The following is a 107,048-nucleotide window of genomic DNA, read 5'->3' on the forward strand; positions in this document are numbered from 1 at the left end:
AATTTGAAAAACAGAAATGCTGAAATACAGCTGAATCAATTCAAAATTGAATTACAAACGTTGGTAACGTTTGTCAATCGTTACAATGATTTAATTAAATTAGCATTGTAACGTTTGACAAAAATTGTAACGTTTTAATTAAATCTGAGCTTTAGAAATTCCTGTTTTTGATCAAGATTTTACAGTACAAAATGTTGCATAACGTTTTACAATCGTTGAAACGTTTTACTGAGCTGTCAGAAAATTGAAACCCTAAATTGCATTTTGAACTAAAATGTTGTAACGTTTTATAAAACGTTGGTAACGTTTTAAGTCAAACAACTCATTTTTGAGATGTCTCTATAAATAGGGCTTTGGGATTTCTTCCCAAAGCAATCTTAGCCGACTTTAAACTTCTAAAACGCGATTTTCTGAGAGCTTAGCTTACTCCATTGTTGTGAGAGCTTAAAACTTCAAAATCTCTCAAACAATCTCAAACCCACTTCACTAATCTTGAGTTAGATTAGGTTAGAGTGATCTTTTGAGTGTTTCTCTTGAGTAGCTTAAAACTTTGAGACCTTGTTCTCATCTCTAGTTGGCCGGTTGACTTCTCGCTTGGATTGTAAGGGCTCAACGGTTCACAAGTTGTAATCCTTTCGTATTGGATAATAGAAAGGTGTACCTAGAAGAGGTTGCGAAGCCCCGGAGACGTAGGCCTTTGTTTTGCTGAACTCCGTTAACATCCCGCGTGTCAAATTTCTCTAAACTCATATATTTTACTTTCAATTGCATTTATTTTCAGTTTTGAGAAATTAGCGGTGTACTTAGTATAATAATAGGTTTAGTATTATAATTGTTTGGATTGGTTAGTGTTGCAATCAGAATTAATTAGTGTTATAGTTATTTGTTAGAATTGTAAGAAATTTTTTGTAAGAATTGTTAAACAATAAAGATTGATGATGAGCTATAATATTTGGTAATCTAGTATTAATTCTACAATTTTGTATAGGTTTGAACTGGAAACTGCTTTTAGAATAGAAGTTAAGATTGAAGCATATTAGAACAAGTAAAATGTTAGTACAAAGGAATATGTAAAGGGAAAACTATTAAATAGGGTGGTGGATTCCGATAGGTTTTTTTTTGTGTGATTTACTTAGTGATTTAGCCGAGGAGATAACTTGGGGGAGTTGTCAAACACCTAAGATTTGGTTATTTGACACAAATGAGAATAAGGATGTAGGAGTTTTAATCGAGTCTCAAATCCCACATATGTTTGAGATGTACAAAAAGGAAAGGTAAATCACATTTCTTGTAGTAGTGTGTGATTCTGATGGAAGTTCAAAGTGTAGTGGGACAAATGCCGCTAACCCATGCACTCTATCTTAACCATCACCAAATATTGCACTTGGTAGCCAAGTTGGGAGCACTCAGGGATGTAATATTTCTGAGCAACCCGATGAAGTTGTTGATCGTGATGAATATGTCGAGTTTGATGATGAGAATATGTATGGTTCCTATGGTGAGGATGGCTTTGTTCATGAAAGTGCTATGTATGCCATCCAAGAGGTACAATTGATCAAGAAACTAATTTGGAGGATAATGTGACCGAGAAGCCAACTATAGAAGATGTAGTGGAGAGTGAAGCTACCGTTGCATTTAACCTTGAAAGTCCTAATATAGAAGTCAATGCGTTATTTCCTGATGTCGATACCTTTAGGAGGGCATTAAGGCACTTTGCCAAAAAAAAATGAGTTTGAAGTTAGTATTGTGAAGTCGGACAAGAAAATATTCATAAGAAAATGCAAACATCCCGATTGTTCTTGGAGAATTCGTGCTTCTAGACTCCAAGATAATAAAACCTTCATGGTATGCATGCACGACTTTAAGTTTATGATTGAAATATGTAATACAATATATACTGATAGAATTTTTGTAATTACAGGTAAAGGTGTTGCCACATGACCATACATGTCCATCTACTAGCATGGTTGATGAAAAAATGGCTTCTAGTTCTTGGGTATCGGAAAGGGTGGGAGATTGGTTAAGAGCAAGTTAGAAGACGAGTTTCATGAGAGAGTGACTTATAACAAAGATTGGTCGAGAAGGAGAGCTGTTGTTGATCAAATCCACGGGAAATGGGAGGAAAGCTTCCAATTGGTGTACAAATTTAAGGTAGAATTGGAGAGGAGATGTCCTGGTAGCATTGTTGAGATAGATTGCACAAGGGTTGGTGATAAGGTGTATTTCAGCAAGATTTTTGTGGCACTGAAACCATGCGTAGATGGATTTATACATGGTTGTAGACCATATTTGGGGGTTGATTCGACCCATTTGACGGGTCAGTATTATTATTATTATTATTATTATCTTATCTCTTATGTTTACATTTCAATTTAAAAATCAAATTGACAAGGAGTCTCAAGAGCAATTAAATAAAAATAATTAGAATGTGATCTCTATCTTTTTTTATCTATTCATACTATGACATAAATATAATTGAAAATTTTCTCTTATGTTTACATTTCAATTTAAAAACCAAATTGACAAGCAAATATGATTTTCTTTTAACAGGCAAGTATAAGGGTCAATTGGCAGCTGCTACAGGAATTGACGAGCACAATTGGTTGTACCCAGTTGCGTATGGAGTTTTTGATTTAGAAACAAATGAAAATTGGAAGAGGTTTCTGGAGCAGTTGAGGAAGGCAATAGGAACTCCGGCGGGTTTGGCCATCTCATCGGATGCGTGCAAGGGACTAGCAGGTGCTATTGCAAATGAATTTACCGATGCTGAACACAGTTAATGTATGCGCCATTTGATGGAGAATTTCAAAAAGAAGTTCCATGGTGAGGTATTTGCTAATAACATGTGGCCGGCAGTGAAGGCGTACACCACAGAAAAGTGCCAGTTCCATTTGAGTAAGATTAACGATGCATCACCCCAGGCTATCAAATATCTCTAGAAGAATCACAACCAACATTGGTGTAGAAATAAATTATCTGAGCTTTCAAAATGTAATTATGTGAATAATAACATATTAGAGAGCTTCAATAGTTGGATTAAGGACTTGAAAGATTTGCATGTCGTTGATCTTGTTGATGGAATTAGGCAACAGATTATGGTGACTTTTGACAAAAGGAGGATGGTAGGGAGTAAACTTAGAGGTGTGATTCTTTCGAGTGTAATGCAATAATTGAATGCAAAGAGTAGAAATATTGGGAAGGTTAGTCTTAGTAGAGGTGGTGATAATTGTGCAAAGGTGAGTGGAATAGACTCTGATGACAATGCTTGGAGGCATGCTGTTGAGTTGGACAAACAAGAGTGTACATGTAGAGAGTGACAACTAAGTGGACTACCATATATTCATGCTGTTGCATTCATTTGTTCACTTAGAGGAGCCCGTTTGGAGGATTATGTGCATGAGTATTAGTCACTAAATCGATTCTGAGTTGCATACGAGGGAGTGATTAGACCCATGACTAACAAATCGCAATGGATCAATTTTGATCCTGGATTCAAAGTTTGTTCACCTATAATGAAGAGACCACCCGGTAGGCCTAGAAAGCAAAGAATTCATGATTGTCTAGAGCCGGGATCCAAAGAGACAAAAATGCAAGAGATGCCAATAGTTTGGCCATCAAGCAAGGACATGCAAAGAGTCAGTTCTCGGGGATCAGGGAGGTCCGGGACCATGTACCAATAAGAGGTATCAAAAACCTTGTATTTATGTTTTTAAGTATGCTTTTATCTGTATTGGTTTGCTAGCTCAGTTGTATATCATTGACTAACACACATGTAACCCATGCTTTGATGTGTTATATATTTTGGTTGTATATCTCACAAGATACCTTTAAATCAGAGATGCTTAGTCAAATTTTAATTAGTGCATCTAACTATTTTCTATACACTGCAGAGATTTTGACCAGTATATATCTTCATAAATCATAATTAGACTTGAGTATTTTTTGTTTGCTACTGTCATGATTTGTTCTATGGCTACTGTCATGATCCGTACAATCTGAATTTTTTTGTACTATGCTAGTAGATGGACACGTATGGTCATGTGGCAACACCTTTACCTGCAATTGCAAAAATTATATCAGTATATATTGTATTACATATTTCAATCATAAACTTAAAGTCGTGCATGCATACCATGAATGTTTTATTATCTTAGAGTCTAGAAGCACGAATTCTCCAAGGACAATCGGGATGTTTGCATTTTCCTATGAACCTTTACTTGTTCGACTTCACAATACTAATTTTAAACTCATTTTTTATGGCAAAGTGCCTTAATGCCCTCCTGAAGGCATCGACATCGGGAAATAACTCATTGACTTCTATATTAGGATTTTCAGGGTTAAATGCAACGGTAGCTTCACCCTCCACTAAATCTTCTATAGTTGACTCCTCGGCCATATTATCCTCCAAATTAGTTTCTGGATCAATTTGTACCTTTTGGATGGCATACATAGCACTTTCCTGAACAAAGCCATCCTCACCATAGGAACCATACATATTCTCATCATCAAACCCGACATATTCATCATGATCAGCAACTTCATCGGGTTGCTCAGAAATATTACATCCCTGAGTGCTCCCAACTTGGCTACCAAGTGCAATATTTGGTGATGGTTGATAGACCTAAATTATATACATATTCGATCTGATTTTTATCACGAAATAATACCAAATATCTTGTATTTTGAATATAAAGTGAATATAATACACATAGAATCAAGTTACTGCGGTTGTTTGGCTTTAAAATATAGGGAAAAAATGAAAACTGAAGAAAATACTCCTCAGTGTGGACGCACTCACAGCTAGTGTGGACACACTTAGCACTTAGCCAAATTTCCAACATCGCAGCGCCTCAGAAGAAAAAGTCCGAGCGTAATGCGTCTTCATTCATCAGCTAGTGCGGGTCATCCATCCGCACACAATACTTAAGTCAATTGCAGAAACTTTGAAACATCACAGAAAATTCACAGTGCGGGTGATCCATCCGCACTCATATCCAGTGCGGACGCACTTAGGTTATTTACGCAGAATTTATAGGAAGTTAAAAAAGGAAAATTGGGGCCAGTGTGGGTCATCCATTCGCACTCACCATCAGTGCGGACGCACTGGACCCGCAGATAGCTAGAATTACACGATTTGATAGTTTTTTTTATTTCTGGCACACCAAGGATGTGTTTTGACAGCTAAAATGTGGAAAAAGCAGTCTGGGAAACAATCTAAAGATAGCACCCACTAACCATACTTTCTAGCCTCTTAATTGAGCATAGCCCTTGGCTATAAAGGGGGGGGGGGGGTTCATTCCCATTCAAGACAACTCTCATCTCTCTCTCTCACCCTTGGTGCATGTCTATTTCCATAAAATATAGTGATAAATCTGTAACAATTCTCGGAGTTCCAGAAGCTTTTCGAGGAAAGAGAAGGAGAAGATATTTCCAAGATTTCGGCAAGATTGAGGTTTTTAATTTAATAAAGGGTGTAATCATTTCTTTATTCTATTTCTTCTTATTTTTGTCAAACTTTGTAATGGATCTCTCTAGGGGTTTCGGTCAATGCATGAACTTGTTTAATTCTATTTTATTCGAATATTTATTTTTATTATGATTGTTTTATGGGATTTGATTGTTAATTTCTGTGATTTATCATTTGTGTTGATTACATAGTTTAGTACTTGCAATTGAAGTAGTCCCGCTTTGGAATCTCTTTGTTATGTAAAGAATCCAAAGAAGTTAGGATGAGAGGAGAATATCAAATTATGAACACAAATATCTTAGGTTTTGGGTTAGAAGCGACCGTACTTTGATATCCAAACTGGAACTATAGAAATTAAGGGTTAGGGCTTGGTGATGAACGAAAGTGAAGTCAAACCCCTACTTAGGACACCTATATTGATTAAGTATTGATATGTATTTTGTATGAACGTGATTGTTAAATATCCCTTTAGGATGGTGACAGCACATACAATTCAAGGAACATTAACCCAACCCACTAAACTACTTGTATCAATAATTAGTCAATATAGGCTAATAAGAGCTTAATGGGTCTAGATAGCTAGGGTGATGAACGACGGTGAAGTCCGAAACTATCTAGGCACGTTATTAATTCATGAAAGTAACCATTTTTAACAGTTTAGGTTAGAAACCTCATCAAATCATACATGAATTTAAACAAATACCGAATAGATAGAATTAGTAAGGGATTGTAGATCGAATACCCCTAGATCTCCTCAACTTGAAAGCAAACCAACATTTATTTTCTTTGTTTTATTTCCATTTATTGTTTTAAACTCCCCTCTTTCGGGTATTGAACCCAAAATTAGGATTGATAGAACAAACCCCCCCCCCAATTTTACTTTAATTTATTTCATTTTCTGAAATTAATTGTTAAAGTTTAAGCCTAGTATCTAAACATACTCCTTATGGTTTGACACCCTAAGTACTACATTGATAGGTTGTGCGCTTACAACAAATCTTTCTTTGGGTATTGAAGGTAATAAATTTAAAGGCAAAAAGAGTATACATCAGGCACAATTCCATAACTCGAAAATACTCATCAATGGTTGAGATGGAGTGCATGGGTTAGCGGCATTTGTCCCATTATACTTTGAACTTCCATCAGAATCACACACTATTACAAGAAATGTGATTTTTATTTCCTTTTTGTACATCTCAAACATATGTGGGATTTGAGACTCAGTTAAAACTCCTACATCCTTATTCTCATTTTTGTCAAACAACCAAATCATAGGTGTTTGACAACTCCCCTAAGTTATCTCCTCGGCTAAATCACTAAGTAAATCATACAGAGAAAACCTATAAGAATCCACCACCATATTTAATATTTTTCCCTTTACATATTCATTTGTACTAACATTTTGCTTGTTCCAATATGCTTCAATCTTAACTTCTATTCTAAAAGCAGTTTCCGGGTCAAACCTATACAAAATTGTAGAATTAATATTAGATTACCAAATATTATAGCTCATCATCAATCTTTATTGTTTAACAATTCTTACAATTCTAACAAATAACTATAACACTAATTAATTCTGATTGCAACACTAACCAATTGTTCACACAAAAGTATGCTACAAAGTTTCAGTACAGCAAGCTATACCTTTTAACCTTGACTAACTCTTGATTTAGACTGCGAGTGCACAATGCTATCATTTGTATCGTTAGGTATCGATCCAAGGGACGGTTCAGGTATCAACTAGATTCTACCTAAAGTAGCTAAAAACTAGAAGTTTGAAAAGTTAGTTTTGGTAATTATGTTTCCTAAGTTCAATTGCAATAATTAAATGACAGAAAGTAAAGTTTGGTTTTAAATCAGATAAAAAAGGTGTTTCTAGGGTTTCAAACTCATCTCAGTTCAGCCTCTCAGTCCCTGGCACGGGCTGTGTAGCTTCCTACACGGGTCGTGTCAAGTTACACGGGCCGTACAGCTTCCTGTCCAGTCCGTGTTGACTTCGAGTTAATGCACCAGATATTGTTTCTCTGTGTTGCTCCTTTGTGTAGGGTTTTACTAACTAGACCTAATGTTTCTAAACCACAACCGTCATATTTTGGTTCATTAACTTAGTATGGAGTTGCAATATTTGCCCTCATAGGGATTTAAACCTCAACTGTCGTATATTGGTCTGAATTACCTAGTTGCTTGTTTGGTATACTAAAGGTAACCTCCTATCCGTCGATAAGAGGAAATGTTTACCTTTCGGTTACTACTTGGTTTCACCTTTCGGATCACTAATCGTACCTCATGTACTTAGTTTGGTTGAGAGATAGTAAGGGTTGAAATGCGCTTTAGATGTGATCATTCATCTAGTGGCAAACCAATAAAAATCAAACAACTTCCACTAGACAATTAAAATACTACACAATCAAGCAAACACAAATTTCAACACAAAAATCGAATATCTAATATGCAAAACAAAACATTCGATTACATCTTAATCCTAGAAACTAGAAATCTACTCAAGCATAGTTCTAAAACAAATAGAACAGATAAGAGTATGAGAAATCATGATAAAACCCAAAGAAGAAGATCCACAATAAAATTCGTGTCTTTTGCTTCTCCACTTTGCCTCCAAGCAATAGCCACCAATCCAAACCCTAGAAAATGCCTCTCTGCTCCAGAATAAGCTCTATCGTGCAAGAAATCTCGCTTATATGCTTTTCTGGCCGACCTTCCTTCATTAGACCTTGTTTCCAGATTCTGGATCTGTTTTTCCGAATTTGTCTGGTACGGCCCGGACAGGATTCTGTACGGCTCGTATGCCTTTGTTTCTTCTGAGGTCGAGTCAGCGGTCGGACTAGTGATCGGGTCGAGGCTGGTACGGCCCGGACAACATCTTGTACGGCCCGTGTAGAAATTTCCCAAATCCATATTTCTCCTCGATTTCGCCCGATTCCTGCAAAATAGGAACAAACTTGCAGCAGTACCATATTCTATAGATAATCAATGAAATATGATCGATTTAATGGTTCTAAACACCGGTTTTGGCATAAGATATGGGTCGAAAAGTAGATACGTTTGCGAGATACTAAACCTATTTCATGCACAAACAGTGAACATTGAACATTTAAAAAAAAAACAAACAGTGAACATTTCACTAACATATAACTGAAGTGAAATAACTAATATATTGACATCACTAGATGTGTAATCCAAACATGAATTATGGATTTCTAAACAAAATAGTTCAATTAAGTCTGATTTTTTTGAGATAAAATCAAGCATATCGATCTAAACCGATGTCTATGCATTTTTGTTTTGAAGTATTGGCAGCGGCTGCCAATAATAAAATTTTATTGAATCAAAGTTGAGTATTTACATCCTTCACATAGAAGTGGGGAAATCTTAGGAGGCCCTTACAACAATTATCTCATGTGGTATCCCAATTCCACGAAAAATCAGATTATTGCGCTGCAACCATATATGCCAACAGATGCTAATAAAACATATAAATAATAGTTTTGACACAGAAAGACCTCTCAATTTGAAGCTGTTCCATGATCTTCTTCAACTGGTATGCAAGTCCTAATCACTATAGTTCAGATTGAACCCCAAAGTACTAGGATGTCTATGCAATTTAATGCTATCAAATACAAATTGCAAACTAACAGTTCATACAAATTGAATTGAAATACAAATTTAATGCTTACCCACTAGGTACCCAAGACAAATCCATGTTTGGTAGAGAGGAGGGGAGGGCTCACAGGAGAGGAAGGGCGGAGAGGAGAGGAAGGCGGGAGTGGAGAGGACGGCGGAGATGAGGCGGGCCGAAGGTGGCAAATGGAGAGGAGGCGAGGTTTAGGGTTGGCGACTTCAATTTCCGTCCAAGGGGGACAGTGCAACAGAGAAAAATAAATTTTGAAGATCAAGGCTATTTCGGTCAGTTCACTTATATTGTAAATTGTTTATTTAAAATTATACATTAATATGATATTTGTGACAATTTTCTTAATAAATGTGATTTGGAGTGGTATTTAGCAAAACAAAAATTTTGGAGTGACATTTTTCTAAATTCACTATTTTGAGGTGGCATGGAACCAATTTTTCAAAAAAAAAAAAAAAGTTTCTTTCCGAAACATTTCAAGTTGAGTTGTAAATTACGCTCTTACTCAATTGTTAAATTTCGAATACTACGCACAAATACACAGAAAAGAGAGGGAAAAAACCGAAAAAAGACATAAACTCACAAAAGGCAAATAATCCCCTTCTATCATTTATTCCCGCAAATATGGAATCCATATCCTCTGTATAAACTCAGACTTTGAGTTAATACATCTAGGCCGTCCGATCAGGATCCGGGCCAATCTGGCTTATGGTGGAATGCATGGAGATTCTTTAATGTTCGTGCCAATACAGATCGGACGGCCGGATTCATTCTGAATTAACATACTTTTTGAGTTGATGCGGAGGCCGTTTTTTTTTTATGTACCACCCTAATAAATAAGAATTAAATCAATACCATCCGTTAATTCCGAATTAAGATTCCGCCACGTTCGCACAGTAGATCTGCGAACGGGTCGCTACCCGTGCGCTTTATAGATAAGCGGCCTGACCCGTTCCCGACGACCCTTTCCCGACGACCCGTTCACGACGACCCGTGCGCGTAATAGATCTGCGGACGGATGACCCGTTCCCGACTTGACCCGTTCCCGACGACCCACTCCCGATGTGACCCGCTCCCGACGACCCGTTCGCATATCAGTTATGCGTACGTGGCGAATCCGGATAAATACCGCTGCGCAGTGGTTTTTACAGAGGCCCTGTCGCTGTCCCTGTCTCCGCACCGCCCAGCACAGTAAACAGGTAATTTTTTTTTTATTAGTTTAATTTTGTTAAATAATTTAATTAGTTTAGTTTTAGTTAGGTAAAATAATAATGACTTGTTTTAGGTAGATCTGACAATGAATGACTTGTAAACGAGGCAGATCTGGAGTATTTTTATTAGTTTAATTTTAGTTAGGTACCAAAATAATTGTATATTGTAAATTAGATTAATTTTTTTTTCTAGTTTTAGGCAGTTTATTTTTGTTAGGTACCAAAATAGTTGTATATTGTAAATTAGATCAAATTTTTTTTTGTAGTTTTGTAAATATTTGTGTTAATTAGATCAAAATAATATATTGTCTATGGTTTCTCATGTGTAATTACAATATGTTGATATTATAGTAGTATTATGGTACCAAAATAGACATTTTTTTCCAATGAACAACATAGTAAGCAATCTGATTAAATAGTAGTATTATAGTAGTATTATGGTACCAAAATAGACATTAATTAAAATTGTCTATGGTTTCTCATGTGTAATTTATAATATACTATTATTTGTGTATAATTTTTATTAAATAGTAGTATATTGTAAATTACAGTAAAATAGTAGTTTAGTTGGGTACCAAAATATTTGTGTATTTAAACCAATTTAGAATTGTGATTGTATGTAGAATTTAGAAATTATATTTAGAATTTAGAAATGTACCTATTTAGAAATGTACCAATTTACAAATTGACAAATTTAGAAATGTTGTATTTAGACCAAAATAGAGTATAAATGCACCAATTCAGAATTTATTTTTTTCTGAATTAGTGTAGATTGTAAGATTTTTTACCGATTCATTCAAGAATGGTGATATATTATTGAATTACCATAGATATTTGTATTATTGTTAGATTTGTACTATTTGAAATTATCAATAGAGGTCAAAATTGATAAAATTGTTTAATTTGTTGTTAGTATGGTGTCAACCAGCGGTACCAATCAAAATCGGACGCAAGATGATTTACAGTTAGATTTATCACTGGCCCGTCACGTATTTCCAAATATGACGGAAGAGAGTATCAGTCCTCTTTGCTGGTATAAATTCGAGGAGCACAAGATGAAAAACGCATATGTAAGTTTTTGTTTTGAGAAATGCAAATAATTTTCATTTTCATTTAGATAAAAATAGGTAAGTTATATGTTTGTTTGTTTTGAAATTGAATGCAGACTCATACCTTGACGAATACGCGGAACAATCAGATGAGTATCCTCTACGACGACCGATACGCTCCCGTGTTGAAGAGTTTGGGTCTGTGGCATGTCTCACAGCTGACCCCCATTGTCGCAGATGTCGCTCTTCTATCTGCGTTGGTCGAGAGGTGGCGGCCGGAGACACACACATTTCACATGCCTGTCGGAGAGATTACGGTGTCTCTCCAGGATGTCAGTTGTCTCTGGGGACTGCCTATTACTGGACGGGCGGTGACGGGTGTGGAGTACGGGGACTTCACAAAGGACGTCGAAGAACTGTTGGGACCCAACCTGATGAAGGAAAGGTCCCTCAAGAGGTCGAAGGTTGCATCGAAGAATGACATCAGTATCCCTCTTTTGCGGGCGGCATTCAGGTAAGTATTTTTTTTGTAATAGTAAGTATTTGATTGTGATGCTTCATACTCTGTACTAAATTAGTTCGTACATGTAGTGGAAAATTGGAAGAAGATGCGCCTGAGGAGAAGATGGATCGGTGGACACGGGCTTACATAATGGAGCTGTTCTCTTGCTGGTTGTTCCCAGATTCCTCTGGGAACACCGTCCCTGCTTGTATGCTGCAGTGGCTGAGGGACTTGGATGACCCTCCACAAATGAATTGGGGTGCGGCGGTCTTGGCATGTCTGTACCGAGGCTTATGCATTGCGTGCCGGGTATAAATTACTCTCTCTTCTTATTGTAAATAATTTATTTTCTCTTATCGAATTTAAAAATAAATGCAAATTGTATAAAAATAGGTCGACAAACAAGGTCTGTACGGACCGATTGGTCTCCTTCAGCATTGGTCGTGGACGAGATTTCCATTTGGTCGTCCACAACCACTAGACGAGGGTTGGGTTCCAGACTGGGGTCGTCCGGACGGGGAGACCTGTCCTGCGTATGCTCAGAGATTCTGCGCTAGAAAGACCTTTGTCGCGACCCCTCACGGCAAGCCTTCGGGAGTTTTCTTTTTCAGAACTCAATTCGAGCAGATGACTCCAGATCTACATGTCGAGTGGCGACCGTATGATTTTCGCGTCACAGTGTATGAAGAAGATGAAGAACCTTACTCTTTCCTCACAAAACTTCCTTCGATCTGCAGTCGCGAGCGAGAATACTGGTTTGCTCAGGTGCGACTAGATTTTTTTTATTTTCTAGTTTACAATTAATAAACATATTGTAGTTTAAAATTGAAACTTAGACACATAAAATATTTGCAGGTGCCGCTTATCTACTACCAGGTTGTTGAGCATTATTACCCTGGACGGGTAATGAGACAGTTTGGTATGGCCCAGTATTTTCCAGTCCCGGATCCTATCACAAAGGACGACTGGTATGATCTTCACCAACCGTTATGCACTACGGTCATGAAGGATTGGCGGACGGAGCACGCCTTGCATGTACAGCGACTGGAGGCTATGAGTCCGGATGACATGGTTCCTGATATGTACCAGATTTATGCTTTCGAGGAGTGGGACCAGCAGTATCGACAGTGGTATCAGGAAAATTGTGCATTCACGGTGTACATGTTCGATCTCATGTCAGAGGTCAATAGGAAGCCGCTTCATGTACCACGCGACACGACTACCCCCCAGTATGGTTTCATCCCTAGCAGTGGTCCGGCTGCACAGATTGTAAGTTTTTTATATTTTCTACTATATTATTTCAATACAGTTATGGTAATCATCTTTTGAAATATTGATGAAATGGTTTATTCACAGGTACTCATGAACATCAAGGCAGTTCTGAAAGCTGCAAGATATGGGATCACAAGAGGCTGGAAGAAGGTGGGGAAGGTGATGTTGTGCATATCTGCACCTCTGGTGGTCGTCGCGGGGTACAAAGACCAGCTAGACAAGATCCTGCGGCTAGCAGATCTTCCAAGATACGAGGATTTGGCAAATATGAATGATGAAGATTCTGCAGAGCAGATGAGCACACCAGAGCCGGATCTTTCAGAGATCTTGTCTGCACCGACGCCTGAGGCAGCATTTCAGAGTTTTGGAGATCGAGTGGTACGTGCATTTTTCTAATAACCTACTTATTGAGAAACCAAATTATTCATTTATTAACAATCTATTTTCAGGGAGATGAGCCCCGGTTCGAGCCATCACAGGATTTTGAGCCGACTCAGCCATCGCAGGATTTTGAGTTTGACGTGGGTTCGACATATGATACCATATACACTCAGGGTTACTCTTATCCTCAGTTTCACACACAGGATGATCCACCACCAGAGGACAGTGCAGCAGTGTACCAGACGGAGACAGCTTCATCCTTAGCAGAGACTGCTGTAGCTTCTATTTTCGGTCCTGTTCCTAGCTCACCTGAGGAGGTTTTGTTTGGACATATACAGGAGGAGACCCCACTACAGCCATCGCGGCAGTATACGCCTGCTTTCAATTTCTTAGGTTCGGAGATTGAGGAGGTACCAGAGGAGTTGGGGCGCGGTAAGAGACATAAGATCAGGAAAGACCCGTACACACCATCGACCAAGTAGTTATTCGGACTGTTATGGCTATTTGGACTTTTTGTTCTATTCGTACTGTTTGGACTGTTATTTAGTTATTATCATGTTATTCTGACTGTTGTTTGGTTTATGTTTGCTACTATATTATCTAGTTATCATGTTATTCTGACTGTTATTTGGTTTATGCTTGCTACTATATTTCTTAGAATTCGAATAACGAAAAAAACACAACTTCTACTACAATAAAAAAACGGCATAGGTTCGGATAAAAAAAAAACACAATTCTACAATAAAAAAAAAACACACAATTCTACAATAAAAATTAATATATAAATTCCTGGCTAAAATCACAACTTCTACTACAATAGAAATACACAACTTCTACTACAATAGAAATACACAACTTCTACTACAATAAAATCACAACTTCTACTACAATAAAAATTACCCTATTGAGTATTTCCTCTCGCATCCCTTCTTCTTCTCGCATTCCTCTCGAGAGTTTCTCTACTGGTTCGGTGACCCTTTCGTCGTCCTTCCAATACATCCATCCACATTTGGATCCAGTTGTGTCGTCTCCTACCCAATTTTACCAACCGATGATCTGGAACTAAGAGATCTCCTTCGTGCACCGGCCAATCACATTGATTGTCATACACATGGAATTGACCACTCCATGTGTCTATGAGTGTTTGAATGTTGTAATAATAATTGACGAAGTCATTTGGATTCAAGTTCCTATAATGTTAACACATTAGTAAGTAGTACCGTCCCTAATATGAAGTTTCAAATTAAATAAAACATAATTTTACCTTAAACGACACACCGCCATCACATGAACACATGGTATTCCGCCCATCTGAGGCTTCTGGCACTGACATTCCACCTCATGATCGTTTTTCAGAATTACCTTGTACCTGCAGTCGCTAGACGTGTGTACCCATCTGCCATTCTCCATGTCAAAATTAATATTTTCGCCATGTGAGGTCACCATAAATTCATTATGGCCGAATGCAAGCGTTGACATTTTTTTAGTCTTCTCAATGTGCTTATCCAGCTTCTTATGCACGCGAGTGGAAAAAAGCTGACCCGCTGCTTGCAATTGCACAGCCGTCTCACTTCTTTGCTCAAACCAGCTGACACACTTGTAGAATGTCTCCTCAATGATTGCAGCAACTGGTAATCTATGAGAAAACAATAATAAAACAATAATTAAAATTACAACTAAGTGCAGAAAACAATAATAAAAAATAGGAGGATTACAAAATACAAACCTGCGAGAAGTTTTGAAGACATGGTTGAGCGATTCGGAACCGTTGCTAGTCATTATTTCCCAGCGAGATCCATCATCCATAGCTTGATACACCTTCCATGGTTTAGGCAGTTCTTCCTCATCATTTTCATTATATTTGCCACATGTATCCAAATAAGCCAACCAAGCAGGATTTCGCCTCCCGATTGCATCAAGTCCTTCTTGCAATCTTCTTCTCTTCTTCTTTTTAACCATAACCTTGAAAAAAGTGGAAGCTACCTTATCCTTAGTGTGCTTTCCAAAATTCTCAAACACATGTTGAGAGCAGTAGCGGTGAGCACACTCTCCTTTCTCCTCACACCAACCCAAATCATCTTGAATAAACACCTTTTTTATGCCCTTGTGTCGGTCAGATACCACACACATGTATCTATTTCGCCCAATTACAAACTCCCGCACCCACTTCATGAACCATCCCCAATTCTCAAAATCCTCGTTCTCTACCAGTCCAAATGCTAACGGGATTAACTGATTCTCTGCATCATATCCGGTTACAATTAACAGCTTACCCTTGTATCTGCCAGACAAGAAACAAGCATCGATACTGATGACGGGTCTGAGGTGACCGACTGCGGCAATACATGGTCCCCATGCCCATGCTGCTCTCATGAAAAAACGATACCCTGGCTTAGTGGTTGGCTTTGAAACAATTTTATATTGGGTTCCCGGATTTGACCTTTTTATTGCCTCCAACAAAGAGACAATCAGCCCGTAAGACCCCTCCCAACTACCAAAGGCCCGAGCAATTGCTAACTCTCTACCACGCCATAATTTGTTGTACTTTGGAACAATACCCTCGTACCTTTCAGCGCATAAGTCAGCGACTGCCCGGATAGAAATATCAGCATTTTTTTCCAATGACAATTTTATACAGTTGGCGACCATAGCGGACGTCAACTGTGCATGATCTAACCTGGATGTCGATGCGTGACATGTGTGCTTAGCCACATTCTTCGTGATGGCCCAAGTATTACCAAAGCCTGTAGCCCTCGCAACCAACGCCCACCTGCACCGGGCGCTAACACACTTGTACCTCAACCTAGTGGTATCGCTGTGTGTATTTTTAATCTCCCTATTTTGTTTGATGTGCCAGTGGTTAATTGTATCTTTCATCTTATCCTTGTTGTCATATGTCATCCCCTCTGACAATTCATGTCTTTCTCCCTTTTATTGTACAAAAGAAACAACAAAAAATAAACAACATCAATTTAATAACAACATTTTAATAATTAAATTAAAATTAAATATAATTTAACAAATATACCTCACAAGTCGCAAAAAAAGAGCTATCGGCCTCTCCAAACCCTGATGTGTCATGAAATTGCTCAAACGGATGTCTTTCCCCACGATCCACTATAGGCCACTTCCGTCTACCAAGCACAGGAATACCAGTATCCTCATCACTGTGATCTGATACCCCACCGTCCCCATTATCATCCCAATTAGCCTCTGCCTCCATATCTTCAGGATCATCGTCCGTATTGTCAGCATAATAAAGCCGTTCAGGGGTTTCAGATCGCTCCCTTTCAGATTGGACTCGGCTAGAGGACGAGGATGGAATCTGAGATCGACCCCTGTCAGATTGGACCCTACTAGGGCCCGCTACACATGGGGCCCGACTAGGACCCGTTACAGATTGCTCGAGCCCCAAACCCTGAGTCAACTGCAACAATTGCCTAGTATTTTGTCTGGAGTTATGTCTAGAGTTTTGTCTGGGGTTGGCTACAACATATAACTCTAGGAACTTGAAAGTCATATTCATTGTCATTTGGACATATAACTGCCAACTGCTATCGTCTTGTACCGGTAGCTGTTGGAACCAGGTTTGATTGCCTTGGCCAATATTAATTCTTGCGGTAATTATCAGTTCATAATTACGGTGGTCAATACCGAGTTGTTGGTACACTTCCCTATTTAAACCTCTAAAATCCAAATCAGGCCGAATATTAAACATTTTCGGCACTTGGTGGCTTTAATAAGCGCCATTTGGTCCTTGTAATACTTCACCATCAAAATAACAAGCAATTCCAATCATAATTTGTTGAATAAACCTAATAATAAAAAATAACTAAATTAAAACAACTACAAAAAATAAATTAAAAAAAAAAAAGGATGAAAAGGAAAAAAAACCTACCTATGCAGCAGCTTCGGTGAAAATGAGGGTGTAGAATGCTCTGCAGAACTAATCTTCTATATAGGGAGAATCTGCCACGTGCGCAGATCAATAATGCGAACGGGTCAGTCCGCCGATCTATCACGCGCACGGGTCATCCGTCCGCAGATCTGTTGCGCGCACGGGTCGTCGGGAACGGGTCGTCGGGAACGGGTTAGTCCGCTTAGCTATTACGCGAACGGGTAGCGACCCGTTCGCAGATCTACTGTGCGAGCGTGGCGGAATCTTAATTCGGAATTAACGGATGGTATTGATTTAATTCTTATTTATTAGGGTGGTACATAAAAAAAAACGGATGCGGAGGATACGAATTCCAAATACGCAGAGGGAAAAGAACGAAAAGAAGCGCGCCTAAACCTAGAAAGGTAAATTGCATATTTTAATTTTCGGCGCAAATACTCAGAAAAGTAAGGGAAAAGAACGTAAAAAAAAAAAGCGCATAAACTTCAGAAGGGCAACGATCTCCTTTCATCATTTCAAAAACACCCGAAAATACGCAAAAAAGAGAAGGCGAGAGAACAAAAGAAAGCGCTGGTAAATTTCATAAACCCTATCTCAATTCATTCCTCCACGATCTAATTCTCTCTATTCGATCTCTGATTCAATTTCGAATACGCAGAAACGACAAGGAGAAAGAACGAAGAAAAGCGTGCCTAAACCTTAAAAAGGTCAGTACTTTTTTTTGTCGTACCACAAATTGAATCATTCCAAAGCTAAATTGCATAAACCTTATCCCAATTTAGTCCTATATGATCTAATTCTCTCGATTGTGTTTCAGATTGAGTTATTTATTACGATTTTGGAACTATTTCATATGGAATTTATGTCTTCCGATCTGATCAAGATGGAATCTTCTTCTTCTACTACTTCTACTTCTTCTTCTACTTCTTCTTCGTTAGGATTTTTGCAACGACCGGTGAAGACCGCGGAGTTTATTTTGACACGCATCAGATATTATTGGTAAGGGTTTATAGGTACTTATTTTAATTTAAGATGCATTGATGTTACGTTATGAAATTTTTACAATTAAATTCGAATGATTTAAAAGAAAGAATCGATAAATCATGTTAATAAAATGGAAGTTTAAACCTTAATTAAGGTTCCCCTAAATAAGTAAGTTAATTGTGAATTGAAACCGCGTCGAAATTTCGAGATTTCGGAATTTTATAGCCCCAGTGCGGATTAGGTTGACCGCAGTGCGGGTGGAAGCCATCCGCAGTGGCTCAGGCTTTTTCTGGAATTTTGCCAAAAAAATGACTAAGTAGTGAGTGCGGGTGAGGGATCCGCAGTGCGGATGAGTTTAGCCGCACTCATGAATTTCTGTATTGCACTGAATTTTCCTGAAATCGGCTAAGTAGTGAGTGCGGATGAGGGTGAACCGCAGTGCGGATCAGGTTCATCCGCAGTAGGCTCGGACTTTTCCTGGATTCGGCTGACAACCGACTAAGTCTCGAGTGCGGATTAGGTAACCCGCAGTGCGGATTGGCTAATCCGCATTCAGGGTAATTTTAACCCTAAAACCCAAATTAAACCTTCTCTCTCTCTCTCTCTTCACCATTTTTCCCATTTTCAAGTAATTTTCGGTTAAGAGAGAAGGAAAAGATCCCGTGAGTTTCCGTTTCGTTCAGACTCCCGATTGTTGCGAGAAATCGAGTCTGGAACCGAGAAAGCAGCCGAGGATCTCTCCGAACCCTTCTATTTGGTATTTCTTTCTCTCCTTTTTGCTTTCGAAACCTCGAATTTTCTCGATTTCTCAGATTCTCGTTTTAAACCCGAGATTTGTGTTCGAATTGCTCGAGAATTAGTTCCTCTACACTCCTTACTAGTTTGTTTGCCAATCTTTTTCCCGATTTCTTTCGATTTATGAAATCTGATTTCTAGGGTTTCGTGCCAAAATTGAAAGTTGGCATAATCGTGATTTGATTTGTTTAACCCGACCAATTAGACTTGTAATCGGTAGGGTTGCCTCCTGATCGTGAATTTTTAGAACATTTAACGGCTGATTTGAGGTTTTGACCAAATTAGGGTTAACCAAACGGTGAATCGAATTGATCCGAGAACCAAAGTAGTGAAACGGTGATTGATGGTTACCAAAGTGAAATAGTATAAGGCTAGAGGGCCTAGATGGAATTGTGTACCGTTATGTGAGATTTTGGTAAGAAAGAAAGAACCGAAAAGAATCGATACCAAAACATAAGAATTGATTTAGGACTGTACAAACCCTAAGTAAACGTATGGACCACTGAATCCAAATTAAACCAAGTATACGTATAATATAGGTGTAGGCTCGGTCGAGCAAGAACTTGCGAGACAATACGAGACGTCCGATCCTTAAATTAAGCGGTACGCTCGTCATACTAAGGTGCGGGATTCTTGGACTTGTTTGATACTTTATTTTCAGGAATTAAACTGTGTTTTCGTTTGTCATGTTGAATATCATTGATTGCATCACTGAATTGCGTAGAGCATTTGCATAGCCCAATCAAATTAAACTCGAATTGATCTGAATTGAATGATTTGCATACTGGTATGGTTATAGGTTATGTCGATCTATTGTGATCTGATTTTGATTTAAAGTCACCACGAGTGGAATTGATATGTGTGTGAATGGATTTACGAAGTTAAGCACTTGGATCCAATTAATTTGCCAAGTCGGGCTGTATGCTGACTTGGATTCCCAGGATCCTAAATGGCCTTAGGTGAACGGCCCTCGATATTCCCAGTACCGGTTGGGACGAGGGAGGGTGATTATGTTATGAGATGTGTGATTGGAAATCGTGGTTGACTTGTGTAACGTCTATGGCTCGGTAGCATTTTCCTACGTGTTAATGCATTTGAACGATCGATTGAATATGACGAATATTGGAAACGATTCTAAAGTGGATTTTCTTTACATGATTTGAACCGGACCTTAATAAACTGTTAAGCCAAGCGGTTGCAGATGGGTGTCAGATAAAGGGTCCGCGGTTGGCCATCTGTAGGTGTCAGTAACCCTACAGATGTGGGTTTGATAAAGGTTCAGCTCGAAAGAACATCTGTAATTGCTACAAGCCCTACTGAACTGAGTTAGGAATCGAGTTAAGCCAAAATATATGTTGTGTTTGAGATTCATCTTGGAAATTCCGTAAACTGTGTTTCAGGTTGATTAACTGTTGTCGAGTAGTGGCATTCTGTTATTTATGTTTTCTTATATAACTGTTTGCATTGTTGTTGTTTGGGTTTCATTATTGAATATAGAGTTTGATTGCAAGTCCAATAATTCAAATGTGGCAAATTCGCACTGAGAATTTATTCTCACCCCCACCTTCCCCGTTATTTTACAGGTATTGGTGCGACTGATTTCGGAGAGGCACGAGAGTAGTAGGCCTTAGTAGCTTACCAGTATATGACCCTAGATATCTTTTGTTGTATAGATTTAGGGTAGGCCTCGTGGTTGGTATCCGGATGAGGTACTTTTGTTGTATTATATGCTGACCAGACTGTGTACTCTGATATATATATTAGAAACTTGTTTGAATTGCTTGTTGTTTGGTTTGAAATGTGAGTAGCCTTGTAAGCATACACGGCGTTGTATGCTTACGGCGGGGGACTGTTACGACCCGTGGCCGCGGGGTGTGACAATTGACCAGACCTAATTTTTAGTTCAGATATTATATTTGATTTTGCCAGTATCCCAATTTTCCCCATAACTTGATATTATGTAGTTGTTGCTTTCTTTATTTTTTTGGTACATAGGAATATTTCCCCTATCTTGAGCTGCATGCTGCAATTGATGATTTGCTTAGTTTCTGTTTTAATTGTTAGATTCCTCGTAAGTTTATTATATTGCTAGAATTCAATAGTTTTTAGTTTAGTTTTCTTAAAATTTTGTTTTCGTTGCTTTTGACAGAAATTATAATATGCAACTCATGTTTTGACTTTATTTGATTTATTTCATTGTTCTCTTTCCTGACTTGTTAGTTTGTACAATATAAATAGAGTTACACTTGAGAGTAATTGCCTAAGTGGCTATTACCTTAATAGCTTACTATGATGAAATTTATTTCCTTTTTGTAGTAAATTTAGGGTCTCCTCTCTTTTGTAGGTGTTAGTCTAAGTAGATTCTATGGGATAATATTTCATAATTGTTTTGACTTGATAATGATATCATCAGCAACACCTACGTATTTTCATATATATTCAAACTTCGCAAAAGAAGGTGTTTTTAGCATAATTGTTTTGACTAGATAGGAGATAACTATTTTCCATAGGCAAACCCGATGTAGTCAACAGTTGTGCTTAGCTTAATATTCAATCAGCGAACTCAATCGTCAATTAAGTACATTTTATTTTCATGTATTCATCAATTTTAGTTGGTTCCTTCTCAAAACCTGCACTAATTTGTTATAAAAACCTTTTTTTTTGTCCACATTGCTGCATTCACATAAGCAGGTGGTGCTTTCTCTTCATCACGTAATCAGACTTGACATACACTACAGATAAAAGAAGATCTACACAAAAAGGAGACTAGGAAAAGAAAGACCAGAAATAGGAAAAATTAAAAAAATGGAACCACAGGATAGAACTATTCACATCTACTTCACCGATCCCGATGCAACCGATTCTTATACTGACTTCAATTCGGATTCCTTTGAAAGAATCCAGCACAAGAGATTCTCAAAAACAATTGTGATACCCCAATCAATCCCCAACGAAAGCCAAAACCAAAATCAAAATTCGAGCAAGTACAAAGGGGTCACCTTAAGGAAATCTGGCAAATGGGGCGCACAGATTAGGGACCCGATACGTAGGCAACGTGTCTGGCTCGGTGTCTTCTTATCAGAGGAAGAGGCACACCAGGCTTACCAGGCTGCATACGATTGCATCGAGAAGGAAAAGGCCCACATTGATCAAGAGGCAGCGATAACACAATGCCAGCTGTTTCAGATAGTCGGCCAACAGTGTCAATCGTGTCAGAGGGCAAATGGTGGGGTGAATCCTCAGTCAATCCCCATCCAAAACCAAAACCAAAACCAAAAGAAAAAACATAATTCGAGCAAGTACAGGGGGGTCACCTTAAGAGAATCTGGGACCGTGGGGTCTGTGTCTGGCTCGGTACCTTTCCATTAGAGGAAGAGGCACACCAGGCTTACCAGGCTGCACACGTTTGCATCAAGAATGAAGAGGGACATATTTCTCAAGGGAAGAAGGCTGAACTGTACCAGAATGGAGAGGAGAGAAGAGGTGCGGCCGCTATTCAGATAAAGAAGGGAGAAGAGAAGGCAGAGAAGGAAGTGACTACAGCAGTGGTTTCTCCCCCGGTCAAAAAGAGGAAAAGGACTAAGAAGGGAGAAGAGAAGGTAGAGAAGGTAGAGAAGGAAGTGGCTACAGCAGTGGTTCCTTCCCCGGTCAAAAAGAGGAAAAGGATTGTCTCCAAGCCACCTGGTCAACCTCAGTCTTTTGTTTCAAAAGAAAAACAGAGGAATGATATCCCTTCAGATAATCCCACGTCAAAATAAGTTGTGTTTGTGCATAAAGAGTCCAACCAAATTGTTATTTGCCTGTTCCATTCCATTCAGCATGGTATATGTCACTTTTATATGACCTGCATTGGTAATTTGACTTTACACAAGTGAAAACATATATCTGACTATGTGCCTGACCTATTGATGACAACTGATTTGTAACACAATTGCAAAGTAACCAACTGTTTACATTTAATGAAGTTATATATGTTCTATCCCACCATATATTTTTTTTCTTCTGATAAAATTTATCAATAATGTGTACTGTGCAATCGAACATATTGTGCCGATATCACAATATGTCAATAATCAAATTATGGACGTCAATGAACTGATGTTTATGATGATAGTAAATAAGTCCTTGATTTAAAACAATGTTGTGTTTTTGAAGGAATAAAAAACAATATTAGCTACGTACCCCAAATAGCAATAACAAAATAAAATTGTAAATAAATTATGTTGGGAATCATAAAGGCCAAACAATTACGTCTTATCTAGAGATTAAATAATTACATCTCATCTAGGGGTCAAACACTTACACCCCGGGAAGAAGAAACAATCTCCACCTTAATCTAAGACCGTCCTATGCCAAAGAGACCCAAAACATAATCTTTAGTGCGGAATACAATACCTGATTCCATGTCGTTTGCCATGGAATATCAAGTCCTAGGTTGGAGAAGCAACCGTCTCCTTGAGCGCGAGACAAGACTCTAGCAAGCTATTCCTTTCTCGCCCTTTTGGTTGAATCTTAGATTAGGTCTTCCAAAGCAACAAGATCGCCCTTGAGAAATTCTTTCCAAGTTTCTAATGGATTTCTCCTCTCAATTCTTTGATGGTGGAAGAAGCGAGAAGACTTTCAGAATTCTATCTCAAAAACTCTACCCTACCCGTTTCATACCCATCTCTACCCTACCCGTTTCATACCCGTGCCCGTCTCGGGTAGGGTTAACGGGTACCTCGGGTAGGGTCCGGGTATTTTTTTTTTCTGCTTTTTTATGTTTTTTTTTATGTTTTTTTTTCTTTTTTTTGTGTTTTTTTTTCTTTTTTTTGTTTTACAGTGTCGTACGAATATTATTACGTGTTTATAATTTTATTTATAAAATCTGAATAGTTCGATATCAAATAGTGTATATATATACATGAAATTATCAAGTCACATCTTTATAATTTCTAAATAAATAAAATTTGTAACTTATATATAAAAATTATTCGTGCAAAAATTTGTATATTTATACGACTAAGTACAAATCTTTTTATTTATTTCTTTACACGAGTCATTTTATTTTATTTTGAAATTCTCATTCTAATTAAAACAATAAAATATAAATTAAAAATTTCTTAAATCAATTTATTATTTTAAAAATAATTATGAATAATTTGAAAACAATAGATTAAAAAATAAAAGTTACCCTCCTCCTTTATTCCGGGCTTGGGACCGGCTATGTAAAATAACATAGGCGGAGTTCTAACTTTTTGTTTGTTAGTAATTCTTCTTTAAAATGAATAATTTAAAAACTAATTGAAATGTTTAGAAATTATAATTTAAAAAATAACCATAAATATTAAAAGATGTTAGAAATTTATACTGACACTACCTATCTAGTAGTTTGGATTCATATACCATTGTTCGCTCTCTTCCGCACCGTTTGAATCTGAATTAGCCCAGGGCTGCAGCTCGGTACCGCTTTCTTCAGTATCGGTTGCGGATGATGATTCCTGATCTCGATGTTGCATGCGCTCGTCAACACTAATCCAATCTTTCAAGAACACAAGTCTCTCAAAAATATGTGCACCCAACTTACTGCGTTTATCGGAGAGGATCCTGTTCACCGAACTAAAACAACTTTCGAAAGGGACGGTTGACACGGGTACGGCAAAGATGTCGCGGGCCATCATCACCAGCGTTGGATAAGACCTTTGATTTCTCTTCCACCATGTCATGATGTCAACGTCTTCATCTTCGTTGCGCATATTCAAATAGCTCACTAACTCGTTTGTGGATGCGTGCGGTTGGCTATCTGACTAGAAATCTGCTAACAATCCACTACTGCTAGTGCTCCTGGAAGTGAAACTATTAAAAAATAAAAAAAATTAGTGGACAAATAATGTATTTATTATAAATAATAAAGATTAAAAACACATGTCTATTTATTCATACCCAGGGGCAGCACGGGACGAAGACGAGTTCTGATTGCCACTGATTCTTGAGTTGTATATGTTAAACATCTCAGCGAACTTTGCATCCACGTATGCCTCGACCCCGGTTGTGACTAAATATATATTATCTTTGTACGCTTCAACCATTCTGATTGTGTAATATTTCTTGTATGCCGGGTTGAGGCAGCTTGCGATAATGGCCAGGAGGGATACATCTTCTCAATATTTTAGAAATTTTAGTTTCATAGCCTCTACGATCGGCGTGAGAGTTTTATTGTAGATTTCTGCTTGTTCCAAATGACGATACACCTTGGAAATTTGGTAGATTTGCCCCCAACAACTCAAATACCGTCGGTGAGTACGAGCATGATAGTTTGATGGTTGCTTGAAAAAAGGTTCCTAGGCATTTTTCAAGCCTTTCTAGTTGGCCCCATTCCCCGCCGGTGGGTTCCAATTACATTCCCTCAGGGGTGGAGCCTCTCAAAAACTCTCATATGACAGCTTTGTAACGAAGGCATCGGTTCAACATCCTATAGGTTGAGTTCCAACGGGTATCTATATCCCAAGGTACTTTCAACTTGCTCAGTCGATAGCCGGCGCACAACTTCGCAAACTCTTGTCTTCTTTCATGGTTTGAAACAATGTGGTTGAGGGCATCCTTAAATTTAACTATCAATAGTTTTAAGACCCGCCTTCACGACGAGGTTAAGTATATGACAAGCACACTTTTGGTGAAATATTTCACCATTCATAATCGGATTTAGTGACTGTTTAAAAATTTCAATGAAAGCAATGTTGTTACTAGCCTTATCGAAAGATATAGAAAAAGCCTTGTTAGCCATCCGCATTAATAAGGGTTTGGATTTGTCTCGGTTCAGCATTTTCACTTGAAAGCTCACCCTTTTTTTCATGCATTTCGACATCTCTTTTAAAGCTGCTCATACCACTACTTTGCTTATACACAAAATAAGGTTTCTTGCAATTTTTTACCTTACATTCAAGGGTGAGCATAAAGCCATCATCATCTTTGTTAATCTTATAAAATTTGGCCCACACCTGATTGTAGTCGGGAGCTCTTCTAGCCTTCTTTCCCGCTGGTTGTTGTAGGGGGTACTTGTCGAAGGAGGGACAACTTCTTCCTGAATTTAGGGGCACTTCTCGAAGGAGTACCTTCTATAGAGGGAGTAAATTGACTCGATGCTACAGAAGAAGTGCCTCCATATGCATACGTGTTAGTTTGTAATAATATAAAAGTCAATAATACGATAATTTATCATAATACTTTGTTCATAAATTGAATGATTAATAAAATGTCATTTTGTTCCCTTGAGTATTATTGTATTTATGGATCATTTCAAGTTCATGACTAGAATTGTGAAACTCCATAATATATATGATATATATTATTAAAAGTCTCTGACCGAGGTAATTAGCAGGAATACTAATTAACTGTTACAAGATTAGTATGTAGATTAAAAAATGGTTAAGTTTTACAAACCATTTGACAAGAGATGTCATTTTAATTACATAGATACATGTTCCAGGAACATGGTATTTGACAGACCTCGAATGAAACATTAAATGGAACTGTGTTCGTGTCATTAATGCTTTCATTCAGTGTTAAGTTCTACAGTATGAGGTATTCATCTTTCCTACTAAGAAATGTGTATGTGTGATTGTTACATAACGCTGTCGGTAAAACGCAGTTATAACAGTAGCTCTTCGGTATACATGACTTAGCTGAGGAAGTGATGGTTTACCAAAAGTATATGACTTAGCATCACTGGGCCCCTTGATAGAGTAAGATTATATGCTAGCGGTATAATTACAAAAGTAATTATATTTGATAATCTGCTCAAGATCAAGAAAATATTAAGTTTGCAAGGATGACACACACCTACCTTGAAACTGATCTGATAGCTATGAGACAGAAGAACTGACACAAGTAAATAGTTTACTGGATCGTGGTATTGTACAGTACAGCATCATCTGTGTAATTTGATGGTCATAGTGCAGATGTCAGATGCCTCCTATGATTATAGAAGTTAAAACAATTTTAATTCTATTTACCAACATAACATAGATCCTACTGGGTCACGCCGTATATGAGCTAATCGGAGAATTTTGTTGATTAATTATAAATTGATTATGATTAATAATAAGATGGTTATAATTAATTATACGTGTTATAATTAAATTATAAATGTCATATAAGATGACAAGCAAAAATAACGGTTAATTTATAAACGTACACGGTACGTTGTACAAAAGTTATCGAAATAACAATCGCAAGAAATATAATTGTTCAGAATAATTATATGGATATTGAATTCGGCCAAGGGTATTTTGGTCTTTTTACATGTCATCCTTATCCGCATGACACGTCATCAGTCTTATCCGCATGACACGTCATCAGTCTTATCCACATGACACATCATCGTGTCATGTCATCGTCCTTATCCACCCGAGGGTATTTCGGTCATTTGGCAACCGCCATATAACCCTATAAATAGGGGTGGAGGGGTAGAGAGAAAATCAATAATTTCTGAGATACCGAATCTGTCTGATCAGTTCGGTAATCTATTTTCTCTCTTTCTCGGTTTCTCTCCCAAATAGTGTTTCAGTTGAGAAAAGAAAGTTATACGTAGTTGACGTATAATCTTGCGGGTTGTTGATTAATAGATTTATGGGATCGGTGAATAGTGTTTTCCCGAATTTCACGGTATTTCAGTTTTGCTCATTGGTGAAATTGAGTAACTGAAAATTCGTGTTTACGAGTTTTCGTCTTTTCCTTATGAATAATGTTTTTGCAGAATCCCGTGGTTTATAGTATTTCTGGCAAAAGAAATAAATCGCTCTTTGGTTAGTCCTGGTGGATAATCGATAGAGGTATCATACATTTGATACTCTGAGGCAACCATTCCTGATCATTCTTCTCGCTCGGTCTGCTTTCCAATTGGAATTTGGAATCAAGGTATAATTATGTTATATTAATCTATTTAATTGGTAAGTAGATTAAAGTTTTAGAAATCAATCATGAAGTAGATCTGTAAAAGTATTAAATTGGGTTTTGATGCCAAAGGAATACTGAAGGTGGACTGCCTTGGAAAGTTTTCTGACATACCCCGTTTAATCCTTGGCTTAAGTTAGAAGTAAAATTTTTGTTTTACGTTCTTTCCGCAGCTTAAGCCTAAATGGGTTTTGGAGACCCCGAAACCCAACAATACGGTGGTGTCGGTTGAAATGTTTCTTGTGGAATGTAGGCGTTTGGATCGTTGGAAGTATAATACGGTGCATGCATTTGGGAGGGTTATTGATAATTTAAATCTAGGATTTGGTCCCTTCTTTGATAATTGTGTGGATAGTTAAGTGGATAATTAGGTGGTGCCATTTGGGAGGAACTATCAAGATAATTATGTGGATAATTAGGTGGTGGCATATCAGGGCCAAAAATAGAAGCCGACATTCTTGCTTCAAATGTTTCTTCCACCGATTCGTGATGAGGAGATGTCATTTTTTAAACCTATTCCAAAAAATAAATCTAATTACTTCACATATTCAAAAAAAATAAACCTAACATCTTTTTTTAACATATTAAAAATAAATCCGAATTTGAAAAAACAGAAATTAAAAAATAGAATTTAAAAAACAGAAATTAAAAAACATAATAAAAAAAACATAAATTATAAACATAAAAAAAACATAATTCAAAAAACATAATTCAAAAAACAGAATTTAAAAAACAGAAATTAAAAAATAGAATTTAAAAAACAGAATTTAAAAAACAGAAATAAAAAAACAGAAATTAAAAAACAGAAATTAAAAAACAGAAATTATAAACATAAAAAAGCAGAATTTAAAAAACAGAAACTAAAAAACAGAATTTAAAAAATAGAAATTAAAAAACAGAAACTAAAAAACAAAATTTAAAAAATAGAAATTAGAAAACAGAATTTAAAAAACAGAATTAAAAAAATAGAATTTTAAAAACAGAATTTTAAAAACAGAATTTTAAAAAACAGAATTTAAAAAACAGAAATTAAAAAACAGAATTTAAAAAATAGAAACTAAAAAACAGAAATTGAAAAACATAATTTAGAAAACAGAAATTATAAACATAAAAAAAAACAGAAAAATAAATCTAACTTCTTTTTTTAACCTAATATAAATAAATCTGAATTTGAAAAATAAAATCTAACCTATTCAATACAAATCTAACTACTTCACATATTCACAAATATAATTATAACACATTTTTTTAACTTAATAAAAATAAAACCTAACATATTCAAAACAAATCTAATTGCTTCACATATTCAAAAAAATAAATCTAACATCTTTTTTAACCTATTCAAAATAAATCCGAATTTAAAAAAATAATCTAACATATTCATAACAAATCTAATTACTTCACATATTCAAAAAAAATCAATCTAACATCTTTTTTAACCTATTCAAAATAAATCCGAATTTCAAAAAAAAAATCTAACATATTCAAAACAAATATTACTTCACATCTAACAAATCTAACATAAACTAAATAAATCTAACATATTCAATAAATCTAACAAATCTAACATAAAATAAATCTAACAAATATAATTACTTAACAAATTTAACAAATCTAACATAAAATAAATCTAACAAATCTAATTACTTAACAAATTTAACAAATCTAATTACTTAACTTTCAATAAATCTAACTTAAACTAAATTTACTCTACAAAAATAAATAAATCTAACCTTTAAATCTTGCGGAAAAATTTTGCGGGAGGTGCCGAACTTTGTAATTTCGATACCTTCGTAATTCTGTTTGCGTATTTGTAGAATGAATTAAATTACAACTATATTTTTTTTAAACAATAAATCTAGAAATTGAGAATAATGAAAATTGAGAATTGAGATTGAGAGAATGAGAGTTTGGGATAGAATGTGGAGAGGAAGAGGGTTAGATGGGGGAATAAAATTTGAAGTTAAAAAAAAAAAACCGGGATTTGACCCGGGTGGGTCCGGCCGGGTTTGATTTGACTGGTCCAGGCCCGATTTGTCTGAACCGGCGGGGAAATTTTGAAAAAAATTTGAATTTCAAAATTAAACGGGTTAATGGGTACGGGTTAAACGGGTATAGGGTGCGGGTACAACGGGTAAAGGGATGCGGGTTCGGGCACACGGGTGCAGGTACGGGTACAATAGGTCCGGGTAGGCGGGTTTCGGGCACGAGTAAGGTGGGTACAGGTTGGGCGAGTTTTTTTCCAAATAATGGTGTCCGGTCCGTCTCAAACCCGTACCCATGTACCCGTTTACCCACCTATACCCGGGCACGGGTACGGGTACCTCGGGTTGTTAGTTTGTAATAATCTAGAAGTCAATAATACAATAAATTATCATAAAACTTTGTTCATGAATTGAATGTTTATTTATATATCATTTTGTTACCTTGAGTATTATTATTGCATTTATGGATCATTTCGAGTTCATGACTGAAATTGTGAAACTCCATAATATAGATGATATATACTCTTAAAAGGTCACTGACCAAGGTAATTAGCAGGAACACTAATTACCGCTATAAGGTTAGTATGTGGATTAAAAGATGGTTAAGTTTTACAAACCACCTGACACGAGATGTCATTTTAATCACATAGATACATGTTCTAAGGACATGGTATTTGACAGACCCCGAATGAGACATTAAATAGAATTATGTTTGTGTCATTTATGTTTTCATTCAGTGTCACGTTCTAAAGTATGAGGTATTTATCGTTCCCACTGAGAAATATGTATGTGTGATTGCTATCTACCGCTGTCCGTAAAAAGCAGTCATAACGGTAGCATTCCCATATGTATAGCTTAGCTGAGGAAGTGATAGTCTACCAAAAGTACTATTGTCCCTCGTATCTCTATACGAGCTATAGCATCACTGGGCCCCTTGGTAGAGTTAGATTATCTGCATGCGGTATAATTACAAGAGTAATTATATTTGATAATCTGCTCAAGATCAAGACAATATTAAATTTGCAAGGATGACACACATCTACCTTGAAACTAATCTGATAGCTATGAGACAAAAGAACTGACACAAGTAAATAGTTTACTGGATCGTGATATTGTACAGTACAACATCATCTGTGTAATTGGATGATCATGATGTGTTGCCAGATACCACTCATGATTATAGAAGTTAAAACAGTTTTAACTCTGTTTACCAACATAACGCAGATCCTATTGGGTCACACCATATAGGAGCTACTCGGAATCTTACTGATTAATTATAAATTGATTATAATTAATATTAAGATGGTTATAATTAATTATACGTGATATAATTAAATTATAAATGTCATTTAGAATGACAAGCAGAAACAACGGTTAATTTATAAATGTACACGTTACGTTGTATAAAAGTTACCGAACAACAACCGAAAAGAAATATAATTGTATATGACAATTATATATATTTGATTTGGATTTTAATTTGTTAATTATGGATTTGAATTATGGGTTTAAAAGCCCAAAATAATCAAAGCCTTAATTAAAATTAAAAGCCCAAAGTCAAAGCCCAAAATCAAAGCCTTTTACTATTCATGCCTTAATGGGCCAAGGGCAAAATGGTCATTTCACACCTATGCCACCTTGCATGACACCTTAGGGTGTAGAAGCATGGAGAAGAGTGTGGAAGGGTGTGGAAGGGGTATTTTGGTCTTTTCACATATTAAAGGATGAGGTGTCAAGGGTTTTTGGTAAATAGATTTGTTTTGAGGAGTATTTCGGTCTTTTGCGAACCTCCTCAAAACACTATAAATAGAGGGGTGAGGATAGAGAGAAAACTTACTAATTCACGTGTTAATCTGATTACTTCGTTAATCAGTTTTTCCTCTCTTCCCTGATTTCGGTTATTACGAGATTCGGAAAAATATATTTTTGCAAACTCTGCGGTATTTCTTGTTTTTCTTTTTAAGTGAAACGGAATAACTTGGAGTCTTAAATATATTTAATCTGTCCCTTTTTCGGTGAATAGTGTTTCTGCAGAATTCCGCGGTTTACGGTATTTCTGGCAGAAGAAATAAACCGCTCTCCGGTTAGTCCTGGTGGATAACCGATAGAGGTATCACACGTGTGATACTCCGAGTCGATTCCTTCCTTGGTGTAGCTCTTCTCGCTCGGTCTGCATTCCAACTGTGATTTGGAAACAAGGTATAAATTGTTATATTAATCTATTTAATTGATAAATAGATTTAAAGCTTTAGAAAATCAATTATGGAGTAGATTTGTAAATAGGATTAAATGGATCTTCTTGATTCATTTAATCCGTAGCTTAAGGTAGATGTAAAAATTTTTGTTTTACTCTTTCCGCACCTTAAGCTAAATCAATGGGTTTGAACCATCGAAAACCCAACACGGGTAACGGGTACGGGCGGATAGGGTTCAGGTAACCCGGTTAGGGTTTTAGCAAACCACTATATGTATGTCACTCAACTTCTGTCCTGATCTAGATATCAAATTGTTTTTTCCTGCCTTCAAAAGCAATGCCATAGCTCACTTATTGGTTGCTTTTGATTATGAACATTTTATGTCAAATGTTCAATTTTCATAATAATTTTTTATCTAATCCTTAGATATACACAAATATGTAGTTAAGACAATTGAGTGATAATTAACCTGTTTTTGAATCAATTGACCTTAGTTAGTATTAATTAAATTTTACCTGTTCAATTAAATACTAGATGGATTATCTAGATCCTTCAACAGCTACTTTTGTCTTGTAGACTACTAATTAGCACAAAGAGTTTCAACAGTTACTTAAGCTAACAGTAGTTGATTGCTGCAGATTCAGTAGCGATTTGTATTGCACAGCAGTTACACGAACAACAAACTAATATGGCATTTACAACCCTAATACAATACTCCAATTGAAGGTGTTTGGAGCACTCTATTGTCTCCAGATGGCAAGATAACAAAGCACTTACAATCCTAATACAACACTCCAATTGAAGGTGTTCGGAGTACTCTTGTACTGTCCCTATATTGCAAGATAAAAAAAAACATTTACAACACTAACAAAATACTCGAATTAAATGTGTTTGGAGCACTCTTGTAGTGTCTATATGGCAAGATAATAAGGCATTTACAACCCTAATACAACACTCCAATTGAAGGTGTTTAGAGCACCCTAGTAATATCTTTAGATGGCAAGATAATAAGGATGTTACAACTCGAATACAACACTCCAATTGAAGGTATTTTGGAGCACACTAGTAATGTCTCCAGATGGCAAGATAATAGGGCACTTACAACCCTAATACAACACTCCAATTGAAGATGTTTGGAGCACTCTACTAGGATCGCCAGATTGCAAGATAATATGGCATTTATAACCCTTATACAACACTCTAATTGAAGGTGTTTGATCACTGTAGTATCCCCAGAAGGCAAGACAATAGGGTATTACGACCCTAATACAACAGTCCAATTTAAGGTGTTCGGAGCACCCTAGAAGTGTCTCTATATGACAAGTTAATAGGGCATTTACAACCATAATACAATACTCAAATTGAAGGTGTTTGGAGCACTCTAGTAGTGTCTCCATATTGCAAGCTAATAGAACATTTACAACCTTAATAAAACACCCCAATTGAAGGTCTTTGAAGCACTCTAGTAGTGTCTCCATATGGCAATATAATAGGGCATTTACTATTCTAATACAACACTCCAATTGAAGGTATTTCGATCACTCTGGTACTGTCTTCAGATGGCAGGATAACATAACATTTACACCCTTAATACAACACTCCAATTGAAGGTGTTTGGAGCACTCTACTAGGATCGCCAGATTGCAAGAAAATATGACATTTATAACCCTTATACAACACTCTAATTGAAGGTGTTTGATCACTTTAGTAGTGTCCCCAGAAGACAAGACAATAGGGTATTACGACCCTAATACAACAGTCCAATTTAAGGTGTTTGGAGCACCCTAGAAGTGTCTCTATATGACAAGTTAATAGGGCATTTACAACCATAATACAACACTCAAATTGAAGGTGTTTGGAGCACTCTACTAGTGTCTCCATATTGCAAGCTAATAGAACATTTACAACCTTAATAAAACACCCCAATTGAAGGTCTTTGAAGCACTCTAGTAGTGTCTCCATATGGCAATATAACAGGTCATTTACTATCATAATACAACACTCCAATTAAAGGTATTTCGAGCACTCTAGTACTGTCTCCAGATGGCAAGGTAACAAAACATTTACAACCCTAATACAACACTCCAATTGAAGATGTTTGGAACACTCTAGCGGTGTCTCTATATGGCAAGATAATAGGGCATTTACAACCATAATACAACACTCCAATTGAAGGTGTTTGGAGAACTCTAGTAGTGTCTCCAGATTGCAAAATAATAGGACATTTACAACTATAATAAAACACTCCAATTGAAGGTGTTTGAAGCACTCTAGTAGTGTCTCTATAGGAAAAGATAATTGGGCATTTACAACCCTAATACAACACTCCAATTAAATATGTTTGTTAAACTCTAGTAGTGTCTCTATATGGAAAGATAATAAGGCATTTATAACCCTAATACAACACTCCAATTGAAGGTGATTGGAGCCCTCTAGTACTGTCTTGAGATTGCAAGATAACATGGCACTTACAACACTAATACAACACTCCAATTGAAGGTGTTTGGAGCACTCTAGTAGTGTCTCCAAATTGCAGAATAATAGGGTATTTACAACCCTAATAAAACACTCCAATTGACTGTCTTTGGAGCACTCTTGTAGTTACTCGATATGGCACGATAATAAGGCATTTACAGCCCTAATAAAACAATCAAATTGAAGGTGTTTGGAGCACTCTAGTTGTGTCTCCATATTGCAAGATAATAGGGCATTTACAACCCTAATTCAACACTCCAATTGAAGGTGTTTGGAGCACTCCAGTAGTGTCTATATGGCAAGATAATAGGGCATTTATATCCCTAATAAAGCACTCCAATTGAAGGTGTTTGGAGCACTCTAGTTGGCACGATAATATGGCATTTACAACCCTAATACAACAATCCAATTGAAGGTGTTCGGAGTACTCTAGAAGTGTCTGTATGGCAACATAATAGGGCATTTACAACCTTAATACAACACTGAAATTGAAGGTGTTTAGAGCACTTTAGTAGTGTCTCCAGATGACAATATAACAGGGTTACAACACTAATACAAGACTCCAAATGAAGGCAAGATAATAAGGCACTCTAGAAGTGTCTCCAGATTGCAATATAATAGAACATTTACAACCTTAATAAAACACCCCAATTGAATATCTTTGAAGCACTCTAATAGTGTCTCTAAATGGCAAGATAACAGGGCATTTAAAACTCTAAAAAAAATACTCAAATTGAAGGTGTCTGGAGCACTGTTGTAGTGTCTCTATATGGCAAGATAAAAATGACATTTACAACACTAATAAAACACTCAAAATGAAGGTGTTTGGAGCACTCTAGTAGTATCTCTATATGGCAAGATAATAAGGCATTTACAACCCGAATGAAACACTCCAATTGAAGGTGTCTGGAGCACTCTAGTAGTGTCTCTAGAGGATAAGATAATAAGGCATTTACAACCCTAATACAATATTCCTATTGAAGGTGTTTGGATCACTTTAGTAGTGTCTCAAGATGGCAAGATAATAGGGTATTTACTACCGTAATAGAACACTCCAATTGAAGGTGTTTGGAGCACTCTAGTAGTGTCTCCAGATTGCAAGATAATTGGGAATTTACAACCCATATGCAACATTCGAATTGAAGGTGTTTGGAGCACTCTTGTCACGGCACCAGATGGCAAGATAATAAGGCACTTACAACCCTAATACAACACTCCAATTGTAAATGTTTGGAGCACGCTAGTAGTGTCTCTGTATGGCAAGATAATTGGGCATTTACAACCATAATACAACACTCAAATTGAAGGTGTTTGGAGCAATCTAGTTGTGTCTCGAGATTGCAAGATAATAGAACATTTATAACCTTAATTAAACAACCCAATTGAAGGTGTTTGAAGCACTATAGTAGTGTCTCTATATGGCAAGATAACAAGGCACTTAGAACCCTAAGACAACACTCCAACTGAAGGTGTCTGGAGCATTCTTGTAGTGTCTCTATATGGCAAGATAACAGAGCATTTACAATACTAATAAAACACTCCAATTGATGGTGTGTGGAGCACTCTTGTAGTGTCTCTGTATGGCAATATAGTAATGCATTTGCAACCCAAATAAAACACTCCAATTGAAGGAGTCTGGAGCACACTAGTAGTTTCTCCATATGACAATAGGGCATTTACAACCCAAATACAGCATTCCAATTGAAGGTGTTTGGAGCACTCTAGTAGTGTCTCCAGATGACAAGATAATAGGGCATTTGGAACCCTAATACAACACTTCAATTGAAGTTGTTTGGAGCACAGTAGTTGTGTCTATATGGCAAGATAATAGGACATTTACAACACAAATACAACACTCCAATTGAAGGTATTTGGAGCACTCTAGTAGTCTCACCAGATAACAAGATAATAGGGTTACAACCCTAATACAACACTCCAGTTGAAGGTGTTTGGAGCACACCACTAGTGTCTCTAGATTGCAAAATAATATGTCACCTACAACCTAAATACAACAAACCAATTCAAGGTGTTTGGGGCACTCTCGTAGTGTCTCTCTATGGCAAGATAATAAGGCATTTAAAACCCGAATAAAACACTCCAATTAAAGGTGTTTTGATCACTCTAGTAGTGTCTCCAGATGGCAAGATAATAGGGCATTTACAAACCAAATACACCGCTCCAATTGAAGGTGTTTGAAGCACTCTTGTTGTGTCTCTATATGGCAAGATAATAAGGCATTTAAAACCCTAATAAAACACTCCAATTGAAGGTATTTGAAGCACTCTAATAGTGTCTCTATATGGCAAGATAATAGGCTATTTACAACCCTAATACAACACTCCAATTGAAGGTGTTTCGAGTACTCTAGTACTATCTTCAAATGACAAGATAACAGGGCACTTACAACCTTAATACAACAATCCAATTGAAGGCGTTTGGTGGACACTTGCAAAATAATAAGGCATTTACAACCCTGATAAAAACACTCCAATTGACGGTCTTTTGAGCACTCTTGAAGAGTCTCTATATGGCAATATAATAAGGCATTTACAACCCTTATACAACACCCCAATTGAAGGTATTTGAAGCACTCTAGTAGTATCTCCAGATTGCAAGATAATAGGGTATTTACAACCCTAATAAAACACTCCAATTGAAGGTATTCGAAGCACTCTAATAAACTGTTCCCAAATGGCAAGATAACAGGGCACTTAAATCCTTGATACAACACTCCAATTGAAGGTCATTGGAGCACTCTAGTAGTGTCTCCAGATTACAAGATAATAGGTTATTTACATCCCTAAAACAACACTTGAATTGAAGGTGTTTGGAGTACTATTGTAGTGTCTCCAAATTGCAAGATAATAGGGCATTTACAACCCAAATACAATACTCCAATTCAATGTGTTTAGAGCACTCTAGTAGTGTCTCTGTATGGCAAGATAATAGGGCATTTACAACCTTAATACAACCCTCCAATTGAAGGTGTTTGGAGCACTCTAGTACTTAATCTAGATGGCAAGATAACATGGCACATACAACCCTAATACAACAATCCAATTGAAGGTGTTTGGAGCACCCTTGTAGTGTCTCTAGATTGCAACATAATAGGGCATTTACAACCCCAAGAAAACACTCCAATTGATGGTCTTCGGAGCACTCTTGTAGTGTCTCTATATGGCAAGATAATAAGTCATTTACAGCCCTTATACAACACCCCAATTGAAGGTATTTCAACCACTCTAGTAGTTACTCCAGGTTGCAAGATAATAGGTTATTTACATCTCTAAAATAACACTCATATTGAAGGTGTTTGGAGCACTATTGTAGTGTCTACAGATTGTATGATAATAGGTTATTTACAACCCTAATACAACACTCCAATTGAAGGTTTTTGGAGCACTCTACTAGTGACTCTATATGGCAAGATAATTGGGCATTTAAAATCCTAATACAACAAACCAATTGAGGTGGTTGTAGCACTCTTGTAGTGTCTCTATATGGGAAGATAATAAGGCATTTAAAACCCTAATACAACACTCCAATTGAAGGTGTTTGTTGCGCTCTAGTAGTGTCTCTATGTGGCAAGAAAATAGGAAATTTATAACCCTTATACAACACTCCAATTGAAGTTGTACGGAGCACTATAGTAGTGTCTCTAGATGACAAGATGGGTATTCAAAACCCTAATAGAACTCCAATTGAAGGTGTTTGGAGCACTCTAGTATTGTCACTATATGGCAAGATAATTGGGAACAAACAACCCTAATACAACACTCCAGTTGAAGGTGTTTGGAGCACTCTAGTAGTGACTATATATGGCAAGATAATTGGGAACATACTACCCTAATACAACACTCCAATTGAAGGTGTTTGGAGCACTCTAGTAGTGTCTCTAGATTGCAAGACAACAGGGCATTTATAGACATAATAAATCACTCCAATTGAAGGTATTTGGATCACTCTAGTAGTCTCTCCGGATGGCAAGATAATAGGGCTCTTAAAACCCTAACAAAACAATTCATTTGAAGGTATGTGAAGCACTCTAGTACTGCATCTAGATGGCAAGATAACAGGGCACATACAACCCTAATAAAACACTCCAATTGAAGGTGTTTTGAGTAATCTAGTAGTGTCTCTCTATGGCAAGATAATAGGGCGTTTACAACTTTAATACAACCCTCCAATTGAAGGTGTTTGGAGCACTCTAGTACTATATCTAGATGGCAAGATAACAGGGCACATACAACCCTAATATAACACTCCAATTGAAGGTGTTGGGAGCACCCTGGTAGTGTCTCTAGATTGCAACATAACAGGGCATTTACAACCCCAAGAAAATACTCCAATTGACGGTCTTTGGAGCACTCATGTAGTGTCTCCAGATTGCAAGATAATAGGTTATTTACATCCCTAAAACAACACTCGAATTGAAAGTGTTTCAAGCACTATTATAGTGTGTCCAGATTGCAAGATAATATGGCATTTACAACCTTAATAAAACACTCCAATTGAATGTTTTTGGGGCACTCTAGTAGTGACTCTATATGGCAAGATAATTGGGCATTTAAAACCCTAATACAACAATCCAATTGAAGGTGTTTGGAGCACTCTTGTAGTGTCTCTATATGGGAAGATAATAAGGCATTTAAAACCCTAATACAACACTCCAATTGAAGGTGTTTGTTGCGCTCTAGTAGTGTCTCTATGTGGCAAGAAAATAGGGAATTTAAAACCCTTATACAACACTCCAATTGAAGTTGTACGGAGCACTATAGTAGTGTCTTTAGATGACAAGATAATAGGGTATTCACAACCCTAATATAGAACTCCAATTGAAGGTGTTTGGAGCACTCTAGTACTGTCACTATATGGCAAGATAATTGGGAACAAACAACCCTAATACACTCCAGTTGAAGGTGTTTGGAGCACTCTAGTAGTGACTCTATATGGCAAGATAATTGGGAACATACAACCCTAATACAACACTTCAATTGAAGGTGTTTCGAGCACACTAGTAGTGTCTCCAGATTGCAAGACAACAGGGCATTTACAGACATAATAAATCACTCCAATTGAAGGTGTTTGGATCACTCTAGTAGTCTCTCCGGATGGTACTTAAAACCCTAACAAAACAGTCCATTTGAAGGTATTTGAAGCACTCTAGTAGTGTCTCTATATGGCAAGATAATTGCGTAGTTACAATCCTAATAAAACACTCCAATTGAAGGTGTTTGGAGTACTCTAGTGGTGTCTCTCTATGGCAAGATAATAGGGCGTTTACAACTTTAGTACAACCCTCCAATTGAAGGTGTTTGGAGCACTGTAGTACTGTATCTAGATGGAAAGATAACAGGGCACATGCAACCCTAATACAACACCCCAATTGAAAGTGTTTGGAGCACCCTTGTAGTGTCTCTAGATTGCAACATAACAGGGCATTTACAACCCCACAAAAATACTCCAATTGACGGTCTTTGGAGCACTCATGTAGTGTCTCTATATGGCAAGATAATAAGGCATTTACATCCCTTATACAACACCCCAATTGAAGGTATTTGAAGCACTCTAGTAGTGTGTCCAGATTGCAAGATAATAGGTTATTTAAATCCCTAAAACAACACTCGAATTGAAAGTGTTTGGAGCACTATTGTAGTGTGTCCAGATTGCAATATAATATGGCATTTTCAACCTTAATAAAACACTCCAATTGATTGTTTTTGGGGCACTCTAGTAGTGACTCTATATGGAAAGATAATTGGACATTTACAACCTTAATAAAATAGTCCAACTGAAGGTATTTAAAACACTCTAGTAGTGTCTCTCATTGGAAAAAGATACTTGGGCACATACGGGTCAACACTCGAATTGAAGGTGTTTGGAGCACTCTAGTTGTGTCTCCAGATTGCAAGATAATAGGGCATTTACAACCCTAATAATACACTCCAATTAAAGGTCATTGTAGAACTCTTGTAGTGTCTCGATATGGCAACATAATAACGCATTTACAACCCTAATTCAACGCTCCAATTGAAGGTGTTTGGAGCAGTTTAGTAGTGTCTCTATTTGGCAAGATAATATGGCACATACAACCCTAATACAACACTCCAATTGAAGGTGTTTGGAGCACTCCAGAAGTGTCTCAAGATGACAAGTTTAGGGGCATTTACAACCCTAATAAAACACTCAAATTGAAAGTGTTTGGAGCACTCTGGTAGTGTATCTATATGGCAAGATATTAAGGCATTTGCAACTCTAATACAACACTCCAATTGAAGATGTTTGGAGCAATCTAGTAGTGTCTCCAGATTGCAGGATAATAGGGCATTTACAACCCTAAGAAAACACTCATATTGAAGGTCATTCGAGCACTCTTGTAGTGTCTCTATATGGGTAGATAACAAGGCATTTACAGCACGAATAAAACACTCCAACTGAAGGTATTTGGAGCACTCTAGTAGTGTATCTAGATGGTAAGAAAACCGGGTACTTACAACCCTAATACAACACTCCAATTGAAGGGAATTTACGCACTCTAGTCGTGTCTCCAGATTGCAAGGTAATCGGTCATTTACAATCAAAATAAAACACTCCAATTGAAGGTGTTTGGAGCACTCTAGTAGTATATTTATATGGCAAGATAATAGGGCATTTTCAACCCAAATACAACACTCCAATTGAAGGTGTTTGGATCGCCCTAGTAGTGTATCTAGATAGCAAGAAAGTAGGGCATTTACAATCCTAATACAATACTCCAATTGAAGGTGTCTGGAGCACTCTAGTAGTGTCTCCAGATGACAAGATAATAGGGTATTTAAAACCGTAATATAACACTCTAATTGAAGGTGTCTAGAGCACTCTAGTAGTGCATCAATATGGCAAGATAATAAGGCATTTGCAACCCTAATACAACACTCCAATTGAAGTTGTTTGGAGCTCTAGTAGTGTCTCTATATTGCAAGACAATAGGGCATTTACAGCCCTAACAACCCACTCTAATTGAAGGTGTTTGGATCAATTGAAGTTATTTGAAGCACTCTAGTAGCGTCTCTATATGGCAAGATAATTAGGTAGTTACAACCCTAAAACAACGCTCCAATTGGAAGTGTTTGGAGCACTCTAGTAGTGTCTATATGGCAAGATAATAGGGCATTTACAACCTTAATACAGCCCTCCAATTGAAGGTGTTTGGACCACTCTAGTACTGCATCTAGATGGCAAGATAACAGGGCACATACAACCCTAATACAACACTCCAATTGAAGGTGTTTGGAGCACTCTAGTAGTGTCTCCAGATTACAAAATAATAGGTTATTTACATCCCTAAAACAACACTCGAATTGTGTTTGGAGCACTATTGTAGTGTCTCCAGATTGCAAGATAATAGGGCATTTACAGCTCTATTAAAACACTCCAATTGAAGGTGTTTGGAGCACTCTAGTAGTGAGTCTAGATGGCAATATAATTGGACATTTACAACCCTAATACAACACACCAACTGAATGTGTTTGGAACACTCCATTAGTGTCTCTAGATTGCAAGATAATAGGGCATTTACAACCCTAATAAAACACTCCAATGTTAGGTATTTGAAGCACACGAGTAGTGTATCTATATGGCAAGATAATTGGGCATTTAAAACCCTAAGACAACACTCCAATTGAAGGTGTTTGGAGCACTCTTGTAGTTTCTCTACATGAGACGATAATAAGGCATTTACAACCCAAATACAACACTCCAATTGAAGGTGTTCGAAGCACTCCAGTAGTGTATCGATATGGCAAGATAACAGGGCAGTTACAACCGTAATACAACCTTCCAATTAAAGGTGTTTGGAGGACTCTAGTAGTGTCTCCATATTACAAGATAATAGGGCATTTACAAATACAACACTCCAATCGAAGGTGTTTGGAGATAATTGGGCACATACAACCCAAATAAAACACTCCAATTGGAGGTGTTTGGAGCACTCTAGTGGTGTCTCTGTATGGCAACATAATAGGGCGTTTACAACCTTAATACAACCCTCCAATTGAAGGTCTTTGGAGCACTCTAGTACTATATCTCGATGCCAAGATAACAGGGCACATACAACCCTAATACAACACTCCAATTGAAGGTGTTGGGAGCACCCTTGTAGTGTCTCTAGATTGCAACATAATAGGGCATTTACAACCCCAAGAAAACACTCCAATTGACGGTTTTTGGAGCACTCTTGTAGTGTCTCTATATGGGAAGATAATAAGGCATTTACAGCCCTTATACAACATCCTAATTGAAGATTTTTGAAGCACTCTAGTAGTGTCTCCAGATTGCAAGATAATAGGTTATTTACATCCCTAAAACAACACTCGAATTGAAAGTGTCTGGAGCACTATTGTAGTGTGTCCAAATTGCAAGATAATATGACATTTACAACCTTAATAAAACACTCCAATTGAATGTTTTTGGGGCACTCTAGTAGTGGCTCTATATGGCAAGATAATTAGGCATTTAAAACCCTAATACAACAATCCAATAAGGTGTTTGGATCACTCTAGTAGTGTCTCCATATGGGAAGATAATAGGGCACTTAAAACCCTAACAAAACACTCCAATTGAAGGTGTTTGAAGCACTCTAGTAGTGTCTCTACGTGGCAAGAAAATAGGGAATTTACAACCCTTATACAACACTCAAATTGAAGGTGTTTGGAGCACTCTAGTAGTGTCTCTATGTGGAAAGATAATAGGGCATTTATAACACTAATAAAACACTCCAATTGACGGTGTTTGGAGCACTCTTGTAGTGTCTCTACATGGCAAGATAATAAGGCATTTACAACCCTATACAACACCCCAATTGAAGGTCTTTGTAGCACTCTAGTAGTGTCTCTACATTGCAAGATAATAGGGTATTTACAACCCTAAAACAACACTCGAATTGAAGGTGTTTGGAGCACTATTGTATTGTCCCCAGATTGCTAGATAATAGGGCATTTACAACCCTAATAAAAGACTCCAATTGAAGGTGTTTAGAGCACTCTAGTAGTGTCCCTATATGGCAAGATAATAGGGCATTTACAACTCTAATGCAACACTCAAATTGAATGTGTTTGGAGCACTCTAGTATTGTCTTTAGATTGCAAGATAATATGACATTTACAACCCTAATAAGACACTCCAATGGAAGGTATTTGAAGCACTCTAGTAGTCTCGCATAAGAGGGATACGTCATTCGGACGGTGGAATCGTACAATCTGACTTTCATATTTTACAATGGCGTGATGCATGGTCAACCATGCTAGACTTAGTGGGATGTCGAAGTCTCGCATATCTAGTACCGTAAGGTCTAAAATGAAAGACGCGGTTGATTATTATTCTATCGGGAATACCGAGTGATGATTAGACTAGTCTGCTAGGGGTCAAAACGAGGCGCTGGCCACCGAGAGCTCGGGGTAAGGCTCCGACGACTGAGACACGGTTTTACGTCTCCGCAGGATTTTTATTATAATTTTGACCATTCATAATTTATATTTTATAGATTTTTAATCTTTTTAATAACTCCATAAATCTAAATTAACAAATTTTAATTATAATAAGACATTTTCCACTTAATGAATTTAATAATAATCTCATCATTTAATCACTTTATATAATTTAGTTTACTGCATCGACCATCATTTAATTAACTACAAATTGTTATTTACCCATAAAACCAATTATTTACTCGCTAATTGTCAATTCAATTTTGGAGACAGTGGCGGTCGTCCATCATGTGACGATACGATAGAGAGGGGACGTATGATAAAAGTAGATTTTGATTTCTAAGTATCTATACGTGAAGTTATTTACAACCCTAATACAACACTCCAATAGAATGTGTTTGGAGCACCCTAGTGGTGTCTCTATATGGCAAGATACTAGGGCATTTACAACCATAATGCATCACTCAAACTGAAGGTGTTTGGAGCACTCTAGCAGTGTCTCCAGATTACAAGATAATAGGGCAATTACAACCTTAATAAAAACACCCCACTTGAAGGTCTTTGGAGAACTCTAGTAGTGTCTCTATATGGAACGATAATATAGTATTTACTTCCATAATATAACACTCCAATTGAAGGTGTTTGGAGCACTCTAAGTAGTGTCTCTATATGGAAAGATAGTAGGGCATTTACAACCTTAATACAATACTCCAATTTAAGGTGTTTGGAACACTCAACTAGTGACTCTACATAGCAAGATAATTGGGTATTTACAACCCAAATACAACACTCAAATTGAAGGTGCTTGAAGCACTCTAGTAGTGTCTCTATATGACAAGATAATAGGGCATTTACAACCCTAATACAACACTCCAATTGATGGTGTTTGGAGAACTCTAGTAGTGTCTCTATATGACAAGATAATAGGGCATTTACAACCCTAATACAACACTCCAATTGAAGTTGTTTGGAGCAATCTTGTAGTGTCTATATTTGGCAAAATAATTGGGCACTTACAACCCTAATACAACACTCCAATTGAAGGTATTTAGAGCAGTTTAGTAGTGTCGCTATATGGCAAGATAATAGGGCACTTACATCCCTAATACAACACTCCAGTTGAAGGTGTTTGGAGCACTCTAGTAGTGTCTCCAGATTTCAAGATAATAGGGCATTTACAACCCTAATACAACACTCCAATTGAAGGTGTTTGGATCACTCTGGTAGTGTCTCCAAATGACAAGATAATAGGGCATTTACAACCCTAATATGTTGTGAATTTTAGGGGTATTTATTTGGAACTAATTATCACGCAAATGCTTTAAATTTATAAACTTAAAACACAAAGTAGATTAATTACAAGCGCACAATCTAGCCTTGTAGTAATGAGGTATCGATCCAAAGAATAAGGCAATTATATTTTTTTACTTAAACTAAATTAAAACTAAATTAATTGCAAGTAATTAAAATGGGGGGAGGGGTGTTTTGTTACAAATTAACTAAGTGTGGGTTCAATACCCAAAGCTGTTTGTTTGTAACAAGAAATGAAATCAAATACAAATAAAAAAGGTGTTTGTAAATTAAGATAACGAGGTCTAAGGGCTTTTGGTACAATCACTTGGTCTATTTACTTTTGGAGTTCTCTAAATTCACGTCTTGACTTGATGGGAATTCCAACTAGGTAGGTCTATTTCTAGTTCCTATAACTACCTTTCACACTTCATGATCCTCCTGCTAATGTACCTCTTAATTAGGGCTCTCATCTACCTAATTGGGTTATTTAACATGAATCATCTACTACTGTTACTTGGTACCATATTTGGTTCTATGATTCCTGGAATAGATCCGAATCCAGTCAACCTTATCTAAACCCTAAGGGCATGCTCCAGACGGGGGTACACGGAGGGAGGGGAAGGGCGAAGTCACTGTGCAGAGATGAACGCACACCAGACCGGATCTGACCGGGCGAGTTTACTTGCTCCAGAAGTAGAGAATCGAAGAGGAAGCAGAGGGGAGAAAACACTATTCGGAGGTGAGCTCTGTGTTCAATTTTGACGAAATCGTTACCTCCCAAATCAGGGTGTACAGATTACTGTTTGAAGGAGAGCTTCCACCCTGTCTCCTCCCTTCCCTTCCCTTTAATGAGGTTTTACTCTTAGTTTGTGGAGCACAACCTAAGATTATTTGTGTACAATGAAAGTGTTTATTCTTTATCATACACCCTTAATGCTAAAGTACTATCACTACCCTAACAAGGTTTGATTACCAAAACACAAATCATGCATGACTCACAAATATATAAAATAAAACCAAACATCAAGCCAAACAATCATCATAAAAAGAACACCCAAGTAAATAAACTAACACAAGTTCGTGCTACAACCTAAGCCCTTTGAGAGGAAATTAGCCTCTCATGGATGCAAAAAGCAATAACATCCATGATAGAAAATAAAGAATCCATACAAGTAAAATCAAGAAAATAACAAGAGAAATAGAATACTAAAATTTCCAAGTTATGCCTCAGTTCTTTCTTGCAAGCTTCTCGAGATCCGCCAAGTTCTTCAATCCTTCACGCCTTTGATTCACTTGAGAGATGAGATGGATGGAGAGATTGGTTAGGGTTTCTATGGAGAGAATTATGGTGTCGAAGATGGCTTCGCCAAAGGGGAGATGCTCTTCCTCCTGCTGCCTCCCCTTCATTTATAGCTATTTTGTGACTTAGGGAAGAAGCAACCAATTATGGAAGGTGAATCAATCAAGATCTTATGAGATATGATAACAGATTCTAGCTAATTTCTTTCTAAAAAGGTTCCTGTGACTTACACATTACATATTCTGATTTCTAACCTTTCTTTAATTGTAGATCTCGTTGTCATCTTTCCAACAAGCTTTTATTTGCCTAAAACGGAGTTCGTATGACCAAGATATGGTCAAAATACGAAAGGGTGTCGAAAGCTGGAATTTATGTATTTGGATTGTGCGGCTAGGAGTGTGGGCAGGGGTGGCCGCACGGATTTCTGCACTATGAGCTGTGCGGGTTGGCTAGGCCACACAGAGCCTCTGACTGGGCTGTGAACTGAACTTCAAATGGGCATAACTCCTTATCCGTAGCTTCATTTTCAGCGTTCAACCACTTTTTGAAAAGCTTGCGAGAAGGTCTTTCATTTCTTGTAATTTAAATTGACTTTTGGTAGTAACTTGATTCTTTTTTATCGAAGCTTCTTTCAAAGTGGGTACGATCGCACCAAGTGCCCCAGAGACCGTTCCAAAGCTTGCAAATGCTCCAAAACTATAAATAAAATGAGCAAACGGTAGTAACTTGGTCCTTGATGTATTTCTAAGCTAAATTATGCTAAATTAACCTAAATGCAAGGAAATTGGTCAAGTTATCAATACAAAACCCTAGGTAAAAGTGTACCTAATTTACGCTCATCATAATACAACATTCCAATTGAAGGTGCTTGGCACACTCTAGTATTGTCTCTATATGGCAAGATAATAAGATATTTACAACACTCCAATTGAAGGTGTTTGGAGCGCTCTAGTAGTGTCTCCATATGGCAAGATAATAGGGCATTTACAACCGCAATACAACACTCCAATTGAAGGTGTTTGGAGCACTCTAGTAGTGTCTCTATATGGCAAGATAATAGCGCATTTACAATCCCAATACAATACTCCAATAGAAAGTGTTTGGAGTACTCTAGTAGTGTCTCTATATGGCAAGATAATAGAGCATTTATAACCCTAATATAACACTTCAATTGAAGGTGATTGGAGCACTCTAGTAGTGTCTTTATATGACAAGATAATAACGCATCTACAACCCTAATATAACACTTCAATTGAAGGTGTTTGGAGCACTCTTGTAGTGTCTCTATATGGCAAGATAATGGGGTATTTACAACCCTAATACAACACTCCAATGGAATGTGTTTGGACCACCCTAGTAGGGTCTCTATATGGCAAGATAATAGAGCATTTACAACCCTAATACAACACTACAATTGAAAGTGTTTGGAGCACTCTAAGTAGTGTCTCTAAATAGCAAGATAATATGGCATTTACAATCCTAATACAACACTCCAATGGAATGTGTTTGGAGCACCCTAGTAGTGTCTCTATATGGCAAGATAATAGGGCATTTACAACTATAATACAACACTCCAATTGATGGTGTTTTGGAGCACTCTAGTAGTGTCTCTATATGGCAAGATAATAGAGCATTTACAATACTAATACAATACTCCAATTGAAGGTGTTTGGAGCACCCTTGTAGTGTGTCTTTATAATAGGACATTTACAACCACAATACAATACTCAAATTGAAGGTGTTTGGAGCAGTTTAGTAGTGTCTCCAAATTGCTAGATAAAAGGACATTTACAATCTTAATAAAACACCCCAATTGAAGGTTTTTGAAGCACTCTAGTAGTGTCTGTATATGGCAAGATAATATGACATTTACTACCCTAATACGACACTCCAATTGAAGGTGTTTTGAGCACTCTAGTAGTATCTCAATATAGCAAGATAATAGAGCATTTACAACCCTAATACAATACTCCAATTGAAGGTATTTGGGGCACTCTAGTAGTGTCTCCAGATGACAAGATAACAGTGCACTTACAACTCTAATACAACACTCCAATTGAAGGTGTATGGAGCACTCTAGTAGTGTGTCTCCAGATTGCAAGATAATAGAGCATTTACAACCCTAATAAAACACTCTAATTGAAGGTCATTGGAGCACTTTTGTAGTGTCTCTATATGGCAAGATAATAAGGCATTTACAACTCAAATAAAACATTCCAATTGAAGATGTTTGGAGCACTCTAGTAGTGTCTTCAGATGGTAAGATAATACGGCATTTACAATCCTAATAAAACATTCTTATTGAAGGTGTTTGGAGCACTTTAATAGTATCTCTATGGCAATATAATATGTCATTTACAATAGTAATACAAAACTTTAATGGAAGATGTTTGGAGTACTCTAGTAGTGTCAACCCTAATAACTCTTAAATTAATAACATTAGTAAAATATTATTTTATGCTGCAATTGCATTTGATTGTATAAGCGACATCAACAACTTTTATTATCCTTTCATATGATTTTTTATTTTTTATTGTAACTATGTATATTTTAAATTAGAATTTCTCTTTTTGTTGCGAACTTAGCTATGAAGTAACTTCTTTTTTGTTTTTTGTTTTTTGTTTTTACCCAACATGTACAAAAATAGCCCAACCTTTCCCATATAATTCACAGTACGTACAACATGAAATTTGCAGCTTGGACATCTAAAAAAAAATTTTGCAGCTTGGAGACCAAGGAATAGCCCAACCTCTTTTTTAGGTATTATTTTTAGAATAGTAAAAATGTATATATGATAATTTCTCATTTTTATTTTGACTTGATAATTATATCATAAGCACCACCTACGTACGTATATTCATATATATTCAAACTTCGTAAAAGAAATTAGTTGATAACTTCTTCTACTCATGTCTATTTTTTTTGGATTACATATATATGGTCATGCAATAATCCCTGGAATAGAAGCTTCTCCTTTTAGTCTTTATGATTTGTCCAATACTTATTTTTAGGAGGAGGGTTCAAATGCCTCCATTTTTTGTGCCTCCATCATGTCTTCATTTTTAAAAATTTTAATAACTCAAGATTTAAAACTTAAAAGTCAAAATAAAACCGTTAGATGTGATCTATGTTATTTTCTCTATGTGCTCATAAAAAATTATCACATTCCAATTTTGTTTTTATGTGAATCAATAAGTTCAAAAATCAACGTCTAGAAATCATCCAAATTAGTGCATTTTTTACAAGCTCTTGATGACAATCAAAATAAAATTGAAATGTCATAATTTTTAACCTGTGCATAGATAAAATGATGTAGATCATATCCTACGGTTTTATTTTGATTTTTAAGTTTTAAATTTTGGATTATTAAAGTTTTAAAAAATGGAGGCATGATGGAGGCACAAAAAATGGAGGCATTTGAACCCTCCTCTATTTTTAATATTAGAAATAACTATTTTTTTATAGTCAAACCCAATATAGTTAACAATGAAAATGGCTTACGGGTTCAGTATAAAATGAAACAATGAGAATAGAATGCACAATAAATTAGTTGTTTTTTATAGGAAAATATATTAGTTGTTTTAACACAATATCCATCCAACCAGCTCAATTGGTAATAATTTTAGTAGAATTTATTTTCATATATTCAACCCAAAGTGATTTTTTTTTTTTTTTATTGGTTTCTTCTCAAAACCTGCACTAATTTGTAATAACAATCTTCTTTTTTGTCGTCATTAGAACATTCACATAAGCAGGTGTTGCTTCCTCTTCATCACATGATCAGGCTCGACATATACTACGAATAAAAGATCTACACAGAGACGAGACTAGCTAGGAAGAAGAAAGATCACAAATAGGAAGATTTTGAAAAATGGCGCCACCGCAGAATAAAGTTATTCACATCCGCTCCACTGATCATGATGCAACTGAATGCGATACTGACTCCAATTCGGATTCCTTGGAAAGATACCAGCCCAAAAGGTTCTCAAAAAAAATTGTGATACCTCAATCAATCCCCATCCAATGCCAAAACCAAAATCCTGAATTTCAAAACCCGTCTCAACAGCGCCAACCTTCGAGCAAGTACCGAGGGGTCCGCAAAAGGAAATCTGGTAACTGGGCGGCAGAGATGAGGGACCTGGAAGGTGGGGTCCGTGTCTGGCTCGGTACATTTCCATCAGAGGATGAGGCACACCAGGCTTATGAGGATGCATCCGTTTGCATCAAGAAGCAAAAGACACAGATTGCTCAAAGGAACAAAACTCAACTGTACCAGACAGATGCTCCACCGTACCAGGCGGCCACAAGCAGGGGCGGAACCAAGGCCTGGGCCAACCTGGGCCTTGGCCCCCCCTTGACCCAGAAATTTTACAGAGGCCCCATTGATTTTCTTGTTAATACTTCCTTGCTATTGATTCTCTACACAAGGCCTGGCCCCCCTTGGCCCAAATTTTTTACAGAGGCCTCTTAATCAAAAAAAAAAAAATGCTGGCAGCCTGCACCCTTCTCTTCATGCGAACCTTCTCTTCAAGCAAAAATTGCTGCCCTTGGCGATCTCTCTCTCTCTCAAGTCTCAAGCGAAAATTTACAGAGCCCTTGGCGTTCTCTCTCTCTCAAGGTAATAATTTAGCAATTTCAAGTTTTAAATAACTGGTGCTGTGAAATTGAATCTGCTGCCATGAAATTTCAAGTTTTAAATAACCTAGGCGGTGAGATAGTGAATTGGTGAATGGTGATGTATGCCGCAAGGTTGAATGAAATAATGCTGTTTTGGTTTTCAGGTAATCAGGTTCATTGGTGTGTTTATGAAATTATGATTGTATCATGTTAATATGCTATGTACCAGTTATGGCAGTTTGGCTATTTTTTTTTGTTGGGGATGTAAAATTGTTATTATATATAAATTATATATGTACCAAAAATGCATATCCCAAAAAGAAAATTCCTAAGAAAATTTAATCTGGTGCAGTGTGTGAAATTGAGATCATGATATTTTTCAGAAATTGAGATCATGACAACATGATTTGCTACATTGAGCGATAGATTTTTGCTGCTATTCATGATGAAAGGATTTTGCAGCGTTTTCAAAACATGAAGATTCGAAAAATTCAACTATCTCAAATTAATAATTAGTGGTACGTTTTCCAATTAAAAATTTAAAATCATTATGATTGTGAGATATTGATTTATTATAAGATTGTTTCTTTCATTTTTTTCTATGTAGGTTGTTTTGATGTTTTGTTTTGACTTAAAAACATGAAGTCATGAAGACTCGAAAAATTAAACTATCTCAAATTAATAATTAGTGGTACATTTTCTAATTGAATTTTTTTTAAATCATTATGATTGTAAGATATGGATTTATTATAAGATTATTTTTTTAATTTTTTCTATGTATGTTGTTTTGATGTTTTATTTTGACTTCAAGATATGAAGAACGATTCATCAAATAGGTGCTTTGTTACTTAATCTAATATTTATTTTTGTTAAATATTTTATTTTAAAATTAAAAGATTATGACAATTGATAATTGCTGAATTTTTTTTTTATTATTTAATCGTGTAAACTAGTTAGGCCCCCCCTATCGATCATTCCTGGTTACGCCACTGGCCACAAGACAATGCCAGCAGTGTCAGACAACCAGCCAAAATGTCAATCGTGTACCAAATGTTTGTACCAACATACTGGCATAATAGAAGAAAGCAGGGCCGTAGTTTGGATTAAGAAGGGAGAAGAGAATGTGGAAAAGGAAGTGACAAAACAGAGGGAAGATATCACTTCAGACAACTCAACATTAGACATTGCGAGGGCAACAAATCGGAGTCGTCTAACACGTCAGCTTCTGATATTAGAACTGGGCCCACCTCACCAGTCCATAACACCAGTGCCAGACCACCAAGTGATTTTGATTTGAAGGATTTTAATTCTCAGCTCCTTAAGCAGCAGGAGGCATCAACAGATGTCGAACTCAAGACCGGTGATTTTGATTCTGAGAATGATCTGATTCAGGTTGAGCATCTGTCTACGTGGGCTGGAAAATTGAATTGGGATGAAAACTTATTATTTAAAAAATAAAATTAGTGAATGTATTTGTGTTTTGAAAATTTGAGAGTTGTGGGTTTATTATTGATATTTATTGGTAGAATTATTTTCAGGTTTTATTAACTGGATAGTTATTAGCAACTTTTATGTAGAGAATTCTTTAGTCGAGCTTTCTTTGTTAGATCATTAGGAAGTAGCTAGGGACCCAGTGTCAATGTCTGTTTTAAATTTTTGAACTAGTTGTGCCATCTTCTGACAAGACAATTTTCTAAGTTAATTCTCAAATAATGTTAATATATTATTAAATTAGGATTGAGATATTTTTATTGTATTCGAGTAATTTATGAAATATATGGGTGGGTATATGTGATTGAAATCTCATTTTTTTTATAACCTTCTTTGATCTATCTTTCTATTGACAACTTCGTATTTGATCAGATTTTCCGTACATAATATGTTTTAGCATTATAAGAAAACAATTGAAGCCAAGCAGATATAAGTCGAGTTTTATGATCTAATATGAGAAATTGGGAACTAAACCTACTGAGTCTGCTTTAATTGAGAGGTTAAATAAGTATGGTGTGACTTTTTTTTCTTATGAAGGAAATCAAAATGCATCTCTACTTTTTTTTAAGAAAAATGTTACAAGGTCGAATTGAAGAAAAAAAAAAGCACAATTCTTCAAATTATAGAAGGCACCTGGTCTCCCCTTGCCGTTGTTTGTCACCCAAAAGTTAAAATCTACGAATTGTTGAAAATGATAAATAAAATAAAAATTCAAAATTTGTCCTTAATTTGCTTTTCATAAATTTAATTCCATTGAACTAAATCTGGGATCTAGAATTTTATTGGGTGGACTTGAATTAAATGAGATTGGAATTAAAATTGGTTCCTGACCGAATTAAGTCTTCTTCCTCCCAAGTCCCAAATCGAGCTCGGAGTTGAATAAGACGGGTCCCATAATAGAATTAAACTGGTCCACTGTCAGTGGAACCTGATCTCAATTTTTAACTAAAGCCCAATTCCTTAATCCACCAAAAAGCGAATTCAATCGGCCCGAATCGTCTCACCCTTGATAATTCCTACAATTTGCCCTAGCTCACCGCCTCCTCTTGGTTGCTACTCGCACCACTAATCAATCGCCTCTTCTTCTTTCTCGTGCTTCCAACACTTGATAAACTCAGGTATCTCTCCTTCAGGTTTCTCTTTCTTGGTCTTTCTCTAGGAAAAAAAATAATTGGAATTGAAATTCCGAGCCTATGAAATCCCGTTTTGAGAATATGACGGGAAATGGTAATCGAGTTGATTTCATTCAGATGGAATTGAAGGAGCTGAAATCCTAAAATCCGATATCCTTCAAACCCCAGAAACTTTAGACGTTGTACTACAACTTTTGCTCTTCTTTCTCAATTGAAGTTCCTATCTTGCCATATAATAATTACAATTTAGTCTTTTAAAAAAAGCAGTATTTACCAGTGAAACTAAGTTTAAAGACAGTGACAACATTGTTTTGGCTTTCTACAGCACAGCGCACTAATCATATGTTTTTTTTTTTCATTTTGACTCAATTTTCTGTTATTGTCAGTGTGTTGTATAAAGCCAAAACAGCGCTGTCAATATATTTATCCAAAACCAATTCTAATAATCATCATTATTATCATCTTAATATTATTATTTATATGCAGGAAATGAGCAAAGGAAAAAGCAAGTACTTCAGATGGAGCGACCAAATGGATCGGGTTCTCAATTCTAGCTTGTTGGAGCAGCACAATATAGGGCACCACCTGCCGAGTGGTTGGAGGCCAGAGGCTTATGAGGCGGTGGTAGAAGCGATCAGAGACAAATGCAATGTCACTATTACCAAGGCACACGTCATCAACCGCCTAAAGACATGGAATGTGCAGTATAATATAGTGAAGGCCATGCTCAGTACAAATGGCTTCTCATGGGATTGGGATGTGAACATGATCAATGTCGAGAGCGATGAAGTTTGGGACGAATATATAAAAGTAAGATGTTATTTACAGCAATAGTAATAATACAAAAGTTGCTGGATATGTGGAACATTTTTACTAATTGGAATGGAAACATAAGTACTGTATGTTAATAGAAATGGGTGTGCCCTTGTTATCACATTTGCTCTCATGTGGGCCACAATCATTAATTGTTAAAAAGCAATAAAGGTCCAAGTTGAGGATGAATCATCTTTTGTGCTTGTATTTCATTTTTTTATTATTTAGATGAAGGTGTTTCAAAATACATATTGCAACCTTCAGTTTTTTCATTCTGGGGTCCCACTTGGCAATGGAATAAAACCTTAAGGCGCATGTTGGAGTAGCACTGTCAGTTGCACAAGTTCATGACCAAATGATTTTCTAGCAAATGTAGCAATGATCCATGCATTACATGTGAGAAAAGTATTTTAAACATTTATATTGAAATTTCATCGATTGAGAAGGGTAAAAAAAAAAATTAGGTGAAGGGGCAGGGCAGTTCAGATCAGTGTGTCAATGGAGGGGTAAGGGCAGCGGTGAAACTTTAGTTAGACCCTGCTGTACCACAAATTTTAAGTTCAACTTCCTTTATTTGACAGATTTTGTCAAATAATATGTCCATATATGACTTTGAGAGATTGCACTTATTATGATGCAATTAGGGTCATACTCAAAACACCAGTGAGATATCAGCATTAGTATCAGTCAGTGACCACTTCCAGACAAAAAATTTCTCTTTATTTATTATTATTTTATTTTTTTGCACCAGCTGGTTTGTGTAATTTATAGGTCTAATTCATTAGACTCGCATTTCAGCAGGGAAGCCTTCCTGTGGCGAGTGACTGAAACATAGGTTCTGTGCATCTTAGTTTCATGAGATACCAATCAATTCAACTCTTTCAATGCAGGATCACCCGGAGGCCGTGTGCTACAAAACAAAAATAATAGAGAACTGGGGCGACCTTCCTCTCATATGTGAAAAGAACCGCAGGCCTACACGTAAGAGCACTGATCCAGAGACCGAAACTGGTAATAATATCCAGGTAGAAGATGGTACTGCAGAGCTAGACAACAGCCACAACACAAGTGATGTGTCGCTGCCGCCTGTCGACATTGACTTTAGCGAACAAGAACCATTCATTGAACAGCAACAGCAGCAAGAGCAACTTCAACAGGAGGAAGAAGAACAACAGCACCAGCACCAGCAGCAACAATTGCCAACAACAAATGGAGTCACGCCAGACTACCTTCACTCATGGCCAAAGCTCGCGAAGAAAAGGAGTCGTGTAGGGGATGCTGTTGTGTCGCTGCCGGCGCCACATCAGCTGCAGTTCTCTGATGGACCTCTACAGAGATCCAGTGCAAAGAAGATTTTTGGGGAGTTGTCGATTGTGAAGGGTTTGCAGGAGTGGCAATTGTTGCAGATTTATGATTTGTTCATTGAGGATGAGAGGAAGTTTGAGTCGTTCATGGCACTGCCTAATCATCTCAGGAAACCCTGGGTACTTATGCAGATAAGAAAATGATTCCTTTTATAATATGTTTCAGTTAGGTTTCGTTAGATCTGATGTTGAATAGAGTATTGAAGGTAGTGTGGTTGTAACTTGGGGTTGTAGCCTGTATCGTTAGAATATTAAAATATAAATACTTAGCTAGTATAATCTCCCAATCAGGACTAATGTTGTTTGTCTTAGTCTAAAAATTACCAAAATGAGCTTACTCAATTTGAATGGCTTATTGCTGTCTCAAAAGAATCATACAAAAAGTTCTATAATGTAACAGAAGTTGGATAAACAGCGAATTAAGTTGTTAGTAACATATAAATTTTTTAATACTATAACAATTATAATTCAATCCTATCAGTTAGCAGTAATTTTTCCAAGAAAATAAAGCAATGATAAACAATAGGATGTAATTGAGAATGCCAAGCTTTGAGGGGGAAGAAAGGCAGCCAGGGAGGGAGCGAGAGAGGTTGAAATGTTGAATGAGTATCGGATCAAATTTAGTTTGTAGTTTTTTTTTTAAACGTTGGATTAGTGTTAAGTTTCTTACGTTCGTTAATATTACGGATTTATTTGTCAAATTTAATGTCAACTCAGTTACTGTAATAATTAATTTATTTGTTCAAGAGACCGACTCTCTACCAGACTTACTTTAACATATTCATTGTAAGTATTTATATTCTTAATTATAGATTATATAAATGTGTGTGAACAAAAACGAAGACATATTAATAGAATAGCCGCTGTGCGGTTTCTCCTCCTCATTTCTCTTTTCTTCTTTAATTTGTTCCTCTCACTCTTTAAGGTCTCACCTCTAACATAGCTCATCTCCTCTCTCTCGGCTCTACTTTTTTGAGTGGAGAGGAAAATGAGGAGTGGAATACATGCATTGGAAACAAAGCGAACTTACTTTTATAGCTTCACCTAACCCTTCAGGCATTGCTACTTCTCTAGGAGTGGAATACATGCATGTCCAAGAATATAATTAATACATGACAGCCAGTCAACGTATGTGCTCAGATCTTTTGTCCAACCGCTGTTTCTTATCATTGCACCTATTTTAATTTCTTTCACATAATAATAAACAATAATAATTAGAATTTATGAGTCATTATTATATATTAATGAGAGTAAGTAATTAATATTATAGGATAGGAGTGCAAAAAAGTTATGGGGAAACAAGATATCATACCATTGTCACGTGTTTTGTACGCTACTAATCTCATCTCAGGGAAGAACTTTTAAGAAATATACATGAAATTGCCCCCAAAAGGAGAAGTTCAATTTTCCTACAATAATTAAGAAGACTTTTGCTGCAATGATTGAGGAGCAGGGTAAATTTCGTACATAATCTGTGCTGTGTCCATTTTACAGAGCATCTATAAAATTCCAATATTAATATTTACCAATGAAAACACACGTTTAATTGTAAAGGTAAGATTTTAACGGAACAATTTTGACTTTATGCAGCTAGCATACACAATTAATAAAATCAAAATAGCTCTGCATATGATTCATGCAGCGCTGCATGAAGCCTAAACTGTTTTGTTAAAAGATTTACCCAATTGTACATCAGTACATGTATTCAATTATCAATAAGTTATAGAAGTAACCGTGTCACGATATTTATCCAATTGTACAGATCGGACCGTTTAAATCTGATTTTGGCTAAAAATTTGTCACTCAATTCCTTCTTCTATCCCAATATTATCCACATCCCCAATTTTTCTCTTTGGCATGGCTCAATATTTCTAATAACTATTGCAATTATAATTCAATCTTATCAGTTAGCACTTAGCAATATTTTTCTGAGGAAAATAAAGAAAAGATAAACAATATAGGATGTAATTAAAAATATAGGATGTAGTTATGTGCCAAACTTATTAAGAGAGAGACTGCGGCAGGGAGGGAGAGTAGAATTTGTATTCTCTACATTAACTCAAAAAATATTCTTTTGAGTTAATACATCTGGACCTTTCGATTTACTTTAATAACTGTACATATTAGATCCACACTAATATTAAAGAGGGTCCCTTGAATTATAGATTGTGGTCGGATTGGATCCGTTTATTATCAGACAGCCGAGATGTGTTAACACAAAAAAATGCTCTTCTTAGTTAACACAAAAGGTTGAATGAGTATCAGATAAAATTTAGTTCATAAAAAAATTTGAACCGTTGGATTAATGTAAAGATTTATTTGTACATTTATTTTTTTCCGAATTTCAACGTAAATCGAACTATTCGGATTAGATATCCAATTAAATTTGATCTAATATCATCTGATACGATCTGAACTTCTTTCTGAACGTTGCTTTACGGAACCTTCTTTTCCTCATCACAGTCGAAATATAATGAAATGGAGCCGTATATATTCGTATGTATAATAAATGCGTTTTAGTTCATTTTCACTAAAAAAAATATATAAAACCCAAAACGGCAACGACATCGCACATTAGCCTATCTCCTTTATCGATTGAGACAGCTAGCTGCATATATACCTATGAAACATTTTCTGAGCTTTGGATCGATTGAGCATGATAGATATATAATTAATGGGGATGAATCCAAAGACACTCTTGAGCTTTCAATTCTAATATATAGCACTGTAGTCTGTAATATAGAGACGTTGTAAAAATTCTTAATTTTTTAATATACAAGTTAGTCAGGCAGCTGGTCAGATTGTTCAATTTTGTCTGTTTTTTACCTTTGTTCTGGTCTTCTGGAGTTTCTTGAGATAGTACGTGTGATTTTGGGTGAACAAGGCTTTAATTTTTGTTTCTATGTTGAATAGTTCTATACTTAATTCGTTGGCTGGTATCGTTTTATATATATTATCAGTTTATGAAGTATTTGTCTAGCTAAATGATGCTAAGGTAATTTTAATTTGTTGATTTATATTACCATGTTGTTAGTAAAAACACACAAAACTTTATAAATAAGAACAAGGGTACGTATAATGGAAAAACATATATAAATCTTAATACTATTGAAATAATTAAGAGTAGTTAATTTTATGAGTAAATAGAAAAAACATTAAAAGAGTTCAAGGACATATATATTGAATATAATAAAGGGTAAGGGTAAATAAGAAATTGAAACACTCTTCAAGGTACGTAAGAAAAGAGTACGTTATAGATGGTGTTCTAAATCAATTAGAATAGATATATAAATTTGATATGTTAAATGCTGATGAAGAAGATAATATAATGGATGAAGGAGACGAAGATCTAATAAACGTTCCAAGTTGTTTACAGTTATTGATGAATATTTTGTTGTATATGTTGTGTGTTCTTCTAATTATTTATTTAAGAGTTCGGTACACTTTAGCATTTTTTTAATATTATTTTAAAATATTAAACATGTACACTAAGCCGTGATTTTTTGTTGTGTGTTTTTAGACTAATGTTTGTATGATATTGTATGAATTAGACCCGGGACGAGATCATGGGGCTTTAATTTTTACTAATTTATTTATTTTGAATAAATGCTAGAGTTCAAGCTATTAAATTATTTATACTTAAAATAAATTCTCATCGATATTTCGAATATGTGACATTCCACACAAAGACATTACTTTTTTTTCAGCAAATCAAAGACCAATTCTTTTATTACTTTTTTTTTTTTTTTGAACTCATATATAAAATGTAAATACTTGTTACAATACTCAATTACTTCTAAAAAGTAATGAAAGCCGATCGGCAGTTTCCCTTCTAGGGTATTTAAAAAAAAAAAAGCTCCTAAAAGGTGAAAATTATTTTTACTGCAACAATTAAGAAGACTTGTGCTACCGAAATTTTTATTAATATCCAAAAAGCATATCAAATTTTAGAAACTATTCAAGTTTTCGTGTTTTTTCAAAATCTACTCAAACCGCAAATTTTTTTTTGCGATAATTTAGTCTAAAACCGAAAAAAAAAAATTGCGATTTTGAAATTCCAAACCGCAATGTTTTTTTGCGGTTTCGAAAAAAACACTATATTTTTTGCGGTTTCAACAATTTTTTGTATTTTTCATTTTTTTTCAGTTAAATATAAATATTTATAATTTATCAATTTTTTGTATTGAAATATTAGAAATATTTTATATATTTCTTTGAAAATAGATGGAATACTATATAATTTGATTTATTAGAAAGACTGCTACCAAAATTTGGATCAACATTTTTCATGCCGGATTTTTTGCGGTTGTAAGAAAAATTAATATATTTATTTATGTGTTATTGGAAAAAAAATAAAAATGCTTGGATTCTGAGTTATTGATCCCGGTTCAAAAGTCACTTCTAGATAAATACAGAAAATATTGTGATCCTCTAGTAAATTTAATTTCTAAAAAGTTGTATCTATTTTTGAAAAAAAAACAAAAATATTAAGTTATTTAATGATTGTTACTCAAACATAATTCTCAAAATAGATATAACTTTTTAGAAATTAAATGTACTAGAAAGATCACAATATTTTATGTATTACCTAGAAGTGACTTTTGAATCGGGATCAATAACTCATAATCCAAGCAAATTTTTTTTTCCAATAACTCAAAAACAAATATATTAAATTTTCTTACAGCCGCAAAAAATCCGACATGAAAAATGTTGATCGAGGTTATTTGTAGCAGTCTTTCTAATAAATCAAATTATATAGTATTCCATCTATTTTCAAAGAAATATATAAAATATTTCTAATATTTCAATACAAAAAATAAATAAATTATAAATATTTCTATTTAAATAAAAAAAATATTGAAACCGCAAAAAATATAGTGTTTTTTTTAAAACAACAAAAAAAATTTGCGGTTGCGAATTCCAAAACCACAAATTTTTTTACAGTAATTCAGTCTAAAATCATAAAAAAAAAAATTCGGTTTGGATAGATTTCAAAAAATGCAAAAACCTAGATAGTTTTTGAAATTTCGTATTTTTTTTTGGATATTAATAAAAATTTCGGCTTTTGCTACAATGATTGAGAGGGGAGCATGACAATTTTTTGTACGTATTTCGTACCCTTTTAGGGCTTGTTTGGCCAACTTTCTCAACTTTACTGTTCATATGGAAAAACAAAAATTCAGTTGGACTGAATTTATTTTTCTCATGTTAACAGTAAAAGTCACTTCAATTTTTTCTAAACACATACCTTTTCTCTTTCTCAAAGAGTCTGTCAAACAGAGCCTTAAAGAGCATACGTAGACGAATTCCCTTAATTACTAGTCATTATTAATGATAGCACATGTTTATGTACTGGAATTCACAAATCAATAATTATGGGGGCTGCTGTTTTCAACGTAATAGCATAGAAAAAAAAATTCTTCTAAATATCCGTTGTCTTTTTAAAATACTTTCTTATTTTTTTTTTTCGCTTCTAAATGAATGCTACCATAGTTATAAAATTAAAATCGGCCAGTAATTCACTTATAAACAGTGTAGAATAATAGAAAATGTTTAATATAGTTGATAGGGTGGTTGTATTTACATGTTTGGAAATAGAAAGTTTATTATCATTTGAAAATATATTTGATATGATGGCCTTATTTTTTACGTATGATATACATTTCACCCTTAAGATTCATTCTCCTTTCTTAGTTACTTTGTCATGATCATGTGCAGGAATAATTACATATTAAATTTATCTACACAGAAATAAATTAGCATCAATCAAATGATCTTATTAAATAAAGTTCAAAAATCAACATATATATATTTAAAAAAGGACAATAAACTCATCTTTAGAAATTAATTCATTGTTTTATAAACTGCATAAACTCATTTTTAGGGATTATATAGGAAAAAAAAATATTTACAATTTAATTAATTAATCATAGGAATAACTTAACAGTTGGGGCTTCTAGAGCGGTATTTTTATGAGAACCGACGTCGATTCAGTTTGGTCAGCTTCTATTGATCTTGCTTTAATTTGTGCAAAGTTGGAACCATTGAGCGTGTTTGTGGGAAGAACTTAAAAGTACTTAAATATCACATAATTAACTTCTCTATATTTTGATTCAGTTTTGTTTTTTACAAAGAGAAACAATAAAATCAAACCATAAGAAAATTTAGGTCATGAATAATAACATAAGATATTAAAATAAATAGAGAATAAATTTTATTGAAAAACTAGCTATTTCTTTCTAACTTAAAAGGAAAATTCTAGTATAAATTCTAACACAACAGTATCAATATCAATATCAATATTAATGAGAGAAGCAATTTGCCACACTAGTTAAGCAATCATTTTCGCTATTCTCTTCTCTGAAGATGAGACTTGTAGGGGTGTGAGTCGCTTTCACACACACAAGTTCACAATTATTGTGTATCTCGGTAAAAACTAAATTGGACAAGTCACATATCTAAAATGAAAAAATATATATATATAAATTATTAGTGAGTATACCATACATTTTTCCATCTATAAGAAAATATTAAAAATTTTGACCTAATATATATATAAGGAATATGCTAGCATGCTATGCATAGCATAGAACCCCTCCATGTAATGGCTCGGATTTTTGAGTTTTCAAAATCCTAACGGTCGATCCAAACCGTTCATCTTGTTCTCCATATTAATATGTGTTCGGAGACCAAATTTTACATTTTTTGAAATTTTTTTACTATTTCTTTAGATTTATTGAAAATCGCTGTTTTTTTATGGTCCAGATTTGCTGAAAACAGCGATTTTCAATAAATCTAAAGAAATAGTAAAAAAATTCTAAAAAATGTAAAATTTGGTCTCCAAATACATATTAATATGGAGAACAAGATGAACGGTTCGGATCGACCATTAGGATTTTGAAAACTCGAAATCCAAGCCGTTGCGTGGAGGGGTTCTATGCTATGCATAGCATGCTAGCATATTCCTATATATATATATATATATATATATATATATATATATATATATATATATATATATATATATATATATATATATATATATATATATATATATATATATAGTACGGCTAACGCGCTTCCTCTAGTATATCAACAATATGCTTTCGGTCTCTAAAATCTATCGAATCGGCTTCAAATGACAAATCTAAACCGTTCAAACCAATGTCCTTAACGAGAGCTTCGTTTCCATATAAAAAAAATTTAAGTTTCAAATTTATTTACTATCAAGTTAAGCGGTTAAAAAATGAAGGATTTTATGCGCATTTTAATGCACTATTTTAGTCATTTTTTTGACCGCATTTAATATGTTTGGCGAGTACATGTGCAAGGCATGATTTAATATGTTTCGAATCATAAAGAAGTCGCTTATAACGATAATATGAAATTTGAGGTAACTTTAAGATTAATGAAAATATAAAATCTGAAACATAAGATGATGCGCACTGCCATGGTTTTCCTATATCGAAACAGTAATTAAAATAATATTAAATAAGTAAAATAACATCAAAAAAGGATTCTCACAAAAAATTAATTTAAATTTCGAACACGTAACCTCCCACAAAAATGATATTATTTTTCTCAATAAATTAAAAACTAATTATCTTTTTTAATTTTATGTTGAAATCCTGATATAAAAAGTAGATACTAATTAATTACTGTACTCAATTACTTCTGAAAATTAATGAATGCAGAGTTTCCCTTCTGAAGCCAATTATTATTATTATTTTTTTAAAAAGACTTCTGTAAAGGTGGAAATATTCTTTCGTGCAATAATTAAGAAGACTTTTGCTGTAATGATTGAGAGAGCAGCATGGTAATCGTCGTCCGTATTCCGTGCCCATCTTAGAGAGCATTCACAGACGGATTTCATTATTAATTACTAATGATACACGTGTTTAATTCTAATGGGATCCATAGATTAATAATTTTAAAGGAAGCTATGTTACTATCAGTGTTGTAAATAACGGTATGCGGTTATCGGACGGACGGGATACTAGCAAGCAATTAATTAGTATGCGCCGATTAATCAGACTTATGCGGATAATTTAATGTTTTTATTAAATTTATGTATATATATCATAATTTATTTAACTCATTAAACTTATCAAATAAACTTAATTTAACTGAGTTACGCATAAACACTTTACATGTGTAAGTAACACATCAAGAATTTTTTTTTTTTTCAAATACTAATAACATATTATTTGAAATAAATGAAACATTCCAACATAAAATCACTAAATTTAGTTTACGATAACAACTAGTTTCATAAATGAACAAGTCTACTAATTGACAAAAATACATCAGTAAGTAAAAAAAATATGTGGTATACAAGTAACAGAAAAATTAGTCAATTTCAAAGTAAGTAATAAGAAAAAAAATATATAAAAAATATTTGATGTATGTTGAAGCACAAATAAAACTGCAATACATGATTCATAAAACTTATTATCACACACTATTTGAGAAAAAATTCAATGTAAAAATAAATATTCACTAAAATAAATTGGAATAAAAGGGAATAAATGAGAATAAACGGACGATTAAACTGTAAAACGGCCAATTAATCATTTTCATCCCCCAAACATTCATCTGTTAAGTGTATTCGTAACAGTTTGGCCGCCATTAACGATTAAACAGACATTTAATTGACCGTTAAGACCATTTTTTACAACATTAATTACGATACTTATTAAATTCAAACTGTTAATATCAACTATTAAACTGAACTTTTCTATAAAAATTATTTAAATTGAAGATTAAATTTTATTTTATTTTTACTTTTTTAATATTTTGTAGATGGATAGAAATCATTTGAACTAAAAACTGTATATCATTCGAAAACATTGATTTTCAACCTATCTAAAATTATTTGATTAAAAATATCAAATTTGATCTCAAAGTATATTTTCGTATAAAGATCATATTTAATGTTCAGATCGACTGTTAAATTTTAAAAATAGAGATATAGATTCATAATATGTATTACTGCCTCACTCTTCATAATAAAGGATTATTATTCAAATAAGATGGCATCTAAACTATCATATAATTACGATTTAGTTTTTTTTTTTAAAGTAAATGTTGGAGTCAAGTCATTTGATTATTTTATATTATGAAAAAAATATTTATTCGAATTTCAAATGTGTAACATAATCTACGGAAAGCATTTAATTTGTCTGGAAACAAAAGCTGATTCTCAAATGGATTGTTAGAACAAATCTCGGTTCCAGATCAAATTCTATTTTACATTGAAGATTAGGGTAGTACAGTACCAAATGAAATTGTTATTTTTGAACTGGATTTAAAACGAACGCACATGATCAATTTGTGGACATCATCAAAAACACAAAAACCCATTTCAAAATGACTTCATCAGGTCGATCTAACAAATCACTTTGAATCAGACGGTCTGGATTAATAAAAAAAAGTCACCGATTCAGTTCAAAAATAAATAAAAAAGGCAGACACGCACTCGGCAGTCGGCACGAGATCAGGTTGCACCGAAGGAAATTCGCTTTTGTTTCTTAGGTTGGAGTTAAGTCATCTAACTATTTAATATTCACAAAAATTGTCTTTTTTTAATTTGGAATTTGTGATTTTCTACTCTGAGAGCGTTGTCTTAGCCACTAAATTAAAGATTAGTTCTTTGTGTTTTTATTTTTTATTTCATATTTTTCACTGATCTTGATATATTTTAATTTTAGAAATTATAAAACCAAATTATCGGAAACAAGGTTGATTACTTTTTTTTTTGGATCTCATAGATGAAATCGAAGCAATGATTCAGTCTCATTAGGTATCTCTTTTTGGAGATCAGAGAGCAAAATGCTCTCTGACAATTTCATTGATATAAGCAAAATGGTCTTATTGGGTATTTATGTGGATTGAATTAATGGTTCAGTTCTAGTAGTTTATGTAAGATGCAGTGCGACTTCATCATTGAAAATTCGAAAATTATTGATTGATTCTGTTTTAGTAAGAGCTGTCAAATCTACGGGTTCTCTCTTTCACCCATACCCCCATAACCATAAGGGAGATGCCAATGAGACGTTGAACTATTAATTTTCCACATTGTGTGATCATTTGTGTCGTAAATTGTATTTCTCCTTAATGAGACCGAATCATTGATTTGATTGCATCTATTTATCAAGAAAAAATAACAATCCATCTTGTTTTCGACAAATTAATTTTTAATTTCTAAAAAATAAAAAAAAAGTTGGTGCAAACCAGTCCTAAATGTCAGCATCCAATCTTCATCATTGGAGCTAGGGACCAATCCTGTTCCTTTCAGTACCATAACAATAATAATAAGTTAAAAATTGTTATTAAAAATACTAAGTTAAATCCAAAGTATACTTATTACCTAACATCTTTTTTCTCTGGTAATATTATTACCTAACATCTTTTTTCTCTGGAAAAATACAAGGATATTTTGTACAATGGCCTCATTTAAAAAACTATAATTTTGTTCAAACAACTAAACTACAAGTACACATTTAATTATTTTTTAAGAGAGATTGAACTATATAAAAACTATAATAAAATAATTAATTAAAATTTTAAAATTTTTAGCTTAATCAATTCAGTTCGGAAATAAAAGCATATATGCAGTCGGCACTTCTCATGATACACAGATGGAAATCTGCATTTGTGTTTTGATTTTTTTTTTGAATAATTTTTACTGATATCTTGATCAGGGGCGGAACCAGGACTTGAACTTGGGGGGGGGGGGGGGGGGGGGGGGCGAGCTACCGAAAGACGAAAGAACAACTGCATGGGGGGTGCCAATCGGTATGCATCTCTAAAAAAACAACATAAAAATAACCACCCCAGTAAGCACTTCCGCCTCAGTTGGGGGGTGTCTGACCCCCCCCTGCACCCCCCTGGTTCCGCCCCTGATCTTGATCACAAGTAAGTGCTAATCAGTCTTAAATGGCAACATACAATCTTTATCATTAGAGCTGGGGACCAATACTGTTTCTTTCAGTACCAAAATAATAATAATGCAATGATCGATCATTTAAATCCAAAGTATCCCTGTTACCTAACAAAAGGGGTAGAGTCAAGTGGAGTTACAACTGGGCACTTGTTACACCTGACTCAAATTTTTTTTTTTTCAAAAATACACTTCTATTTGTTATAACTTTTCGATAAATTATAAAAAAAATTGTTGGTTGTTGATTTTTTTTTTTTTCAAAATATACTTTTATTTCTATATTTTCTCAAAGATATTATAAATATACTCAATATTCAAAATAATTATAATGTCCCATCCTACTAATTTTTCTGACTTTGCCACTTCCTAACATCTTTTTCTTTTTCTTTTTTTCTGTAAATGAGAACGAATCAATAATTTGATTGTATCAGGTATCTAATATGGACCACATTAATAGTTGAGTTCTAATAGTTTCGATAAGTTGCAGTGTGTGAGTGTGTGTTCGTGAGTGAAAATCTGAAAATTACTGATTGATTATGTCCTAGCAGAGACTGTGAAATTAATCCACATACCTTCTCCAGTCTTTCTTTTTATCTTTTTCACCCAGGCCTCCATTAGCCTCCATTAGAGAGATATTAATGAGACCAAATCAAATCAAATCAAATCAAATCAATAATTTTCTATTTTCTATTCTGTATGACCGTTAGTGTGGTAAATAATAAATTGTGTCTCTCTCCAATGAAACTGAATCTGAACCAAATAGTGCTAACCAGTCCTTAAATGACAGCATCCAATCTTCATCGTAGGAGCTAGGGACCAATCCTCTTCCTTTCACTCCCATAATAATAATAATAATAATATGTTGGATCATTTCTAACTAAACACAAATACTATGTTAAAAAATGCTTAGAATAATTTGTGATGCCTGAAATTAAGTGCTAATTCTTTTGAAAATTAAATGTTGTATCCAGATGACAAATTAAGCTTCATGGCATTTTGATAATTTCTGAAGAAGAGAGTTGGATATGGTGTTAATTTGCAGATGCTTTAAAGGCAGATTATGTTACTTAATTTTAGAACTCCGAAATAGTTTTTGCAGTAAGAACAATCTCTTAATTCTTTCAGAAAGGTTAATTAGTATCCAAGTCAGACAATCTCCTTTATTTTTTTTCTAACCACTAAATTACAAGTACACAATTAATATTATTTAGAGGAGACTGGATATATAAAAACTATATATATTAAAAATAATAATTGAAATTTTAAAATCATTTGAGTGGCTAAGCACAACTTAACTTAATCGATTAAGTTTGAAAATAAAAGCATATACACACTCGGCACTTCTCATGATGCACAGATGGGAATCTATATTTTGTGTGTGTGTGTGTGATTAATTTTCACTGATATCTTGATCACGAGTGCTAATCAGTCTTAAATGGCAACATCCAGTCTTCATCACTGGAGCTAGGGACCAATGTATCATGTTTCTTTCAGTACCATAATAATAATACAATGATAATTTCTAATTAAAATCCTATGCTAGATCCAAAGTATCCCTATATATTACCTAACACAAGGAGCAGAAAGGTAAGAATCTAGTGGAATACGGATGAGCACTTGTTCACACCTGACTCAATTTTTTTTTTCAAAAATATACTTGTATTTGTTATAATTTTTTGAAAAAAAAAATAAAAAAAATACTCTAAGTTGTAAAAAATTATAAATTTTTTGTCTGTTGTTTTTTTTTTCTATGTTTTCTCAAAAGAAAATTACAAAAATATACTCAATATTCAAAATAATTATAAAATTATGCCTCACTCAATATTTTTGTCCCATCCTACTAATTTTTCTGACTCTGCTCTATAAAATTATATATCGCTCAAAAATTTTGTGTCATCCTACTAATTTTTCTGATTCTACAAATCTACCTAACCATATATATACTTTCTTTTGATAACAATATTAATTATTACCTAACATCATGTATACAAAGCAGTACTGTATCAAAAGGAAATAGACCAAAAATTGGAAGGCCCACCTACTTGTTATTCGGACGTGAATAGACCAATTCGCATTATCTGTCTTTATGTATCTTTTATTTCTAGACATAGCCAATTAGATTATTGTACAAGTAGCTCAATGTATAGGTTTTAATGATTTTTAATTTAAACAAAAGAATCATATGTAAGAGCTATTTTGTAAATTATCGGATCAATGCAATCATCTACATGCTTTCAAAGTGACTTAATAAATAGTAAAAAAATTCCAAAAAATATAAAATTTGGTCTCCAAGCACATATTAATATAAAGAACAAGATGAACGGTTTGGATCGGTTATTTGGACTTTGAATCGGTGATTTATAGTCCAATGTACAAGGATGCCCATGCATTGCAATGCACCATAGCCCATATATATATATATATAGACACACACACTGTGAAAACTAATTAAAGACCTGGTAAATTGAGAGGAAAAAAACAAATATTTTGATCAAAATTTAATTAAAGATGGCGACTCCTACAGTCCCATGCACCAAAAATTGTCCCATTTAAGACAGGTACCATGGGCAAAAAATTATAGACACCATACTGGTCCCTATCAGGAAATCAGAAGAGTATGGGGCACTTACATTAGAGACAAGAAAGACTGACAGTCACTGGTTCCAATCGTTGCAAGAATACAAATAGAGAGAGGCAATTTGTAGCCGTTTACCAGTTTGATTTTTTTTTTTTTCTTTATTTTTGTTAGTTTCCTCCTGGCTGTTTGGCTCTTTTCTTTTCTCTTTTTTCTTCCAAATTTACTACTTTAGCAGTAAGTTTCTTGGTATCTGGTAAGTGGTAACTACCTCGTAATTTTCGGTGATCAATTTCTAAATATTTTTTTACATAGTTTTTTTTTTTATGTATAGTAAATATACACTTAGCTGTTGTACAATGTACATTTATCTATTTTAGTTTACAATACTTGTTTATTGATATCACACATTTTAATAACCATTAACATTCTTTTAAACTTCATCCCATTGTCAACATAATAAACGGTTTGTTGTATTATTACAAGGTTCATCCTCTAAATTTGTCGTATTTGGATTATTACAATGTAGCTATAATGCAATAGATATTTATAGATCAGATGATTAGAATGTAGACATAATGCAATAGATAAAATAATAGTATAGGAACAATGATTTAAAAAAATAGTAAAAGTTCATCGGTCTAAATAAATTGATTGTATTATAAGAGGATATAAAATCTCAATATTTTGAGATGCATTTTGAAATAAAGATAAATTTGAGCTTTCTATTATTAGAATTTTGTAGTTTAAAATAACATTTATCATATGTGAAAGGAAATATTTGAACGAGTAATTTACATAAATTTTAGTAAAATAACATAACGGACCGCGCACGTTCATTTCTCTAGTGCAATATCAATAGAACAAATTACTTTGATATAACTAATAAATTACTTGTGATATATTTGTGCGTGCGAAATGGAACATTTTTTTCAATAGAAGGAAATAAAAATATAAAAGGGGGATTAATGGTTTGAACGTAATATAATATAGATTTTGTTGATCTAGGACTCAAAACGAAATATATATGTGATTACTTGTACTATAAATTTGTGACTTTAAAAACATTTCTGTTTGTGTAGAAAACGAACAGAAAATATAAGAAATGACTTTGAAAACATTTTTGGAGGATGGTAATTTTTTCATAAAATTATTATATATAAACCATCTGATTAAGATCAGGTGAAAGTTAATTTTGTGTTCATGCGATGAAGAGATATTGTTTGAGAGCTACAAACAAAGAATTAACAACACATTTGGCAACACTAAACAATCTACTGAGAATCTTTATTGACCTGAAAGCTGCTGTTTTTTATTGACCCAAGGAAATCTAGAGAGAAGAGCTCCCAGTTCGGGGATAGCAGGGCCAGTATAACACTATTATTTGTGCTTTCAGTGTCGTTAACCCGTTTGAATCGGATCCCCTGCATTAACTTAAATTTTATGTTTAGAGCCGGACACGATCAAAATTGGAAGCAATCCGGTCTTGGGGGAATCGAACGGAGCCGATCATGGGGAGGAGTCGGACGGACGACTCCTTGCCTTTTCTCTTTTGCGGCAGGTCGGCAGCTCCACACAATTTTTTATTTTTTATTTATTGTTTTTACCTGAATAAGCTGCCACGCGCACTTACTGCATCAAAGTTAACACTCCCAAGTCTTTCTCTTCATTAATGTGTTGATTTAGTTTCTTCAATATTATATATTTATATCTCGTTAAAATAAAATAAAAGGTCTCTTGTTTGAGATTGGATCTTTTTAAATCATCGTAATTAGATATGTTCATATTTAAATTATACTTTCTACAAGATAGATCTCACTTATTTGTATGGTCTATTGCTCAGCATACGCCTTAGCCCTTAAGCTTTCTCAGGTTTAAAAAAATGTAAAATTTTGTAATGACGTCATCCGAATATAAATACGGATAAGAGAGATTCCAATTTTCAAATCGAGCTATGGATCAGAGTCAGAGTCAAGACTTTGAAGAGTCGGACAACGACCGCTCCCACATTGTCCCACCACATATGTCCCATTAGGACTCTCTACTCTCTAGTTGCACAGCATCATCTGGACTGTCCAATTTTAACGATCTGATCAGTTATATTGAACACTAGAAAAGTCTAGAAACATCAACCGAATCTTTTTTTTCTTTTTTTTTTTGCTTTCCTGACAGCCCGTAGGCCTACATGAACCGAATCTCGGTTGGCAGGAAACTCTATTCCTGCATCTGTTTCATGTCTCCTTCAATCTCAATGATAATAATAATTAAAAGAGTGAGGCTATGATACTTTGTAATTTGTATTGGATTCATATTTTCATCTTAAATTTAAAGTTTAAATAGTTGATTCAAACTACTTAATATTATTATTATTATTATTATTATTATATAAAAATATACTTAAAGACTGAATTTTTTACTATTTTTTTGGTAGATAGAAAATCGTTGCTTTCAAATGATTCATAATTTTTAGATCTAGTGACTTTCTAATTATCTTAAAAAGTACAAAATTAAATTATCGAAAAAAAAAGTTGGTAGTATTTTTTTTTAAATATAGATGAAATCGAATTAGTAAAAGTGAAGAAGGGAAAGAAGGGGAGTAGAGGAAATAAGGGGAGGTGAAGAATAGAAGGGAATGGAATAAAAATGAAGATTTAACCTCTTCGTGTTTGGATGATTAATTGGAGAAAATAAATTGAATTTTCATTTTATTTCTTGTTTAGTTGATTAAAATTTAAAATGTTAACAAGAAATTTGGTGGTTGTTATATGTTTGTGATAAAAAAAACTTGTATGAGAATTATATTAATAAGATATAGAGTTGGGTATTTGTGTTATTTTTTCTAAAAATATTTGTAACAAAATTTCTTTTCATCCGTTACATCTCAAAATTGAGAGAGAAACCGATTCTATTAATTACAATAATACAAGATTAAACCCTTCACCTCCGATATAATTTCTTTACCTTCACTTTCGATGGAAAGTTTTTTTTTTCTTTCCATTCCCTCTCTTCCTCTACTCTCCATCCAAACAAGGTGTCAATGGAACCAAAGTAATAATTAGATTTCAATATTTTTTTGTAAATTACAGTGTGTTTTCGCTTAGAAAATATGAAAATAATCATAACTTAATCATTGATTTTATCTCATTAAAAACTGTGAAGTCCGAGTTTCAAATTTGTATCCTATGCATTAAGGGAATCTTTTGAGTTAATGTATCTAAACTATTTGATCTGTTTTGAAATTTGTGCGAACTAATTAGAACTAATATTAAAAAAATTTCTATGTTATAGATAATTAAACGGTTGAGATTCATTAACTAAAAGATTCTTTTTTGAGTTAATGCAGAGGATACGCATTCTTTCTTAATTTATACGCATTCTTTCTTTATTCTCTTTCATCCGAATCTCTGTTGTTGAGAGATTGAGATCTAACTATTCTTAGAAATAAAAGTTCAATCTCACTAATTTTTCGCATTATGCAGTTACTTGAGTAGTAAAATGTGAAAATCAACATGATCAAATAATCAGTCCCGCCTTCAATAAAATTAAAATATTAATACGGTTTTTGTAGATTTGTCCAGGAATCTAAAAAATGACGACATAATCGGATATGGCACGGCACGTGTACTGGTTACGTATCATGACTATTTGCATGACGTAATTATTTTTTAAAAATTTGACACAACACGATACACGAATCTGATCATAACACAACAAGTGATGACGCGAGTTACGTGTAATTAGAACTATCAAATTTTAATCGAATAGTTGGTCTTCAGTATGCTAACTTAAATTACGAACCAATCAAATTATAATTAATATGCCGTAGTTATCATTTTAAATTTAATTACGACACGACCGAGTCACGTGCCGTGCTGAGAACCCTTACTCATCTGTAAAATTAATATATCTTGTTGCTGACAAAATGAATATTTTAACTTTTAAAAAGAAAAGCAAATTGGAGCAGGACCGTGGGATGTGAAGACATGAAGTAAATCCAGATAGGAAGTGGGACCCATCCATCTCCAATTTCCCACGCCGTTTTCCGCAGGCTCCACGTGACAGACCCCATTTGGTGATTTGGAATGGGCACCCGCACCACTCTCTATTCATTTCTCACTACTCATTACTCATTACTCATTACTCATTACTGACTCTGAAGTGAACTTCTCATACCATCTACATCCCTAAATTTATTAGGTCCTCTTCCAATTTACTGTTTATATGGAAGGAATTTTTTTTTTTTTTTTTTTTTTTTTTACTCAGATTAATTTTTTGTTTTCCACATTAACAGTACAAAAACAGTTCAAAAAATTTTCAATCTCATTTCTATACCGATTTCCAATACGGAGCTGGATAGGACCTTAGAATTTCTCATCTTATGTAGCAGTTTTTAATCTAATTTCAAGAATGCGAAAGAGTTTCTTATTTAGAAATTATACAGTAAATTTTATTATTAAAAAATTATTTATAAATTATATACTGATAAAATAATTAGCTCAAATTATTTATTTTTTCTAATTTGTTGCTCACGTAATTTAATAGAAACTCTAAAATTAATTTTAGAAATATAAAAATTATAAACTTTAGAAATTTAGTTTCTAAAAAGTGATCAAGAGTTATTTATTTAGAAACTAATTTCTGTAACTGCTCTCAAAAAAAAAAAATATATCGTTATAAATCAAAGTAATTGCAAGAAGTGCGCTTCCACGAGTCCCCAATCCCTGGCAGATTTAATTATTTAAATATTCGAACAATTCATACATTAGTATGATCGTATCTGTCGACTCTAGATCTTGTTTTACTATGAATTCATAAAAGGACCAAATTCATCTCATCAACAAAAAAGAGACCGCTAGCAAATTATCATAAACAAATAGAGAAAGGAAAAAACAAAAGCGATAGTAGTAGTAGATTGTATGAATATAAAGCGCGAGTGGAGACCACAAAGGCACTGTGATTTCTGAGCTTCCTCTTTCAGAAATAAGTTTAATACTTCATAGCAGCCATTAATACAAGCTCCGCTCCCGCTCCTCTCTCTCTCTCTCTAACTTGGCAGAGAAAGCTGCCAAGTTGCTTTCCTTCACAGTAGTTTGTAGTTTTTATTTATTTCTTCTCGTTTGCGTCAAGCACGGTGCTTTGAATTTCGTCCTGATCAGTACATGTTTCCAAATCAAATAATATTATGGGATCACTCACGTGCTCTGGGCTAAATTAATTTCGTGATAGGTGTTCTTAAGATTTTTTTCAACTTATTTTTTCTTTAGGGAGTTAGATTTCTTTGTTAGGTTTGATTAGTCCAAGAAAAAACTAGCAAGTCTTTTTCGTCCTTCCTTTCTCTTGTTCTTTCATCTGTTGACTCTTCGCCTTACCTTTTTTTTTTTTTTTTTCATCAGAAAAGAACCGTCGATTTGTTGTTTGAATCTCTCAATTTTGCTAAATGGGTATCTAAAATTGGGTTAAAATCGTTACAAAAATGAGTGCTGAATCCAAAACTATAGTGTGGTTTAGAAGAGATCTGAGAATAGAAGACAACCTGGCACTGGCCTCTGCCGCCAAGGACAGTTGTGTAATTCCAGTTTTTATTTGGTGCCCCAGTGAAGAAGGCCAATTCTACCCTGGCAGGGCCTCTAGGTGGTGGCTGAAGCAGTCTCTGTCAGACCTAGATCGAGCTCTCCGGTCTCTCGGCACACCTCTTGTGGTGATAAAAGCCGAGAGCACACTTGCGGCTCTGTTACAATGTGCCGGCGCAGTGGGGGCAACTCGTGTAGTGTACAACCACTTGTATGGTATGTCAACAATTTAATTTTTGTGATTAGTTTGATATTAGTTAGAATCTGTGGTTTGTTGATTAATTTGATTCCTTATTTTTTAGAAAAGTGACTAACCCATAGTACACAGAACTGGATCTTTGAGTTCGCATAAATTACAATGTTTTGAAATGGTTTTGCTTATAGTTAATATGTTTTTGTTCTAAGAATTGTTGAAAGAATAGGAACCTTTTGTATCGCTTTAAATTACCTGTTAGAACAAGTAAATTGAAAGGCATGTACAATTTTGTAATTTGCATGAATTAATTTTGGTTTTAAATTGTGTGCATTTCTGTTAATTAAACAGAAATGTGGGAACTTAACATAAGAACATAAGTTGGACCCTCTTCTGTGTGTGTGAAGCATTTTGAATTGTATTAATACTTGAAAGTAGAATGATTTAACCAGGTGTATTTCATATTTTTCTGGCATGGTAATAGTGTATTAACATCATTATATGTTGTCAAAGTGACAAGTAAAAATAAAGTTGTTAGATTCTTATGATTACCTGATTTTTTTCAAGAGGATTAGGGAATATTGAACACATATATGCTAATTATATTTTTGGGATTTGAGAGTCGGAGATAGAAGGCCAATTTGGTTATATAGACTTAACCCTTGGTTTTTAACATTAACTTTTGTTTTACTATTGAAAATCTAAGTAAATATCTGGTACACAATTCGAAACAAAGGAATTTGCAATCTGTTACTTGAAAATAGAGTAACACATGGAGTTTGATTTGTTTTGAATATTTTCAGTAACATAATTTCCTGTTCTTTTTTTTTTTTCTCTGTTTGACTTTATCAGATCCTGTTTCGCTAGTGAGAGATCACAAAGTAAAGAGTCAGCTCCAAGCTGTCGGGTTGTCAGTGCAGAGTTTCAATGCTGATTTGCTTTACGAGCCATGGGAGGTTTCTGACCTAAATGGACTCGCCTTCACAACATTTAATGAATTTTGGTCAAAATGCTTTGCCCTGCCAGTTGACCTTACTTCACCTCTTCCTCCATGGCGATTGGTACCAGCCTCAGGTACAAGTTGGGTACGCCCAAGAACTGTGCTTGGTGTTTTTTCTAGTAAAATCTCAATATAAGAGGTTATCAGTACCAATGCTACATTTTTGAAGTTCTATTTCTTATGGCGAGTCCTATTCGACCTCAATTAACTATGCAAATAGGTGCCTAGAATACATTGCGAAATTCATTTTTTGACTCTCCAGATTATCATGTTGAAAAATATTTTGAAAATTGCAGGTATAGAAAACATCCAAAGCTGCTCAGTTGATGACCTAGGTCTAGAGAACAACTCTGAGAAATCTAGCAATGCCCTCTTGAGCCGGGTGTGGTCCCCTGGCTGCTGCAACTCTGACAAATTGTTAACTGAATTCATCGAGATGCATTTAAGGGAATACTCGAAAAGTCGTATGAAGGTAGATGGAAGCACCACCTCTCTCCTCTCCCCTTACCTCCATTTCGGTGAACTCAGTGTGCGCAAGATATACCAAATTATGCGAATGAAACAGATTCAGTGGACACAAAAAGGGGAAAATGATGACATGGAAGAGAGCATAACCCTATTTTTGCGCTCCATCGGTTTAAGAGAATATTCCCGGTACTTATGCTTCAACTTCCCTTTTACCCATGAGAGGTCCTTGTTGGGGAATTTACGGCATTACCCTTGGAGAAATGATCAAGGGGAATTCAAGGCATGGAGACAGGGTAAAACAGGCTACCCATTAGTGGATGCTGGTATGAGGGAGTTGTGGGCTACTGGGTGGATCCATAATCGGACCCGGGTTGTGGTTGCGAGCTTTTTTGTGAAAGTTTTGCTGTTACCGTGGACCTGGGGAATGAAGTACTTCTGGGACACGCTTCTCGATGCAGATTTGGAGAGTGATATCTTGGGTTGGCAGTATATATCAGGTTCTTTACCTGATGGCCATGAGCTAACCCGTTTAGACAGCCCCGAGGTATATGATCTCTGTTACTTTTTTATTTACTGAGAAAATTGTACATCAGTTCAAGTATTACCCAAGTCCAGAGTTCAGTCTTGCACCATTTTGGTCCTTAATTTCATTTTATTTATTGAAAGGTAAATGGGAACCCGAGTTTGCATCCACTTGAAATGATCATGTTTTGGATTGGAATATGTATCACTCAAGCTGCCTACTCTATACTAGCATTCATTTATGCTTCTAGTTCTTTTTGGATGCAAAAAGATGATTATGACCAAAACAATGTAAAACAAATTGTTTGGATAAAAATGGAAACTAAATTAGTGATGAAAACATGATGTGTGTAATACTTCAAGGATTTGTAACTTGCCTAATTTTCTTTGGATGATACTTTTGTCTGAAGGTTGATTTTTGAAAGCAATCCATGAGCATTTGATTGATAAAATCTCGAGTCTTGGTGCTGAGTTGGTAGTGTCAGATATTTCAAGAATATTGCCTCCATTGTAGTTAAATATTGAGTGTCTTGACTGGTACCGGTTGAAAACGCAACGAACACTGCTACTTGTAGATGCCCAATCTGACTGAGAAATGGTACCTGATCACTTCTAACTAACCTCTATTAATGCAGCATTTCACTTTGTATTTCAGGTCCAAGGTCAAAGGTTTGACCCAGAAGGAGAGTATGTCAGAAACTGGGTCCCAGAATTGGCACGCATGCCCACTGAGTGGATCCACCATCCATGGGATGCACCGAGATTAGTGCTTGCAGCAGCAGGTGTTGAATTGGGATCCAATTACCCGAAACCAATTATTGACCTTGACAATGCACGGGACCGCCTTGATGATGCTGTCTCCACCATGTGGCAACTAGACCGTGCCTCTAAGCTCGCCACATCATCATCTGACGAGGTCGTTGCTGATAATTCAATTTATTTTAAAAAAAATGAAAATGTCGATAGCAATGTTTTGGATATACCAAAAGTGCCGGTCAGAAAGGAGGTCTCTTGTGTGAGTTCATCTCTTGATCAGAAAGTGCCATCTTTTAATAGCAAATTAAAGGAAAATTTGAAAACTAGTAATAATAGTAATAATGATAAACATAATGCGGGGACCCAAATGGAGAAGAATGGACATGCGAACCGAATGGAGAGTTCAAGGCCTGAAGAGGATGTGGTCTCAACTGCTGAGTCATCAGCTGGTCGAAAGAGAAGTATAGGCGAGAGTTCTTATGTGGTTCCTGTTGCTAATTTTTCACCGTCAGACAGAGATCAAATGGAGGAATCTGTGCCTTCTGACACTTCAATGCGGTCTTTTAAGGTATCTCGTGAATTCAAATGTTGTTTTATTTAAGAAAATTTTGTTAAATTATTTTTCTGAGATAATGATATAGTCGGTCAATATCATGATTAGGAGGAAGATGATACACAAGGTGAAAGCAGCGCTAATGTTACAAGGCCGTCAAAAAGGCCCGGTTAGTTTAAAAATTATACGAAGAACTATATTTTGTACAGTAATCATGGGATCATTTTGTTTTATATTGTTCTGATTTGAGGCGTTTTTGTTTAGCAATTTTGCATTATTTTGTGGTCTTGTTTCCCCTTTTTTCTTGGTTCATGTTGGGTGGAGGAAGAATTTGACACTAATTTCGTTCTATCAAATAAGTTACCTTTTTCCCTGACAAAAGCAAATATCATGCATTTTTGTATTTGAAGCTCTTGCATTTTTTCCATATTTTGTCATAATGGATTAATAATGGATTGAATTGGGAATATTGACAACTGTTAGAAATAATATGAAAATTGAAATCCATCATTTGAAATGTGATTTATGTTTTATGCGTATCATACATATAAAAGATAATGATTTTTGATACAAGTTCTATCGTTTATCAAATTAATTCAAATTTGTAAATGTCTATATTTGACGGCCTTAAAAATATACCAATTAACACTAAAATTATTTCAAATCTGATGCACATATAATCTATGTGGTTAACAGTACGTCTACAAAATTTATCAAGTTATGGTGTTATACCAATGAATCCTCACTCTCATTAAAAAAAAATGAATTCTCACTCTTTTTCTTAAAGAATTTAAACGAAATTTAAAGATATTTTTAGTAGCTTCTTCCACATACAGAAAAAGAAACCCAAGTTTTTGTAAGATAGAGGGACTTCCATCTTATTTGTTTGTATCTTGGGACCGGTTTTTCTTGGTACCTTTTCTCTCTCTCTCTTAGGTCTGGTGTCCCATCAAGTCTCCACGGCCATAGCAGTAGCACTATGCAATATTTGTGCTGACTCGATCAATTGTGGTCAATATATTGACATAGCTATTTCGGTTTCATACAGAGCACGACTGATGGTAACAAAATGAAAAAAATATGTAACTGACGCACTGTGTGAAGTCAAAATAGTTGTGTCAATATCTTTACCTCCCAATTGGAGAATTGGGATTGGGACTTCCATTTTGGCGTCAGACTTGTTCATCTGGTATTAACTGAAAATGCGCTTAAACGGTTCGACTGCTCTAGATAAAGGATGATTTGCATTTACTATAATGAGACTATGCCATACTTTTAAATGTAAAACACAATCTGTATTCTGTAATGTGTTGAGATGGCTGAAATTCATACTGAAAGGACTACTGCCAGTAAAAGAGATTATTCCGGATTTTCTTCAGAGATAAACTGATAATTTCATCTCTTTTCAGAGAAGAATAAAATAATTCTTTAGCTTTTGTTCTGTGCTCTCAAGCGATGGTTATGCTTGTTAATTGATGGTTTTTATTGGATGCATTTTAAAAAAGAAATGAAGGAACTGAATATTATTTTCTTTAGGAATTATGCATCCGAGTGAATATTTTTTCTTCTTTGCTTTCAATCAAGAGTCCATGAAATGAATAAAGAGTGATTTTCTAGATCACTAAAAAACTTTGATTGACCTGCAATAATTTGAATCCCATGCTACCCTTGTTGTTGGATGTAATGCATTTCTCTGTACCGATTAGACATCAGGCTGATGTAGAGTGGTGCCCGGTATGATCAAGTTAAAACCCATGCAGATTGCCCTCCATAATTGTTCAATAAAAACACACTACCAAAACAAATGCGGTACCATTTCCAGTATGTTGTTACCACACATTACACATTCAGGATGTTGAAGTCTAAAGTTAAGGGGTCTAAGTTAGTTATTTCAACTTATATTGGTCTAAGAGCATCTCCAACGGTGCAATTGATTTGCAATTGCAAATACATGTCGGGAGTTAAAATGAAATTAACTTCAATTCTAATTTCATAACCGCTCCATCGGTGCAATTTGTTTTAATTGCATTTTAATGCCACATCAGCGATTTCTTGAAATTGGTACCGACTCTTCCCTCTCCGCTAACTTCCTCACAGCGATAAAACAAACCAAACTTCGCTGACTCGTTTTTTTTTTTTTTGAAATGCTAACAGCATCTGCAAGACAATATACTGAAATAAATAATAAAAATTATGACATTGACATTATGTTACTAGCACGAACACCTCTAAACCCCAAAACCAGTAAACGGTACCAGCTCTAAACCCTAGTACTAGCAAAACTGAGTACAACAGTTTATCGAAACAAATACACAGCAGCATCCTACAAATATCTATATACTACCAGTATATCCTTGACAACATCACACAAGTTGTTAGAATGTAAAATAAAACCTAAGTAGCCAATCCAAAAAACATCTGAAAAAGGGCAAAAAAGTAAAAACTCTTCATGTGACCCTCCCAGTTCTAACCCGGGTCCTGTACCAGATTGGTACCTAACAGCTTGCATCCAACCATGTTTCAAAAAGGTCATCCACACCCTGTCTTCATTAATAATCCTCTCTGCTATAATATTTGAATGGGTTGCTGTGCCGGAGAAGATATTTTTGATTCTCCTCTTCCAAATGTACCAGCAGGTACAAGCAAAATAGGAGCCCCACTCCTTTTTGCATTTGCTACCACATCTCTGTGCTTGTTCTCTTGAATCCACCCATATTTCTTTAATCGTCATTCTCGGTACCATGACCCACTCTCTCTCTCTCTCTCTCTCTCTCTCTCTCCCTCCTCTCCACAACGCTCTCTTCACAACTTTTCTCCACCTACGGATTATTCAATTCACCTTAGGAAGCATCACATGTGCTCTTGATTTCCTCACGCAATGTTGTATGGATTTCCTGCATTGTTCCAGTTTCAGTTAAAATAAATATTCTGAGCTGACAAGGATTATGGTTATTTGGTTAATTAGGCACCAAGCCACCAACCAGTTTATGTCTTTGGATTCTAAATTGAACAGTTGAAGTAAATTGACCAAATTGTGTAACAATCTAGAGAAGTGCTAGCTAATTTTTGCAAGGCTATATATAGTTTTGTGTAAATGTAGCCAGATGTGAAAATCAATACAAAAGAATTCTTTCACTCTCTTTCTCTAAATCTATCATGGTATAAGATGCTTCAATAGGCACACACCTTTAAGCTAATCCTAATACCCTCTTTAACAGCAAACCAAAATATTAAACTAAAATCATCACTCTTAGTTGACATTCAAACCTTAACGATCAAAGAAGAAACTTTTTTGGCAATATTGCTAACCTCCTCCAATTCTTCTTCAACCAACTGATTAACCTGCTCCACTTGTTTTGCTTCATCTCGTTCATTTTTACCCATCCCCGAATCTCCCACATTTCCTCCCTCAGACCAAAACATAACAAAAGTCATGTCATGATCGTAATCATTCGCCATCTCAACAACTCTTAGCATTATCCAACACCCCATCCTCAGTATCTAATATTTATCCCTTTACACGGTCCAAGATAAGCAACCTAAAATTATCCACGCACCTTTAGGCATTTTTTGAAATTTCAACATAGTTGATGGCTTCAAGTAGAAGTCAGCTGTGGCCTTGGCTCTGGAAAGAAGGCAACACTAATATCTGCACATATGTAATTTAAATAAGTGAAACAATTTAATAAATATGTAAATACACTAATCTAATAAGGTTTGGACAAAAAAATTAAATTTAAACCTGGCCGATTCACAAGTTGAACCACTTCTCCATCAGCTACAGTGTTTCTGAATATAAGAAGCATAACATTAGAAAAAAGGAAAATTGCTTTAAAAATTACCATATCAAAGCTGAAATTACTATGCTATCCTTCTTGTTAGATCATTTAGAAAAGAAAAAAGAAGCACGGAAATATGCAATAGTAATTAAGAAAAATCCCACCTAACATAATCACGATCCCTTGAGAAGGTTTGCAAAAAAAAAAAAACACCCTCAATTTCGTACCAGTACCCATTTCCTAGAGAAGGATCTGCTCAATAATGAAATTACTCAGGTCATTTCCACGAGATTATAGAATTCTTATTACCTAAATCAATGGATCTGTGAGCTGGGGTTCTAGTATTTAACCTTGTAGCAAGAAGTGAAGTCCATCTCCATTGAAAGCTTAAAAGGCTAGCGAAATTCAGGAGGGCTGTCAGGTCCGTGGAATGGAGGCGAAAAGGAGGAGAACGGGGAGGGGAGAAATGGAGGCAAAATTTTGAGAGGGGAAGAATGGAACCATGGAAATATAGAACGGGGATGGGAAGGGGAAGAAGGGGGGAGAGAGGACGAGCCACGGAGATAGCGCGATTTGAAGATTTTGAGCGAAATGAAAGGGGCGATGAAAGCTTGTAAATTTGGTTGGGATGACCGCCGCATCGGTGTTTCATTCTTTTGAAATCCCACGTCGCACTATGCAATTATATTTGCAAGCTCTGAGTTATTTGAGGAGGGATCTAAGTTATCACAATTATTTTTTATATTTTTAAAGTTGAAATTGTCGATCTAAACTGTTAGATGTGATCTCCACAATAAAATGTGCTTGGAGACCAAATTTTATATTTTTTGAAATTTTTTTTACTATTTATTAAGACGGATACAAAAACCAGTCAAATTCATACCATTGAATTTTGTATTCATCTTAATAAATAGAAAAAATATTCCAAAAAATATAAAATTTGATCTGGAAGCCACATTTTATTGTGGAGATCATGTTGAATGATTTGGATCGACGAATTGGACTTTAAAAATGTAGAAAATGGTTGTGGTAACTTGATCCTCCTCAAGTTATTTATATTTGGTCGAGATATAAATTAAATTATGGTTTATGCTATTCTTTATTTAGTAAAAGTCTAAAGTTAAGACCTGACTTGAAGTTGATTTTTTTTATTGTGGCCTCTTTTGCATCAGATCTTATTAGAAATAAATTTAAATTAAAATAATCTAAAACAAACTTAGAAACTTTTAAAAGATACGTAGATGTTTGACCCGTGATAAAACTTTTCCAATGTCTCATAAATTTTAAATGGTTTAAGAGGAGGGTTAAAATGCACTCTCTTTTGTGCTTCTAACGTGCACCCTCTCCTTATATTTTTATTTTTAAAGTTCAAATAGTCAATTCGAATATTTCAACGTGTTCTTCATATTAAAATATGCTTGAAGACTAAATTTTACATTTTTTTAAAAAATTTTACTATTTTTTTTAGAATTTTTTTTATTAAACTAAACAATAATAAAAAAATTCAGCAAAGTGCTGATTTTCAAAAATTCTGAAAAAATAGTAAAAAATTTCAAAAAAAATGTAAAATTTGGTCTCCATACACATTTTAATATGAAAAACACGTTGGAAGGTTCGAATCAACCATTTGAACTTTGAAAATGAAAATATAATATGAGGATGCACGTTAGGAGCACAAAAGGGAGTGTGCATTTTAACCCTCCTCATGTTTTAATATTAGTGAAAAATATATGATAATTTGTGACACTAAAAATTTCATGGCACTCAAAACCCTCAAGTTGTCAGAATCATTTTTATATGAAATAATGCACATATTAGAATTATAAAATAGTCTCTGTCCGGCAGATAAGCGTGCCAGTGACGAAAGCATAGAGCATTAAAATAGCTGAATTATTGAGCGTTTAATATTCAACAATTAAAGGTGATTGATTGATGACAAAAAAATAAAGATATAGCACGTTATCTGAAGTCATCATGTCTTGATTCATACATTTTTGCATGTACCGGTAAAATATTGCAATATTGAATTGTTAATAGCTTAATATTGGATTTGTTTAATTATCTCTTAATTTAGACATAGGAATTTGAAATTTGTATTCACTGGTCCACTCTCCACTGGATATATCATATATGTGATTGACTAATTTTATATTTGACCATAATTAGGTGATTGGTCAGTTGTGTTTTGGTGAAGTGTGTGAGTGTGACAACCAATTGAAGGAAGTATAAACTATAAAGTGTCTGTATCACTATTATCAAGGTTTATGCATCATTGAATCCAATAATTCAGCCTTCGCATATTTCCCTGCCAAAAATTTTAATATAGAGATATATATTTTTAAAAGAGAAAATATATTTGGTTGTGTTTTCACTTTTGAGAATCAGTATTTGATTTAGTGGTAAAGACAATATTTTTTGTGTATGAAGTTGAAAGTTCGAAATTCAAAACGAACAATTATTTATAGATATTAAATAATTAAATGATTTGACTTCCAACTTTATTCAAAAAAAAAAAATGCTTTGCTCTGAATTTTGACACTCCAGGACAAGATTATTAAAACTGTATTTTCACATCTATCGTTAGTCTGTCAATTTGCTTTTAAAAAAACCAATAAAATAAAAATAACAAAACAATGTCAACTAAAAAATTCAATAACCTGTTATTTAATGATGCACTTGTTAAACAAGAAGTTTCCAAAAAAAAAAATCCGTACTTTAAAATAATTAAATATAAATATCACAAAACATATACAATTTACTATTTAGTCATACAAATTTAACGAGACAATTACCCGCTGGTCATTCACATGAATACAAACTAATATATATACCATTGTTGTAAATAATGGTATGCGGTTGTCGGACGGATGAAGTACCACCAAACGATTAATTAAAAATAATTGGCCATAATAAAAAATAATCAGTTAATTAGTTAGAAAAATTTATGACAGTTTGATCACCGCCAACAACTAATCGGCTGGTTAATCGATTTAAACGGACATTTTTTACCGCACTGAATTATACACGGATACCAACCACAAATTTGAACCTCAATATCTTCAATCTGGACCTAATAAACATTATAAATCAACAAAATTAATTCTCATGACAAATTCTTATAACACAAATCAATTTCCACAGTACATATAAGTTCTCACACACAAGTTAATTAAGATAAATTACTAACGATTTAACAAAGTAACAATAAATAGAGTTAAATAGAAGTTCAGTTGTTTTAAAAAAAGCGGTTCAATTAATCGGATGTTGACTCAAATTCAAGTCTATATTACTCAAATGTCGGCACAAGGACCAACTTCAAAATGCATTTATTTAATTACAAAGCACAATTCTGAAGTCAACTGGAAGTAATAAAGACATGAATATACGGCCGAAATTTTTAAATATACCATACTCCCAAAAAAGATAAGCCAAACAACCATAATTTCTAAAAAATTTGAATTTTGACACGGCCGCATTCCGTAGGTACGGCCACCCTTTTTCGGGCCGCATCTAGGGGATGCGACCATCCTTTTTTTTTCCGTTCAGATTGAACTGTACGAGAAGGAAAAAAAAAAAAAAAAAAAGTTGGCCGCATTTCCTAGATGCGGCCCACAGAAAAGTGGCTGCATTTTGGAATGCCGCCGTGTTAAAATTCAAAATTTTCAAAAAATGTAGTGATTTAGTTTTTCTTTTTTGGAGTTATGGTATACTTAAAAATTTCGGAATATACGGTGAACAGAATATTATTTTGGCGGTAAACAAATTAAAGGGATGTCAAAGGCAAATAAGTATTAAATGGATATTTAAATTATTTGGGTGATACTCATACAGAATAGGTAGGGGCGAATTCATAATTTTTGTTAGAGTAAGACACTAATCGAGTTTAAATAACTAATCGGATTCAAACCCATTAACTTATCGGATACACAATTGCAACTCAATCCCTATAATTATAGTTATTAAAAAAATATTTAAATCATGAAATCGATTGGTACCGTATTGAAGTATTTTTTCTATGCTAATTAAAAATTCATTTGGCACATTTTAAAGTGGAACTATTGTTAGCAAATTAGCAACTTGAAGTTAAAACTTAGATAAAAATTTAACTAAAATATATGTATTGAATAATAAAATGTTCAAAAAGTTATGCCTGCCCATTTTCTTAGAATTGTAGGTCATGTTTGGTTGTGGAGTAAAGTTAATTCGGATTAAATTTCTTACTCCAGGATAAGGTAGATTAAAATAATTATGTTTGGTTGGAGGTTGATTGGAGTTTGGTGGAGTAAGCTCACGAAAAGAGAGAAAATTATAACACTGTGTTACTCGAATTGCAGGACCCACAAGTGAAGTAAGTTACTCAACCTAGAGAGGTTGGCTACTCTACTTACATAAGCATATGAGGGTATATGCTTATAAGTTATTTTTTTGTTTTCAAAATCCAAAAAGTCGATCTGAACCGTTACATGTGATCTTTATATTGAAATGTGCTTGGAGACTAAATTTTACATTTTTCTGATTTTTTTTACTATTTATTAAGCCACTTTGAAAATTGCTGATTCAACGGTGGCTTAACAAAACAGTAAAATCAGAAGCCCCCGTTGGATCAGCAATTTTCAAAGTGGCTTAATAAATAGTAAAAAAAATTCAAAAAAAATGTAAAATTTGGTCTCCAACCACATTTCAATATAGAAATCGCATCTAACGGTTCAGATCGACCTTTTGGATTTTGAAAACGAAAAAATAACTTATAAGCATATACCCTTATATGCTTATGTAAGTAGAGTAGCCAACCCCTCTCTCTCTATATATATAGAGAGAGATGGGCTATGGTACATTGCAATGTATATATATTTTTGCACATTGGACTAATAATCACCAGATTCAAAGTTCAAATAACCGATCCAAATCGTTCATCTTGTTCTCCATATTAATATGTGTTTGGAGACCAAATTTTACATTTTTTGGAAATATTTTACTATTTTTTTTAGATTTATTGAAAATCGTTGTTTTCAAACAAATCTGGACCATAAGAAAACAACGATTTTCAATAAATCTAAAAAAATAATAAATTTTTTTCAAAAAATGTAAAATTTGGTCTCCAAATACATATTAATATGAACAACAAGATTAACGGTTTGGACCGGTCATTTGGACTTTGAATCCAATAATTTATAGTCCAATGTACAAAAGAGACTATACATTGCAATGCACCATAGCCCAACTCTCTCTCTCTCTCTATGTGTGTGTGTGTGTGTGTGTGACATTATTTGTGACTATACAACAAGTAATTTACAATTAATAAACAAACAGATTACTAAAAAATAATTTAGATAACCTATTGAGCGATAAGTCATGTGATATATATATAAGTTAATTTGCTTGCCTTTTTCTGTAAGAATCATCAAACCATGAAAGATTCCAACAAATCCAACAAGATAACATTTTCTAACATTATTTTCCCTTGGATTCATTGTTTTGGTATGATTATTTTAAAGCAATTAAGGCCCACAATGTAACCGCCACCTATGAGGCTATGACATCCCCATCACCAAATTAGTTATACTAATTATAATATTTATTTTTAGTCGCTTCCAAGCGAAAAGTAAAATTTTAAAAAAAAAAAAAAAACTATTTGAGGGAGTTTAAAACCTTTAAAACTTCCCCAGTTTGCCCCGTAACTCCAGGTAACAACTCAAAATAGCTAAGCTACTTCGTTAGTAACACCACCCTCACCAGCTCAGGAAAGCTTGGATTCACTGGAAGTGGGTCCGCAACTGTAGCCGCCGTTTCATTTAGTCTAGGCTGTAGTCCCCGGTGTACTTCGACAACAATTTAGCAAACTATCGGCACGCACGAAAGACACATATATTGGCACTGGGCCGAAATTTCTCTTTATGATGCCATCATTGTAGAAAGTCGTAGAAAATAAACGTGAAACTTAAAATTAATTCCAGTGAATTAGCGGAGGTCTCTTAATTACTCTTAAGAAAGATGCGCTGCCTGCCACCCACGTCTAACTATAGAACTGGAATATTCCATTTTCAACCCTCTCATTTCTTATAAACTGTATATAACACAACAAACATTCTTTATACTTTAACAATTAGCAACTGTGGTGGCAACACTTTGCCATCAAAAGACACAGCACAGAGAGAGAGAGAGAGATTCATAATTAATTCTTTACTTGACGAAAGAATTAAGAGAATCGATCAGATTTTTCCAAGAAAAGAGCCAAGTTAACAAATGGTTGAAGAACTGCATCAGGAATATTTAATTGGAGAGGAAATAGGCAGAGGCCGGTTCGGGGTTGTTCATCGTTGCTCTGCATTATCAACCGGCAACATGCTTGCTGTTAAATCCATCGATAAGTCGCAGCTATTGGATGCTATTGACCGTGAAGGTGTTGAGCTGGAAGCCACGCTGGCATGTCTGGCCTCAATCGACAACCCAGGGGTGGTCCCGGTTCATGCCGTTTACAAAGATTCCGAGTCTATCCATCTTGTCATGGAGCTTTGTGACGGGCCGGATTTACTCGAGTGGTTGCGAATCCGACCCAAACCCCAGGTGTCAGAGCCCGAGGCAGCAGTAATCATGACTCAACTGATGCAAACCCTAGAAACCTGCCACAAACGTGGCATAGCACATAGGGATGTAAAACCTGACAACATTTTGTTTGATCGGGATGGTAGGGTTCGGTTATCAGATTTTGGTTCGGCTGCTTGGTTCGGTACACAGAATGGCATGGAGCAGAGAATGAGCGGGATTGTTGGTACGCCATGCTATGTGGCACCAGAGGTTTTGAGAGGCGGAGAGTACGACGAGAAGATTGATGTGTGGAGTGCTGGTGTTGTCATGTACATCATGTTATCTGGTGGGGCCGTACCGTTTGGTGGAGACACTACTGCTGATGTTTTCGGAGCGGTTTTGCGCGGCAACTTGAGGTTTCCGTTGAGGATCTTCGAAGGGGTCTCGGCTTCGGCGAAGGATTTGATGAGAAGGATGATTTGCAGGGATGCTTCAAGGAGGTTTGCTGCTGAGCAAGTTTTGAGTAAGTGTTGTTGTTTAATTATTAGTTTCATTTAATTAGTGATAAATAAATATAATCTTTAAGTTTAATTAAGAATTTAGTGAACTATTTTTCCTCTTTTGAGTTCATTTTAGTAATCTATATTCTCAACTAAATAATTTCCAGGATTTGCTTAATTATTCTTTGGTATTTACTATTTATGGCTTGAAAGTAGGAAAATAATTTCTAACTTTTTAATTTATTACAAAACTGTTTAAACGAATAAGGTAATTATTGGAGATGAATTTTTCAATATTAATCTATTTCAGTTTTTAATTTTTATTTTTCCTATTCTCTAAAGTTATATTTTATTCATAAACTTACATATCTATTTGTATTAGTGTGTTTACTTGCATTAATTAACGCTGAAGTTTGAATTAAACAGGGCATCCATGGATTGTAACTGGTGGAACAGTTGTGGATACGACCTGATCAAGTCAAGTGCTTCTAACATGAAATTATCTATTATTTGCTCCAAATTGTCACAACCGAGAATAATAAAAAATATATATATATAAATGGGTTGAAATATTGATCAAATAGGAACATTCAGGTCATGGGTTTTGCTGGTATTGGGCGGCTGTTCAAGAGAAATTTCCAGAAGCTTCTAGAAGGCGCATCGACGATCTCCACCGCATCAACAATGCAGACAGTGGAGATGTTCCTTCATTTTGAGTTCTTTTTTATAAGGGTTAATTTGAAATTTGAAATTTTGCAAATCCTCAAAAGAAGATCTTAGGTAGATTTTGTAAATAGTAACTAGAATATATAGACTAAATTTTAGAATCTCATTGGTTTCAGTGTGGCAAAAAAGTTCGTAGCTCATGGATCGATCGTGATTTGCATCTGGCTCGCTCACTAACAACTCGTTCGTTAGTGGACCGAGCTAGCTCATCACTAGCTCGACTCAAAATTAACAAGTTTGAGCTGGGGCCTAGCTCGCTCGCGAGCTGGCGAGCCAGCTCGGTCCAAGTATGAATTTGTGCAATGGTATGAATTTGTGTGAATTTAGTATGCATGAATATTTTGTGATCTGTGTTTGTATAAATTTGAAGATTTAGTAATTTAGCATGTATTAATTTTGTTACAAACTAAATTTATGGTAGTTGACTATATAATACATTATCTAAAACATTTGAGCTTTTGACCCACGAGCTGACTCAGCTCACTTGTTGCCAAAACAAGCGAGCCACAAGTTATTTTTTCAGCTCGGATTCAAATGTTGGCTCCCTCATGACTAAAACAACCTAGTATAATTTGCTAAATTTAAAAGTCCAAGTTGTGACAAATGAGTTGGAACCTGGACAGCAACCAGTGTCAATTAACTATAAATTTATTGTAATGCAACCAAACGAAACCTAATCCTAACAAGTGGCATTTTGATTAAGTAGTCCTATAGAATTATTGTTTACTATTAATTTGTGTAAACGAGTTAAAACTTAAGCTGTCTTGAAAGTTGCAAATACTGTTTCCAATTTTCTCAATTATTGGTTACTATTATTTTTTTTTCTGTAACTTCTTTTCAATTAATACAAACTTGGCAGCATCTGCCAATTTTCTAAAAAAACTGTTTCCAAACTCCAGAAGTCTTTAGCGAGTTTCTTTAATAGAAAGATAGAAGGTTTAGTTTTCTAAATTTTATTTTTGTTAATGTCCATTAAGGACTTCCATTTGAGTTTTGATTTTAAGATCTCTCACACTTAGTGTGTTGTCTTTCATCACTAGATCAAAAACTTATTTTTGTATTATGATATACTTTTAGATAGAGGTGTAAACAGAGCGGATAATGCCAATACCATATCCATATACCCTAAACCCTAAACCCTAAACCTTAAACATTTCACCTCCGACGTAATTTTATCAACCAAACACGATTCAACGGCAAGTTTTTGTTCCTTTCCATTCCCTTCCTTCCTCTACTCTCCATCCAAACAAGGTGTAAAGTTCATGACAATTAATGAAAATAATCTTAAAATGCTTGTTAAACAATGAGAAATTTCAAGGCCCATTTGTTGAAAATTACAAGATCCCGGCTGACAGTTTATTAGTCAAGTATAGGCCAGGTCGTGATGTTGCAAATTCTAAGGCCCCATTTTTTAAGTTTCTCGTAAAAAAAGTGTTATATAAATAGAATAAAGTGACTCTTTGAACGATACATCAACAAACGTGCGATTAAGTTTTTCCTGAATCATAATCTTTTTAAAGTATATCACATTACATGAAACACACCAGAAATGATAAGTCAAGTTCTTCTAAAAAAAATGCGAAGCTATAATAGGACATGAAGTTTGTAGATCAGAAAATGTTGTTGTAATCATAGGTTAAAATATTTCGACAAGAAATATTGTCGAAATATTCAGTTGCTAACCAGTGCCAACACCCCTACCCCTAACAATAAGATGAATAAATAAGAATACAGAAAAAGTATGAACATCCTATTCAATCACTATTTCATACCATAACAATTTGCAAGTGTTAAGCTCTGAAACCGGTATGGTATCACCAAACAGGTACGTTGTGGTAATAATTTCAGAAATTACCAGTGCCTACCAGTTTCAGGCATCTCTATTGACATGTCAGCATCTTGCACTGGCATTGTGCCGGCTATCTGTTCCATACAAGAAATTGATCCGTTAATCCACTAAATGAATGTTCTACATTTTTTTTCTTCACTTGCAGATTCATATGACCACATTAATTGAAATAGGAAGCCATATGATTTATCTCACCAAAACTTCCAATAACAAAAAAAGAAAAACATGCTATGTGGTACGTATCAGAGCTGGTTAGTTTTGCAAGTACAATACTGTAATATCCAGAAGATAAAGCCAGAACTAAACATAAGAGTATTTACGAGGAAACTTTCATCTAATTTGATAACAAATATCACATGAAAATTTCCAACTAGAAGGCACACTGCCTACAAATGGGATACATCTTTGCCTCGTACCCTGTGTTCCTCACAAATATGAAACATATAAGCAATTGCCCCTTCAACCAGACTGTACATCCAAACCCTCTTTCCATTTAATTATGCTGAATCCATCACACAACCTAGAATACAAAGATTTCAAAATTCAATCCGAAAATGATACCTCAAAATTCTCTCAGGTCATCTGACACCGACTTCATTCAAAGACTCCTCCAAATCCTGCAACCCGAAGCTCTTCCCTTCCATCTCAGCACCAGTACACCTCGCCAGAATGTAATAATTGAACCATACAACCATGAAGTACACCTCGGCTAGTGAGTAAAACAACCCACCAAAGAATCTCCCACAAAATCTCACCATCAGAGACCTCCCGACACTTCCACAAAGAAGCGTCTCACACCATTTAATGAACACTGCCTCAGATGGCATGAGAGAGACCAAAAAACAGCCTTCCTTAACTGAATTTTGACCTGGCCGCCTCACATTTCTCTCCATTATCACCACCCATGGCACAACTGTAAATATAACTGACACCAGAGAGTCGATCATGGCCCATGCAAGGAAGAAGTTTGACAGAGAAGCTAAATTTTGTGGCCCGACAGGGTTTACCAATGACAAAGGAGAAAATGGCAAGAGCTTTGATGTCACAAAGAGTTTAAACAGCTGGACCTGGTCTTGGATGTCGGCGAAGAACCATAGAGAGAGAAACTGAGATATTGCATCCTTTACTGCCCACCGCAAGAACATTAACCCGACCAATCGACGGGTCCCGAGGGATGCGCCAGAGAAGAACGACATAAGAGGTGCCGATGGCTTTCGTAGGTAGTAGGATGAGGTAATGGAATAGAAAACAACACCTAAAGCGCAAGAATACACAGTGATAAAGGATAAAATGGTAATTGCATGAGCTGAGGAAAGGAGGCCAAGTATGTACACGATCAAGGCGAGATCTTTACGGCTGAGATCAAGGGACTGAGCAATTGAACGGAGATCGCCAGTTCGAGATTCCCTTTTCTTGGATTGAGTGTCAATCTCCGATGGGAGAGAGAAGAAGAAAGGGGAGGAGTGGGATGGCGGAACGGTAATTTTGTAGAAATTGGAGGTAGAATGTGAAAAAGGGTATGAAGAATTGGAGGGAAGGCTAGATCGACGACTGGAGAAGAAGGAATTGTCGTCGTCTAGAGCAGATATTCGGGAGAGGTGGATAAAAGGGGGTCGTGAGGCGCGGTGGCGAGGGGAGGAGGAAGGCGGAGGTGAGGGAGGGGAGAGGCGGGAGAGGAGGTGGCGGAGAGACGGATCGGTGTCAGCAAGGGAGGAAAGGCGGAGCGTGGCAAATAGGAGAGCGGAGCGAAATGATAGGAGGAGGAGGGACGCGAGGAGGAGGGAAGGGAGGGAGGAAGGGGAGAGGAAGGAAAGAAACGACCGCCGGAGAAGTCGCAACCCAGATCGGCGCTGGTGGAGGCGGCGGTTGTCTCCGGTGAAGTCCGCCATTTGTCGGAGTCGGAAATCGAGACGGGTTCGGTTTGAGATTTTTTTTTTTTTTCGGATTTCAATATTTTCCTGATTTTTGGAGTTTGCGTGAGTTCCGTTGGTACTCGGAAAACGCTTGGGAATTTGGGATTCATATCCTCTGAGATATCTCATATTTTGCGTGACTTTTTGGAAACTGTCAACCGTTCTAATACGTTCCACACGAATCTCGAAGCTGAAATAATACTGGACCCGGTGCTTTCCCCGAATAGGAACCGGACACGTCGGTCCCGCAAAATATGAGATATCTCAGAGGATAGCAGCCTGGAATTTGGGGAATCGACGAAGTTGACTAGTTATTTTGTTCAATTGGAGAAAGGATTGAAGGCTCGAATCGAGGGCGTTAGATGCCAGATCAGAGCCGTCAGATTCTCATCAATTTTCAAACCGACAACCTTATAAAGTTGACAACATTCTTGATGTAGATCGGACGGTTACTACATCAATAGGACAAAATTTGGTCCGATGCTTATGGACCGTTTCCAAACTCAATCAGCTCTGCCGAGTAATACATTACGCCTAAATAAATCTGATTTTTCCGTTTTACTTTCGACGGTTAGATTACAGTATATACCTTTGCTTTCCTTTAATAAGTTTGACTAAAATAGCTCTGTGGTCCAAAGTTTTCCGGGCTTTTAATTAAACGGCCTTTTTTATTAATATCCCTAAAAAAATTTAAAATTTAAAAAATGACCCTGTCTACTATTTTTTTTTTTTTTTGCCCTAACCGCCTGGGCTTCGGACGGCCCAAATACCACGTGAGGCGCCACAGGGGCGGGCGGCCCAAATACCATGTGAGGCGCCACAGGGGCTGGCGGCCCGTATGTTATATGAAGCGCCCCAGGGACGGGCGCCCCACTGCCCAGGTTATACACCCGTGAGCACCCTTCTTCCCCCTCCTCTGTGCCTTCATCCAACACGAAAAAACCCGAAAAAAAGAGGAAAAAAGAAGAAGGAAGCCCTGCCGGCCGACCCCTCGCTTCCTCGCACCACGCTCGTCACTGCCTCGCGCCTCGATTCGCTTCTCTTTCGATCGAACAAGTGAGTTATCTTTTTTTTTATTTGATTAGGGTTTAGGGTTTGGGTTAAATGTGATTAAATGGTGTAATGTGATTCGGTTTGGTCCGATTCGATGTTTAGAGTTAAATGTGAGTAATTAGTTGAATTGATTGAATTGGTCGAATTGGTTGGATTGGATGCTTGAATTGTGGCAATGACATGCTTGAATTGGATGGTTCAATTAGATGGTTGAATTGCTTAATTGCTTGAATTGGTTCAATTGCTCGAATTTAGATTATGATTTATGGTAAAATTGCTTGAATGTCATATGGTTCAATTTAGGGTTTATAGTTGTGAATTGTGATTTTTTTTTTAAATTTAGGGTTTATAGTTAAATTTAGGGTTTATGTTTGTCAATTGTGAATTACTTAAAAATTTAGGGTTTACGGTTCAATTTAGGGTTAGAATTTATGATTCAAATGGTTGAACTGTTTAAGGATTTAGTTTTTGGGTTTATGATTTAAAAATATGCATATTTATTTTTTGAAAATTATTTTTGTGATAGTTCATGAAAAACATGTATATATCAATACAAAATAATTTGAACTAAAACTAATTATTTTGAAGTATATCAATATTTGTTTAAAAATGACATATATATTTTTTTATTGTAAGTAAATTGCATGCATATCTCATTTTTTTTTAATTTTAAAATTTAGGTCTGCAAATATTTTGTGCGGTTTAAAATTTCAAAGAATTCCATGTATATCAAAATTGTGGACCATGCAAAAACAGTGATTTTCAATAAATCTAAAAAAAGTAAACCCAAAATAATTGCATGTATATGATTTTCAATAAATCTAAAAAAAGTAAACCCAAAATTGTAAGTAAATTGCATGTAATTGTATATTTTGTCGATCCGCACCGTTCATATTGTTCTCCATATTAATGTGTTTGGAGACCAAATGGTATATTTTTGTAATTTTTGAACGATTTTTTTGGATATTTAGAAAATCACTTGATCTGAAAATTGTGGACCATCCGAAAACAGTGATTTTCAATAAATATAAAAAAATAGTAAAAAAATTTCAAAAAATATAAAATTTGGTCTCCAAACACATATTAATATGGAGAACAATATGAACGGTTCGGATCGACATTAGGATTTTGAAAGCTCGAATATCTAGCCGTAGCACGGACCAACCCGTGATATGCATAGTACCATAGACTCACTCTATTAATTATAATTATATATTTTGAATATATTAAATTCTTATTTAAAAAATATTATATAAATTGTATGTTTTGATTAATATTTTTTGGTAAATGTAGTATGCCTAGAGTAGGGGTGTACAACGGGCGGGTCAAAGATATTTTATTAAAATTTGAATCCAACCCGATTACACCGGGTTAAAAAAATTATTTACTTGACCCACCCATAACCTAACCCAACCCATCTATTTTTTTATATACGGGTTATTACGGGTTATGCGGGTTAAACGGGTTAAACGGGTTATAATTTTGATCGAAAATCTATTATATATCTTTTTACTATTTTTATTAAAACTAGGTACAAATAGAAGTGACAAACATAAATAAAATAAAAATAATTTAACATATAACATTCATAACAAAAAAAACATATCTAGAATGTAACATCTTAAAAAAAAAGACAACGACATATAACAATCACATATAAAATTCATGAAATAAAAAAAAACATAACAATTCAAATTTATGCAGCGGATCATCCTTTCAACAGATATCTTCTGTAATTTTTATCAAAGCTTAAACGAGTCCGCATCCCTTGAGATATCTCATATTTTGAGTGACCTACGTGTCCGGTGCCTATTCGGGATAATGCAGGGCCCAGTATTGTTTAAGCTTTGAGATTCATGCAGAAAGTCTTTGAACAGTTGAGATTTTCCAAAAAGTCACGCAAAATATGAGATATCTCAGAGGACAGAACGTCTTTGATTAGTTGAGATTTTCCAAAAAGTTACGCAAAATATGAGATATCTCAGAGGACAGCACTCATCCTTTCAACATAGATCTTATGTGATTTATTTCATGTAGCGGGTCAAACTGAATGAATTATACCTTCACATAGATTTGAGGCCGGGTCCGGGTATAAACGGGTTATTAAGAGCAAACCCATGACCCAACCCAAAATAACGGGTTTGTCAAAATCCAACCGGTACCCGACCCAATAACATCTCAACCCAGTAAAATACGGGTCGGGTCGAACGGGTCAGACGGGTCAGGTGGGTCAACAATATTTTTGTACACCCCTAGCCTAGAGTTAGACGGTGGGGAGTACGAGCTGAGCCTGCAGCGGGTGCAGATGCTGTGGATCCGAGTGGAGCGGGCACGTCCTCGGTGGATTCGACTGGAGATGGCCCGTCGTCGTATGATGATATGACTGGCAGGGGTTTTGAGGATCCGACTGGAGCGGATTCGTCGTCTCAGGCCGATTTTCCAGATGGTGTGCATGATCCTGACACATTTAGTCCTCTTCTATGGACCCATCATGTTAAGCACCGCGTCTCATTGGCATCTGTTGAGGTACGTGATTTTTATACTTAAAAAATGACATCTGTTGAGTTACTAAAAAAATGGCACGATTTTGAGGCTGACAAATTGATAATAAATACAGGATGATGTCATGCTTACGGTGAGGCACCGCAGGTCTGAGATTCTGTTCGTTCCCCATAAAGAAATGCAGCGATACATCTTGAACCTCGGGTTGTACCAGCTTGCCACCATGCCACAGAGTAAGATCGATGTGTATCTGATGCATGGTCTAGCAGAGAGATGGCGACTTGAGACTCATACATTTCATCTCCCGGTCGGGGAGATGACAGTCACCCTTGGTGATGTGAGCGCCTTATGGGGTTTACGTATCGATGGCGACCCCATAGGTGGCATCTCAGACCATCTAGAGCTGTAGAGGATGATACCAGAGTTGTTAGGATGTGATCCGAAGACTCTGTAGAAGAAATATAAGAAGAAGAAGGGGGAGGAGGAGGAGTTTCGCTATTCCGGGTACTGCATTTCTCTAAAGGCACTCCGGTCTCACTTCTTTCATAATCAGATATTTTGATACTGATGACATTCAGGCGGTCAGGAGGTACTATTACACTCTTTAAATTAACTTAGTAGTTCCTCAACAATCTCAATTATTTACATTGATTATTTTATATTGCAGGTATACTAGGGCATATGTGCTGGATTTGTGCGGTGCTGTCATGTTCGAGGATTCCAGCGGTGACGCGGTTTCAATGATGTATCTCTCCCTGCTGAGGGACCTGGAGAAAGAATCGAGATGGAACTGGGGTGGAGCTGTCCTCGCCCACTTATACAGAGGCCTCTATCATGCTTGTCTGGTAAGTCTGTATTAATATACGTTGTTATTGAAGGTTGGATAAGAAGCACCCAGTTTTTATTTTAAGTTAAATTTTTAGGTGAAGAATAAACAGCTTTTTGGACCACTTCTTCTGCTCCAGCACTGGTTGTGGTCACATCTGCCCATCAATCAGCCAGTTATACCATTGCCACATCCCTAGTGGGGAGGTCCTGACCCAGACAGATGCCCCACGTACGCCGCTATATGGGGCAGTCATCACGATCATGATGAGAAGGGCAGGGGGATTTCTTATGTCCGGGGTCAGCTCCAGATGCTCCGAGATGCGAATATCGATTGGTTTCCATATCGTGCATGGTATCAGCGTAGATGGCTGAGCCCGCTGATATTAGAGCAGACACATCTATGGTATTATTGGGGACCGGTTGTCTGTTTCTGGATAATGGAGTACCACTACCCCGATAGAGTATCCCGACAGTTTGGCTTGGATGCTTTCATCCCGGAGCACCCGCTGATGGGCAAGGATGCTACCGACAAGTTCCACAAGTACCATCTACTTAATTTTATTATCACTTTAATATATCCACTGTTTCTCTCTTTTCTAATTAATTGCACTAGCAGAACGGCGCACACTAAGTCGAAAGTCGACTGGAGCCAGCATTTAGTCTGTTAGTTTGTAATAATCTAGAAGTCAATAATACGATAATTTATCATAAAGCTTTGTTCATGAATTGAATGTTTAATTATATATCATTGTGTTGCCTTGAATATTATTGGATTATGGATCATTTCGAGTTCATGACTGGAATTGTGAAACTCCATAATTAAGATGATATATATTCTTAAGAAGTCACTAACCGAGGTAATTAGCAGGAACACTAATTAACCGTTACTAGGTTAGTATGTGGATTAAAAGATGGTTAAGTTTTACAAACCATAGACACGAGATGTCATTTTAATCACATAGATACATGTTCTAGGAACATGGTATTTGACAGACCTCGAATGAAACATTGAATAGAATTGTGTTCGTGTCATTCATGTTTTCATTCAGTGTAAAGTTCTACAGTATGAGGTATTCATCGTTCTAGCTAAGAGATGTGTATGTGTGAGTGTTATCTAACGTTGTCCGTAAAAAACAGTCATAACGGTAGCACTTCCATATGTATAGCTTAGCTAAGGAAGTGATGGCTTACCAAAAGTATTATTGTCACTCGTATTTTGTACGAGCTATAGCATCACTGGGCCCCTTGGTAGAGTTAGATTATCTGCATGCGGTATAATTACAAGAGTAATTATATTTGATAATCTACTCAAGATCAAGAAAATATTAAGTTAACAAGGATGACACACACACCTACCTTGAAACTAATCTGATAACTATGTGACAGAAGGACTGACACAAGTAAATTGTTTACTGGATCGTGATATTGTACAGTACAACACCATCTGTGTAATTAGATGGTCATGATGTATACTGCCAGATGCCACTCATGATTATAAAAGTTAAAACAGTTTTAACTCTATTTACCAACATAACACAGATCCTATTGGGTCACACCATATAAGAGCTATTCGGAGAATCTTACTGATTAATTATAAATTGATTGTAATTAATATTAAGATGGTTATAATTAATTATACGTGTTATAATTAAATTATATTTGTCATGTAAAATGACAAAGCAAAAAAAACTAATGCTTATAATTAGTTATACTTGATATAATTAATTATAATTAATTATACATCATTTAGAATGACAAACAGAAACACTGGTTAGTTTATAAACGTGTTTGACATGTTGTATAAAAATTACCAAATGAAAACCGCAGACGAATATAATTGTACATGACAATTATACATATTTGATTTAGATAGTTACTATTTACTATTCCTTTGGGTTAATGGGTTTAGGATCCATTAAACAAATCCAACCAATATGAAATAGAAAAATCCAAATTGGATACCTCTACAAAAGGGCAAATTGGTAATTTTGGCAACTTCAGGGGTATTTCGGTCTTTTTGCGAACCTCCTTGAATGCCTATAAATAGAGGGGCATAGGTGAAAGAGAAAATTCACTAATTCACGTGTTAATCTGATTAATTCGTTAATTAGAATTTCTCTCTTTCTCGGTTTACGGTTTTTCGGATCGGTGAATAGTGCTTTACCGAATTTCGCGGTATTTCAGATTTTGCTTATTAGTGAATCTGATTAACCGAAAGTTCATGAATAGTGTTATTATGCTTTTTTGGTGAATAGTGTTTTTTAATATATACCGCGGTTTATAATATTTCTGGCAAAATAAATAAACCGCTCTCTGGTTAGTCCTGGTGGATAACCAATAGAGGTATCACATGTGTGATACTCCGAGTCGATTTCTTCCCTGGTGTAGCTCTTCTCGCTCATCTGCATTCCAACTGTGATTTGGAAACAAGGTATAAATTGTTATATTAATCTATTGAATTGGTAAATAGATTTAAAGCTTTAGAAAATCAATTATGGAGTAGATCTGTAAATAGGATTAAACAGATCTTCTTGATTCATTTAATCCATAGCTTAAGTTAGATGTAAAAATTATTGTTTTACTCTTTCCGCACCTTAAGCAAATAAATGAGTTTGAACCGTCAAAACCCCAACATACTTAATCAATGGGTTTGAACCGTCAAAACCCAACAGTGGTATCAGAGCTCAAGGCTCTCCCGCTGATTGATTTTCTAAAAGTTATAACTTATGCAAATAAGGTGCATATACCGCGTATCGGTTTAAATTCTTACATTTGCAGCACAAGTCCAAAACCAATTAGAAATGAGATTTTCTTGGTTCGGTTTTACCGACTAAGAAAGTTAAATTAGATTTTATGCTTTCTTTATGCTTTCTTACATTTAAGCTTTCTTTATGCTTTCTTATGAAATATAAACTTTTACATTTCTTGGATCGGTTTTTCGACTGAGAAAGATAAAATAGGATTTTATGCTTTCTTTATGTTTTCGTTTTCAAAACTTTTGATTGCGTTAAAGTTCATCTAAGAATGTGATGAAGCAATAAAGTACCTAAGTAAGAGCTGTTAATCTCCACCCGTAAAAGACAAGGTTAATGACAAGAAAAGTCTCGGTTTTTCGTCTAACCCTCTTTTACGTGTCCTGATAGCTGGCCCAAAGGGGACTTTTGAAATGGCTTTTGAAATGGCAAAATTTAGTGTAACTCTTTCTCCTCTTCGAAAACCTTCGGATAAGTAAAGTTCATCGAAGAATGTGATGAAGCAATAAACTACCTTAGTAAGAGCTGTCATTTCCACACCGTAAAAGAGATGGTTCTGTCTAGGAAAGATTGAGTCTAAGCGGTCCTTGTGACCCCGATCTTTCCTGGGAGCCTCTTTTACATGTCCTAATGGCTGGCCGAAAAGAAACTTTGTCACGTTACCAAATTGCTTTATGGACCAAAAAGAATATATGTTTTTAAAACATGTAAACTGTTTATATGCTTTAAACGGTATAGAATAAAGAACTGAGCATAGCTGCAAAATAAAGAATTAGGAACTGATAAATAATATACCTGACTTGGTCCCGTATATAAGTAAATTAGATTTACTGTTTTGATATGAAATGAATAAATTAGATTTATCGCTTTCAAGGAACCGTGAAAGAACATGATGTCAAAGAAAGATTTGTGAAGGAACTCAACGTTGTCTTTCTGGCAGACGACTTTCACGTGTCTGTAAGAATGTCTAAAGTCAGTTACAAGAACTGACTGCTTAACAAAGCTAAGCATATGAAAGAGGTACTGCTAAAGAATAGAAAGTAATGGGGATCACATTCGGTATTCTTTCTAGACTTCCTTTCCACGACTGCTTAATGAAGCATATGAAAGAGGTCTCTTTAGATACGAATAAAATCACATTAGTCGTTCTTTCTGGCACGTTAAGGATAGAAAATAATGGGATCACATTTCGTACTCTAGACTTCCTTTCCACGACTGCTTAATGAAGCATATGAAAGAGGTCGCTTAAAGATACGAATAGAATCACATTAGTCATTCTTTCTGACATATCCCTTTTAGAGATTGCTGGCATTGTTAAGCATAAATACCAACCCATTAAATATTAAGTAGTATGCCCTTCCCACTCTATCCTCCTCAAACCATTTTTCATTGGTTGATGATGAAACTACTCAGTAGACACGCCTTTTACCTTTGGTGGTCGAGGGTTATGTCCGACATATCAAACCAAATAGAGTGAGGTTACTTACCAATGATTTCCAAAACAGTTTTGGGCTTGGGGCAAAGTCTTCGTTAAATACATGTGATGTTTTAACGAAACCAAGAATCACAAAGAGATGTGATTAGCAAGTTTGCTTACCTAAGATAACTGATAGCCAAGATATGCATACACTACCTTGGTTATTAGTGAAAATAGGGATGTTGGTCCTACTGCAAATGGGAATAGAACAAATTTGCGGTGAGAGTTTTATTATTGGAATAAAACATTACATGAACAAAGCTAAAATCTTTACATTTAACATTGTAGTAATATGGCTAAAGAAACGTCTTTCTCTCTACGCTCCCTGCTCGAAAAACAAACACATGAGAAAAGGGAATATATCCGAAATACACCGGTCCCTGCTGAAATAGTAGAGAGCAGCTCTGTCAGTACTCACACGCTTCGTATAACAAGCGATGATGAGAAACTGGAGAAGCTTAACTGTCCGTGGAGCCACGAGTTGGCCACGAAAGTTATCCTGAACTCATTTCCTCCCAGCTATTCGGAGTTCATTGTGAACTCCCATAAGCAAGAGTTGGATAAGAGCTTGCAGGAGCCCCAAGGGATGCTGAGAATCACTGATAAAGACATTGAGAATAGCTCTCATGTCCTCATAATCCAAGAAGGTGGGAGGAAGATAAAGAAAGCCCCAAAGAAGGTGGCTCCGAAGTACAAAGGCAAAGGGAAGTTGGTTCTAGGAACGAACTCTCCCAAGATAAAAGTTTTTGCTAACTTTGACTGCTATTTCAGCAATAGAAAAAGTCATTGGAAGAGAGACTGCCCGAAGGATCTGGAAGTTCTGAAATCTGGGCGAGTCTCAGAAATTTCAGTTTCTGGTATCAATGTCATTGAAGTTAACATTGCAACCTCTATTAATGATTGGGTACTGGATACCGGATCATGTGCTCATATTTGTTCAAATGTGCAAGCACTGAAAAATAGGAGGAAGCTACATAACAAGGAGATACAACTCCAAGTTGAAAACGGAGCACGAGTTGCAGCCGTAACAGCTGGTAGTATAGAGTTGTATTTGCCCAGCGGGCTTGTAATGGAACTAGAAAATGTATATTTTGTTCCTAGCATTTCCAGAAACATCATTTCAATCTCATGTTTAGAGATGAATGGTTTCTCTTTTGTAATAAAGGACAATAGATGTTCTATATACAAAGATGAATTATATTATGGATCTTCTTTTATGATGAATGGTCTTTATATACTGGAAATGAATAAACCCGTGTTTAACATCAATAACAAACGACTCAAAACATCACATGAAAGCACGACTTAGATGTGGCATTGTCGCCTTGGTCATATAAATGAGAAACGCATCAAGAAGTTACATAAAAATGAACTTCTTGGTAAATTTGATCTGGAATCAATTGACACATGCGAATCTTGTATACGAGGAAAAATGACCAAAGTGCCTTTCTCCAAAAAGGGCGAAAGGGCAAGTGACTTATTAGGTCTAATACACACGGATGTATGTGGACCTATGAGTACTTGTACAAGAAATGATTTTTCTTACTTTATCACATTTACTGATGATTACAGTAGATACGGTTATATCTACTTGATGAGACATAAGTCTGAATCCTTTGACAAGTTCAAAGAATTCAAGATTGAAGTAGAAAATCAATTAAACAAAAGTATTAAGGCCCTACGATCTGACCGTGGAGGCGAATACTTGAGTTTTGAGTTTAAAGAGTACTTAAATGAATGTGGGATAGTCTCATAGCTCACACCTCCGGGGACACCGCAATGGAACGGTATTTCTGAGAGACAGAATCGAACTCTGTTAAACATGGTTCGTTCCATGATGAGTGAAGCCACTCTTCCGAAATCCTTCTGGGGGCACGCACTAGAAACTGCTGCACGAACAATAAATATGGTTTCATCCAAGTCAGTAGAAAAAACTCCATACGAGTTATGGTTTGGGAAACTCCCAAATATGTCTTATCTTAAAATATGGGATTGCGAAGTATTTGTCAAACGCCTGACGTCTGGCAAACTTGATCCCAAAGCTGACAAATGCTTTTTCGTAGGGTATCCTAAGTTAACGAAAGAATATTACTTCTATTACCAACCTGAGAACAAAATAGTTGTTGCTCGTCATGGTATATTTTTGGAGAACAAGTTTCTTGCAAAAAGAAGTAGTGGGAGTAATGTAATACTTGAAGAAATTCAAGATACATCACACAATACAATATCTGAACCAGATCAGATTAACCCACCTCTTGATTTTTCGGCTGATGAGCATCTGGAAGTACCAAATCCACAAGTAGCTGTGGATGAGGTTCTAGTCCCGAGCTCAAGTACTTCAACGCAAGTTGAAGAAGAACTAGATCCGCAGACCGTTGTGGATCAAGTTCGACAGCCCGAAGAACAAGTGCTACGTAGGTCAACAAGAACAGTCCATGCACCCGAGAGGTACTTAGGACTGCACGAGATCTCAGTCTATGACACTGAAGATCCTTTGACCTATGCGGAAGCAATGGATAAACCCGACTCTGATAAATGGCTGGAGGCCATGAGATCCGAAATACAGTCCATGTATGACAACACGGTCTGGAACCTAGTTGTACCACCTGATGGGGTAAAACCCATAGCTAACAAGTGGGTTTTCAAAATGAAAATAGACATGGATGGTAAGATGACTATATACAAAGCACGGCTAGTAGCGAAAGGTTTCAAACAGATTCTCGGTGTAGATTATGATGAAACCTTTTCGCCCGTGGCTATGTTTAAGTCAATTCGGATACTCCTAACAATTGCCGCATTTCATGATTATGAAATATGGCAAATGGATATCAAAACCGCATTCTTAAATGGAAATTTAGAAGAGGATGTGTACATGACACAACCTGAGGGTTTTGAAGATTCAAAGAATGCTGGGAAGGTGTGCAAGCTTCTTAAATCCATTTATGGACTGAAGCAAGCATCACGGAGTTGGAATCTTCGATTTGACGAAGAAGTCAAAAAGCTTGACTTCGTCAGATGCGAAGAAGAACCATGTGTATACAGAAAGACTAGTGGGAGTGCCATCGCTTTTCTTATCTTATATGTAGATGACATACTACTAATGGGAAATGACATTCTTCTTTTGCAACAAGCCAAGTCTTCGTTGAAGAAAGTCTTTTCAATGAAGGACTTGGGCGAGGCTGTCTATATACTAGGCATAAAGATCTACCGAGATAGATCAAATAAACTTATAGGTTTAAGTCAAAGCACGTACATTGACAAAGTGCTGAATCGGTTCAGCATGCAGGATTCTAAGAGAGGATTCCTGCCAATGTCACATGGTGTTCAACTAAGTATGACTCAGTGTCCTTCGACAACTGATGAGCGAAGCAATATGAGCAGAGTACCATACGCTTCGGCTATTAGCTCTATCATGTATGCCATGTTGTGCACTCGCCTTGATGTCTCGTACGCTTTGAGTGTGACGAGTAGATATCAGGTTAATCCAGGCATGGAGCACTGGATTGCTGCAAAGAATATCCTTAAGTACTTGAGAAGAACTAAGGATATGTTTCTCGTCTACGGTGGTGATTCCGAGCTTATAATAAATGGTTACACTAACGCCAGTTTCCAAACTGATCGTGATGACTCAAGATCACAGTCTGGATATGTATTCATACTTAACGGTGGTGCTGTGAGCTGGAAGAGTTCAAAGCAAGAGACTACAGCAGACTCAACCACCGAAGCAGAGTACATAGCTGCATCCGAGGCAGCTAAATAGGGTTTTTGGATCAAGAAGTTCCTTAGCGAACTTGGAGTGGTTCCCAGTGTTCAAGGCCCTGTGAACCTCTACTGTGACAACAATGGAGCTATAGCTCAGGCCAAGGAACCGAGATCGCACTCAAAATCCAAGCATGTTCTACGCCGTTATCACCTGATACGAGAGATTGTAAATAGAGGTGATGTAAAGATATGTAGAGTTGACACAGTCAGCAACACAGCTGATCCACTCACAAAACCTCTTCCTCAAGCCAAGCACCAGATGCATACTGCTTCTATGGGTCTGAGACACATAGGAGACTGGCTATGAGTTTTTCTTTAGATCTACGAGATTTTTAGAATACTAGAGATTTGTATAAGTAGAGCCTACGATGATTGGCTCCTAGCTTAAGTGGGAGATTGTTAGTTTGTAATAATCTAGAAGTCAATAATACGATAATTTATCATAAAGCTTTGTTCATGAATTGAATGTTTAATTATATATCATTGTGTTGCCTTGAATATTATTGGATTATGGATCATTTCGAGTTCATGATTGG

General features: G+C 35.4%; 4 protein-coding genes, 2 long non-coding RNA genes and 1 pseudogene across 12 annotated transcripts; 5 read left to right on the forward strand and 2 right to left on the reverse strand.

The window, feature by feature from the left end:
• The first annotated feature begins 2,047 nt into the window (after nucleotides 1–2,047).
• LOC144567125 (uncharacterized) lies at nucleotides 2,048–3,678 on the forward strand (annotated as a pseudogene). Its single transcript, XR_013515355.1, has 3 exons — nucleotides 2,048–2,055; nucleotides 2,088–2,317; nucleotides 2,551–3,678. The product of XR_013515355.1 is annotated as an uncharacterized LOC144567125 (transcript).
• Nucleotides 3,679–17,892: 14,214 nt separating this feature from the next.
• LOC144567496 (uncharacterized) lies at nucleotides 17,893–51,102 on the forward strand. 2 transcript variants are annotated; one of them, XR_013515426.1, is made up of 4 exons: nucleotides 17,893–17,999; nucleotides 18,085–18,133; nucleotides 18,244–18,425; nucleotides 50,604–51,102. It is a non-coding gene; the product is annotated as an uncharacterized LOC144567496 (long non-coding RNA). The 2 variants fall into 2 exon arrangements; XR_013515425.1 differs by lacking the exon at nucleotides 50,604–51,102 and adding an exon at nucleotides 20,789–20,987.
• A 2,819-nt stretch (nucleotides 51,103–53,921) lies between these two features.
• LOC144567720 (uncharacterized) lies at nucleotides 53,922–56,542 on the forward strand. Of its 3 annotated transcripts, none has more exons than XM_078317884.1 (3): nucleotides 53,922–54,074; nucleotides 54,576–54,899; nucleotides 55,793–56,542. In XM_078317884.1, exons 2-3 carry the CDS (start codon nucleotides 54,579–54,581, stop codon nucleotides 56,408–56,410), a joined length of 939 nt encoding a protein of 312 aa, XP_078174010.1. In that variant the 5' UTR covers nucleotides 53,922–54,074; nucleotides 54,576–54,578; the 3' UTR covers nucleotides 56,411–56,542. The 3 variants fall into 3 exon arrangements, with proteins under 3 accessions (XP_078174010.1, XP_078174009.1, XP_078174011.1); XM_078317883.1 differs by having other exon boundaries at nucleotides 53,951–54,089; XM_078317885.1 differs by lacking the exon at nucleotides 53,922–54,074 and adding an exon at nucleotides 54,096–54,268.
• An 18,048-nt stretch (nucleotides 56,543–74,590) lies between these two features.
• CRY2 (cryptochrome 2) lies at nucleotides 74,591–79,226 on the forward strand. The gene is made up of 5 exons (XM_078317328.1): nucleotides 74,591–75,569; nucleotides 76,399–76,620; nucleotides 76,843–77,558; nucleotides 78,192–78,860; nucleotides 78,954–79,226. Exons 1-5 carry the CDS (start codon nucleotides 75,257–75,259, stop codon nucleotides 79,017–79,019), a joined length of 1,986 nt encoding a protein of 661 aa, XP_078173454.1. The 5' UTR covers nucleotides 74,591–75,256; the 3' UTR covers nucleotides 79,020–79,226.
• A 1,775-nt stretch (nucleotides 79,227–81,001) lies between these two features.
• Nucleotides 81,002–83,263, reverse strand: LOC144567712 (uncharacterized). 3 transcript variants are annotated; one of them, XR_013515487.1, is made up of 4 exons: nucleotides 82,975–83,263; nucleotides 82,588–82,634; nucleotides 82,155–82,494; nucleotides 81,002–81,739 (listed from the first exon to the last, which is right to left on the reverse strand). It is a non-coding gene; the product is annotated as an uncharacterized LOC144567712 (long non-coding RNA). The 3 variants fall into 3 exon arrangements; XR_013515486.1 differs by having other exon boundaries at nucleotides 82,113–82,494; XR_013515485.1 differs by having other exon boundaries at nucleotides 81,002–81,302; nucleotides 82,030–82,494.
• A 5,421-nt stretch (nucleotides 83,264–88,684) lies between these two features.
• Nucleotides 88,685–90,471, forward strand: LOC144567466 (phosphoenolpyruvate carboxylase kinase 2-like). The gene is made up of 2 exons (XM_078317612.1): nucleotides 88,685–89,672; nucleotides 90,076–90,471. Exons 1-2 carry the CDS (start codon nucleotides 88,868–88,870, stop codon nucleotides 90,120–90,122), a joined length of 852 nt encoding a protein of 283 aa, XP_078173738.1. The 5' UTR covers nucleotides 88,685–88,867; the 3' UTR covers nucleotides 90,123–90,471.
• A 1,640-nt stretch (nucleotides 90,472–92,111) lies between these two features.
• On the reverse strand, nucleotides 92,112–94,206 carry LOC144567417 (uncharacterized). Its single transcript, XM_078317550.1, has 2 exons — nucleotides 92,786–94,206; nucleotides 92,112–92,298 (listed from the first exon to the last, which is right to left on the reverse strand). The coding sequence occupies exon 1, from the start codon at nucleotides 94,111–94,113 to the stop codon at nucleotides 92,803–92,805; it is 1,311 nt and encodes a 436-aa protein (XP_078173676.1). The 5' UTR covers nucleotides 94,114–94,206; the 3' UTR covers nucleotides 92,112–92,298; nucleotides 92,786–92,802.
• Between the last annotated feature and the right edge of the window lie 12,842 nt (nucleotides 94,207–107,048).

The sequence above is a fragment of the Carex rostrata genome, chromosome 16 (assembly GCF_964058835.1).
Source record: "Carex rostrata chromosome 16, lpCarRost1.2, whole genome shotgun sequence".
Lineage (NCBI taxonomy): Eukaryota > Viridiplantae > Streptophyta > Magnoliopsida > Poales > Cyperaceae > Carex > Carex rostrata.

Bases quoted from the DNA above. Each gene is read 5' to 3' on its own strand.
- LOC144567417 (XM_078317550.1), bottom strand. From the start codon at position 94,113: ATGGCGGACTTCACCGGAGACAACCGCCGCCTCCACCAGCGCCGATCT.
- LOC144567720 (XM_078317884.1), top strand. From the start codon at position 54,579: ATGAGCAAAGGAAAAAGCAAGTACTTCAGATGGAGCGACCAAATGGAT. The intron at 54,900-55,792 runs GTAAGATGTTAT...CTTTCAATGCAG, and splicing joins TTTGGGACGAATATATAAAA to GATCACCCGGAGGCCGTGTG.
- CRY2 (XM_078317328.1), top strand. From the start codon at position 75,257: ATGAGTGCTGAATCCAAAACTATAGTGTGGTTTAGAAGAGATCTGAGA. The intron at 76,621-76,842 runs GTACAAGTTGGG...TGAAAATTGCAG, and splicing joins GCGATTGGTACCAGCCTCAG to GTATAGAAAACATCCAAAGC. The intron at 77,559-78,191 runs GTATATGATCTC...TTTGTATTTCAG, and splicing joins CCCGTTTAGACAGCCCCGAG to GTCCAAGGTCAAAGGTTTGA.
- LOC144567466 (XM_078317612.1), top strand. From the start codon at position 88,868: ATGGTTGAAGAACTGCATCAGGAATATTTAATTGGAGAGGAAATAGGC. The intron at 89,673-90,075 runs GTAAGTGTTGTT...TGAATTAAACAG, and splicing joins TGCTGCTGAGCAAGTTTTGA to GGCATCCATGGATTGTAACT.